Source organism: Wyeomyia smithii, chromosome 1, assembly GCF_029784165.1.
Source record: "Wyeomyia smithii strain HCP4-BCI-WySm-NY-G18 chromosome 1, ASM2978416v1, whole genome shotgun sequence".
In the NCBI taxonomy this organism is placed as follows: Eukaryota; Metazoa; Arthropoda; class Insecta; order Diptera; family Culicidae; genus Wyeomyia; species Wyeomyia smithii.
The window spans coordinates 147,135,309-147,279,487 of record NC_073694.1 but is presented as its reverse complement, the minus strand read 5'-3'; the positions used below and the strand labels follow the sequence as shown (position 1 = coordinate 147,279,487).

Genomic DNA, 144,179 nt, shown 5'->3' with positions numbered 1-144,179 from the left:
GCTGCTTGAGTGTTGCACTGTGGTCCGTAGACTCCGAATTTTTACCAACCCCGATGACCTCACTAATAATAACAACAAAAATTACACAAAACACGCATAAAACTATGCTTGTTCACTTCACGAGACACTTTAAAATTTAAAACAGCTATTGAACACGCGAAAGATGCTCAGAAACGAGTGCGATCTGAAGTAGCGGCGACGTATGTTGATGTCTAAAGTGCTAAGTAGCAGCAGGAAGGTCATCAATGAAGTCTATCTTCCAACGGTTCCAACCTGAAAGAGCAAGCATCAGTTGTCATTCGTTTTCTCCTGAGATTGTGTCAAGCGAAGCGGACGAATTTGCGCTGAACAGCCTCAAAGCGTTTTTCCTACCCTGATTATAGAGTGTTCAGAACACAGACGTGTATTCTGATAAAGGCCAGTAGACGTTTTTAAACTTCTTCGCAAAGCGAAACAGAAACACCAGCTGCGAAAATTATTAACAACTTTATATCATCGACATAGGATAATTTTGTGCACGTTAGAATGAAGTTGACATCGTTCATGTACAGCAAAAATAGAAATGGTCAAAGGTTCTTGAGGAACACCTTAACTTACCTTACCAATCAGACGAGAGCCGTGGTGGCTCGTGCTGTATCAAGAGGTTTTCGTCATGTTACTCGGTTTTGGACTGTGTTTCACCAGTTCCCCAGGTATCTCATCACCAGCAAGTCTCCTCCGATCTGGTCGTGCCATCGTGCACGCTGCGCCCCTCTATTTCTGGAACCGGCAGGGTTGAAGAGAAATGATTTCACGGGGTTGTCGTCCGGCATCCTCACGACGTGACCGGTCCAACGCAACTAATTGATTTTCGACAGGTGTGCAAGCTCGTGGTCCAAGTAGCGCGTGCAGCTCGTGGTTCATGCGCCGTTGCTATTCTCCGTCGCCTGTCTGTACTCCACCGTAGATAGTCCGCAGCACCTTCCTTTCGAAAACTCCAAGGGCGTAAAGGTTCTCCACGATAAGCGTTGTTGTCTCGATTCCGTAGAGGACTACCGGTTTTATCAGGGTTTTGTACAGCGTGAACTTTGTGCGTCGTCGCACTCGACTCGATCAAAGTGTCTTCCAAAATGAAAAGTTGGCACGATTTCCAGTCTGGGTACGTCTCTGGATCTCTTTGCTGGTGTTATTGTCGGCGGTCACCAGTGACCGTTCTCGACGCATTTATCCGTAGTCCGATTCACCCGGCTTCGGCTTTCAGTCGGGCGTAAGTTTCCTCCATCGTCGCAAAGTTACGTGTTATGATGCCTAAGGCATCCGCGAACATCCGCGAACAGACCTTGTGAAAATTGTGCCTCTCGTGTCGATTCCCGCCCTTCAAGTCACACCTTGAAGGACGATGTTGAACAGCAAACAGGAGAGTCCATCACCTTGTCTTGACCCACTGCGCGATTCAAAGGGGTTCGAGAGTATCTCCGAAACATGCACGTAGCACATCACTTGCGCCATGGTGGCCTTGGTTAGTCGAGTCAGTTTATCCGGAAATCCGTTGTCGTGCATGATCTGTCATAGCTGTCCTCGATCGACTGTATAATAATCCACCGTGAAGGCGATAAAGATGTGATGTGTGGGGACGTTGTACTCGCGACATTTCTGTAAGATCTATCGGATTGAGAAGATCGGATCCGTGGTGGCACGAGCTCCCATCAAACCCGCTTAGTGCTGGCCCACGAATCTCCTGGTTAAAGGTGATAAACGACGGAACACGATCTGTGAGAGTATTTTGTAGGCGGCATTGATTAGCGAGATACCGCGGTAGTTGCGGCACTCCATGTTGTCGCCCTTCTTGTAGATGGGGCAGACGACTCCCTCCATCCACTCGTCTGGCAGTTTTTCATCCTCCCAAATCCTGTAAATGTCCCATTGCAGCGCTCTAGCCAGTGCCTCTCTCCCATGTTTGAAGAGCTCGGCAGTCCGTTTATGCCTGCTGCTTTGTTGTTCTTCAGCTTCCCGATCTCACAAAAAACTTCATGAACATCGGGAGCTGGTACTCGGTCATCTGCTGCTGGTGCTACTAGGTCAGTTCCTGCTTCGCTTCTGTTCACTGTATTGCCATTCAGGTGTCCATTGAAGTATTTCTTCCACCTGTCAACCACCTCTCTGGCATCCGTGTGAAGGTTCGCATCCGCATCATTGCAAATGTCGGCTTGCGGCACATAGCCTCTGCGAGACTGGTTTACTTTCTGGCACGGTACAGCTGCTCCAGATTCTTATGTTCATGAACCTCTTGCTGGCGCTTCTTTCGTCTGAGAATCGTGGTTCCGTGCCCGTTTATAATCGGCCTTGTTCTTTCTCGTTGACCTGTCCAGGTATATCGCCCAGGTCCTGTTCTTGTCATTCACCGCTACCTCACACTCCCCGTTATACCAGTCGTATTTTCTACTCGGTGCTTCCACTTCAAGTGTCGCCGTTGCGGTCTCCACGATTGCTGTGCGAATGCTGCACCAGCCTTCCTCGAGAGGCGATGCGCCAAGCCCTTCGCCGTGGGTAGTATCGCTTCGAACTGATGCGGTGTGATGTGCGTTGACTTTGCAGCTGGTGGTGAGTAGCTCGTTAATGGTGCTTATTACGGGAGTCACTTCACGGTGAAATATATTTCACTCTCACGCTCACTTCACTTTTTTAGACCTATTCCCGATTCCACCTCAAGTGAGGTGACAAAAATCACCTCCGTGGAGTGAGATTGACAGTGAAGTGAAATTGAGAATAGAACAAGTGAAATGAGATTGTTTCCAGCTCAAAAATGTCTAAGTCCCAGAAAGTCGTTTTTTCCCGTTTTTTTAGATAACACCAGATCTTGACGTGTTCTGCATTTCTAAGACATTCGGCATAAAAAAATGTTTTTTTCGGTATCGAAAATTTCCTGAACTAGTTTGCATTTTTTTCATCGGGCAAAAAAAATGAAAAATTTACCGCTTTAAGGCACGGATCAAACTCTGATTCGCTTCGTTACTGAAGAATAAATCCAATATTTACCATAAGATCACAAAACAATCAACTTCAAGACTTATGGCAGCTTCGTGGAATCATTTCACCGTTAAAAATAGTCGTGAAATAATTCCACACGAAGCGTCGCTTTTTTCCGTTCTCACATCACTGATATGACACTCATAATAACCCAGATTCCACGGCAGATGTCACTTTGCGACGTTTTTCTCACTTACGTGTGTCCCGTAATAGGATTTTGTTCACTTCACTCTGATTTCACCGTGAAGTGACTCCCGTAGTAAGCACCAATGGCTCGATAAAAGCGCACAAGCGCTGCGACTTTGAAAGGCGGTATTTCGTCCACGTTCCCCGAGAAATTTGTGGAACTAACGACCATCTTTTAATTGCCATTGGTCGTTAGTACTTCTACCGCCATGGAAACTAAATCGCGTTAGATGAATTCTGTAATGTGAACGCATTTAATGCTTTCGTTCAACAGAATTACAGTCCTTGGATTAGACTGTTGGTTGTTATCGATCAACTCACTGTGTTAGGGCGGATCTTGGTGTCGTGGACCGCACGACGGATAGAACCTCCGATAAAGAACACTAGATGCGCTCTTTGCATGATGGAGATGCACATGAACGCAGCATAAGCTGTTCACTGGGGTGGGACAAAAAATAAAATCCAGCTCCCATGCACTTTTGCAATAGCAGCATGCTGTAGCAGTGTTGCAGGAAAAATTCGTCAGACATTCAATCAGTTTGGGATGAATAACTTTTTCTACAAGCATCGTAGCGCCTTACGGTCTTCATAAGAGTTTTTCCCAGAAAAATTTCCTACAAATTCATGTATCGATATATTTTTAGGAGCCAATTGGACATCTCCAGAGAATAAATTTTGAAAAAGTGGATTTTCCCAGATAAAATCGTATGGAAACTTTAAAAATCGGGCGCAAAAATATAGTTCCACCGATCGATCTGAAAAGTTACACGGTTGTGATAGGACCCATAAGAAACACGAAAAGTGCATGGGAGCGAAAAAATAACACCATCTACTGTTCACGTTATGGTGACAATGCGCTCTTCATCAAATCTGGTGGAGTTCCAATTGGCGGATGGTTGCCATCAGTGATGATGCTGGGTTGTGTTGTCTGTTAACTTGCAGCAACAGGCTCCCGTTGCAGCAGTCAGTAAGTGATAGTAGTGCGGCTCGCACGTTTCAGTAGATTGCGGCGCTCTTCAGGCGTTAACGCTTACGTCTCTTACGATTTTTCAGCGAAAACTTATTCGCTATTGCTGAATTGCTTGGTAGCGGTACACTCCCTGAGAGAGTCTCCGAACGTACCGTTCCTGCCTTTGCGACAGAGTCTTTCGCGTCTGTGTTAGATGATTTCTGCCAACCTGCCGCTTGCGTGGCATGCCGTAATTATAGTTCAGCAGAAACCACTGTGTCGCCACTGTGTGTAAGGTTGGCAGACTTTGGGTTCAACTTTACCATCCTGAAAGTACGCTATGAACTCTAGGGCCCTTGATAGGTTCTTCGTGTGAATGGCACGGTTTGAGGGAAGACGCCGTGGTCTCCAGCTGAGAGTCTCCAGCCATCTAATTGTGTTATTATCGGAACAGTCAAGTTGCCGGAGGTTTTCAGTGGGTATTTCTTGTTAATCACAATAAAAATAGGAAAAAGAATAAATAAAGAGCGAATACACTAATGTTACAAATTGTGCTGACGATACGTAGCGAGTACATTTCGGAATCCACGTCCTAATATAAATTTTGTTTGTTAAAAGTGTGTAATGATATCTGCTAAATACTTTTCGTACATACGTAACGGTTATTTCATCTGCAAATCAAAAAGCAAAGCCTTGGTGCTACATTCCGATTCGAACCTTGACCTGCTGTTTATTTATACACAGATTTCGCAGCCGACTGTTTAGTGAACAGGACAATTGCGGGGCTAGCGCTACGATCCTACTGACACTAACAGTCTCTCCCGAACTGAGACTCGAACCTACGACGTCTGGCTTGTTAGGCCAGCATCGTACTTCTAGACAATCTGGGAGATCATCTGCGAATCAATCAATAAGTAAATAAGTAAAACAAATCCATGACTGCTCTAATTCGCTGGTTAGTCCTGGGTTTTCTTATATTTTTGTTTCCAAGTGAAAAAAAAGCAAATAGGGTAATCGCTCCATTATTCATCTCAACAGCTAGGTGCACCTATGTTCATCTTATTTGTCTCATTTGTACAATTTACCGTCAAATTTTCTACAAATTTTTGAAAGTAAATCTATTTGCTTCTCGATTTTGTCAAGTGGTTGAAAGTTTTACGTTGAAAATATGGTAAAATTTGATGATAAATCGATCAAAAAGGCATGATGAGTTGAATATAGGAGCCATTACCCTACTGTTTTGCGTTTATTTCAAGATAAGTTTGTATATATGAAAACGATTTCTGTTCTCGATAAAACAAAACAAAACGGTGGACCTATTAACAATCTTGCACGGCGGCAGTTCGTACTGATTGACGTGCATGATTACAAAAAAAATCTGCTTAAACAGTCTATAGATACAAAATTACATTTGTTATAAAGACAAATCAATGCAAAAGATTTTTTCTTCGTATCGAGGTTTTCATCTTGAAAAAAAAAAATATGGAAAACCACCTCCGACTGTTGAATAAATTCCTCACAGTTAAAATCTACAGTAATATAATGTTTTTTACACATTTGACATACCAGTTTACCTGTTTATTACATTTATCTTTAACCATGCACCTCCTTAATATGGACGGCATCTGATAAACTGGGTAATTCTTTATCTCGAACGAGCTTTTATCCATAGTAAGGTGAGCTTTTCATGGCCCCAATCGTGAGGCCATCTGTTGGTTTACAATGCTAGAATAGCAGCGCATGCGTCCGTAGTCGCGAAAGCATCGAACAACGTATAGCGAACCGAAAATTCCCTCAGTCTAAACGGTTACGGCAGTTTTTATGCATACTTCCTAAATCTGTTATCATATCTGTATCTATCATCTAACGAATGCGACGCGGACGGTAATTTGTGATGCAGGCAGTGTAAACAGCATAGGTGATTTCATACAGTTCGAATGAGTTTTGTTGGGTGGGGACTGAAACTCTCGTAATCGACGTGACTTCCATCTGATGGTCCGATGAAGCTGGGGTGACACTTGTTGTGCAAACAGTGCAGAAAAATTCACGAATCATCACTGCCGCGCGGTTTGGATACGTAAATGAGATAAAAATTGTATATTTCAAAGTGTATAAGAATAGTTGCGGGAGAGGTAATCTTTGTTTTTCTGCGAAGCAGCTGTGGAACTGTGATGAAATCGAATTTCTAGAAATGTCAACAGTGATTGGTGTCTTTATTCTAGTTAATACGCAAAGAGCGCTGCCCGATCGTTCTGGAAAACATAAAAGCACAATTTTTCACTGCAACATCCCTCCATTGTGCGACTAGAGCAGCCCCATCGTCCTCAACAAGGATACGTGGATAAAAGGAGCAACAGAAGCTGAGCAAGATGGCGACTGTCACCGAGAGTAATGCAACGACGTCTGGGGCGGATGCTGCCGCTATTCAACGACAAAGGCAAAGCACAGGTATTTATTCGTGGTTTTGAAGTAGAGCCATTATATTTTGTTTACGAGGTATTGTTTAACTGCACTCTGCACACTTCGAAGGGAGAATTTTTATGTGTGGTATTGCTTTTAAACACATTTCATCTATTGCAATGTAACTAATTTTAACCCTCTAGTGCCCAAATTAATTTCTAAACGGACTTCGATAAAATCACTATAAACTATTATAAACACTTTTTAAGTATTTATTGAAGCTTTTCGGAACTTCGACTGAAGCCCGCCAAATGGCGGCATTGGGCACTAGAGGGTTAAGGAGCGTTGAATAGGGGTTGTAGTCATGTATCGTGCCGTGTCAAATAAACTCTATTGGAGAAAAAATAAGGGTTGTACCGTACGTGTACAATACAGGTTGTATTTGATGAACATAAGAGTTTTGAAAGCAAAATCGTAAAGTTTAAAAATTACAAAGTAAGAGCAATATAACACTGATGAGGTTGTTTACGCGAGGGATATGTGCTGCTTAAAATCTGATGATTGCATAAAAAAACTTTACTAGTAGAGGTTTTTATTATGTATGCTAATTCTTTTGGAAAAGATTAGAGAATAGTGTAAGTTCTACCTGTGGATTAAGTAAAAACAAAAAAAGTTGACAATCAGGAAAAATCAATAAGTATTCAGAAATTCAATTTTGGGAATTTACTTGACAGAGCAGTGTTGATTTGAAAAAGAAAAAAAGAAGAAATTTGAAATTTTTGTAAACTGCTCTCATCTGTCCTGACATAATACAAGACATAATACGCATATGCGATCCATGTAGGGTTTAACGAAATTATATTTATATCAGTTTAGTAACAGATTCCGATTTGTTTTTCGAGTCTCGAGTCTCGGCTCGGAAGAGACTAATGTTATTATTTTTTATATAACACTACAACGAGGAGGTTTACAAAACACAATTGAAATCTTAGTTTATAGTTTCTGAGCATTTTATTTTATTTTTGTAACAAGATAGTGAAACTCTATAATATTAGTAAAACTGTTAAAAACCTTATAGTATTCACATATACAGATATTGAAAGAAAAATGTGGATCAATTATTACTGTAACAAATCTTTCAGCAGCCTAGAGCCGTGGTAGTTCGTGCTCTATCAAGAATGTTCTTCTATTCTACTCGATCTTGAGCTTACTTACTTCTACTTTTATGGTGACAGGTCATTGAGATCCTATACCGAATCCAGAATAATCCTCCACGAAACTCGGTCTTGGGCTGCTTCTCTCGAGTCTTCCCTTACACCCGCTGCTCTGGCATCCGCGTCGACAGCACACATCGAGCGCGTGCAAGGTCTGCCTCGAAGTCGTCGGCCTCTATCCGGTTCTCTGCTTAATATTATCTTTGCCGGTCGCTCATCCGCCATCCGTGCTACGTGGCCAGCCCACTGTAACCTGCCGTGTTCCATCAGCGTGTTTGTATACTTCGTACAGCTCGTGATTCATGCGCCTGCGCCACACCCCATTTTCTAATTTGCCTTCGAGTATTGATCGCAGGATTCTACGCTCGAAGACCCCAAGCGCTCGTCGATCGGCCTCCCACGTCCAGAGCGCCACCGGGAGGATCAGAGTCCTATAGAGCGCAAATTTCGTACGGATCTGTAGGCTACGGGACCTAAGCTGGCTACGCAATCCGTAATAAGCCATATTCGCTGCCGCAATCCGTCTCTTCACCTGGCGGCTCACTTCGTTGTCACATGTCACGAGAGTACCAAGATAAACAAATTTGTCGACCACTTCGAACGTGTTCCCATCCATCTCCACCGCAGCACCAAATCCCGCAGAACTACCTCGCTCTCTGCCAGCCACCATGTACTTCGTTTAGGCAGTGTTTACGGTGAGTCCAATTCTTGCAGCTTCCCTTTTGAGAGCCGTAAAGGCCTCCTCAATGCCTCAATATATCAATGCCGTCCGCGAAGCCTAGAAGCATGTGGTCTTGAGCTAGTTGTTGCCAATTTCCAAGGTGTCTAGACACTCGCAGGTCCGCTTCGTTGAGCCATCTTGAAAGTTATGTCACTCTGTTTCGAGTTCCGGTGGGGTCCTTCAGGAGAATCGATTTTACCGGCATTCTCGTGACATGACCGACCCATCGTAGCCTCTCGACCTTCGTCAGGTGTACAATGGAAATCTCTCCAAGTAGTGCCTGCAGTAGTACCCACTCCCTGCTTTTAGTTTGTACTCCACCAAATGTTTTCAGCAACACTTTCGAATCAAATACGGTCAGTGCACGTATATCAGCTGCGTCCAAGTTTCAAGTCCATAAAGAACTACTAGTCTACATCGTCAGTTTCGTTTGCATGCTCCTGGACCATAGCGTCGTGCGGAAGGCAAAGTAGGCTCGATTTTCAGCCTGAGTGCGTCGCTGTATCTCCTTGCTTGTGTTATTGTCCGTGTTTACCAGAGATCCCAACTAAGCAAAGCAAAGCCTTGGTGCTACATTCCGATTCGGAACATGACATTCTGTTTTTTATACACAGACTTCGCAGCCGACGGTTTAGTGTACAGGACAATTGCGGGGCTAGCGCTACGATCCTACTGACACTAACAATCTCTCCCAAGCCGAGACTCAAACCTACGACGACTGGCTTGTTAGGCCAGCATCGTACCTCGAGACCATCTGGGAGATCCCAACTAAACGAACTAATAACCCTCTTCGAGTTCATCACCGTTTGTGGGAGGCGTGTGCTGGTTTCTAGTCCAACTCTTCTAGGCTCCGCTTTATGTTTAGCGTAGATTGCTTTCGCAAAGTTTTTAATAATATTGTGAAGGTTATCTGCGAATCCTATGAGTTGACTACCTCTGTGGAAAATCGTGCCTCTCGTTGCGATGTCCGCTCGTTGTTGTTGTTGAACAACGTGCAGAATAGTCTGTCCCCTTGTCTCAAACCTTTGTGTGGTTGGAACGGATTTGAGAGAGTTCCCGATACTCACATGTAGCACATAATTAGGTCCAAGGTAGCTTTGATAAGTCATGTCAGTTTATTCGGGAAACCGTAGTCGTGCATTTTTGCCATAGCTGGCTGGCTTGAAAGTCGACGAATACGTGATGTGTGAGCACTTTCTACTCCCGGCATTGCTGAATGATCTGCGGGAGAGTGAAGATATAATCCGCAGTAGCACGGGCTTACGTGAAGCCCGCTTGCTACTGCCCTACGAATCCCTTGCTGAAGGAGATAAATGGCGGAGCAGAATCTGGAAGAGAACTTCGTAGGCGGTGTTGATCAACGTTACGCCACGGTAGTTGCTGCGTTGTAGCCGCTCGCCGTTTTTATAGATGGGACATGCAACTCTTTCCATACTCTCCTCTGGTAATCTCTCTTCCTTCCTCCCAAGTGGACTGACGATGCGACTGCCTCTTTACCGTGTTCATAGAACTCTACCAGCAGCCTGTCTTTGTTTGTTCTTTAGTGACCCGATATCCTGTTTGATCTCCAGGAAAACTTTGGAAGCACTCCAAGAGTAACTTCCCTTTAATCTCCTCCGGTTACTCCGCTATTGAGGTGCTTATTGAAGAACTGCTTCTACCTGTTGACCACCTCGTGCTCGCTTGTGATCAGGTTTCTCTCCACATCTCTACATATATCTGGACTCGTTGTGAAACCTTTACGAGAGTTGTTCACCTACTCAAAAAACTTGCGCATGTCATTAACCATTCACAATCTCCATCCTCTTGCTGGCGTTTCTTTCTCTTCATAGTCGTGGTCAAACCCGTCATTTTGGCGGCTCGAGGTTATCTCACTTAGTTCTCCAATGGCCGAACCTAGCTTGCCCCATCTCTCGTTGAGAGTCGAAGAATATAGTTCCTCCGTGGAAGGTATTGCTTCGTATAGTTATGATGTTTATGTAAAAAGGTGGTTCTAATCACCAGTCTATACATCACTTACCTAGCAATCTAACCAGAAAACTGCGCATAGAACAATTTCTTCTCGTCATCAGATCTACTTTGGTGCAAACAGTGCACGTTGATGATTCTGTAGTTTAGTCCTTCCATCCTCAACTAACACATTTTCTCGTTGATCGCCTTCCAGTTCGTTACGCGACCTACCCATCACACGAAAACCCGTTCCTAGCTCGTTGATTGCTCCACGAACTTTCCACACCTTCCCACTTTCGCTTCAGATTCCCTGCGGAGCCTCGATGCCACGAGATCTCCTGCAAAACCACGATGCCTAAAAAACTTGGCAGCCTGCGGATAACAGGTACCGAGTTTTCACTTGTGCCTAGATTAATGCCGAATGTTCCCAGTTATGTTTTCTTGATTATTCGTAGTGTAATTGTTTAGACATGTTGTTTTACTAGAATCACGCTACCGAGTCCTCGCGATGGAGCTGCCATCTTGGCTCTAGCGTCCAAGACAACACGTTTCTTATTCAGCCGTCCCCTCCTTGCCAGACGCTGTCGTGAGCCGCCCCTAACCTGGGAAACGGATGCTCAGAAAGGTTAGGTCAGCTCCTATTCCTCCCTTCTGTCAGCATACAACCGCAGTTCCATCACGGGTTGGTTACCATGGTCTCCACTTGGTTACTTGTATCCCGGTTAGTACCAGGAGAAGGTAGGTATAGGTGTTGCTGGTCATAATAATATGGACCATAATGGGGTCAATTTTATGCCTGCAAGTACACGAGTGGAAGATAGTACGCACTGCTCAGTCTTACGACACTAGATAATGCTTACGTGTCCTTAAACATAGCTTTTGCGAGATTCGCGTACCTATCAACCATTAAATGTCCGGAATAATAATGTATATTTTCATAAAATTTCGTAAAATATGTATTTTGAGCAAAGTAGAAATTACAACAAATTACTATAATTTGGGAGAAGTGAAGAGAGTTTGAAAAAAGCTCTAAATCATGGCCAGTGTCACCGTATTCTATACTACCATACTTATATAGGCAAACAACCAAGTTTATTTTTCAACACCACTGTTTGCTACAGTTTGCGCAATTTCTGGAAGGTTAGTTTTACACTATATTTCTAATTTGCTCTCACTTATCTGGAATGTATCCAAAGTGCAGAAGCTAATTTTTTACAAGCAGCCTTTGGCGTCTATTGTAACTATACAAAATTCAAACAAGTGGTTTGATAAAATAAGCGTGTATCGGTGATTTATTTCGTTGGGTAAAATATCTACAAAACTAAACTGTATTCGAGACTCAAAAAAAAAAGTTCAAGCCATATTTACTTGTTTTTAACCGTTAAGTGTCTTTCGCCTCAAAAAATATTGATTTCTTTTATTGAATTTCAAGTGTTTTGGTATGACTTATAAAAGATATACCTTAAAAGATATGCAATCTGCCGACGGCTTCTCGTCAAATTACCTATGAAACATGTACTGGACATCACTGCCAGTTAGTTCAAATGCAACCAACAGTTATTAACCTCTTTTCACGAAGAGAAATCAGCTTTAACCTCGAAAAATGACATTCGAACTCTTGTTACCACGTACAGGATTAGCACAAACTGTAATGCGAATTATAGATCGATCTGTTCTTCAATCTTATATAAAAGTCCCATTGGTGAAAAATTTCAAGTAAAGTCATTAAACTTCAGTCAAATTTCAGATGTCAGGTGATGTCATACAGCATCACCTAAGGAGTTGTCTATATAATGGTCGTTTTCGGCGTCTAATTCACTGCCACTAAAGTGCATTACATGCTCAGTTGACAAACCCTCGCACGGATCTGTCAGCGTGATCATATGGTGTTGGATAATACGGTTCACAAATGGGTGTGAAAAACCTTGAAATATTGTTTATCGCTGTGTGTACATAGAAGAGGAAGCGCAGACCCACGTCAAACAGTCGTCGGCACATATGCTTATGTTTTCTTGCCCAGTCTATTGGGCCTGATAGTAATAGACTTATTGACAAACGACGACAGTCGGATGGACATTTACCGACATAAACACGTATTGCACCGTAGAAAACGTATAGCCAGCGATCGTTGCGCTTAATGTAATTAAAATAGAATAAATCGGTGATTCAGTTGCCGGCAGTAATTTCGTTGGCGTGTCCAGGTTAGGTCGAGCTGAGGCGCTTAATTTTTAGGTTGTGACTTAGGTCAGATATGAAAAGTAAGTCGTAGTTGTATTTTGGTTTTAGGTTCGGTTGCGAAGTATTATCGGACATTCCCAGATGCTTCTAGCAATAACCATAAAAACATTGTTATACCATATAAAGTGATCCAATAAAACTGCGGTGTTGAACCTTCGGTCGGAGTCTGATTACGCCGATGGAAATCTTTTTACGCGATGTACAGCAACATCACGGTCAGTGGGCGCTCTGCGGGGTGTCACGACTCCCTTGCACACACATAGAACCGGTACATCGGAATAGGTGGTTTTGTTTTCATTTTCTATTTTTATAATTCGATTTAGTTCCGAATCGTCCTACTCGGACTGTACTCACGCGCGATATCGTTGGTAATAATAGCATAGGTCAGCGTGGCACGTTCTCGGAGCAAGTGCAGTTAAGCTTTCACTTTTGCAACACAGGTAATAGCCATTGAAATTCAACCCAATTTAGCTGAATAACCTGATAGCAGTTTGGGTTTAATGAGCACAGAAACGGTCGAGTCATCTTCACTTGTTTTGCAGTGGTTTGTTTACTCGTAGGAATCAGGGAATCTACAATGTAAACGATCAATGCGAATGCTGGGGATGGATGTAGGGAAATTTTGAACAGCAGTTTCTGCTGCTTTAAAACGGACTCAGATCGTAACTAATCGATTAAAAAGTAATAGAAGTGAGAGGACTTTACAGAGTTCGTTTTGACAAGTGAGTGGTCGTAAGTTTGAATTTAAATAGAATCAGGCTATTCGATATCAAAAGAAGTAAGGAAGTATTTGTGCGATAATTTGAAGAGATGAACATAACAACTTGAAATAGATGCGATAGTGAACCATTTTCGTTCGTTACAACACGTTTAGTCGCATTGTTGAACTAAATACCCATTGGTGGCTAGAATGTTAATTGTAAGTTGATTTTACTTAAACAACCATAGACAGGAATTTTAGTACAAAGCTGTTGCCAAAGCTTAACAGGGTGTTTTTTTTGTTCACATATCAAATGATCATTTTGAAAGCTCGAGAAGATTTTCTTATAGATAAGTTAGATTTCTATTTTTCTTATTGTAAAAAAGTAAACCACAACATTATCGGTTTTTTTTTTCTTCATAACAAGTTCGACATACTTCTCCTGAACAGGCTAGTTATTCTTTTCAATATGTGGAAAAAGCAGAATGAACATTTACCGCTCATTTCTTGCCCAGCATGAGCACTACGTGTTGCAATCGGGGCTCTACATTTTCGAAACAAAACAAAGAAATTGAATATTTCGCGCTGTCTTTTCGATTCGAACAGTTTCATTTTCACTCGATTCCTTTCGGCTCTTGTCATCGAATCACTTCTTTCTCTCTTTTCCGTCTGTTGTTCATCGGATCATTTTAAATGAAACTGATGACTATTTCTATTGACGGAGAGAGAGACTCTTTCCTTTCCTTCAGCGTCTCAATCGAAATTAGCACCGCATCGCGTCGTTTGATGATAATTTTGTAATATCCCAAGCTGCAGTTAAAATGGCAATGGCATCCAATAAATACGTCACGCAAGCTCCGATCAACATTTCGGAAATTTTTTTCGCTGTTGATCATTGCCGCAGCGTAACCACTTCGGATTGTGAAACTGGTGTTGGTGTTCTCCGTTTAATATCGTCAGGATTTTCTTCTCTTACTTTTCTCTATACATGCGTGAAGTACTGTATGGAAGCACCCTGTCTCCGACAGCCCTTATTGTCATTTTCAATTCAGAATCGTCATGTGAGAGTGTCGGTAATAATTCCCACTTTCAATTAAAAAGCATTTGTAACATTTTCAAGCCCTTCAGTTGTCAAAATCAATGCAAGAGCTTTCGAGTAGTTTCCATGTGACTCACGAAGTGCTTGAGAATGATACAAAGGCTTTGCAATCGACAGCGGCGGGTCAAAGTGTCACTATAACCTGATAATTCGGGATGCAAAGCAAAAACGCAATCTACTTCCCTGCTCTATTGTGTAGTATTGAACGTGATGTCCTTTCGTGTGAGAAGGCTTATCTTTATTATCTCTCTGGAGAGATATTTCAGATTCCTCCGGGGTGTTTTTTCCATGCTTCTGGAATACATACGGTTAGCTACTCTCTTCAAGCGAGTGCGCTACTTTGCTCAACGCTGTGAGCAGTGGGGTAGTGTGACTGGGTAACACCCGGGCCGGAAAATTTCAGATGTCACCCCTTAAGGTCTCAGTAAAATTATCTTACAACCAATAGGAGAAAATGTATATAGTTTTCGTGGATGTAACCTCTTAAGGATGAAACGTTGTCACAAAATATCACAAAGTTGGTGGCAGTGACGAAAATATCCAACACGGAATAAAAAATGATGAAACGTTCGATTATCGAAAATTATTTTCGCGGATGCCATCCTTCTGAAGGTGACACGCATGAAAATGCTCTCATGGGTGTCATCCCGTGAAGGTGGCACTCGGGGCGGACCGCCCCCAACACGCTACGCCAGTGGTTGTGAGCAACTGCTCTTTTCGCAGTTATGGATATTCTCCTACAGACTAATGAGAAACGACAAGCCTGGGAATTTCATCCTTCCATAGCACGTTATTCCTTCTAACAACTTGCTTGAGGAGTTGATAAGGTAGATGAATAAAATAGAAAGTTGTTGAAAAGTATGTCTGGGGGAATGCAAGCACCATAATACATATAGCAGGTAACTTCTGAATAAGTGACACTGCTTACTGGTCGCGATACTATTCCATACAATAAATGATAGCTTCCTCGTAGACGGATCCTTCGGAAAGTACTATTGTTTATTGATTGCTCTCAATATCTTCCAGTTGCTAATCACATGTCCAACTACGGCACATACCCTGACCCTTCTGGGTCATGATCATCCGTTCTCGGAAACGTTTGAGCACATCACACGCAGTTGATTTGGCCAATTTCAGAGTTTTTGCGATTTTCAGAGCGGACTGCGTCGGGTTCTCGACGTGAGTGTGTAGAATTAGTTTTCTTTTTTTGTCTTCCATTTAGCACAACTTTCATCAAACTTATCCAAACATATCCAGTTGAAATTTTTAGCTAAAAGGCGATTAGTTTCCAAACCAATAACTGTCAAAACATTTAGAGTCCGACCACCAGGGTCGCTGCTCTACAACTGATAATATTTCCGAATTGTAAAAATGCAAGCTTTTCACAGAATCATGGTCATGGATAGAACTTTGAAGTAAAAAAGTGAAACAATTAATTCCGATTTGGTTTCGACAAAACCTCAATCTTTTCTTCAAATACCTAAACGTATTTTGGACCGTTTGTTGGCTAATATGAGCGGCAATTTTATTCAAACATCTTTTCATCTTTTTCAAATCGTAAGTCACCTTTATACTCTTTCACGAATTCTGTTTGACAGTTACCCAATATTTCTCAAAGGGGCTGAATTGGGATTGTTGTTTCGATACAACTCCGTCAAATGTGAGTTTTAATGAGCGGAAGGATATGTTTTTCATGTGGATTCTGAAATCCATAGTCTAGGTTGTCACGAAAGCCTGGGGTTTTGGTCCGTAATTGCATATAACTTGCCAGATTTTTTGGCAAAAACGAATTTAATCTTGCTAGGGACATCATCTCGACTTGCTGGATTATAAACCTTTTGTACAAAAAGCTATTCATAATCCATCTTCATGTACGTATCGTCGTCCATGAGGATTCATCTTTCGTACTGGGTAGATCTTTTGACCACTGGAATTTACTTCAGTGTTCTGTTTGGTCGATTATTTGCCCGAACAAATGGATTTTGCCAAGTTTAATGGCTTCACTATTTTTTTAATCGGATTTTCAAAGTGGGTATACAAAATTTATATTTGGTTCGTGGCTTTTATTAGGTATAGCCTCTTTGAAACAAAATGAATCGTGACGACCGGTTCAGTACTGTTAGAGAATACATTTCCAAACAAACTACTGTCAAAACATTCCAAATTCGACCATTAGGAGCGCTGAAGTGAAAACAGTGCGCCCAGGTATTTGATGATCCTAGCTTTATGTTAATAATAACTTCGTAATCTCTGTTTTTCTCTTCTCGACTCATTTGCTAATAAAAAGTACCACGTACATAGAAGAATATAAATAAATTTCGCTATCTTCCTAATTACTTGCCTGGCGATAAAGTACTCATAATATGTTGTATTAGATAAGTTTTAATTACAATTAGGCAATTGTGGAATTCTCGCTTTTACTTTGATTCAGCGTTTTGATTGCTAAAAAAATCACAAATTTGCCGTTTCCAAACAGTTGTAATGAATAATCTTACTGACGATCAAAATAATATAGGTCACATTGATGAATGCATGAATGCAACTTTCTGTGACTTTCGGAACTGAGATTAAATTAATAAAAATAGGTTAATACCTGATTTTAATGTGTCTTGTATTTTTAAGGCATTTTGCATCAAAGAAATTGGAATTACTACCATTTTATATACAAGTTTTTCTCATTGATTCAAGAATGCTGGTGCTCCGCCAAATATTTTGGTTAGGAAAAGTGTTCCGCCGAGCAAAAGATCTGGGACGCTGCGGAGCACTTGCAAAAGCTTCGCGGAGCACCATTTGGGAACCTCTGGTCTATAGCGAGTCCAACCACAACCATCTCTACCAATGTATGGACTTTGAAACCTGTGCTTAGTTTTAGGCCAATTCGAACAAGCTTGTAAAAGGTCGTATACTTAATTACCTTTACTCAGATAGAAATAGAACCAAACTGATGATTTACACACGATTCGACCTTATTCAATCGTTACAGTAGTAGCTTTTGGAAGCTTTGTATAAAGTTTTACTATATTAAATTATCCGGCTAAATTACTGTCACGTTCAGCATTTCGATAGCCGCTTGTTTGTGGAAACCGTCGGTTGCTAGGACATGAAACGGTGGTTATTAGTGCGGAAAACCGCCGAAAAGCTGCTTTGCCACAGTAGGTCGGTGCCTGTTCTAGCTTGGTTGCTTTAGGAAGTGTTAGGCTGGCTGGGGCTACGCACATCAACCGCTAATTCGTTAGCAGAAGAGCAGTTTGAAGTGATCTCGCGAGTGACTAACTGTATCCGCCAATATTTAAAACGGCGTTTGATTTGAGTGTCTTTTTGGTGGCATCAGCTGGAATCATGCGAACCACTAAGGTTTTCACGAGAAGCATCTCAAAAAATCGAGGTAAGCATTACCGTAGATTGATGTTTAACAGTGGACTCGGTTGCCAAAAGTTTAATGACCTCATGGATTGCAGTGCTTGTGGAAAGTGTCAAAGAAACTGAAGAAAACCAAGTGCAAATCTTCAATTCATTTAAACCACAGCAAACCTTCAATCAGAAAATTTTATGAGATTTGTAAGCAAAAATTGTCAAGCTTCGAAAATTTTTCATTCGATTTTTGATATGCCAGAGAACAAAAGCACAAACTCAACTGAATAGAAGTTGAAGCTCACAGTTGCTTGGAATCGGCGAAACTGTGTTCAAGGCGAACGTTTGATCGATTTATACATTAGTACAAACTATTTTAAAGACAAGGAGCAAAGTTCGTACGTGTTATATCGTTTGTGGTGTATTGTACTAGAAACAGACAACTGTTGAATGTTTCTGAAAGCCAAATAGATTGCGTTTCTGTGTCTTCTGAAGTTTTATTTTCCGCCAACGGAAATTGTTTGTGGATACAGTCTGCATTAGCGTAATGTGATACGTCTCCGACTAAATTAATATGTTTTATGACACGTTTTTGTTTTACTGTGAAACGAAAATGACAGGGATTTTCTAATACATTGTTAACTTACAAATTATTTTTCATTCAATAGGCGTTTCGATTGCGTATTGAGCTAAAATAGTGTTCAAGTTCATGCCGAGAAATTGTAAAGTCAATGGTTTCTCAGTACATATTGATTGTCCGAATTTTGCATAATTTGTGCGGTAATAATTGATGGCAAACATGTTTCGTTTTCGAAGTTGTCGAATAGGTGCGCAGAAATTTGAAAGTGTAGCTAAACCAATGCGCTACGAAACGATATTGTTTACAAATGAAGCTATTGCAAATTCACGACGCTCTTTCAATGATTGTATCTTTATGAGCATGCAACGTGCTTCATATGACGGAAACGGAAATGATGTCCAATCTAATTTACGAAGAGCATACAATATAAATTGCTTTTTAGCTGATTCTACTCTTTCTTCGTGTGTGATTGTGTAGAGCAGCGGTTCTCAACCTTTTTTTGTCCGCATACCCCTTGGCGATATTTTCCAAATCAATTGTATCCTCTGGCTTGGAATGTTCTCGCAAAGAGGGAGAGAGTAGTGGTAGGTCAGTTGGGGTAGTTTAGTTCAGGTTTGAAATTGAACTATGGTTCATTTCATTGCTATAGTCATGTTTCAAGAGTAAGTTTGAACAACAAATGAAGTATTATAAAGAAGAACTGTTTTGTCAGCCATTACTGATTTTTTTCTGCGTACCCCCTAAAGGCTCACCCCAGGTTTAGAATCGCTGGTGAAGGGTGACTATTAGGGTGTCCCAAAAAAATAGATGTTGAAAAAGTCAAGGTGCTCAGCCCTAAATTGAAAGATTATGTTATTTATAGCATTTTTGTAGAACATTTCGGCTTTCTAAAAATTTGTTTTCAGGTTGCCCAAACGTGATTTATGAAAAAATGCCTTTTCAGCTATAAACCCACTATTTTGCACTTTTTTCAATTCTGTTCGATTCCTAAATTTGCATTCTGTTTTTTGACTCCCAGAGCCCATTAAACATCACAAAAAAAATATTTTTTCTAATAATTTTTAGATAAAACCCCACAAACCACAAATAAAAAAATTTTGATCAAGAACTGAAATTTTCATTGCAAAGCGGGATTTATGACGAAAGTTTACATGCAGAAAGATACTCGATATCTTATCGGGGAGCTGAGATATTGGCATTTTCATATGTGATGGAAAACTATGCATTTTAAAAAATATGTTAAATAACTGTTTTATTTTGGGAGATAAAAAATAACAATGTTCAGAAAACAAATGCATTTTTTTATGGCTGATAACTTAGTAGAAGGTCTAAGAACTCGGAAAAATTTGCGAAAAAAGTTAGAACGGAAATTGTGATTTTTAGTGCCTTCTATTTGAAAACTCAATGTTGCTCGTAATATATTAAAGGTAGAAACATGGTGTCTTCTGTAAAGTTTCTTGTTTTAAGATAATCTAAAACTTTGTCGAAGACACCATGCGTCTATCTCATTCTGATTAAAAAGTAAATTTTTTATCTCACTCATAGGTGGATTGATCACCCATCTTTCTACATTAAAAGATGCATTTTTGAATATCCTGAAACTCCTCCGAACATACCTTATGGCTATAATCATCATTTGAATCACTATTATGAAATTATACGCACAAAATGCAAAATAAAACACTGTGCAATGGAGATACTGAGCTTTAGTGGCATTTTTGACAAAATTCATAGTTTTCCATCACATGTAAAAACGCCAATATCTCAGCCCCCCGATAAGATATCAAGGATCTTTTTTCATGTAAATTTTCGTCTTGACTCCCGCTTTGCAGTTACAGTTTCAGTTCTTGATCAAACAAATTTTTTATATGTGTTTTGAAGGGTTTTATCTGAAAATTATGAGAAAAATTCACTTTTTTGTGATGTTCAATGGGCTCTGGGAGTCAAATAATTGAATGCGATGCTGAACCATGTCAAAAATTCAAAACCAATCCCACAAAAATGAAAAAATATATGGAAAAATTTAGGAATCGAACAGAATTGAAAAAAGTGCAAAAGAGTGGGTTTGTAGTTTGTAGCTGAAAAAAGTCATTTTTTCATAAATCACGTTTGGGCAACCCGAAAACAATTTTTTAGAAAGTCGAAATGTTCTACAAAAATGCTATAAAAAACATTATCTCTCAATTTAGGGCTGAGCACCTTGACTTTTTCAACATAGATTTTTTTTTTGGACAGCCTAGTGACCATACTACAGTATAGTTTTGATGGTATATTCTGGAAGTTGTAACAAAAGCCTAACATGTTATTAGCTTTGTGGATTATTGTGTTGTAATGGCCAATGAAGGTTAGTTTGAAGTCTAAGACAATTCCTATGTCCCTAACTCTTTCCCTATTTGCTACAGTTTGATTTCCTAATGATGTTGTAATGTTTGGTGTTGTTCTTTTTCGACAGAATGATATTAGGTTTTTTTTTTTACGTAGCTCTAGTAAGCTTTAGTAAGCTTTTTTACGTCATGCGTAGAATATGCGTATTTTATTTTGGAATGCATTGATATCTTCTTCATTTCTTCTTTCCAAAAAAAGTTTCGAATCGTCGACGTAAATTAACACTTTTAGTTTTTCGAGAATAGAGGAAATGTCGTTAACATACAAGATGAAAAGGAAAAGTCCTAAGTGAGAGCCTTGGGGGACACCCGATATGACTGGAATCAGATTTGATTTGAGATGATTTGAGACTATTTGTTGGCGATTAGTTAAATATGGTTCAAGCCCAATTTTTTGCAATTTGAAGAGTAGCATTGGTATGTCTATGCGATCAAATGCCTTGCTATAGTTTGTGTAAAGAGCTGCTACGTTCCTTCAAGAAGCCGTGTTGCTTTTCATTTGTTATGTTTTTACTTTGGAGAAACATTTTTTCGTTCGAATTTTGCTCCGAATAGTTTAGAAGGGGAGCTCTAGTTCTTACTATCGCGTATATTGTATATTTTACGCCCGTGTGTAGCTCGCAATTGATCATAACACTGGGAAACACAGGTTTTTCCTGAAGATTAAACTAGAAAAAAGTGTAAGATTATAGCTTTTTAATCATTCCTGTGAATTTTGGTGCCCTAGTGAAGATAACTTTTCCGGAACATTTTGTGATTGTGGTAGGAATTTACGTTTGCGCGTTTCCATACTAAATGATTTATACAATGATTGAGGGGCCATCCACATTCCACGTGAACAGATTTTCAACGATTTTGACCCCCCCCCCGGTCTCCCCCTGCGTGGACAACTGCCCAGATAGATTCTAAAAAATTGTATGGACCGGGTACATTACACAGACCTCCCCTCCCCGCCAAATCTGTCCACGTGGAATGTGGATGGCCCTAAATTTAATTGAATGATACTTTGCTTACGTATTTAATTTAGTAAACTAAGTATTTTCCGCGGGTGGACAAACTTTTCAGACTCAAGTGTAATTTTCTAAAAAATGGTGAGTTGTTTGGCATAGGTTTTTTTTCAAATGCAATGCTCTGATTTCTGACCTTTGGTTGTATGAAAAACCAGTATTGCTTTGCAAAAAATATTCACCATGAAAAACAATGTTTTTTACCAAAATAAATTATTAAAAAATATATAATTTTAATTAACAAACAAAAAAAGGGTTGAATTTTCTCCAGTTTTTTTTTTAAAACCCGATGTTATAGCGAAAATTTTGGTAAAAAGTCAAGGGTAGAGAAATAAAAGATATTTATTTTATTATTTAAAAAAACAACTTCAATTCCAATACCTTTAAAAAAATATTTTTATTTTATTAATTCTATAAGATTTGAATATTTCCAATCAAAAATCTCAGTAATTTACATCCTACATGCATCTTTTTTCAAGTTTTTTTTTTAATTCAGGTTTAGAAAGTTATTTGAATTAACACTAATCTAAACATTTCTTCTGTCTGTCTGTCTGATCCATATAGACTTGAAAACTACTGAGCCGATCGACATGAAAATTTGTATATAAAAGTTTTTTGGGGCCGGGGAAGGTTCTTATGATACTTTGAGACACCTACCTCCTCTGGAAGTGAGGACCCCCGTACAAATGAAACACAAATTTTTGCATAATTCAAGAACTTTTCGAGCAAATGAAGCCAAACTTTAAAAAAAAATGTTTTTCACGGTGTACATTTTTTGTCACGCATTATTGGATCCCTACAATCCATTTAGTTTTGCAAAGATTCATTAAAAAATGGTACCTATTCGAAGATAAGATATGGCATGGAAACGCTCTAAAACTTTAGCGGTATGATCCCGAGTATTGTCATACAGTATAATCACTTTTTCGTGCCTCTGTTCATATTGCGGCCTAATCGCATCTATTGAAGTCAATACCCCAGTGATAGTGTCGTTCGGTTTCAACAGCTCATAATCAATAACACCGACTTGATTCCACCGAATACACAGCATAAATTTCACTTTCTTCTCTTTGAATTGCTGTGATGAATCCATTTCCATTAACCCGTCATGATGCGATGAAGAAACCTCTTTCTGTTTTTGCTGCTAGAGTAATGGTTCACAGACAACGCTCAACGTCCTTTGGCTTCAAATGATGAGGAATCATTGTTTCTTGTTTTTAAATCATTCCAAAAACATGCAATCGCTTGTAAGTGGATTGGCGGCACCTAACACCGAAGGAAGCTGTTCCTGCGTTTGGCATAGAGCAACTCGGCGTCTTTGGCGATTTTTGGCCTTTCTTTAGTCGAACATTCGAAAGTTACCTGCCGTCCTTCAAGTGACGGAGCCAATCACGGCACATTGGTTCACTTAGAGCAGCATTTTCGTACACATTTTTCTAACTCTCAATGCGCTTCAGCCGATGTTTTCATTGGATAAAATGAGAAAAGCAATACATCCCGCAAAAGACGATTATTTGGCATCAAAGCAGACACTTTCACACTACTAAAAGTATATGACGCCACAATAAAATCACTAACGTATCAAAGTGGTTTGTTCACCATATGTCTTAGTTTTGATTCATAGCGTTTTAAATACATATGTCAAACTCGATAAGCGCTTTCAGCTGGTGCCATGAATTGGCAAAGAATAAATATGATGATATTTTCAAAAAATGAAATGTTTTTCGAAAAGTAGCAGTATACCATAAACCGACTTGTACTAAAAATACCATCAAACTTCAAGCAAAACTATTAGAATTGGTTGTTGTTATTATATTATAGTATTTTTTCGCGGTTGATTGTACCGCGTTTAGAAGATTAGATAAGATTTTTTTGTTCTAAACTCACTTGATACCGCGTACAAATATTCTTCCAAACCGCGTGAAATTACACGCGTTATTGTAAAAAAATCGCGTTTGAAAAAACGCATAAAAATAACCCACATAAAAAAGACCCCAGTGTAATTATTTTAAAACTTTTGTGACAACCGATAATTAATAGCACATAGACATTTTTGACATTCATTATCTATGCTATAAGTGTTAATGTTACTAATTAATCAATTTGCTTCTCTTTTATTTACAGGTGAGTCAGCTTAAATACAACATTAGTTACCATTAAAAGGAGAACAGTAAGAATGGTTATATTATTTTATATAATTTAATTTTATTCAATTAAATTTGATGTAAAGCTAAATTGAAGTATTGAATAGTGCAATTTTTAATAGGTACGTAGAAATTCCACCTAATTCCACTGTTGGAAAATTTCTCTGAGTGTAGCTCCCGGTGAAAGCGCGCAATCCATAACCAACTCATGCCTAATGCCGCCACCCTCCCTTAGCGATCAGTTCATTGGCAATTTGGCATTGAAATTTAATGTTATTCTGTCCTGTGACCACGAGCGCGACTACACCGCCGAAGGAGTTGTTTTGCCCTCGGTTTTTCGGACAATGCGCGCCGACTCGTGGTTTCCTTGGCCGCTCGATGTTTTGTGTTTGGGGAAAGGCAATAGGGAAGCTCCTTAAGAAAACTTTCAGTCAGCCGTAGTCCTTTAACCAGTTCACACATGTTCCTAGAAAAGTGTTGAGGATACCAGGTAAAGGAGTTGCTTCCAGCTCAGTTTTTTGGCTGCTTAGAGAGTCCTATTATCACTATACATAAACTCACACACACTACGGCCATATAAATAGTTTCTTGGATACATTTATATACTCTTTTTGTTCTATTCATTTTCAACACGTAAAACCTTTGTTAAAGCAAGTGAAATTGACGTATGACACCGGCAATATTTAATGTATAGTACCTTAGCTGTCAGACTACTTACAAACTGGACTGCGGTTTGTCCCGTGAGTTGAAAGTTTCTTCATTTCCCGAAATCACTACTTCTAATTTACTGCAGCGCATTCGTAACCTTTGAAAATTGCTTTTCCACACTGAACTAGATTCGTTGTAGTGTGTGCAAATAATGCTGTTTTTAGTTCGAAAGAATATCCTGCCTTGGGAAACACAAAAACGTTAGTTTTGCGTGTACAGTGCGGCACCCGTTGTGTTGAATTTGTGGAGCGTTAAGAAATCCGGATAAAGAATTAGTTAAAATAATGACGGTGTGAAAAAGACCAAAACCACGATTTCGTTGGAATACACCAATCATTACACGTGGCTTGTGGCGATTCGTGAGAACTGGAACACACTGAGTAGTGCTGTGAGTCATCTAGCGATGAAAATAGCGTTAGATTTTAATGTAGAAGGTGGTATTCCTAGACTGTGTGAAATAGCAGTGATTAAGACATTGAAAAATTGAAGTATTTCATTGGTTTTAAAAAAACTACGAGAATAAAACCTTTAGGTAGTAAGGAATTGAGCCAGAATCGCTGCGATAGTGTTTTTTAAGTTGAATGTGTTATTGTTAACGTGAGTGAGTCAGCGAATGGGACCAAATACAATTTCTACAAACATGCTTGTTCCATATTTCACAGCAACACTCTTAAAGAAAAGTAACGGCTCGAGAAGTGATTGTGGATAATATTGTACATGTATTAATCTAACCTTGGGGTTACTGCGGAAATGGTTAGATTTCCAAGACCATCCTAAGCTCTGAATAGTATATCTGACTAAAGTATAACCGACGCTGTGACGATGTGAAGGTTTATTGGTTTCTGACACGTTTGTAGGTGGGGTATCAAAAATGGGACAAGGTATGGTAACCGAATATTTGAACCATACGGGTATTACCAAAACCACGTAAAGTTGGTTGACCGAGTTGATTAACAAGCTATGTGAATCACGAAAAATGAGAATGCCTGTTAAAATTAGTGCGTGTGCTTCGATTTTTAGGTGGGCATACGGTGAAAAATTCTTGCGGTATAACAAGAAGACAAACTCAAAGAAACTTCAAACCTTTGAAATCTAATTTCTTACACAATTTAACAGTTCGGTTGAACTGCGTTCGGACTTCGAAAGCAAGAACATGTTTTGTACATTTCGATTTTTTTATAAATGATAGCTGTCTTTAAGGATAACGATTCCAGCGGTAGCGTTTTCTTCCTTGTTAAACAACAACTTGACCAGATCGGTACAGCATAAAGCATTGCTGGTCTAAAAATTTGTTTGTAAATCAAAAGTTTATTCTTTGAACGGAGTCCATAATTTCTGTTGATGAGAGGATATAAACATCTTGTATATTTGATGCACTTTGCTTGTATTTTATCATATTGAATGTGCTGTTTAAAAATATGTCTTACCGTAATATATTCCTAAGTACTTAACCTTGTCAGACCAATTTCAAACAATCCCATTCATCTTGATAACGTGATTATTTCTTCGCTTGAGACACATTACAAGCTCTTCTACGCCAAAACATGAAAATTTCAAACTGCATATTTAATCCAGAACTATGGTGTATGTGAAAAAGAATATATTGCACTTCACTCAAAATGTTTGTTTCATTTGAACTTATTTGGTTAAATGATTGAATTAAAAACACTCATAACAGATTAATAAAATCATAGTTTTGACACTATTTTGTAAAAATTAGCTTAGTATCATTTATTTTCGAGCTATGGGTACGTGATACTTCAGAAATTTAAGGTTTTTCATGGATGTAATTATGGTCTAAACGCAGTTATCACTGCTTTTTAGTAGATTTAATTTAGCGCAATGAAAAACAGTCGCATTATTATGGTGTCGCGTTACAAAAATAGTTGTTTTTTTTTCGTATTGTGCAAATGTTACACACTGCAGCAAAGTAGTATTCAGAATTTTCTTAGTACTCAATGAGACCTTTCTCAGCATATGCTGGTATGTGAAATTGGTACATTCTACTCAAAGTTACAATAGGGTAATAGTTTATGTGTTTTATTTTATGTGGTTTTTATAAAGTTATCGAAAACAAGTTTTTGAGCTTTTGTCTGTGTATATTGATAATATAACATGGAATCATGATGTAAAATGGTAATCTGCAACAAATTACATTCTCATCATTACATCATTACATATTCAATGCCATTACAATGATCATTACATATTCAATGCCAATGAAACCCCATGGAGAATTGCTAGAATGGTTTTCAAATAACATTAAAAATGTAAAAATGTCTTTTGTGCTTGAAAATTGAAATAAATTATAAAAACGCGATTGTATAATAATTTTAAAGATAGCGTAGAACAGTGTATTTGACTATTTCAACCTCACACTCGTTCAGTGAAATTTAAAAGCTTCCTGTTTTATTTTTTATAAAAAAACCTTTCAATTACCTTTGTTTTGATGCACAAAGATTGAAAATTGGATGAGCAGGTTTGAAGTAAGAGTTATTCAAAAATACTGTTTTTAAACCATAATTGTTAACAAATATTTAATGACTTATATATTCATGACTTTTTATTACACAAAAATTCTATTTCCAAAATTAAAAAGCATACATCCTTCAACACTTCATATTTTATGTGAAATTTTATTAACTTTCTGAGAAACGATGAGAACTCTTTGGTTCTCAATGCTGCAAACTCCGAAAGACGAAAACAACCAAATTAATTCCACTCAAAATTGTTCCTTGGAGAGTTGCTGACTAATACCTTTTTAACATTTATTTAAACTCATCAAACTCATCAAAAACGAACTCATTTACTACTTACTTACTTCAGCAGCCTAGAGCCGTGGTGGCTCGTGCCGTATCAAGAATTTTCCTCCATTCTACTCGGTCCTGGGATACTCGTCGCCAATTTCCTAGACGTCTCGATACTCGCAGATACGCTTCAACCTGGTCAAGCCATCTAGCACGTTGGGCTCCTCTATTCCTGGTGCCGGCGGGGTCCGTGAAGAGAACCGATTTTACCGCGCTGTCATCCGGCATCCTCACGACATGCCCGGCCCATCGTAGCCTCCCGACCTTCATCAGGTGTGCAATGGGAATCTCTCCAAGTAGTGTCTGTAGCTCGTGGTCCATACGCCTACGCCACTCTCCGCTTTCGGTTTGTACTCCACCAAATATTGTCCGCAACACTTTCCGTTCAAATACGGCCAGTGCGCGTATGTCCTCTGTGAGCAGCGTCACGGTTTCGAGTCCATAGAGAACTACGGGTCTAATTAGGGGTTTTATACATCGTCAGTTTCGTGCGGCGGCGTATGCTCCTGGATCGAAGCGTCCTGCGAAGGGCAAAGTAGGCTCGATTTACAGCTTGAATACGTCGTTGGACCTCCTTACTTGTGTTATTGTCGGCGGTTACCAGAGATCCCAAGTATACGAACTCCTCTACCACTTCGAGTTCGTCGCCGTCCATGACCACCGTCCGTGGGAGGCGAATGTTAGTTTCTTTCGAGCCTCTTCCTATCATATACTTGGTTTTCGACGCATTGATTTCTAGTCCAACTCTTCTAGCTTCCACTTTTAGTCTGGCGTAGATTGCCTCCGCCGTCGCTGAGTTTCTTGTAATAATGTCCAGGTCGTCTGCGAAGCCTTTGAGTTGACTACTTATGCTGAAAACCGTGCCTCTCGTTTCGATGCCCGCCCGTCGGATTACACCCTCAAGGGCACTGTTGAACATTGTGCAGGATAATCCATCTCCTTGTCTCAACCCTCTGCGCACTTCGAAGAGGTTCGAGGGTGTCCCCGACACGCACACGTAAGACATTACTCGGTCTAAGAGAGCTTTGATAAGTCGTGTAAGTTTATCCGGAAAACCGTAGTCGTGCATTATTTGCCATAGCTGGTCTCAATCGACTGTATCATACGCTGCCTTGAAGTCCACGAAAACATGATGGCATTTCTGAAGGATCTGCCGGAGAGTGAAACTTTGATCCGTAGTAGCGCGTGCTTGTGTGAAGCCCGCTTGATACGACCCTACGCCCTACGAATTCTTTCGCTAAAGGAGATAGACGGCGGAGTAGGATCTGGGAGAGGACTTTGTAGGCAGCGTTGATCAGCGTAATGCCGCGGAAGTTGCTGCATTGTAGCCGATCGCCTTTTTTATAGATGGGGCATACAACTCCCCCATCCATTCTTCCGGTAGTCTCTCTTCCTCCCAAATCCTAGAGATTACCCAGTGGAGTCCCGTTGCTAGAGCCTCTTTTCCGTGCTTATAGAGCTCTGCCGGGAGCCTGTCCTTGCCGGCGGCTCTGTTCATCGAAAAACTGCTGCCACCAATCAACCACCTCGCGCTCGCTTGTGATCAGGTTTCCCTCCACGTCCCTACACATATCTGGACTCAGTGTGTAGCCTTTACGGGATTGGTTCACTTTTTCAAAAAACTTGCATGTATCGTTAGTCCGAAACAGTTGCTCCAGCTCTTCACGATCTCTGTCCTCCTGCTGGCGCTTCTTCCTCCGCAGAATCGTGGTCAACTTATTTCGTGCTCGTCGGCATTTGGCCGCGTTCTCTCTTGTGGCGATGCTTAGATAATTTCTCCAAGCTCTTTTCTTCCTCTCCATCGCTTGCTGGCATTCCCCGTCAAACCAGTCATTTTGTCGGCTCGACGATACCACACCTAGTGCCGCGAAAGCGGCCTCTCCAATGGCCGAGCGTAACTTCCCCCATCCATCGTCGAGAGTAGTTCTCTGCAGCCTGCGGGTTGGTCAACTGCCGGATGTTTGGCCGGGGAGGACGGTTCTGACGTGTGTGAAATACCGTGGATAGTTTTGAGCGCACATGTACTGCTACTCGGTGGTGGTCTGAGTCGATATCCGCACCCCGGAGGGAGCGTATGTTTGTAATGTTTGAGAAAAATCGGCCATCAATGAGAACGCGGTCAATTTGATTTGTTGTACGGTGGTCAGGTGATCTCCAGGTGGCTTTGTGGATATCTTTGCGTGGAAAGAAGGTGCTTCTAATCACTAGGCCTCGGGAAGCTGCGAAGTTGATGCATCGTTGGCCGTTGTCGTTCGTGTCGGTGTGTAGGCTGTGCGGCCCTATCACCGGTCTATACATCGCTTCCCTACCAACCTGGGCGTTCTTATCCCCGATGACGATTTTGATGTCCCGTGACGAGCAGCCGTCGTATGTTGCCTCCAACTGCGCGTAGAACGATTCCTTCTCGTCGTCAGGTCTACCTTCGTGCGGGCAGTGCACGTTGATGATGCTGTAGTTGAAGAAACGACCTTTAATCCTCAACAGACACATCCTCTCGTTGATCGCCTTCCAATTGATCACGCGATCCTGCATTCTGCCTATTACACAAAAACCCGTTCCCAGCTCGTTGGTTGCTCCACCGCTCTGGTAGAACTGGGCCTTGCCTCCACAGACTTTCCACACTTTCTCGCCTTTGCGACAGATCTCCTGCAGAGCCACGATGCCGAATTTGCGGAGTTCTAGCTGCTCGAGCAGCACCCTGTCTCCGCTCACAAATTTTGGGGCTTGCAGTTCCAGGTAGCGAGTTTCCACTCGTGGTCCGTTTTTCGTTGCCTAGGTCCATACCGAATGTTCCGAGTTATATTTTCTTGAATGTTCGTAGTGTAATTGTTTAGGTAGGTTGCCTCACTAGGGCTACGCTACCGAGTCTCGTGATGGGGCTGCCATCTTGGGTGTAGCGTTCGTTTCTTTATTCAGCCGCCCGCTCCGGGACAGACGCTGTTATGAGCCGCCCCTAACCTGGGAAACAGACGCTCAGAAAGGCTGAGCTTTCCTCCGAGGAGGTCAGCCCACCTCCTCCTTCCCTGTCAGCATACGACCAAGGTCTCACCACGGGTTGGTAACCATGATCTTCGCTTGGTTACTCGTATCCCGGCTGGTACCACGGGGAGGTAGGGAGAGAAGTTGCTGGTCAGGATGCTATGGACCGCAATAGGGTCTATTTTATTCCAACTAGTACGGGTTGTACTGCAGGTACGCTCTGCTCATACTCATACTCATTAATGTATGATAAAAACATCATCTTTTCTTACTTCAAGTACATTTTGATATTTTTTCTTGAAAGCCCTAATTTGAAATCGATCGAGAGATACATTTTTTAGAAAATAGTCATTTTGGTGAAAAAGTCGTATCCTAATCCACGAAGGGGTGATACGGGTGTAATTATTCTAGGCAAAGACCAATTCGTGCAATTTTGAGTAAGATTGTAGCAGAAAAATCCATGATTTCAAACGAGACGAGTTGCGCGCCGAGGCGTCTGTAAAAGGGCCCAATATTTGATAAAAATACAGCTATTTTTGTTCACCAATAGAAAAGTGGAGGGTGCGGAGAGATAGCCTTGCATAAACTACTTTGTTTCCCCTGACTTTAAAGGAAACTATATCAAAAAAGGTTAAGATCTGAATAAGATATAGCTTTCAAGGAAAACATTCCCAGTACGATACGGGTTAAAGTAATATAAATCTTAAACGCCTCCATCGGCGTAATTTTAAACTAAATGTAAATTTCGTAGCATAAACTTATATGTATTAGCCTAAACAACAACTTTTTTAAAGACGAAAACTGATCAGGATGCCCACATTTACGAAGCTTGCATTTTCGTAACGCGTCACCATTTGCAGGAGACTTTTTGCGTAACGCGACACCATCGACATACCGAAATGGTTTTGGTAACATTTATCGATACATCGCTAAAAATTCTGTATTTCCTATGATGTATTATGTCATTTAGTTGGATTTGGTCTCCGGAATAAATGCCCAGAAGAAACAAGAACTTACGGCAGAGCTGATATCTGAACGAATGCCATCAAAGGTTGAAAAAGCGAAATTCAGCGATGATGTCTACCTCCGACCTGAAGGGAAGCTATTAATTTAGCAGCTGGATTCTTATCCGGTTTTAAAATTGAAGTATTTTTTCATTTTCTCATAGTTTGGGAAAATATGCAATTTTAAAACTGCTATTGAAAACTTCAACCAAAAATTTCATTGCGCTCTCACGGAGATGTTTGATGATGCCAATTGTGGTTTCGATTTCCAGGTCTTGTCAAATAGTGTGCTGCAAGCCCAAATTGCTGTTGTAGCTTTTTTGACTGCGTACTTCGGCCGTCCAATTTAGCTTACTGTCCAGAATGATATTCCAGACTGTTGTTACTAAAGGTGTTAACTTGAACTCTCTTGATACCCTGAGGCCACCTTCATTTTTTCATAGTTTGGGAAAATATGCAATTTTAAAACTGCTATTGAAAACTTTAACCAACAATTTCATTGCGCTCTCACGGAGATGTTTGATGAATACGTCAAAGATCTTATCGTCACCAGGTGCTTTTATATTTTTGGAATTTTTAATAATTGATTTAATGCCATTCAAGTCAATGTGACACAATTTTTGAATGAGATTATTTTTCTTACAATTTATACACGTAAAACGCTCGAAAAATACTGATAGGGTTGATATCTGAGGGAAATAAACCAATGAATCGAAAAAAATAGATTATTTTTGTATTTAAGAAATAAATTTGCATTTTTCGGCAAATGGAGCTAGTTTTTTTTAAATTTGATAGTTTCATCGTATTTCTCGAAAAATTTTACATTAGAAACACTTTTCACTCAGTGGTAATATGAGCAAATCTCGAGATTTAACATTTTTACGAAAATAGTTTTTCTGGATTCCTTAATTTATTTTCTTAAAAAATTACCTATCAGCATTTTTCGGACGTATCACGTCTATAAATTGTAGGAAGTATAAAAAAGTGGATTTGACAAAAAATGCGTTATCTCGCAACAAAGAGGGGAGGCCCAAAGAGCGGGGGGTATTCCAATCGACACCAAAATTGTGATTTTTCCAAAGTGACACTAGATGAATAATTCCCCCTATTTTGAGCAAAATCTGTAATGGTCGTATTCAAGTTTGTGCTTATTCGTGGTCACTTCATATGGAATGAAAAATTCACTTAAAATCGAATAGTTGTTCCTTGGTTGCGCCGCGTTGATCGATCGGGATAGGCCGTTTTGGGACGTCCCTCGTTCTCTAAATCTAGGTCTCCTGCTCCAATAGCAAACCGGTGCCTTTTCCCTTTCGGTGTGAAGGGACCTAAAATGGCGGATGATTTCGAGCAGTTCGAAATGTCATCAAAAGCCTGTCGGCGTTCAAGCTGACTGAAGATGTTTATGATGTGACCGAAATTATTGAACAATTTATGCAAACTCGAAAACAGACGAAGTCCGTTTCCTTTTCGACAAGGCGAAAGAGACGAAAAAAGTAGTTGATTCGACATTACACGAAGTTAGAGGAAAGAAAGGCTTGTTCAATCATTTCTTTGTGATTGAGTCAAAGATTTGTAGATCTAGTTAGTACGCTTCCTTTTAGAAGAAAGACATGTAGGACTATTCGGAGATAAAATAGAATAATCTCCTGAATTGAACAAAATTTTGCCATTGGAATGACTTTGAGAAATATTCCGTGGTCGGTGTTTAGCGTAAAAATCGCCTATTACAAAAAAATTGAACGATTTTTGGATCGCGGTTAAATGCGCAAGGACAAATTGCGCAAGGACTTGCATACAAGTCAGTCAAACTTGTATGCAAGTTAAATATTTTCAGCCGAAAAAACGTGTAAAAAATTTGAAAATCCTAATTAAATCATAATGCATGCTGAAAACTTCAATTTTACATTCGTTTAATGATGTTGCCTGAAGCAGCAGCAACAGGTAAAATACACAGCAGAATTTATTTTGTATGACGAAAACACAAACAAACTCGCATTTTCTCACAACGGCCGGCCTAGCGGAAAATTGTGAGTATGAGCGAATGTCTGTCTACTAGTGGGTCACCATTCCTGAAAATATCATTTTTGGGAATTTCCTTAAAGCGGAGTAGAAGTCGAATAAGTGACCTACACACGTATACAAGGTAAATTATTGAAAAAAACGAATTTCCCAGGATCGGCCGGCCCAGCGGAAAATTGTGAGTATGAGCGAATGTTGGTCTACTAGTGGGTCATCATTCCTGAGAATATCATTTTTGGGAATTTCCTTATAGTGGAGTAGTAGTCGAATAACTGACCTACACACGTATACAAGGTAAATTATTGAAAAAATCGAATTTCCCAGGATCGGCCGGCCTAGCGGAAAATTGTGAGTATGAGCGAATGTTGGTCTACTCGTGGGTCAGTGATATTTTCAGGAATGGTGACCCACCAGTAGACCAACATTCGCTTGTACTCACAATTTCCCGCTAGGCCGGCCGATCTTGGGAAATTCGATTTTTTCAATAATTTGCCTCATATACGTATGAAGGTCACTACTACTCCACTATAAGGAAATTCCCAAAAATGATGTTTTCAGGAATGGTGACCCACCAGTAGACCAACATTCCCTTATACTCACAATTTTCCGCTAGGCCGGCCGATCTTGAGAAATTCGATTTTATCAATAATTTGCCTCATATACGTATGTAGGTCACTTATTCGACTACTACTCCACTATAAGGAAATTCCCAAAAATGATGTTTTCAGGAATGGTGACCCACCAGTAGACCAACATTCCCTTATACTCACAATTTTCCGCTAGGCCGGCCGATCTTGGGAAATTCGATTTTTTCAATAATTTGCCTCATATACGTATGTAGGTCACTTATTCGACTACTACTCCACTATAAGGAAATTCCCAAAAATGATATTTTCAGGAATGGTGACCCACCAGTAGACCAACATTCCCTCATACTCACAATTTTCCGCTAGGCCGGCCGATCTTGGGAAATTCGATTTTTTCAATAATTTGCCTCATATACGTATGTAGGTCACTTATTCGACTACTACTCCACTATAAGGAAATTCCCAAAAATGATGTTCTCAGGAATGGTGACCCACCAGGAGACCAACATTCCCTTATACTCACAATTTTCCGCTAGGCCGGCCGATCTTGAGAAATTCGATTTTTTCAATAATTTGCCTCATATACGTATGTAGGTCACTTATTCGACTACTACTCCACTTTAAGGAAATTCCCAAAAATGATATTTTCAGGAATGGTGACCCACCAGTAGACCAACATTCCCTCATACTCACAATTTTCCGCTAGGCCGGCCGATCTTGGGAAATTCGATTTTTTCAATAATTTGCCTCATATACGTATGTAGGTCACTTATTCGACTACTACTCCACTATAAGGAAATTCCCAAAAATTATATTTTCAGGAATGGTGACCCGCCAGTAGACCAACATTCCCTCATACTCACAATTTTCTGCTAGGCCGGCCGGTCTTGGGAAATTCGATTTTTTCAATAATTTGCCTCACATACGTATGTAGGTCACTTATTCGACTTTTACTCCACTGTAAGGAAATTCCCAAAAATGATATTTTCAGGAATGGTGACCCACCAGTAGACCAACATTCGCTCATCCTCACAATTTTCCGCTAGGCCGGCCGATCTTGGGAAATTCGATTTTTTCAATAATTTGCCTCATATACGTATGTAGGTCACTTATTCGACTACTACTCCACTGTAAGGAAATTCCCAAAAATGATGTTTTCAGGAATGGTGACCCACCAGTAGACCAACATTCCCTTATACTCACAATTTTCCGCTAGGCCGGCCGATCTTGGGAAATTCGATTTTTTCAATAATTTGCCCCATATACGTATGTAGGTCACTTATTCGACTACTACTCCACTTTAAGGAAATTCCCAAAAATTATATTTTCGGGAATGGTGACCCACCAGTAGACCAACATTCGCTCATACTCACAATTTTCCGCTAGGCCGGCCGATCTTGGGAAATTCGATTTTTTCAATAATTTGCCTTGTTCTTGTATGTAGGTCACTTATTCGACTACTACTCCACTATAAGGAAATTCCCAAAAATGATGTTTTCAGGAATGGTGACCCACCAGTAGACCAACATTCCCTTCTACTCACAATTTTCCGCTAGGCCGGCCGATCTTGAGAAATTCGATTTTTTCAATAATTTGCCTCATATACGTATGTAGGTCACTTATTCGACTACTACTCCACTGTAAGGAAATTCCCAAAAATGATGTTTTCAGGAATGGTGACCCACCAGTAGACCAACATTCCCTTATACTCACAATTTTCCGCTAGGCCGGCCGATCTTGGGAAATTCGATTTTTTCAATAATTTGCCCCATATACGTATGTAGGTCACTTATTCGACTACTACTCCACTTTAAGGAAATTCCCAAAAATGATATTTTCAGGAATGGTGACCCACCAGTAGACCAACATTCCCTCATACTCACAATTTTCCGCTAGGCCGGCCGATCTTGGGAAATTCGATTTTTTCAATAATTTGCCTCATATACGTATGTAGGTCACTTATTCGACTACTACTCCACTATAAGGAAATTCCCAAAAATGATGTTTTCAGGAATGGTGACCCACCAGTAGACCAACATTCCCTTATACTCACAATTTTCCGCTAGGCCGGCCGATCTTGGGAAATTCGATTTTTTCAATAATTTGCCTCATATACGTATGTAGGTCACTTATTCGACTACTACTCCACTATAAGGAAATTCCCAAAAATGATATTTTCAGGAATGGTGACCCACCAGTAGACCAACATTCCCTCATACTCACAATTTTCCGCTAGGCCGGCTGATCTTGGGAAATTCGATTTTTTCAATAATTTGCCTCATATACGTATGTAGGTCACTTATTCGACTACTACTCCACTATAAGGAAATTCCCAAAAATTATATTTTCAGGAATGGTGACCCACCAGTAGACCAACATTCGCTCATACTCACAATTTTCCGCTAGGCCGGCCGATCTTGGGAAATTCGATTTTTTCAATAATTTGCCTTGTTCTTGTATGTAGGTCACTTATTCGACTACTACTCCACTATAAGGAAATTCCCAAAAATGATGTTTTCAGGAATGGTGACCCACCAGTAGACCAACATTCCCTTATACTCACAATTTTCCGCTAGGCCGGCCGATCTTGGGAAATTCGATTTTTTCAATAATTTGCCTCATATACGTATGTAGGTCACTTATTCGACTACTACTCCACTATAAGGAAATTCCCAAAAATGATATTTTCAGGAATGGTGACCCGCCAGTAGACCAACATTCCCTCATACTCACAATTTTCTGCTAGGCCGGCCGGTCTTGGGAAATTCGATTTTTTCAATAATTTGCCTCATATACGTATGTAGGTCACTTATTCGACTTCTACTCCACTATGAGGAAATTCCCAAAAATGATATTTTCAGGAATGGCGACGCACCAGTAGACCAACATTCCCTCATACTCACAATTTTCCGCTAGGCCGGCCGATCTTGGGAAATTCGATTTTTTCAATAATTTGCCTCATATACGTATGTAGGTCACTTATTCGACTACTACTCCACTATAAGGAAATTCCCAAAAATGATATTTTCAGGAATGGCGACGCACCAGTAGACCAACATTCGCTCATACTCACAATTTTCCGCTAGGCCGGCCGATCTTGGGAAATTCGATTTTTTCAATAATTTGCCTCATATACGTATGTAGGTCACTTATTCGACTACTACTCCACTATAAGGAAATTCCCAAAAATGATATTTTCAGGAATGGTGACCCGCCAGTAGACCAACATTCCCTCATACTCACAATTTTCTGCTAGGCCGGCCGGTCTTGGGAAATTCGATTTTTTCAATAATTTGCCTCATATACGTATGTAGGTCACTTATTCGACTTCTACTCCACTATGAGGAAATTCCCAAAAATGATATTTTCAGGAATGGCGACGCACCAGTAGACCAACATTCCCTCATACTCACAATTTTCCGCTAGGCCGGCCGATCTTGGGAAATTCGATTTTTTCAATAATTTGCCTCATATACGTATGTAGGTCACTTATTCGACTACTACTCCACTATAAGGAAATTCCCAAAAATGATATTTTCAGGAATGGCGACGCACCAGTAGACCAACATTCCCTCATACTCACAATTTTCCGCTAGGCCGGCCGATCTTGGGAAATTCGATTTTTTCAATAATTTGCCTCATATACATATGTAGGTCACTTATTCGACTACTACTCCACTATAAGGAAATTCCCAAAAATGATATTTTCAGGAATGGTGACCCGCCAGTAGACCAACATTCCCTCATACTCACAATTTTCTGCTAGGCCGGCCGGTCTTGGGAAATTCGATTTTTTCAATAATTTGCCTCATATACGTATGTAGGTCACTTATTCGACTTCTACTCCACTATAAGGAAATTCCCAAAAATGATATTTTCAGGAATGGCGACGCACCAGTAGACCAACATTCCCTCATACTCACAATTTTCCGCTAGGCCGGCCGATCTTGGGAAATTCGATTTTTTCAATAATTTGCCTCATACACGTATGTAGGTCACTTATTCGACTTCTACTCCACTATGAGAAAATTCCCAAAAATGATATTTTCAGGAATGGCGACGCACCAGTAGACCAACATTCGCTCATACTCACAATTTTCCGCTAGGCCGGCCGATCTTGGGAAATTCGATTTTTTCAATAATTTGCCTCATATACATATGTAGGTCACTTATTCGACTACTACTCCACTATAAGGAAATTCCCAAAAATGATATTTTCAGGAATGGTGACCCGCCAGTAGACCAACATTCCCTCATACTCACAATTTTCTGCTAGGCCGGCCGGTCTTGGGAAATTCGATTTTTTCAATAATTTGCCTCATATACGTATGTAGGTCACTTATTCGACTACTACTCCACTATAAGGAAATTCCCAAAAATGATATTTTCAGGAATGGCGACGCACCAGTAGACCAACATTCGCTCATACTCACAATTTTCCGCTAGGCCGGCCGATCTTGGGAAATTCGATTTTTTCAATAATTTGCCTCATATACATATGTAGGTCACTTATTCGACTACTACTCCACTATAAGGAAATTCCCAAAAATGATATTTTCAGGAATGGTGACCCGCCAGTAGACCAACATTCCCTCATACTCACAATTTTCTGCTAGGCCGGCCGGTCTTGGGAAATTCGATTTTTTCAATAATTTGCCTCATATACGTATGTAGGTCACTTATTCGACTACTACTCCACTATAAGGAAATTCCCAAAAATGATATTTTCATACTCACAATTTTCCGCTAGGCCGGCCGATCTTGGGAAATTCGATTTTTTCAATAATTTGCCTCATACACGTATGTAGGTCACTTATTCGACTTCTACTCCACTATGAGGAAATTCCCAAAAATGATATTTTCAGGAATGGCGACGCACCAGTAGACCAACATTCGCTCATACTCACAATTTTCCGCTAGGCCGGCCGATCTTGGGAAATTCGATTTTTTCAATAATTTGCCTCATATACATATGTAGGTCACTTATTCGACTACTACTCCACTATAAGGAAATTCCCAAAAATGATATTTTCAGGAATGGTGACCCGCCAGTAGACCAACATTCCCTCATACTCACAATTTTCTGCTAGGCCGGCCGGTCTTGGGAAATTCGATTTTTTCAATAATTTGCCTCATATACGTATGTAGGTCACTTATTCGACTACTACTCCACTATAAGGAAATTCCCAAAAATGATATTTTCAGGAATGGCGACGCACCAGTAGACCAACATTCGCTCATACTCACAATTTTCCGCTAGGCCGGCCGATCTTGGGAAATTCGATTTTTTCAATAATTTGCCTCATATACGTATGTAGGTCACTTATTCGACTACTACTCCACTATAAGGAAATTCCCAAAAATGATATTTCCAGGAATGGTGACCCGCCAGTAGACCAACATTCCCTCATACTCACAATTTACCGCTAGGCCGGCCGATCTTGGGAAATTCGATTTTTTCAATAATTTGCCTCATACACGTATGTAGGTCACTTATTCGACTTCTACTCCACTATGAGGAAATTCCCAAAAATGATATTTTCAGGAATGGCGACGCACCAGTAGACCAACATTCCCTCATACTCACAATTTTCCGCTAGGCCGGCCGATCTTGGGAAATTCGATTTTTTCAATAATTTGCCTCATACACGTATGTAGGTCACTTATTCGACTTCTACTCCACTATGAGGAAATTCCCAAAAATGATATTTTCAGGAATGGCGACGCACCAGTAGACCAACATTCGCTCATACTCACAATTTTCCGCTAGGCCGGCCGATCTTGGGAAATTCGATTTTTTCAATAATTTGCCTCATATACATATGTAGGTCACTTATTCGACTACTACTCCACTATAAGGAAATTCCCAAAAATGATATTTTCAGGAATGGTGACCCGCCAGTAGACCAACATTCCCTCATACTCACAATTTTCCGCTAGGCCGGCCGGTCTTGGGAAATTCGATTTTTTCAATAATTTGCCTCATATACGTATGTAGGTCACTTATTCGACTACTACTCCACTATAAGGAAATTCCCAAAAATGATATTTTCAGGAATGGTGACCCGCCAGTAGACCAACATTCCCTCATACTCACAATTTTCTGCTAGGCCGGCCGGTCTTGGGAAATTCGATTTTTTCAATAATTTGCCTCATATACGTATGTAGGTCACTTATTCGACTACTACTCCACTATAAGGAAATTCCCAAAAATGATATTTTCAGGAATGGCGACGCACCAGTAGACCAACATTCCCTCATACTCACAATTTTCCGCTAGGCCGGCCGATCTTGGGAAATTCGATTTTTTCAATAATTTGCCTCATACACGTATGTAGGTCACTTATTCGACTTCTACTCCACTATGAGGAAATTCCCAAAAATGATATTTTCAGGAATGGCGACGCACCAGTAGACCAACATTCGCTCATACTCACAATTTTCCGCTAGGCCGGCCGATCTTGGGAAATTCGATTTTTTCAATAATTTGCCTCATATACATATGTAGGTCACTTATTCGACTACTACTCCACTATAAGGAAATTCCCAAAAATGATATTTTCAAGAATGGTGACCCGCCAGTAGACCAACATTCCCTCATACTCACAATTTTCTGCTAGGCCGGCCGGTCTTGGGAAATTCGATTTTTTCAATAATTTGCCTCATATACGTATGTAGGTCACTTATTCGACTACTACTCCACTATAAGGAAATTCCCAAAAATGATATTTTCAGGAATGGCGACGCACCAGTAGACCAACATTCGCTCATACTCACAATTTTCCGCTAGGCCGGCCGATCTTGGGAAATTCGATTTTTTCAATAATTTGCCTCATATACGTATGTAGGTCACTTATTCGACTACTACTCCACTATAAGGAAATTCCCAAAAATGATATTTTCAGGAATGGTGATCCGCCAGTAGACCAACATTCCCTCATACTCACAATTTTCTGCTAGGCCGGCCGGTCTTGGGAAATTCGATTTTTTCAATAATTTGCCTCATATACGTATGTAGGTCACTTATTCGACTACTACTCCACTATAAGGAAATTCCCAAAAATGATATTTTCAGGAATGGCGACGCACCAGTAGACCAACATTCGCTCATACTCACAATTTTCCGCTAGGCCGGCCGATCTTGGGAAATTCGATTTTTTCAATAATTTGCCTCATATACGTATGTAGGTCACTTATTCGACTACTACTCCACTATAAGGAAATTCCCAAAAATGATATTTTCAGGAATGGTGACCCGCCAGTAGACCAACATTCCCTCATACTAACAATTTTCTGCTAGGCCGGCCGGTCTTGGGAAATTCGATTTTTTCAATAATTTGCCTCACATACGTATGTAGGTCACTTATTCGACTACTACTCCACTGTAAGGAAATTCCCAAAAATGATATTTTCAGGAATGGTGACCCACCAGTAGACCAACATTCGCTCATACTCACAATTTTCCGCTAGGCCGGCCGATCTTGGGAAATTCGATTTTTTCAATAATTTGCCTCATATACGTATGTAGGTCACTTATTCGACTACTACTCCACTATAAGGAAATTCCCAAAAATGATATTTTCAGGAATGGCGACGCACCAGTAGACCAACATTCGCTCATACTCACAATTTTCCGCTAGGCCGGCCGATCTTGGGAAATTCGATTTTTTCAATAATTTGCCTCATATACGTATGTAGGTCACTTATTCGACTACTACTCCACTATAAGGAAATTCCCAAAAATGATATTTTCAGGAATGGTGACCCGCCAGTAGACCAACATTCCGTCATACTCACAATTTTCTGCTAGGCCGGCCGGTCTTGGGAAATTCGATTTTTTCAATAATTTGCCTCACATACGTATGTAGGTCACTTATTCGACTTCTACTCCACTGTAAGGAAAATCCCAAAAATGATATTTTCAGGAATGGTGACCCACCAGTAGACCAACATTCCCTCATACTCACAATTTTCCGCTAGGCCGGCCGATCTTGGGAAATTCGATTTTTTCAATAATTTGCCTCATATACGTATGTAGGTCACTTATTCGACTACTACTCCACTATAAGGAAATTCCCAAAAACGATATTTTCAGGAATGATGACCCACCAGTAGACCAACATTCGCTCATACTCACAATTTACCGCTAGGCCGGCCGATCTTGGGAAATTCGATTTTTTCAATAATTTGCCTCATATACGTATGTAGGTCACTTATTCGACTACTACTCCACTATAAGGAAATTCCCAAAAATGATATTTTCAGGAATGGTGACCCGCCAGTCGACCAACATTCCCTCATTCTCACAATATTCTGCTAGGCCGGCCGGTCTTGGGAAATTCGATTTTTTCAATAATTTGCCTCATATACGTATGTAGGTCACTTATTCGACTACTACTCCACTATAAGGAAATTCCCAAAAATGATATTTTCAGGAATGGTGACCCACCAGTAGACCAACATTCCCTCATACTCACAATTTACCGCTAGGCCGGCCGATCTTGGGAAATTCGATTTTTTCAATAATTTGCCTCATATACGTATGTAGGTCACTTATTCGACTACTACTCCACATAAGGAAATTCCCAAAAATGATATTTTCAGGAATGGCGACGCACCAGTAGACCAACATTCGCTCATACTCACAATTTTCCGCTAGGCCGGCCGATCTTGGGAAATTCGATTTTTTCAATTATTTGCCTCATATACGTATGTAGGTCACTTATTCGACTACTACTCCACTATAAGGAAATTCCCAAAAATGATATTTTCAGGAATGGTGACCCGCCAGTCGACCAACATTCCCTCATACTCACAATTTTCCGCTAGGCCGGCCGATCTTGGGAAATTCGATTTTTTCAATAATTTGCCTCATATACGTATGTAGGTCACTTATTCGACTACTACTCCACTATAAGGAAATTCCCAAAAACGATATTTTCAGGAATGGTGACCCACCAGTAGACCAACATTCCCTCATACTCACAATTTTCCGCTAGGCCGGCCGATCTTGGGAAATTCGATTTTTTCAATAATTTGCCTCATATACGTATGTAGGTCACTTATTCGACTACTACTCCACTATAAGGAAATTCCCAAAAACGATATTTTCAGGAATGGTGACCCACCAGTAAACCAACATTCCCTCATACTCACAATTTACCGCTAGGCCGGCCGATCTTGGGAAATTCGATTTTTTCAATAATTTGCCTCATATACGTATGTAGGTCACTTATTCGACTACTACTCCACTATAAGGAAATTCCCAAAAATGATATTTTCAGGAATGGCGACGCACCAGTAGACCAACATTCCCTCATACTCACAATTTTCCGCTAGGCCGGCCGATCTTGGGAAATTCGATTTTTTCAATAATTTGCCTCATATACGTATGTAGGTCACTTATTCGACTACTACTCCACTATAAGGAAATTCCCAAAAATGATATTTTCAGGAATGGCGACGCACCAGTAGACCAACATTCGCTCATACTCACAATTTTCCGCTAGGCCGGCCGATCTTGGGAAATTCGATTTTTTCAATAATTTGCCTCATATACGTATGTAGGTCACTTATTCGACTACTACTCCACTATAAGGAAATTCCCAAAAATGATATTTTCAGGAATGGTGACCCGCCAGTAGACCAACATTCCCTCATACTAACAATTTTCTGCTAGGCCGGCCGGTCTTGGGAAATTCGATTTTTTCAATAATTTGCCTCACATACGTATGTAGGTCACTTATTCGACTACTACTCCACTGTAAGGAAATTCCCAAAAATGATATTTTCAGGAATGGTGACCCACCAGTAGACCAACATTCGCTCATACTCACAATTTTCCGCTAGGCCGGCCGATCTTGGGAAATTCGATTTTTTCAATAATTTGCCTCATATACGTATGTAGGTCACTTATTCGACTACTACTCCACTATAAGGAAATTCCCAAAAATGATATTTTCAGGAATGGCGACGCACCAGTAGACCAACATTCGCTCATACTCACAATTTTCCGCTAGGCCGGCCGATCTTGGGAAATTCGATTTTTTCAATAATTTGCCTCATATACGTATGTAGGTCACTTATTCGACTACTACTCCACTATAAGGAAATTCCCAAAAATGATATTTTCAGGAATGGTGACCCGCCAGTAGACCAACATTCCCTCATACTCACAATTTTCTGCTAGGCCGGCCGGTCTTGGGAAATTCGATTTTTTCAATAATTTGCCTCACATACGTATGTAGGTCACTTATTCGACTACTACTCCACTGTAAGGAAAATCCCAAAAACGATATTTTCAGGAATGGTGACCCACCAGTAGACCAACATTCCCTCATACTCACAATTTTCCGCTAGGCCGGCCGATCTTGGGAAATTCGATTTTTTCAATAATTTGCCTCATATACGTATGTAGGTCACTTATTCGACTACTACTCCACTATAAGGAAATTCCCAAAAACGATATTTTCAGGAATGGTGACCCACCAGTAGACCAACATTCGCTCATACTCACAATTTACCGCTAGGCCGGCCGATCTTGGGAAATTCGATTTTTTCAATAATTTGCCTCATATACGTATGTAGGTCACTTATTCGACTACTACTCCACTATAAGGAAATTCCCAAAAATGATATTTTCAGGAATGGTGACCCGCCAGTCGACCAACATTCCCTCATACTCACAATATTCTGCTAGGCCGGCCGGTCTTGGGAAATTCGATTTTTTCAATAATTTGCCTCATATACGTATGTAGGTCACTTATTCGACTACTACTCCACTATAAGGAAATTCCCAAAAATGATATTTTCAGGAATGGTGACCCACCAGTAGACCAACATTCCCTCATACTCACAATTTACCGCTAGGCCGGCCGATCTTGGGAAATTCGATTTTTTCAATAATTTGCCTCATATACGTATGTAGGTCACTTATTCGACTACTACTCCACATAAGGAAATTCCCAAAAATGATATTTTCAGGAATGGCGACGCACCAGTAGACCAACATTCGCTCATACTCACAATTTTCCGCTAGGCCGGCCGATCTTGGGAAATTCGATTTTTTCAATAATTTGCCTCATATACGTATGTAGGTCACTTATTCGACTACTACTCCACTATAAGGAAATTCCCAAAAATGATATTTTCAGGAATGGTGACCCGCCAGTCGACCAACATTCCCTCATACTCACAATTTTCCGCTAGGCCGGCCGATCTTGGGAAATTCGATTTTTTCAATAATTTGCCTCATATACGTATGTAGGTCACTTATTCGACTACTACTCCACTATAAGGAAATTCCCAAAAACGATATTTTCAGGAATGGTGACCCACCAGTAGACCAACATTCCCTCATACTCACAATTTACCGCTAGACCGGCCGATCTTGGGAAATTCGATTTTTTCAATAATTTGCCTCATATACGTATGTAGGTCACTTATTCGACTACTACTCCACTATAAGGAAATTCCCAAAAATGATATTTTCAGGAATGGTGACCCGCCAGTCGACCAACATTCCCTCATACTCACAATATTCTGCTAGGCCGGCCGGTCTTGGGAAATTCGATTTTTTCAATAATTTGCCTCATATACGTATGTAGGTCACTTATTCGACTTCTACTCCACTGTAAGGAAATTCCCAAAAATGATATTTTCAGGAATGGTGACTCACCAGTAGACCAACATTCGCTCATACTCACAATTTTCCGCTAGGCCGGCCGATCTTGGGAAACTCGATTTTTTCAATAATTTGTCTACTTGTGACCTACACACTCAATGTTTGTGGTCGCTACCAGAAATTTCTTAAATAAATTCTCCAGAGGAAAGTGAAATTGTTTTTTTTAACAGTTTTCTGATGTATTAGAGATCGTTTTCAATTAAAAGAAATTTTAAATTTATTTTCACTACGTAATTCGAAAGCTGACTTGCATGCAAGTCGTTGCGCGATTTGTCCTTGCGCATTTAACCCGGGTGATTTTTGGTGTACTTTCCAAATCACCTTATAATAATTTTTCTGCTGGCGTGTGCATTGGAATGGTAAATATGCTGTGGCAATGAATAAAATCCCAAGTTCGTCTCAAGATGGGGAAGAGCACGATGTTTGATTCGGCAATGTCTTACGATTTCAACTCAACCGCCGGAACTCTGAACTCTATCATATCTTTCTTACGTAATTGGGATCATATTTCATTATAATGTTAATTTTCAGAAAAGTTTCTTTAGTAATTGCAATGTGCACATTATTAACTGTTAAAAAATAAAATAACTCATTAGAAAAGATGTTAAGGGTCGCTTCGATCCAGTCAGAGACTGTTGTTTTGGTTTGATGGAGCAGGGTTGGTTGGTAGTAATATCGTGACTCAATTTGGTATTACAAAGTCAAAGAGACAAACGACCTTTTTGAGATTGGAATTCCATACCTGATATGGAGTTAGAAGGTAACGTCCGAAAAACTAATACCTAGCAAACCCAAGAGCTTCACACTGACAAAGCAGGTGAGCTGACGTTTTAACTGCAAGGTTTCAGAAGCGGCGGTTATCGTATGAGACAATACCGATGTTTTAGGTGATAAAGAGCAGAGCAGTGTCCGGAAATAACCCCGCGTAGAAACGTAGTTCACCACGCTTTAGACCGAGAAGCCTCTTGGTTATAAAGGGTTTGGAGAGATAAACTGTTCAACTTGTCTGCAGCCCTGTGTATTATTCCATCCGTTAGCTATTTTTAGCGTTTCCCATGTTTTAAGTTCGCGCTTGACGGCTGACCAGTAGACTGGGACACGGTTATATGGGAAAAAAGCGATAGTGTTATTTTTTCGCTCCCATGCACGTTTCGTGTTCCTTATGGATCCTATAACAACTGTGTAAATTTCAGATCGATCGGTGAAACGGCCAATTTTTGTCCGATTTTTGAAGCTTCCATACGATTTTATATGGGAAAAACCACTTTTTCAAAACTTTTTCTATAGAGATGTCCAGTTGACTCCTAAAAATATATCAATACATGATGTTTATAGGAAATTTTCCTGGGAAAAACTTTTCTGAAGACCGCAAGGCGCTGCCTTGCTTGTGAAAAAGATATTCACCCCAGACTGAATGAATATCTGACGAACGGCTCACCATTGAATTTTACTAGCAATACTGCTGCAGCATGCTGCTGTTGCTAATTCAACCATGTGATGAGAAATGATATCGCTTAAATTTATCTTGGAGGCTTCCCCGAAGAAACTATGAGCAAAAATCACACTTTGAAAATTAATTCCACGCGAAATTATTTCTCATACTTAAGCAAGTTTGCAATAGCAACATGCTGTAGCAGTGTTGCTGGAAAATTTCAATGGTGAGCCGTCCGTCAGACATTCAATCAGTTTAGGGTAAATAGCTGTTTCTGCAAGCATCGTAGCGCCTTACGGTATTCAAAAGAGTTTTTCCCAGGAAAATTTCCTACAAATATCATGTATTGATATTTTTTTTAAGAGCCAACTGTACATCTCTAGAGAATAAGTATTGAAAAAGTGGATTTTCCCATATAAAATCGTATGGAAACTTTAAAAATCGGGCGCAAATCGGGCGTTTCACCGATCGACCTGAAAAGTTACACAGTTGTTATGGGACCCATAAGGAACACGAAAAGTGCATGGGAGCTAACATTTATTTTTTTGTCCCACCCTACTGTCCAGGTACCCAGTACAATAGGACTTGTTTCTGCGATTGTTTTAATCACCTTATATGGAACGTCTAGATTCTGATACTGCAGTGACTAAGTTTGTGAGTTCAAAATCTCTTAGAATGCGAAGATGCTCAACCTGATCGGCTTCGAAGATTGTTTTGTTGAAGCCTCAGTGCACCAAGCTCTGCCTCTTTCTTCACATGAAGATGTAGGGGCAGTAAGCAGAGCATGGCCTCTAAAGCTGCCGTTGGTGTGGTGCGCATGGCACTGGTAATGGAGGGACAGACCAGTCTTTGAACTTTATTAGGCTTCGCTTGGGCTGCCACTCCATTTACTTTTGGCCACCATACGAGAGCAGTGTAAGTAATTCTTGGCCGTGCAACGGTTGTGTAGGCCAGAGCGCCAATTGTGGTTTCGATTTCCAGGTCTTGCCAGATAGTGTGCTGCAAGCTAAAATTGCTATTGTAGGTTTTTTGACTGCGTACTTCGGCCGTCCAATTTAGCTTACTGTTCAGAATGATATCCCAGACTGTTGTTACTGAAGGTGTTAACTTGAACTCTCTTGATACCCTGAGGCCACCTTCGAGCATTATTATATTTCTGTGCAGCCTTAGTGCGCCAATCTCTGCATCTTCCTTCACAGGGAGATATCGAGGCAGCAAACTCTATGGCTGCCATCGGCGTTAGCGAAAAGCACTAGTAACTAAGGAACAGGCCAGACGTTCCGAGATGTTTTTGTAGAAACTTTGAATCGATGCAAAGGATGTGTTATAAAAAGCTCATTCAATATCATGAAAAGCGCAAACAATCTCTGTATATTCGAATGATTTCTCGACCATCGCATAGTTGTTCAAAAAGGGAAAAAGAGGAACTTAGTTCCATAGTGCCTTTCACCTGTATCCTAATTCAATGGTGTCTTCGAAACAATTATTTGTATGAATAACCCGCATAATTTTAAATTATCTAAAGTTATGAAAAGTTCGTTTCATATATAACCAATACTAACTTTTTTCTGTTAAGAGATAAATGAATGATTTATTCGCAAAATTTTTGAACATGTAAAAATATGAAACTTTACTGAATAAACAGAATTCCTATCTTCACTGGGTATAGAGGTACAGTGTATTCATTTATCGTCCATCAAAAAAAAATATGATCCTTGAAAACAATAATTAAAAGGAAATATTTTTTTTCACAAAACTCTAACTTTTATTTCTCGATTCCTCCATGATCGAACCGGTTTCATTGTTCAGGTAATCTTTTGTAGTTTTTATAAAAACAATCAGAAATTTTTAATAAATGAGCTTTTTAGATAAGAAATTTTTAATTTTTCTTTCAAGTTAAACAAACAAATTTTTTTAGAGTGCATTTTTCAGTATGACAAATTGAAGTTTTCATAAAAACAATCAAAATTTTTTTTATAAATTAGCTTATTTAGATTCTTGAACATGTAAAAATACGAAACTTTGCTGAATAAACGAAATTCCTATCTTCACTGGGTACAGAGGTACAGGTGCTTATTACGGGAGTCACTTCACGGTGAAATATATTCCACTCTCACGCTCACTTCACTTTTTTAGACCTATTCCCGATTCCACCTCAAGTGAGGTGACAAAAATCACCTCCGTGGAGTAAGATTGACGATGAAGTGAAATTGAGAATAGGACAAGTGAAAAGAGATTGTTTCCCAGCTTAAAAATGTCTAAGTCCCAGAAAGTCGTTTTTTCCCGTTTTTTAGATAACACCAGATCTTGACGTGTTCTGCATTTCTAAGACATTCGGCATAAAAAAAAAATGTTATTTTCGGTATCGGAAATTTCCTGAAGTAGTTTGCATTTTTTCATCGGGCAAAAAAATGAAAAATTGACCGCTTTAAGGCACGGATCAAACTCTGATTCGCTTCGTTACTGAAGAATAAATCCAATATTTACCATTAAATCACAAATCAATCAACTTTAAGACTTATGGCAGCTTCGTGGAATCATTTCACCGTTCAAAATGGTCGTGAAATAATTCCACGCGAAACGTCGTTTTTTCCGTTCTCACTTCACTGATATGACACTCATAATAACCCAGATTCCACGGCAGATGTCACTTCGCGACGTTTTTCTCACTTACGTGAGTCCCGTAATAGGATTTTGTTCACTTCACTCTGATTTCACCGTGAAGTGACTCCCGTAATAAGCACCACAGTGTATTCATTTATCGTCCACCCAAAAAAATATGATCCTTGAAAACAATAATTAAAAAGAAATAATTTTTTTTTTCACAAAACTCTAACTTTTATTTCTCGATTCCCTTATGATCAAACCGGTTTCATTGTTTAGGTAATCTTATGTAGTTTTTATAAAAACAATCAGAAATTTTTGATAAATAAGCTTTTTTAGATAAGAAATTTTTAATTTCTCTTTTAAGTTAAACAAACAATTTTTTTTAGAGTGTATTTTTCAGAAAGATAGAATTGTAGTTTTTATAAAAACAATCAGAATTTTTTTAAAAATGAGCTTGATTAGATAAGAAATTTTTCATTTTTCTTTTAACTTGAACAAACAAATGTTTTTAGAGTGTATTTTTCAGAAAGACAAAACTATAATCTACAACTTTGCCAAAGACGTCAGACCGATCAAACAAACCGTTTTGGTTTAAAATTAAAAAAAAACAATGGCACAAAATGGTATCGTTTGCCTATAGAAACGTTTATGCAAAGTTTCAGCCAAATCAAAAATCACAAGAAGGTTGTATGCAAAGCCACGACCGCAAGGTTGAAGTAGAATACTTTTACAAGAAAGATAACCAGGCTGCTTGCGTGTCAGTCATTTTTTCTAGTAAATAAACGTTGACCGTTCATTGGCCGTATTGTAATTTCTTTTTGTCTGATATTTGAATGCAGTTCATTGGTTATTTTTAAATTTTGTGCAAATGAGAAGTTGAAGTGCTGCCGAATTGTAATATGCACATTTAATACGACATCATTAAACGGGAACGGAACAAAGGCTACGGTTATGCAGAACGCGAATGCCGGCGCGATGCGATTCGCCTTACCGTGGTGAAATGTACAGCTCTTTTTAAGGCGAAGTAGAGCTATACATTTCAACAGATTTCGTCTTGCCGAATCGCATCGCGCCGTTATTTGCGTTCTGCATGACCGTAGCCAAACACTAAGCGACGCAAACACGTAATAATAGTCAGAGTATGCATGTAGATGAAGATAATTAACTTTGGATTATAGCGCAAAACGAGAAAATATTAACTCTTCAAATAATCATTTGTGTTCTTCAAATTTCAGTTGTTCAATTCAATATCCGATGAAATGTTTGTTTATTATCTGATGAAGCTCTTATATAGGCCAAATGATGCATTCCCAATTTACTAGGTCTATAACTCTGCCGACCGTGCTTGGGAAAGCGCGGTATAACGACTAATCAGAGGTCGAATTTTGTGTTTTGACAAGGCTTAAGAGTTTTCAATAGTACAATAGTTCGAATGATAAAATTGCAATTTCATGCATTTGGTAGGAATCTTAGAAGATTTTCTAATCGATTGCTGCAAAAACGAAGGAAATCCATCGAAAATTATTTATTTATATTTATTTATTTATTTATTTATTGGCATTTGAAATTTTTCTCGCTTTTTTCAGTTTTAGATTTTCATTTTACATCCCTATGTAGCCGAACTTCCTGAGAGAAGTATTCTAATTCAAAACTAAATCTTAGCACCACAGTGTATTCATTTATCGTCCACCCAAAAAAATATGATCCTTGAAAACAATAATTAAAAAGAAATAATTTTTTTTTTCACAAAACTCTAACTTTTATTTCTCGATTCCCTTATGATCAAACCGGTTTCATTGTTTAGGTAATCTTATGTAGTTTTTATAAAAACAATCAGAAATTTTTGATAAATAAGCTTTTTTAGATAAGAAATTTTTAATTTCTCTTTTAAGTTAAACAAACAATTTTTTTTAGAGTGTATTTTTCAGAAAGATAGAATTGTAGTTTTCATAAAAACAATCAGAATTTTTTTAAAAATGAGCTTGATTAGATAAGAAATTTTTCATTTTTCTTTTAACTTGAACAAACAAATGTTTTTAGAGTGTATTTTTCAGAAAGACAAAACTATAATCTACAACTTTGCCAAAGACGTCAGACCGATCAAACAAACCGTTTTGGTTTAAAATTAAAAAAAACAATGGCACAAAATGGTATCGTTTGCCTATAGAAACGTTTATGCAAAGTTTCAGCCAAATCAAAAATCACAAGAAGGTTGTATGCAAAGCCACGACCGCAAGGTTGAAGTAGAATACTTTTACAAGAAAGATAACCAGGCTGCTTGCGTGTCAGTCATTTTTTCTAGTAAATAAACGTTGACCGTTCATTGGCAGTATTGTAATTTCTTTTTGTCTGATATTTTGAATGCAGTTCATTGGATATTTTTAAATTTTGTGCAAATGAGAAGTTGAAGTGCTGCCGAATTGTAATATGCACATTTAATACGACATCATTAAACGGGAACGGAACAAAGGCTACGGTTATGCAGAACGCGAATGCCGGCGCGATGCGATTCGCCTTACCGTGGTGAAATGTACAGCTCTTTTTAAGGCGAAGTAGAGCTATACATTTCAACAGATTTCGTCTTGCCGAATCGCATCGCGCCGTTATTTGCGTTCTGCATGACCGTAGCCAAACACTAAGCGACGCAAACACGTAATAATAGTCAGAGTATGCATGTAGATGAAGATAATTAACTTTGGATTATAGCGCAAAACGAGAAAATATTAACTCTTCAAATAATCATTTGTGTTCTTCAAATTTCAGTTGTTCAATTCAATATCCGATGAAATGTTTGTTTATTATCTGATGAAGCTCTTATATAGGCCAAATGATGCATTCCCAATTTACTAGGTCTATAACTCTGCCGACCGTGCTTGGGAAAGCGCGGTATAACGACTAATCAGAGGTCGAATTTTGTGTTTTGACAAGGCTTAAGAGTTTTCAATAGTACAATAGTTCGAATGATAAAATTGCAATTTCATGCATTTGGTAGGAATCTTAGAAGATTTTCTAATCGATTGCTGCAAAAACGAAGGAAATCCATCGAAAATTATTTATTTATATTTATTTATTTATTTATTTATTGGCATTTGAAATTTTTCTCGCTTTTTTCAGTTTTAGATTTTCATTTTACATCCCTATGTAGCCGAAATTCCTGAGAGAAGTATTCTAATTCAAAACTAAATCTTCATTAATTCATTTGTTGTCCTTATAAGGACAATTGTTCAATTTATCATTGATAGTGAGAACTAAGGCGCACGGTCAACACAATGAGAAAGGTGTTTTCACATTGAAAACTAGACACGGCTTTACTGGAGGAAGTGTTGGCAAATGCATCTACCGCTAATACCACCGCTATCATACGAAAGCGCGTCGTTTCATGTGGGGAATATTAACAACGAAAAATGACGCGCGTCTAAGCATAACCCGAACTGTTTCGCCGTGCTGCTCCCATTTACCTTTACATCGGCCTCAGGGAAGTACCGGCTGCATCTGCATCTACCGCTGAGGCTGTCACTATACTGCTATTGGTACTAAAAGCTACTAACTCTTCAAATAAGTGTGTTATTTGTTCTCAAAAGAACAATTGTTCAATTCAAAATCGGATTTACGCAATTGCATCTCTGTAATATTACCGACAATAATATTCTTCTGAACAAACTGATACAACTTTCCCATTAGGCCTCTGCCATAATAGATGCGAAAAGTGACGCGAACCGATTCGCTCAGCTGTAGGTTAATGTACAGCCATCAGTAGAGCTGTACATCAACCTACGGCCGAGCGAATCGGTTCGCGCCGCTTTTCGCGTCTACTATGGCAGAGGCCTTCGAGAAAGTTGCTGGCTGATGTATTCACTTCATGCAAGCCTGCTGCTGATGCTTCCCGCTACCACACTGAAACAGCATTTTAGTGAAGGGAGTGTCGTTGCATCAGCTGACCCTGCTACTATCGATGCTGATATACCCGCTGCAACAGCTACGCTATGCATAGCCATGCCACAGTTGTGGCCGCTATACGCTGGCCTAACTGCTGAGCAACTGCAACGCTATCCGTAGCCATGCCACAGTTGTGGCCGCCATTGGTATCCGCTGTACCTGAATCTGCTGGCCCTGCTGCTATCGATGGTGAGATCCGCTGAAACTGCTACGCTTATCCACAGCCATGCCATAGTTGTGGCCGCTATCCGCTATCTAAGGGAGGACTGCTGTCGTCGCTGTTCAGAACTACTATGAGCGGCTTCGACTAAAAGAGGCTCTTATATAGGGATGAAAATAGAAATTAATTATTTTACGTACGTGGTGGAATGATATAACTTGAAAAATATGTGTGACTTCATTCTGGTTCAGAGCGATCATTTGATAAGCTCCACCTCTTTTTTCAGTTTCTAAAGTTTTTCCTCAGTTTCGTAGCACGGATGTACAAAAATGATTTCTTGTCGAACCGGACCGATAGCACTCTTATTGAAGCAACAAAATAACATGTTTTGTGTCGTGTTGCGCAGCTTCGTTGAAGAAAATGTTCCCGTCCCCGTGTCGCATGTAAGCAGATTATTGCGTTCAGTAGACAGTAGATAGTGTATCCAGCGAATAAACACCGATGGTGCTCTCACACACGCAACGGTTTTAACCCGTATCTTATTGCGGTTTGTAACATCAAGCGATTTCGTTTGCTCGCTGTTGCGTGTTGCATCATGTTGCAACTTGGCAGCTGGGAGACGACGAAATTCTGTTTATGCTGATTGATTGAATCGACTTCATATTAGCTCTGCATAGTCGAACTAACTGCTTTTGTGAATGCGTACTGACAGAGCAGTTTATTATTCAATGTCGGTTATGCTGATCGCAGCGTTTGCGCTGCCCCTACAGTGGGGAGTTTACTAAAGAAAGTAAAAATTAGACAACTACAACAGAATTTGATTGCATCCCGCACAGAATGTCTGCTTGTGTTGATGCCAGAAAACTATTAACCTTCAATTATTTTTTTATTTGCCTTAAAATAAGCATTTTGCTGTTCAAAATCGGTTGCTAATTACAATCTTTGAGCTGCCCTAACATTGGGGGAATTAAGATACAAGGACAACATGCACTGTGGAAGCTATTTCACATTCAGTAAATTAGACGGGTGCGACAAATTTAAATTGCTAGGATGCAACACAGAATACTTGCTTGTCTTGACAAAAATTATTAACTTTCAATGACTTGTTTATTTGCCTTCAAAAAGGCATTTTGATTTCCAAAATTGAATTTCCTGATGGCAAGCTTCATGCTGCCCCAACACGGGGGGAATAATGGCTGTCTGGCGACACACGCTGAGAAAAACCGCGCTGCTCCTGAGACGTGGTGACCAACCACAGGGCTAGTGCTGCTGCTAAGGAAGGACGACTGCTGTTGTCGCTGTCTAGAACTATTATGAGCGGCTCCGGCTGAAACAGGCTCTTATATAGGCCAAATAGCATGTTTTCAATTGCAAGGTATATGATTCTGTCGACCGTGCTTGGGAAGCAAGCATATAACGACTAATCTGAGGTCGAATTTTTCGTTTTGACAAGGCTTGACTATTTTCAATAGTACAATAGTGTGAATAATAAAATTACAATTATCTTATTTTGGGAAGAAACTTAGAAGATTTTCCAATCTATTGCTGTAAGAACGAAGGAAATCCATCGAATACTAACCGATTTATTAGCATTTGAAATTGGACATATTTTTCACTTTTTTCGGTTTTAGATTTTCATTTCACATCCCTATGTAGCCGAACTTCCTGAGAGAAGTATTCTACTTCAAAATGACAATTTAAAAAAATATTAAAACTGGGACATTTTTTGTGGAACATACTAAGAGGCTCTCACAAGATAAGAAAATATACTCAGGAAATTCATTCATTCCATTATTGGCTCTGCTTGTGTCATGCATGCAAGCAAAATGGTAAAAGCAGTTCTGGGCAGTAAATTTCGATATTACTAACGACGGTTTTGACAACGCTAGCGTTAACACAATTTGAATAATTCATATTCCGTCAGATCCACGATAAAGATTATCAAAACATTCTGCTTGACAATGTTCACATTGTTTTGGCGAATTTAGCTGAATGCGAAATACACTAGCGTAGTTTTTCATGCGGTTTTCTACGCAAATATTGTTTTTGTTTCTCGTTTATTTCTAGCGGCATACTTTTAATGATTTTTTTTAAATCGTTTATTCAGAATGTCTTTGCTCTTTAGTCTTTTTTGGAAGTATTTACCATACATCTTGAATAAAAATTTACAAGCGAATTTCATTTACGTGTTTTCTACCCATCTCGTATCAGCCGCGTGAAAACTCCAGCGTACAACCGCCGTGTAAACGGCATCCAAGTAATCGAAGTGGAACGACAGTATGCTTGTTCTAGTTTTCTTACTTTTCTACACTCGCTTTCGGTATCGATTTCTCACTCTCATCCCGCCTAGGCCAACGTGTTCTTCGAGGAAACAGTGGGTGACGATTTTTATACGTTCCGTGGCTTCTAGAACATTATAATGATCGTTCAATTAGGAATTATGTCTACTGTAATGCATAATTGCATCATGAATCGATTTTTTGTTCAATCTCTGTTCGGACGAATGTTAAATTCGTCAATCTGTGAACTTGAAAAATACGCGCGAAAAATTTATCATGACACAGCAAATAGCAAATTTATTAGTTCTTCTGGCTCTGGTTCATCCAGCTCATCCAGCTATAGTGCTGAAAAAAAAATCAGCAAATCAACTCAAATTTTTGTTCTAATCTGTATTCCGAGCTAACGTATTCCATGATGTAGATTGACACCAGTCGATGATTTCGGATTCACTTCACAAAGAAATCGCGTGTTTTCTGCAATAATTGTCTCTTGATTGGTTCCAGGTCGTCAGCACAGGTCTCTCTGATTTATTTCGAAATAGAAACCAATTGCGATTAGATCCTCCGTGGCAAGGGTCCTGACTATAAATAGTAGGCAATGTTTGCCACACTGTACCAGAAATGAACATTCGCAAATGATTGCTTCTACATAAATTTTTCTCGTTACTATGTTCATCGGTCATTGGGCCTATTCTTGTATGACCTTCGAGAAACAATATCGACTCCAAATAAGCTACCCGTATTAAATCAACTGCATGACAGCCGGATGCAAACACACCAATCATCAAAATATCGCATTAGTGTCAACAATCCATTTTCCGCAATTTTCCCATTTTTCTCGGTCAAACTTTTCAACCGATCCCGCCTTCCTTCGTCACGATCGTTGTCGTTTACTGCTGGAACAGATTTGCATAGAATAAAAACGACAGGATGACCTGGTTCGATTGTTTACTTTCATTTGTATGTCTCTATATAGTCGTCTTTGTTTGATCAATTGAACTAACATAAAATTTATGCGAAATGGAAGTCATATTTTTATGTGTGACTATAAACGTTCTGCTAATATTGCTAGTTGCTTCGGCTAACTGCTAGGAGATGGAAGAATAGACAGTGGGTAAACGATTGCTGATGCCGTGCAGACAGACGCTGTCATAGGACTTATCTTTCAATACTGGGGTGCCTGCTCCCGGAATGATATTTAGAATTTACACTACTATTGCATGCAATTCGGTCCGCCTTCTGCTATGGAGCCTTCCCAGGCACCTGCAGCAGTAAAACGGCAATAAAAAGCGTGGAGGAAAGATTGTTGTGTAGCGTAACCATACCGCTTCGTCAAGTGAATCACACGAGGATGAACTATTTTACCGTTGCGCGAAAAAGCGAACACAAACTTTTCCTTGCGGGGTAAAAAAGGCAACACTTTCGAAATGGTGCGAATAAGAACTTTTCGCTGACTATTTACACTTCATACAGTTGAAATGGTATACATTTGTAGTGAAAGGGCGGGTCTAATTGGTTTCAGCTGTTTGTGTGTTTGCATTTGTTTTATGTCATCATTGGCGGTAATTTTTTTTTATGCTGAACTCCGCAGGTATGGCTTGACCTTCGGTAAAGCTAATCTTTTTACTGAGAGTTGTATATGCTCAACATAAATGCATAGTAGACATGGCGTAGCTAACCGTGGGTTTTCGGTTTACCATTTTTAATCTTTCTATTCCCTCATGTGAACAAGTGTTTTTAATTTCTTATTATATTTCTTTTCCGCTTTATTTAAGAAATACAATAAAGCAAGTTGTTTGTACCATTGAAAATGTCATACTTATAGGCGAATAGTTGAAATTTATAAAAAAAATCGAATAGGGTAACCACTCCTATATTCATCTCAGTACCTATATTCATCTCATCACGCCTCTTTGATCAAATTATCGTCAAATTTTACCATATTTTCAACGTGAAAATCTCAGCCACTTGAGAAAATCGAGAAGCAAATAGATTTACTTTCAAAAATTTGTAGAAATTTGACGGTAAATTAGACAAATGAGAGAAATAAGATGAATATAGGTGCACCAAGCTGTTGAGATGAATAATGGAGCGATTACCCTATGTATTTTAGGAAATTTTTTTATTCAAGCAGCTCCATCCTAAAAATTTTTCTTATTTTGAGTTTTCATTCAAATAAAATGAACAGATGTTTGTTCCATATTTTCTTTTTTCTATAAAAATTTTGTATCTTGTGCACCCTTTGTGATGCAAAGGGTCAACGTGAAAGTCTTCATCTTGAGTGACTGCTCACGTCAGATTACTGTCGATTTTCTTGATTATTTTATTGTGAATGCCACTGCTGCGATATGTCACGGGCTTCCAAACCAGCGCCTGTTTGCAGATTTTATTTCCTCAGACGATATCGATTTTTTATACCATCGATGATGAAGCTCGGTATTTGAGATCCAGTTGTGAAGCTACTAGGTCCGAATTATATATCGCAGGAAGATCGTAACAGTTAAAAGCTTAACCATTATGTACTCGGCAATTATAACACACGTAAGTACTCGGCAGGGTACCCGGGTACCCACCAAAATGAAATGCTTCTTACTTCCACAATTCTTTACCGATTTTCGATCTTGACCCGTCAAAAGATTGGAAAATTTGTCTATTTTTAGTATATGGGGCCGGAAGAGCCATTGGTCTTTATATGGTTCCCATAAGTCCGGATCTTCGGGACCGTGTTCAAGGTCGGGAATCTGCTCCGAAATGGCCATTTTGGACAACTTATCAAATGAACTCAAAATGAATGAAAATCAACTCCTGGAGTGGTTTTATGAATTTTGATAACAATGTTGGTCGGTTTTATCGACAATTGTACCAATTTGTCTTACCGGAACATGCTCCCGAAGATACGGATTTACATGAGCCTTATGTGGTCATTGGTTCATGTCAGTCTCTGATTCTAAAAGTAGATCTATCTAAAAGTAGATAGATTTTCCAATCTTTTGACAGGCCAAGATCGAAAATCGGTCAAGAAATAAAAAAGCAAGAAGCATTTCATTTTGTGGGAACCCGGGTACCCTGCCGAGTACTTATGGGGTAAATAAAATCGAAGCCTTCCTCTTTGACTCACCCTCCTGCTATACACAGTCTGATGATGGAAAATGGTTTATTTCCATTAGTTAGGAGCATTCCATAAGGTTCAACTGGCTGAGTTGAGGTCACCTTGTTTTTTTAAAGCAATAGAGTCTGAAAAGGTACCCGGGTACCTGCCGAGTACATAACGGTTAATGGTGATAAGTTGCCAAATTAGTCCAGGGTTCGCTCCGCAGTCAATTGCACCCACCATACTTACTTTACTTTTGCGGCGACAGACTGACTATTGATCCATTGCCGAATCCAGAATACGTCGCCATATCACTTGATCTTGGACTCCCATCCTCCAGTCCTTCTCTAATACCTAATAACCGGGCATCCTCGTCGACAGCACACATTTAACGATCGACGTCGACGGCTTCTATCGGCATTCCTGTTAAATATAGCTTTTGCTGCTTGTTTCTCCGGCATTACAGTTACGTGCCCAGCCCACTAAAGCCTGCTGTGTTTTATACGCTTCCACCGTTTTATCCACCAATTCACAAGCCTGGTACACTTCATACTTCATGAGACTGCGCCATGGTTCATGGTCGTAGAAAGTCACCAGAAGAATCAGTGTTTTATAGAAAGCTAGTTTTGTACGGATTTGCAGGGTGCAGGATCTCAACTGGTTACGTAATCCATAGAAGGCCCTGTTTCCCTCTTATTTTTCTTATCTCACGGCTCTCCCAGCTGGTCTCGAGGTACGATGCTGGCCTAAAAGCCAGTCGTCGTAGGTTCGAGCCTTAGCTCGGGAGAGTGTCAATAGGATCGTAGCGCTAGCCCCGCAATTGTACACTTAACAGTTGGCTGCGAAGTCTGTGTTTTATAAACAGAAGGTCGAGTTCCGATACGGAATGTAGCACCAAGGCTTCGCTTTTTTTGTAAGATTTGGACCACTGCGACCATTGTTTTGATCTTTTGTGGTTTTGTGTTTTGTGGTTTTGTGTTTTGTTCTCTTCTTTAGTCTAGGTACTCGTAGCAGACATATCACTATTGATGGAAGTGATCGTCGTTGTCATATCGCACCCTTTCTCCCAATTAGGCACTGAATTTCGTATGAAATGTATTACCTCATTAGGATTCGCAGACCAGACCTCAAAAGGCTCCAAAGTTCCTTTTCCAAAGGCTCTTATTCTGCGCTGTATTAGTGCACTGCAGTGGCAGAGCAAATGTTCTGCGGTTTCACATTCGAACCCGCAGAGACGACAAACTTCCAATTTGTTTCAGGTGATGCTTACTTGGACAGTGTCCTGTAAACAGTCCGGTAATTGTTCTTAGTCCCTTTTTATTTAAACTAAGCAATTGCTGGCTTTTCTTGACGCTTGGTTTTATAAAGCGTTTAGACTAGCGTAGCCCTACTGAGCATCTCCAGTTCTCTTGTATAGCCCTATGTTCCCAGGTTTTCAATTCTGCTTTCAAGGCGCTTGATGACACCCCACAGAACGGTTCTGGGCCAATGAAATCGGTACATGACCCCTGTCTAGCTAACGTATCGGCGTTTTCATTGCCTTCCACTCCGCAGTGACCAGGAACCCAGCATAACCATACTTGGTTCCTTTCTGTCACTTGTTTCAGTGAAAGGATGCACTCCCATACTAGCTTAGAGGTACATGTGAAGGCTTTTAGTGCTTTAAGTGCTGCTTGGCTATCAGAAAAAATGCATATGTTAGCATGCCTGTATTTCCTAGCCAAACAGACTTGTGCACTTTCATAAATTGCAAATATTTCGGCCTGGAACACTGTAGGCCAACGGCCCATTGGTATCGAGATACTTATCCCAGGACCATTTATACCTGCTCCGGTTGAATCATTCATTTTTGAGCTATCTGTGTAAAAGACGACAGAGCCTTGTCGGATATTCGGGCCACCTTGTTCCCAAACTTCCCGTTCGGTCTCTATGATTTTGAAAGGTATTTCGAAGTTCGCTTCTGTATTCATCCAGTTTTCGATACCTGGTATATGTTTGCTCAGCTAGAAATGTTTGAGGATTGCCAGCTGGCCTGTCTGATCTCCATCAGGTACTTTTTTAAGGCGTGTTAGTCTCAATGCACTTATTTCCGCCTCTAGTTGTACTACCTGGTGGAGTGGTAATAGATGCAGAATTGCATCTAAGGCTTTTGACGGAGCACTTTTCATTACTCCTGTAATTGCATTACAAATTAGCCTTTGCAACTTGCCAAGCTTGTTCTGTGTTGACCTTTCTTTTGTTTTAGGCCACCACACTAGGCATATGTTATTCTTGGTCTTATTATTGCCTGGTACAACCAATAAATCAGACTTGGCCTTAGACCCCATGTTCTGCCAATAGCTTTGCTACATGCCCAGAGGGCACTCGTAGCTTTACCGATGACATATTCAATATGTGCATTCCAGCTGAGTTTCTGATCCAAAACCACTCCAAGGTGTTTGGTCTCAATGTAAAGCATAAGTGTGGTTTCACCCAATTTCAGGCTATCTATGTTATACCTTCTCTTCCGAGTGAAGGGAATAATGGTTGTTTTTGAGGGGTTAATGGTCAGCCCCTCTCGTTTACACCATTCTAAAGTGCAGTTCAGAGCTAACTGCATTCTTTCCGATACTATACTGTCAAATTTGCTTTGCTTTATTTCACGGCTAACTTAATTGTCGCAAGTTACTAATGTATTCCGGTAAATGAATCCATCGACTACTTCAAATATTTCCCCATCAATCATCATCGCAGTATCAACATCCATCGGGCTATCACGCTCGCTCTCTACCACTCACCCTGTACTTCGTTTTGGCAGAGTTCATGTCAAGCCCTGATTTCGTAACTTCCACGAAACATAGGAGTATGTGAGGCTTCGGAATTGGTGCCACTTTCCTGTACACCGGCCCTTCGTGTAGCACCTTCCAATGTGATGTTGGACAATAAGTTTGACAGTCCGTCACACTGTTTAAAACCATCTAACGTCACGAAAGCGTCCGATAACTCACCGGCAACCCTGACGCAACATGTAGAACCGTCAAGGGTTGAGAAACCATGTTCGAGGATAATCCGCCGTAAATCATTTCTCTCAACTGAATCGAACGCTGCCCTGAAGTCTATGAACAGATGATGAATCTGCAAGCTGAATATTCGAGGATTTGTCTCAGGGTGCACATTTGGTCCGTAGTGGAGCGTTTCCCTCAAAAATCACATTGGCATTTGTCAACGAAGGTTTCATCTGTAACGACCTCAGTCTATGGAAAAGGATGAGGAAGAGAATTTTAATTCACGTTATTCATCGTTAGTCTTGCCCCAATAGTGGTGTTTTTTTTTTGTAAATCGGACATATAAGACACCCCAAAAAGTGAAAGGGCAATTCTTCATTAGACCACACTTTAAAAACATGGTCTGATGGATGGCGCAACACAGCTGTTCGCTCCCGACTTTGAAAAGATCGGTGGGAATCCGTTCTTTCCAGCTGCCTTGCAGTTCTTCAGCTCTTGAACTGCTTTCTTCATCTACGAGCACGGCCATTGGTCGACGCGCCTTGAGTCACTGCGTCGAATTGACAGCTCTCCCATATTCCGTACATGGGCGAAATGTCGTTTAGGATATTTCGAGCAGCCTTTTATTCTTCATTTGAAAATCGAAGGAAAACGATAAACATTTTTAAAAAATGATATATTAGACTGGTATAGTTTTGGGACCCCATTTTCGCATAATTCAAGTGTTTTCTGCCAGATTCTTGGAACTAGAATTTAAGGTTTGGTTGTATTTGATGAATAGAGCCTGTTGTGTGAAATTTTCATCAAGAAAGTATGATATCATGTCAAAGTCGTCCTACATAGTATTGTATTTTATGTGTGTCTTTTTATACGTTCTACCGTGATGGTTGAATAAAAATAAGGCTAAAGGAACCACTCACCCTGTACTTCGTTTTGGCAGAATCCATGTCAAGCCCTGATTTCGTAACTTCCACGAAACATAGGAGTATGTGAGGCTTCGGAATTGGTGCCACTTTCCTGTACACCGGCCCTTCGTGTAGCACCTTCCAATGTGATGTTGGACAATAAGTTTGACAATCCGTCACACTGTTTAAAACCATCTAACGTCACGAAAGCGTCCGATAACTCACCGGCAACCCTGACGCAACATGTAGAACCGTCAAGGGTTGAGAAACCATGTTCGAGGATAATCCGCCGTAAATCATTTCTCTCAACTGAATCGAACGCTGCCCTGAAGTCTATGAACAGATGATGAATCTGCAAGCTGAATATTCGAGGATTTGTCTCAGGGTGCACATTTGGTCCGTAGTGGAGCGTTTCCCTCAAAAATCACATTGGCATTTGTCAACGAAGGTTTCATCTGTAACGACCTCAGTCTATGGAAAAGGATGAGGAAGAGAATTTTAATTCACGTTAGTCTTGCCCCAATAGTGGTGTTTTTCTTTGTAAATCGGACATATAAGACACCCCAAAAAGTGAAAGGGCAATTCTTCATTAGACCACACTTTAAAAACATGGTCTGATGGATGGCGCAACACAGCTGTTCGCACCCGACTTTGAAAAGATCGGTGGGATTTCCAGCTGCCTTGCAGTTCTTCAGCTCTTGAACTGCTTTCTTCATCTACGAGCACGGCCATTGGTCGACGCGCCTTGAGTCACTGCGTCGAATTGACAGCTCTCCCATATTCCGTACATGGGCGAAATGTCGTTTAGGATATTTCGAGCAGCCTTTTATTCTTCATTTGAAAATCGAAGGAAAACGATAAACATTTTTAAAAAATGATATATTAGACTGGTATAGTTTTGGGACCCCATTTTCGCATAATTCAAGTGTTTTCTGCCAGATTCTTGGAACTAGAATTTAAGGTTTGTTTGTATTTGATGAATAGAGCCTGTTGTGTGAAATTTTCATCAAGAAAGTATGATATCATGTCAAAGTCGTCCTACATAGTATTGTATTTTATGTGTGTCTTTTTCTACGTTCTACCGTGATGGTTGAATAAAAATAAGGCCAAAGGAAGATTTTTTTTTCGACAAGTAGGTTTAAATCCCTACGAATGATAAGTCCTAATTGCGAAAGCAAACAAATCCTAACAATTAAAATTTCAATTTTTCTAACAGTGTTGAGAACTCACCAATTGTGATTGGACACACATACTCATTATTTACTAATATTTATCATAAATACTTGAACTACTAACAACCACCCCTTATTTAAAAAATAAGTCCAAAGGAAGAGTTCAAGAGCTACTTGAAGCTAAGTATCCCATTCTCTATTTTCATACGTTTGTTTAGTTGTTGTTTATATAACTAGCACCAGTCAAAAATATTTGTTTCCATAAGAAAGTGCTAGAAAATAATTCTAATTAGAAAATCTGACACCTTCAATGTCCGTACAGTAACGGTACACCTTCACAGTTAGACATTGAAAGTGTCAGATTTACACCGTGTACCAGTAGTCTAGTTTTGATCGATACTTTTTAGATACCTACAAAGAAAATTAACCTTTATTTCGAAAATAAAATAAATTTACGAGCAGAAATAAAAAATAGTGCCGAATGGCGATAAATAATGGTTTGCGACATGAATGTGATTCATATACCAGCAAGGAATGACTATTCCATTGCTTTTCAATGAAATGGAGATGATTCAATATTATTTATGCTTGTATGCATTGTATTTATTGTTTAGATTTTACGTTCATGATTTTTTTTTTTCAAATTTGAATTCAGCACATATGTGAAACGCAGACATTCGTTTGATGTTGAGAAACGCATCGTGAAGCTTTAGCAAAATCGTCCATACGTCATAATTCAGATATTTTTTGCAAACAGGGGAACGTACAGGTCATATGTTGTATTCATATTGGCAATTTCATTTTGTAAAATATAAAAGAATTAAGTTGATTCAGGTGTTTTCGTCAATTGACTAGTTTTTCACTGAGTAATACACTTTGTGCTAAATGAAAAAAATTTCTCTAGCTTTCTGACGAATGTTCTGTACAGGCAAGTTTTAAACAATTCTATTTTGAGCCAGCGTGGCACGAATCCATAACAACTATATTTTATTTATGAATAGTTTGGCATTTTGTCAAGAAACTTGGTTGACACATCTGTGGGGTTGAAGATGACTAACGTTTGCGGTAAAAAATGGACTTTTTTGGATGGTGGTAAAAAAATAACTAAGATAGATAACTGAGTTTGATACATTTCTCATGAAAGGTAATTATGTTACCTTACTTGCAAAAAAAATTACGCCTTGCGAGCGGCCTTCCAGGCAGGTAACCGGAACATTCGCCATGGCTGACGAAAACATGCGTGGGGGCATGTTTTTGAGTTCTTTCTTCGTTTTAGTCATAAATTCCTTCTCAGTTTCGCGTCAAAATTATTGGAGTAGATCTTACGCTTCAGGCTTGCCCAAATAGTAGGAGGGTGGTATTCAAGACACGACCGCATGACGTTGACTACCGTATTCTTATTTTCCATTGAAGCAAATAGTAGAGGGAATTGCAACGCTTCTTTTACAAAACTTCTGTAACAAAATTTCGAGGCACCAAAAGGTACCAGTTGCCGATTATTCTCGTTTACTGGTTAGTCCGACCAGAATTCCAGCCATTTTAGTATTTTGCAGTAGCCATTTATTACTAACAGCCACCAGCATAACGGGTGAAACCGGCACGAGATGACCGGTACTATTTTGTTTTTCCTCCTTTCAGCTGCTAACACCTAGCGCTGTCGTGAAATTAACATCAACACAAACATGCATTTTTGCAAGGTATTTCCGCTAGCAGCAGCATTTTGTAAAACAGAAAATTCAACTAACCGCTTCTATTATAAAACTGCGAGGCACCAAAAGGTACCAGTTGCCGATTATTCTCGTTAACTGGTAGTCCGTCCAGAATTCCAGCCATTTTAGTATTTTGCAGTAGCTATTTATTACTAACAGCCACCAGCATAACAGGTGAAACCGGCAAGAGATGACCGGTACTATTTTGTTTTTCCTCCGTTTAGCTACTAACACCTAGCGTCCGTATGTAACCGGTACGATTTAGTAATGAAACTGATGGGGTGAAATGTTCGAACGATACGTTTTATACCAAGGCTTCGTCAGATAATTAGAAAGAAGGAGGGGCTACATAGATGATGAAATGGTAGAGACAAATGTTTCTTGAAAGCTGCGCCGGCCGCTGTCGTAATATTAACACCAACACAAACATGCATTTTTGCAAGGTTTTTTCCGCTAGCAGCAGCATTTGGTAAAACAGAAAATTCAATTAGCCGCTTCTGTACCAAAATTTCGAGGCACCAAAAGGTGCCAGTTGCCGATTATAGTTTCCTGGTTAGTCCGTCCAGAATTCCAGCCATTTTAGTATTTTGCAGTAGCTATTTATTACCAACAGCCACCAGCATAACGGGTGAAACCGGCACGAGATGACCGGTAATATTTTGTCTTTCCTCCTTTCAGCTGCTAACACCTAGCGCTGTCGTGAAATTAACATCAACACAAACATGCATTTTTGCGAGGTTTTTTTCCGCTAGCAGCAGCAATTGTAAAACATAAAATTCAACTAATCGCTTCTATTATAAAACTGCGAGGCACCAAAAGGTGCCAGTTGCCGATTATGGTTTCCTGGTTAGTCCGTCCAGAATTCAAGCCATTTAAGTGTTTTGCAGTAGCCATTTACTACTAAAGCCACCAGCATAACGGGTGAAACCGGCACGAGATGAGCGGTACTCTTTTGTATTTCCTCCATTCAGCTACTATCACCTAGCGTCCGCATGTCACTGGTGCGGTTCTGGAATCAGAATGATGGGGCGCCGGCCGCTGTCGTAAAATTAACACCAACAAAAAGATGCATATTTGCAAGGTTTTTTCCGCTAGCAGCAGCATAAACATCGGAAACAGAAAGTGACAACAACAATAACAACAAAGTCAGATCGATTGTATCCGTTAGTGTCGACTGTGCTTGGGAAGAGAGGTAGTGATTGGCTGCGCGGTATGATTTAGACAATCGATATTAATTACCAATTTTTCAATAGTGTATCTCAAACAATAGTTTGTTTTTGTTACATAAATTTAACCGTAAAAGAATTTCTGATCGTTTGATGCCAAAACCTCGAAAACCTGATTATAGATGACTGCAAAATAAGCGCTCAAAACCTGACCACTTTTCTCTGGTTTTCCCTGGTTGAAATACTAGATTTTCAAATTCAGGAGCCTAACTTCGATATAGACGTTAGTCAACGTCAAAATCTTCCATGGGACATAACTTGGGGACGTTGGGCGGGTTCGCAAACTTGGGTACCACATCGGTATTCAGTCGCTTAATCTCCTCCAACAATCGCCTTGAGTAATCGGCTGACGCCAAATCCGGCCAAAACACTGCGTCTTCGGCCTTATGGTATTTTTTAATAAATGACGCAACTTCCGTTAGGCACTTCGTACTGTAAGTTCTCCCTTTCACGGCCAGTCCAGAGCGAAAGAAAAGCAGCTTTGACATCCCCTTCTCGCTGATTGTTAGCCACAGCAGCACCTTCTTGGGGAACGTGGTGTGTAAAATAACCTTCATCTCGGTGCTCACTTCCTTTGTGGGAGAACTAAAATTCGAAGTGCCCTGCCAGTTGTTGCCATTCAGGGTAAGACAGGTCTCGTTGTCCATCACCATCACCACGTCGCGATTTGCCGAGAAAGTCGATTTGACTATTTCATTTAGCAGCTGCCGCTGCGTCATTGCCTACAGCTCCGAGACCGGTGGACTGGCCGCTTCCTGACATGTATGTTCATGCTCGCCAGCTACAATTGGCTACAATGGCTACAATCGATTAGCCTCAGGTCATTGTCGAAGCCACCCCCTCCCCTCTCCCTTCACAGTCATCATACGATCAAAGTTTGGACTTGGGGTTGTTTACCCCGGCCGGTAGCTCGTAGAAGCCTCGTAGTGCGCATCGATGAAGTTAACGATTTCTGGGATTTCTTCGAACCTCAAGATATCCTACGGGGTTTCAGGGTCAAAAGCTTTCTACTAGTCAATAAGGCCAAAGAGAGGGACTCTTGAAATTCATAAATCTACTCCAGGATGATGCGTTGCGTAGCAACACAGTAACATGATGTCTCTCCAATGGTCGCACACAGTCCGATCCCCTCTTTCAGCGACCTTCATTAGGAAGCCTTGCAGCGAGTCGGCCGAAAATGTCGTGGTGTCCGAGATTTTCATGAACGGGAAAACTATTGAATGAACGGGAAACAGTTGATGCAGCATGTGTTAAGGTAGCATGGGGTCTGCCTCCTGCCGAGATTAGGTGACTATCAACAGCACCTTATATTGTTCTGTGCGATGATTTAGCACTTTCTTTTTCCTAGGTTTCTTTAAAAAAATATGCTATAATCGAACTTAACGTCGAGGTCTGCGTGACCCTCTGTTCAATAAATCGTTTCAGTTCCTTTTACAGGTAACCAAACAGTAAATGATTTCTTAGTTTTGTCAAACATGCCTTCGTAAAATTATAGCACTAATTATTAGTGCTTAATTTGTGTTTTAAATTAGCATAATTTTCTGTCATTTTTCCGCACGCACAATTATTAGCTCATGCAGTTTGTAAATAATATACTAGTCAATTAATTCCGTAAAAATATTTTGAAATAGATTCTGCGCAATCGAATTTTTATTCACAGGTCCTAAATAAATACGGTGTAATATAATTTTTGTTCATAGATCAATTTAGTATGTACACTTCGTTTTTAGAATCATAATAATAAGTCACGATAAACTTACAGAGTTGTAACCAAACTAAAACACATACATTGTAGTATATCCAGGAATAGTGTTCTAGTTGTGACCTAATAAAAACCTTAAAGTATTGGCAAAATTTGCTTCAACATTGGCATTTGTAAAGAAAAATTAGGCAGTAGATAGTTTATACCGTTGATTGACGAAACGCTCCGAAGGAATCGCAATAGGCGAAAGAACTCATAAAACACCGTTGGCGTGTCTCAAATTTGATTGTATATACTGAAAACTGTGGTGGTATGTGCATAAAATCACCAACCAATAGTTTTCCCGTATTAGTGTACATAATTAGACGAAATCACGAAATGGAATAGAGCCTGCTCTAGAGTTATTTACATCGTGATAATCGGCACTGTCTGCCGAAACAAACTTTATCGTCTAGTAAAAATGTGTCTCTCCCACAGGCGATTGTAACAGTACAAAAATTATATTCACAGCATAACTAGCGGAGAATCTTTTGGTACACGCGCAGGCCCTGATTACAATCGAAACTACATGAAGACAGCGATCTATTAGCATTGATTATAGTTCTTGTCAAGATTGAACTTTTTGCATTGACAAAAATGGTAAGCGAATGCTTCAATCGAACCATAATTTTTAACGTTAGGTTCGCGTGCTATGGAATAATATATATTTAAAGCATATAGTAATAAATTGGTAGTTTAATAATAAACTAAATTTTGCAACTCTTGAATTGCTTTCAAGCAACAATGTGTTCCATTTTTAACACCACAATTAACACCTCAACTTTTATTAAATATTCTTCTGTGATGTCAATTTTTTATGAATTAATATAAAGTATAATTCTTTGGATATTCCCCTTCATGTGTATTTAGGATCAAACACCAGTAGCAGCGAAGGTAAATTTTGGTGAGGTCAAAGGTGGATCCCCATTGCTCGTTCCTTTGCAATCATCACCCATTGTCCGTCCGCCATATGCTAGGCCCGAAGGAGCACCACAAATCCAGGATTTTAAAGTTAGGCAATCAGGCGGAGCGGGCCAACAATTCATTGCTTTCAAATCGCCTCAAAATCCGAACATCAAACCACAGGTTTACTATCAACCTGTAACAAATATTACGATGAATCAAAATGGAGCCGGCTTGCAGCGACCGCCGAATCCTGCAATCCCATCACAAAACATGCGTCCAGTAGCTCCACCGATGGTTAGACCTGGACCCCCTCCTGGTCCGCGTTTGACTGGACCCATAGGACCCACAACACCCAATATGCAGTACCCCAGTTCTCCAAACCCAAGACCTCCAATTCAACCATCTCTTACGGCACAACAAACAATGCAGAGACCACCAATGCCCCAAAATATGCGTCCAAACACGCCCCAACAAGTAAGACCGCCTGCTGTAGGACCACAGAATATCAGACCACCAATTGCACAGCAGAATGTCGTTACCAACAGTAGTCAGTTTATCAGACAACCAATGCCGCAAATTCGACCCCCCGGTGTTGGACAACCTTCGCCGCAAATGCCTAATCCAAACTCCCAGGCAATTCGTCCATCGCCTATTCCTCAGCAAATAACGAGCAACAGGCCACCATCTATGCCATTTAGATCTCCTACCCAAAGCAACACTCCTGTGGACCAATATGGATTTGAAACACCAGATAATCCAAACCGAACTCAAATTGAACATTTGGGCAGAGTAGACAGTCCTAAAGGCTACGTGTCAACGGATGATGACGAAGATGTTGTTATCGGAAAAATTACACCACTACCAACATCGCGATCCCCAGAAGGTCAAATCAGTCCAACGGCAAAGAACTCCCCTGCCGTTCCATTGTACAGGCCAGATAGTCAAGCCTCTACTCATTCCAGACCACCGTCTGCTCTAGGAAACTTCCCCAGATCATCGGACCTGAGAAATTCACAACCACCATCACAAATGCTACAGTCCAACGAAATCATCTACAAAGAAAAGCACTCCACAGACAAGCCGCTGGATGGTTTGGGTGCAATGACTAGAATGAAAACCCCATCACCGGACGAACCGAGCGCGGAACATCAAAGAATTTCCAATCGAACTCCCTCAATCGATAATTCGTTCAGTTCTAGCAGGTCTGCGGATTCGGGATCAACACCAGCGCAAGAGTTTGTCACGACGGGCAGACCACGACCACCGATTTCCAGCACTCCAAGCACCGAGCGAGTTACCTTTGTTTTGCCTGCCGAAACAAGCGATAGCACAAGCTCGGATATTTTGCGGAAAACACCGGTTCCGCCAAATTTTCTTAAAAAGCCCGACGCGGAAACGCGTAGCCGAAGCCCTTTTAAGAATCACCTCACGGTTGGGCGGAGCTTCTCACCCAATGATAATAGTAAGCTATTTTGCATAGTTATAACTTGTTTTTTTTCCTACGTTTTATGTATAGAAACTGTTCTCCTTTTACGATATTCTAACTTAGAGTGTAAATTATCTTTATTAGTGCACTAACGTGTTTTCTCTTGTTGCAGAAGGCGATAATGACAGTGGAGTAGATGAGTCGACTCAAGAAAAGGTATAGTATACAAAAGACATACACGGAGAAATTAAGTTACCTTAGTTAGGTTAAAATTACCGAAAACAATTTTGGATGCTGTTTTTTTAATCTAAATTGTCAAAATTGGCTAGTATTTTAATTTGTCAGTACATTATTTCACTTCCCAAATTTTCATATATTTCCTAAAAGTCATTGGTTTTAAGGCGCTTGGAACACTTAAAGTGATAAAGCTCAATTAGAATTATGATAAATCTTGCACTTACAGAAAAGTCTAACTTTTTCCCATCTAACGTAAATTGATGCTGTTTGAATACTTTATCGTTTAGTTGAACTGAGTAATTTAGCAATTTGTATTTCAGTGACAAAAATCATTACAATATCAAAATGCAATTATTTTGTCCTATGTTTTTGTACATGCATTGATGAAAGATTTTGAAAAGCTGTCAAGTGTGCCTCCGTAGAGCGCACCCTGGAGGATCGGCGTCTTGTAGAGCGCAAATTTAGTGCGGATCTGTAGGCTGGGGGATCTAAACTGACTACGCAATTCGGCTCATATCGTTATCACACGTTGCGAGTGTACTAAGATAAACAAATTCATCAACCACTCCGAAAGTATTCCCACAGACTAACAGACATATGACTTCAAACAAATATCCAATGAAATCATCTTTCGGATGATTCCAGTACTTTATGTCAGTAACACTAGAACCATCTGCTGCCGTGTTTGCGCTGCGTCATGTATTTCGACATCAGCGCTAGCGTTACTGCGTGTGTCAAATAGGGAACCACAAAATATGTATGAGATTGCATGACAGCGCCCCGGGCGGCGTTCTCGCGCGATGACTGTTATTCGATTAGAAATTGCATGTTATCACTGCATGTAAACAATAACTAATTATTATTGTTGCCTACTAAAGATAAATTATATGAGCGGTGCACCTATTCGAGAATATTTGAGCTAAAATTTGAATTTTCAAAAACCACGTGTTTACATGCATCGATTATGCTTCAAAAGATGCATCAAAACGTAAAAATGCAAAGCTTGCTATGTTTTTTTTGCAACAAAGATCCGCTATTGATCAACATGACATAAATGAACTTACGTTGAAGTTGTTTTGTTCCATGATTTTATAAGTTTCTACAAATTCCACAAGAAATTTTTACTGCCGTGTGTGCAGAGTAAATGGACAATTCAATTGGTGGTAATCTTGCCGTGAGATGTGTTGGGAAACGGCAAAAATTCGAAATTTACTTGTCGAAAGTAAATTTTTTTGGCAGGAAAAACTGATAGAAACCTAGTTATCATAAAATAAAGTCTGCTGTAACATATAAAAAATAAAGGTCTAATGTTGTTTTAAAAGTTCAGTGCGAATTCCAAAGGTATAGTGGTATAAAATATGAATTTTAACGGCAAAACCCCTTTTTTCAAAACATAATCGAACATAATCAGATAGCTCAGTAAAATTGAGAAATAGCTACCTATTGTCTTCAGCAAAGTTTTTTGTTGTGTTATTTTGAAAAACTTTCCCAATACGGTAATAAAAAATATTGATTTTTAGAGAAAATATTTTTTTTATCTCACTTGCAGGGGTTTTTTTTTATTTACTCTAAAACTTTCCCGGAGACAGTATTGCTCTAAAATGTAACGCTTATGAGAAAATGACTTTTGACCATCTTTTTTTATTTCTGGACCACAGTGCGTCCCATTGCTTCATACCTTCCAACACCACAAAAACCGATGTCCTGACACATGATGTGAAACCGTCAAGAGTCTCACGTACCAGCTTAACCTAATCCCCGCGAAGAGAAATTAGTTTTTGCATCGAAAAATGGCATCAAACTCTTATTACCCATCAACCGCATACATAATTGGCACAAACTATATTGCATTTTGAAGATTTATCTGTTCTCTAACTGCTTTCATCGTTCAAAATTTCAAGTATAGTTGTTTAACTGTTATCAAAGTTTATAGGTCAGGTGATGCCATATGGCATCTCCCGCGGGGAAGGGGTTAATCAGTTTTGTTAGAAAACCATGTTCAAGCATAAACTGACAAATCGTTGCGTTTCACTGAATCGTACGCTACCTTGAATTTTATAAACAGATGATGTGTCAGCAAGTAGTGTTCTCGAAACTTGTCGAGGATTTGTCTCAAGGTGAACATCTGGTTCTTTGTAGTTCGTCCCGCTAGGAAACCGCACTCACTAGCAAAGGCTTCCTGTAACAGGCCCAGTCTATGGAATAAGATATATATGCGAGATTGAGGGGGATTAAGCCTCGATGATTGCTACAGTCAAGTGTATGTATTAAGGTGGGGAAAAATGATCGATTTTCCAGAACCAAGTTTTTTTGGTTCCTTTTGGGGCCCCACACCACCCTAAACTTACCGGGAGTCGATTGGTTTTGTCTCCGCTTGGCGCATTGCATTTCAAATTTGTATGAAAATTTATATGGGAAAACCCACTTTTTAGCATTTACCTTTCTAGAAAGCTCAATAATGCTCTAATAATGCACTAAATTATGTTAAAGTATAGTATTTTAGATGCCGAACAACTTTGCAGAAGACACTGAAGAGCTAGGATGGCCCTAAAAAGAGCTATAGCTGTTCAAGTTTGAGTATGTCGATTTAAATGCAGAAAATCTTGTTTTCTGCCAACATTACCAATGCACCGGTGTCAGTAGGATTCCCATCAGAAGTAACCTGTCGTAACGAGTTTATACACTCAACTGGATCAAGCAAACAAATTTAGGTCAATATTCTAGGCGTAGGTAAAGGCTACAACGTGTTTCAAAGGTTACTTCAGATGGAAATCTGACTGACGCCGGTACACTGGCAGTGTTGGCAGAAAAAATGATTTGCAACATAAATTTCGACATAATCAACTTTGAACAGCTCTAATATTTTTTGGGACACCCTAGCTCTTTAGTGTCTTCGGCTAAGTTGTTAGGCATCAAAAAACCTACCATTCAAAGTCATGAAACCTATGGTTTGGGCCATTTTGAGCTTATTAGAATAGAAAATGCAAAAAAGTTCGTTTTTCCATACAAATCTTCATATAAAATTGAAGTGCAATGCGCCAAGCGAAGACAAAACCAATCGACTTCCGATGAATTTAGGATTGTTTAGGGCCCCGAATAGAACAAAAAAAAACCTGGTTCTGGCTTTCTGCTATCAAGTTTCGTTTTTTCCATATAACGATTCCCCACCCTAGTATGTATAGATAGGACATAGTCTTTTCAACCATACCTTTAGGATAATCTGATGAGTTGCACAATACAGCCACTCGCTCCCGACCTTACAAAGTTTGCCCGGTAGGTTGTGCTTCACATCGGTTTTGTGGTTCTCCAGCTCTTGGTTCTGCCTTTTTCATCTCGCCCAAGGTTGGCAGATCCATAACTTGTTCATCCTCCCAAATTTCTCTCCTTTTCCCCTCGACGACCCTTACCTTCCTCACCGTCTAGCACCACTTCGAAGTGTTTTTAAAGCCCTGTCGTTACACATGGCAGGAACTAGCACGGTCTGATTCCGCCTCCGCAAGGACGTGCTTACTGCATGTTTTTTTACGACGGTGAAACCTTTTTCGGTAGCTCCTGTTTCCCAGTATGTCCCCCGCATCTAGCGCGTTACAAGATATGCTGCTATTAACGTGTTAGCGTAGAACCGATTTTTTCCTTCGTGACTTCTAAACATGTAACATCGAACCACCCGCTACGCGTGGTTCCAACTGTCTGGTTTATCATTTCTCGCGCTAGTGTCCGTGTCGTGGATGTGCTTCCACTACTCGCACGAGGCTACTCCAATTGGTTCCGGTTTTGGTAGATCCGTTTGTTAATGTTCTGGGTATACTCTGCAGCACTTTTCTTCCGCTGATAAATCTGGATGTTCAAACGTATCTTCCTCTTCGACCTTGATTCAAATACGTTGGACAGCTGAACGCAAATCTTGCCCACCACGAGGTAGTGATCTGAATCGACGTTTTGCCCTCGAAAAAACCGCATATTGCTGACGGTTGAAAAGTGCCGGCCGTCGATATGGGAGCTGACCTCCAAATGTTCTGACGATGAAAATTGGTACTACATATGGCTGTTTCCCTAGCCGCGACGTTGTTCATTAAAATCGTATTGTCGTTGGTGGTAAAGTAAAGGCTTTTCTAACGAATAGTGGGACGTAATAATTCCACTCGTCCGACATGTGCGTCCATATACCCGTCCGTTTACTCAAGGAGCTCATGAAATTCCGTCTTTGCATCGTCGGTTTTATCGTTTGTCGGTGCGTACACGTTAATAGAGATATATTTTAAAAAACTGCTTTTGATCCTCAATACTCAGAGACATTCATTAACGGGCCTCCACCTGAAGACACGCTTCACTTAGTGCCCTTGTAGCACCAATCCAACGCTCTGTTCAGCTCTGTCGCCATCACTGTAGTAGATGGGGTACACGCAGAAGCTCAAGTTTTAATCAACCAATGTGTCTCCTCATTTCCTCGATTGTTGCTGTACTTTTACACAATGAATGTTTGAAATGCATAACGCAACCGTTTCATACTGACAAAGATTGAAATCGAAATTGTGATGCTTCGGTTTCGGGCGAACCATTAGTTCGAGGCGTTCAAATCATTCATCCTCATTAGTAATAAGCTGCACTAATTTCGCAGAATATTGATGTGGTTACGCACAGTCTGAAACAAAGTATATGCTTCCAACTTTTGCGTGTATATGAAAGTAGTGGTCGCCGTTGGGTTTACTTACTTACTAAAATGGCGGTACGTCCTAAGACATGGCCTATATAACGTAGTTCTGCTAATTTACTCGGTCCATGGGTGCCTGTCTTCAATCCCGCGGGATCTCAGTGTTCTGTAGATCGTGCTCCATCTGGTCCACCCATCTCACTCTTTGCGCCAATCGCCTTCTTGTTTATACCGAATTTGATGCGAACACATATTTTGCAGGGTAGCTATCTGGCATTCTAGCTGCATGCCATGCCCGGCTTATCCTTCCAGCTTTACCCACTTTCTGAATACTGGGTCCCCCAAAGAGGGGTGCAAGCTCGTGGTTAGTCCTACGCCTTCAGACTCCATTCTCCTGTATAACGCTAAAGATAGTTTTGAGCACCCGACGTTCAAAAACTCCGAGCGCTCGCAAGTCCTCTTCGGGTATTGTCCGCGTCTCATAGTCGTAGAGAACTATCGGTCTTACTAGCGTTTTGTACAGAATACACTTGGTGTGTAGAGTCAGGTTTCGCGATCGTTTTTCATCAAGCTTCTGGTAGGCGCGACTTCTTCCGTTAATAGGCCTTTTTATCTCTCGGCTGATATCGTTGTTCTCAGTTATCAGAAAGACGAGGTACACTCAACGACTCGGCTAGTCGTGTTCATACTGTGCATATACTGTGTTTCAGACGTATTAACCTTCAATCCAATCTTATCTGCTTCACACTCCAGTGGGGTATACTGGGTATCCACGTCATCCGTAAAGCAAATTAATTGATCTGATTCGATAAATTGAACATATCGCATATTGAACCCCACCTGTCTCATAGCCCTCCAGCGTAACGTTAACCTTTAGACGAAAGGGACAGTCAGCTTCCACGGAAAGCGTTTCTGTCGAGGATTTTTTGTTGGTTTATTTTGTCCTATGCGGCTTCTTAATCGACAAAAAAATGGTGTGTAGGGACTCTGAACTATCGGCATTTTTGAAGGATCAGCGCAGTGTAAAGATTTGGTCAGTCGAAGACCATCTTTCCATTCTAGGTAACTTCCTACAAATCTGCTGGCTAACGGTGCCAGGCGTGGTGAGATGACCTGGGAAAATACTTTGTAGGCGGCATTCAGGACTATAATAACTCGATAGTTCTCGCAGAGTAGTTTGTCTCCCTTCTTGTAGATGGGGCACATAACCCTTTCTTCCCACTCTTCCGGTACCTGTTCTAGCCCAGATCTCAACAATCAGCCGAAGCAGCGGACTGATCAATTTGTTGTGGCCCATTTTTATAAGTTTCGCTCCGATGCCGTCCTTTCCGACAGATTTGTTGTTCTTGAGCCTTAGGACCGCATCCTTATTATTTTTCTTTGTTGGGATTTAAACCACTGCGGCCATTATTTTGGCTTATTGTGGTAACCGCATCCTTCACTTCGTCGTATGTTGCACCGACCACGTCTCCTCTGCTCCTGTTGTGGTCTCCTGCTTGCACGCCTTTCAGGTATTCGTCGTAGTGCTGCTTCCACCTTTCGATTACCTCTCACGATCATCCGCCAAAATGCCTTTATCTTTATCCCTACACATTGCGGCTTGTGGGACAAAGCCATCCCGCAGAGGCATCGAGTTTTTGCTAGAATTTTCGTGTTTCGTGAGTGCGGTGCAGCTGCTCGAGCTCTTCGCAGTTGAGTTGCTGCCTCCGTGTCAGTCTGTATCACTCCACATTTTGGCAGGTGGCTTTACCCAGTATTGTTGCTCGCGTTGCGGTCTTCTCGTACAATATCTGCCGGCATTTTAAGTCAAACCACTCGTTACGTCGATTCGATTTCACGTGTCCCAGGACTCATTTCGCAGCGCTTTTGAAATCTGTTTTACCGGTGTTCCAGCGATTCTCTAGAGGAGCTTCTTCAGGCTCACTCTCTTTTGGCTTATTTTAACCATCACTAGGTGATGGTCCGGAACGATGCTAGCACTCGATGTGCTCTGACATCGATGATATTCAAGTAGCATGTTTGGTTTCGCTCTTTTGCTCTTTGAATGCTCATTAGGCTAAATTTTGTCAAGAAGGCAGAACTCGAACAAGTCATATATGAAGCACTTTTGGAGATACTCTATTTTTACAATTTGCTTGAACATTTTAATGTTGAAATTGCTAGAGTTCCATAGCCAGAGTTGTTTTATTTTCGTAGGTACCAAAAGAGCAGCTCTTCCGATTCTACAAGCTTGGGCTGACTTTCACGCTGTACCTATGGCAATTTCAACAATACAATGTTTGGATGAATTGTAGAGATCGAGTATCAAACGCGATCAGACGACCAACTAATTGCCTAACTCTTTCAGCACCTGAATAATGTCAGTGCCCATAATTTCGCGCAAGAACAAGTGATATTTCGCTTCACAGTCGTGTTCACAGTGTTGTTTTCTTTTTTGGTTTGGGACCATACTTAAATGACGTAGCATTTATGGGGGGAGGGGGGATATCATCATTTTGTGACAAGCTGTGACAAAGGGGGAGGGGGGGTTGTAGTAAAATCGACGTAGCATTTTTTTTAAAGACTGATTTTGTTGCAGGAAAAATGTATTCTAAAAATACACTAAAACATTGCACAAAGTATTGAAGCGAGATCTGTCGAAATGTTTTTATCTGTGGCATTCTGAAATCTTCTAAAAGCTCTGCTGCATAAACAATCACTTGGATTTCCAAACACACAATTTGTTTTGAATACAAAAATCGTTGCTTTTATGTGGCTTTTAATTGCAACAATTGCAAGATTGCAATTGCAAATTACAAGATACTCGTTTCATTTCCGGAATAGTTTCTGTGTTTTCTGCAGACATGGATCATACTAAGTTGTTTAAACACCTTTACACCTTGTACCAAAACACAAGCCCTTCGAAGCAGAAGATGCAGTCACGAGTCTATAAGTTGTAAATAAATTCAATCAGACACGGTTTTTCAAGTATTTTTTGTATGTATTTTTTGTATGTATGTTACTACAGTCAGGTTTTCATTACAAACCTCGTAAAAAAACGCGTTAATTCTAAAATCCACGTAAAAAACGCGCTTATTCAAAAAGCCGCGTAAAAAACTGCGTTATTCAAAAATCCGCGTAAAGTGAACCTGCAAGAAGGGCTTAGAAAAAACCCGAGACGCTCTTTTGGAGGGCGGTGGGTATTTAAAATCATGAAAAAAATGCTACGTCATTTAAGTATGTTCCCTTTATGATTTCTTTTTAGTTGCGTACTGCGCAATTTCATTGCCTGATTCAGTGCCTGAATTTTACATGGGATTGAGATAGGAAAATGCATTTCTTTCTGTACTGCTTAACTTAGAATCAATTCAGTAGATTCTAGTACTGCATTCAATATGGTTCATATGTAAAGAGAGCTTCAATTAGTTTTTTTTTTCATGATGAGAAGTAGTATACAATGTGTGCAGCAGGGAAAGCGAAAAATAAACGAACTTAACGGGACCCGTCGGGATGCGGTATATTTTTCCAAATCTGCAGTGCCGGATTTAAGGGGGGGGGGGGGGTCCCCCACATTTTTGGGGCCCCCACAAATCGAGAAAATGTTTTATTTATTTATCAAAAATGAGATTCAATCAATAGTTTGATTTACAGCATGAAGATTTGAACAGACCATTTCAGTCTGAAACTTTCCTTCAATTTTATTTTTCAGCGAGCGCCAATATCACAACTACATTCATAAGAGTTCACCTTGGATTCTCTTGGAATGACACACATTAACATACCATTTGAATCGAACCAGCATTGTCCGAATCAGGGATACCAGATGTGCTTTGTAAAATGCAGATTTTCAGAATCCGTGTGCAGATTTTATTGACCTGCAGATGTGTGTAGTTTTTCCTAGTTTCTGTAGATTATTGTCAATGTCGCCTTATATTTGCGCAGCCTTTCTCAAATTGTGCGCAAATTTTTTCTGTGGCTCGCATTTTTTTTTTCAGATATCCAGAAAAAATTTCCGGTTTTCGAGCAGCTGCAGACATCTTTCAAAAACATCTGGCATGCTATAATTGCGTTGCGGATTCATTTGAGTCTAATGATCTCGAACGCAACTGGGAAAAGGTCTTTTTAGAAAATTAAACTGATTAAAAATAGGTTGCGATTATTAGACCAGCATCGTACTTCGAGACCAACTGGAAGGTGGAGTGAGAGAGTGTTAATAACAATTTTTAAATCTATGAATTCGACAGAAATTTTTAAACCATCAAATATCATTCGATTGAGTTCGTTGAACTCGTCAATATTTTCACATGTGTTTGCCTGCATGTATTAGTGTTTGTGTTTCCAGGAAAGACTGGACCAATCTGGATTGGATATCTCGAAACACAAAAAATGCAGTCAAAGTCTCCAAAAACACGAATTATGAAACAATTGTTCCTTATGAGACATCAATTTGACACGCTACAAAACAAGTAAAAGTCTAACGAAGCCAACTAATGCGTATCTCACAGTCTATGTCTCTTAAACACTACAGTCATATTGCAGTCACATTGAGTCTGCGTTACTTATTGTTACTTAGGGACGAGGGGGGTAGTTGAACCAGTTACTTAACTGTGATGTTAGCTGAAAATTGTAAATTTAGAGAGGGGTAACAGTCCCTTATTGAAAAACATTGCTCTTTTGTTGTAAAGTGCTGGACAAATACATAATAAATTTGCTGAAGACTCGATTTCTTCATTACAAAAACGACGAATATCGTTGTCAGCCTTTCCAATTATTTTCAGATGATATTTGGATGAACAATGCCCTGTAATTAGACCTGTATAGGTGCATAGGTCTTTTTTAGATAGAGCAAGAATTTTGTACGTGTTTGATGCATGTGGCATCACAAACTGTTTTGATTGCCGGGAAGTGATAGTATTTTTCCAGTTTGAATCTATCATCATTTTTTCCCATTTTTTTAATTCCATTTTTATGGAGCATGGAGTGGTACCACAAAACGGTTCCGGTCCGATAAGCTGTTAAGAAGATCCTAGTCTGGATATTTCATTAGCTTTTTCATTACCTTCTATTCCACAATGTCCCGGAACCCAGTAAAGATTTAATGTATTTTGATTAGACAACTGTTGAAGCAGTTGAATGCACTCCCAGACCAGTTTTGACGTATACATGTTAATGATTTTAACGCATTTAGAGCAGCTTGGCTGTCAGAGAAGATACAAATATTTGCATGCTTGTATTTTCTCTTTAAGCAGACAGTGCTACTGAAATACGGTTGGCCATCCACCCATAGAGACTGACAGATTGATTCCGGGACCTGTTACTCCAGCTCCCACTAGACTGTTGAGTTTTGAGTACAAAATACTACAGATCCTGGACGAGTTTGTGGCCCTCCCGAACTCCAAAGAGAACGGTTTGGTTCTTCCATGTTGAACTTATGGTCAAAAATGAATTTCGTTTCCATCCAGTCATCGATGACTGTTAGTAACGGATTGATACGAATTCGATTTAGAATACTCAGGTGTCCTTCAGTGGTCCCTGTAGCTGATGACGCGTGATAAAACTATAAACATGATTATCCCGGAAACTTGTTTTTTTTTATTGAATTTTAATCAGTTTATTATTGTAAATTGTTATCAAGGAAGTAAAAAAATGAAACTCAGATTACGTGACTGCTGCAATCCGTTGGGTTCAAATATTTTCCGAAACGGAACATAAGCTGCCAGCATTTTGTCAAAGTTACTGAGTACAAAATGTCCTCGTGGCAGTATTCTCTGGACGGCTAAACGGCAACTGGATTGACGAAAAGTCGCCATCGCAAGTTAAGACCATGAGAGAACTGAAACTGTTACGCAAAATTTCGATTTTCATCAAAGATTCATCAAAGCAATGAATAAGGCATGATTTTGTATGAGTTGTACTTTAGTTGATGAAAATTTGCAACAATCAACTCCAAAGTGTCTCGTTTTTTGAATCAATTTGTCACGTTTTCCTTGGTCAGCTTAGTTATTGTCTACATTGTCTATTATAAGCTAAAAGATATCCATTTTCAGTCAATCTATAGATTGCAATATGAATCCTTTCAATGACGTTAATATTTGGCATTTATCGTTTGAGCATACATTTTTTCAACCAACGATAAAAATATGGATTCATCTAACGAAACCGTGGAATAGGCTTGATTTGGCGTGTTTGGCTGTGCAATTTCCGCACGCACATGCCAAGTATACGAGTATTTTCTTCTGTTCCGAAACATACAATACGATGCCCTTGTGATACGATGCGCTCCATTACACATCTTGATATTAATCAACATTTCTGACTGGGTTTGGTTCCAGAAAACGTGAAACTAGGTTCGGTCTTTAGTCTGCCGCTGACTTTCGAAAACTAGAACTGGTTGGCTGTTCCGGATAAATAGTTAACTCTATTTTGAGTGCGGTTGAACATTGCAATTAATATAGATTGATTCTTGCTGCGACAAAAAATTCAGTGACTCGAATTGTTGACAATATTGTAGTCTATTGGTGCGATCGGGAAAGTATTTCCACTAGACTACTCAATGATTAGAGGAAAAATCGCGAAAAAAAGCAACCGAGTGAAATTTTTCGTAGGAAGAAGATTAAAGGTGTTTTAATTCTAATCACTGTGAAACGATATCTGATTGAAACATGTGTTTTTTTTTTTCGTGTTTACTATCAACAGGAGCGTAATGGTCCAGGTTCCCCTGGTTCTCCCCTGAAATCACCGAGTAAAATACCAGCTTTACGACGACCTGAAAGTATTACACCGCAGACTCGATCCAGGAGCACTTCAAAGCAACGACTAACAGCAAAAACGCCCGAAACTCCAACTGAGCCGCTCATCAAAAGTAGGTGCATTGGATAGAAAGTGATATGAATTAAAAAAGCTCATGTTTGTTTTCTCCTCCCCTCCCTTGAATGTTAATCGGTAGAAGTACCAATGAACAAAATTCAGGTTGGTGCAACTCCATCGCCAAATTTGAAGGTGGTTAAATCCAAAATCGGGTCCCTGCAAAATGCCACCCATAAACCGGGCGGTGGAAATGTGAAAATAGAAACGAAAAAAATCGAGATCAAAGCCGCACCAAGGATTGAAGCGAAAAATGATGCCTACGTGCCGAAGGGTGGCGACAAGAAGGTGAGAAGCCTCGTGAGTTACATGGGAAAAGTTTTGTATTGCGGCGTGGCGCGAGAACTGTAAAAGTTTCGCTTCAATGGTTTAGTTTTCTTGTTTTTGATTATTGTTTTAATCCTGTAATTCACGGTAAACAATGTTGCTTTAATAACATTATTATTCGATGGCGTTAGTGTTAGTCAAAGTTTCTTAGTTACGAGTTTAAACTATACAGTTACGAACGCTGTGTCACTACTTTGCTTTACTTATGGGTTATAGAACGTGATTCAAATTGTTGAATTCTATTCTTTCTACAGATATTGTCGACCAAACTACAGTGGAATGCTAGATCTAAAATCGGTTCGTTGGAGAATGCAAGCCATAGACCGGGTGGTGGCGACAAAAAGATTGAAACACTAAAAACTGATTTTAAAGATCGTGCAAAATCTAAGGTGGGTTCGAAGGACAACCTTGGATACCAGCCCGGCGGAGGAGATGTTAAGGTAATGAGGAGACGTACACAATATCGTTCATTTATTCTCATGGCTCGTCAGGAAAATCGGTGGAAACTTATATATTAAAGTCGCTGGAAAGTGATAAAGTGCATGTTACACTCTCAGGTATTGCTATAACGCTCCATTGGCCATTTTTCTAAAAGATTTTTCATCGCTCGATAAAAGATTAAAATTAACTTCTTTGAAGAAGTTTGTAGCGTTCAAAGTTATGGATTAGGAATTTTTTATCTATCAATCCATGATATTTCATGCTATAAAGAATGGCTTTGATGTTTACTATTTTCAATTTATTTTTCAAAAGTTTGAATTCATTTGTTCCATCGACTGTTTCCATTGTATAGAAAAACTAAGCGAAATCTGTTTTTTATTTCCAACTCAAAGAAAATCTTAATATTTTAACTCTAACAACATTCAATTCGTAGCACTTGATAAACTATAGTGGAGAAATTGGCAGGTATTTCTGTTGATTGCTAAGTCATGTTCACAAAAACTTAGGAGCCACGATTTTCGCTGAAAAAGAGCAAAACAAAGTAATTGGTTTACTGGCTAGTTCATGGATAAGTGCTTTTTGCTCAATGATTCGAACTTAGATTTGTGGCCTGCATGGGATAGTAGGTTGACTTGTTTACATCACTGCAAGTAGAACGTAAATCAAAATATAGTTAGCCCTCCCCGAATAATACTACACTGCTAAGCTTAACGTTTGATCTCGGCTCAGAATTTGTCCCGGTACTATGACGATTTGTGGCAGCATAATAAAAATCGGAATAAATATTACCTAATTTATCTGCGTTGGTGAGCACATAATGTACCTCCTCTTGAATTCTACTCGCTTCATAGAACTCGCAATCAAATAATGAGCTCATCTCCTAACTCAAGAACTGAATGATCTTCACACAATCTTTGCAATTGGCACACGCCCAAAAATCGTCTAGAACAGAAGCTACCTTTTTATTCGTTACCGGTTAGAGAGGAGGGAGACCGTTGCCTAACCCCAAAAAAAAAAAGTCAAAACACAAATAACGTCACATTCCAGACTAGCATGCCTACGTTGCGTTGGTTTTAAATTTAGCTAAATTAAACGTACTTTCGTCTTCGCATGAGCGGTCCCGTTCATCCGCCTTCATTATCTCATAATCCCAGTCAATTTTTTTACTGAATAACTCGTTGTATGCTATACACATTTCTGTTGTATTTACCACAATGCGTATCTTGAATGTTTCTGAAAGCCCGGAAGTGCCGCAAAAGTTGATCCAAAAAGAAGAGCCGTAAGTAATGTTCAAGTAAACAATCAGTTAAATACGTAGTGAGCAAACGTAGAAATCTATGTGTCGTGAAGCGAGTCCATGACCACTGATTGGTTATATTTTCATGTATATGCTAAGTTTCACCGATTCGGAATGTTTTTCCCAATTTACTTCTACTCATTTCGTACGGTGAATCACATTATGAACTAGATTTTTTTGTGCTACTGACTACGGAAAAGAATCCGTTTTTCATAATATCGCTTCAACCCTTAATGACCATAAACTGCTTTTTAGAACTCTTAAATGCTCACTGAATCATCGAAAAGCACCGCTATCGCAAAAACTTGTAGGAATCAATTAAATCGAATAGCACCGCTATCATCAAAAATACAACTTTAAACCGGTTAAACCCATGGTTAAAATTTAAATTCGGCTACATCAACCCAAATGACATAGTGTATCACACTATGTCGAATATCGACCATTTTTGGTTTGAATGAAACTTTGCACACGTATTTGGATTAGCAAACTGAGCATTTTTCACAGATGGAGAGATTTTTTACACCCATGATATTCTAAAAGGGCGTATGCCTTTTAGGATAGGTTTTATTCAAAGCATTGTAGCTCAGAAACCGTTGGTTGTATAGAAAAACTGTCTGAGAATGAGTTTTAGTTGTAAATTTCAATTGAAAAAAAAGTTATTTTTTTTATTTGAAACTTGACGTTAAAACGCAACTTCAAAAAAAAGTCCAGGATGGAGAAATGAAAAATATTTTTTTTATTGTAGATTAATTATTTTATAAAAATTCTGATTCAGACATTTTTCAAAATATTTGTATTCTGATGCTTTTAAAAGATGTAGAGAGTCATTTTGAATCAAAAAGCTTTTGGTAGTTAACATTCTGAACGCATCGGGTTTCGAGTTATTTTAAATTTAAGCTAGAGAAATTATTATTATTTACGAAAATACACGTTTTTCTTAATTTGTCCGTGGTTTTCCAGCAAAAACCATACGTTCTTTGGAATGCTTGATCAATTTTAATCTACCATAAAAAAATATTTTTTTATTTCTCCATCCTGGACTTTTTTTTAAAAGTTGGGTATTAACGTCAAGTTTCTCTAAAAAAAATAGAAAATAATTCAACTCTTTTTTTTTAATTTAAATGCAATGTTAATTTTTTTTTACAGTGTATATTTTTTTTTATGATGCATTTTTAATTCCCTACAACTCATTTTCAGACAATTTTTCCATACAACCAACGATTTCTGGGCTACAATGCTTCAAATGAAACGTATGCCAAATAGCATACGCCCTTTCAGAATGTAACTAAGGGTGTAAAAAATCTCTCCATCTCTGAAAAATGCTCAGTTTGCTAAGCCAAATACCTGTGCAAAGTTTCATTCAAATCAAAAATGGTCGATTAAATTTTCGCGTATTTCCAGGTCATTTGAAATGATTTTGCTCATATGCTAATTCTTTGAGCGGGGGCCTAGTGTGGTTGGTAACGTCTCCGCCAACCACGCTCGACGCCTGGGTTCGAATCCCACCGCCGACATAGGTGTCGATGGTTGTGAGGTGGCGTGATCCACTCACAACCAACCCAACTGGTCTAGATTCAATCCTAGCCGACACCGGGAGATTTTCTGAGGCGAAAAATCTCTGGGATCACGCCTTCCATCGCATGAGGAAGTAAAGCCGTTGGCGCCGGTCCGTTAATAAACGGGTCGTGAGTTAGGGTCCTGGGTGTGGAGTCGCCTCCCTGGGCGTCGGTGATTGGCCACAACAGTGGCGGAACTAGACCGACGGAAAATAAGTGAGAATAAAAAAAAAACAGCGGCGGAACTAGACCGACGGAAAATAAGCGAGAATAAAAAAAAATGTGCTAATTCTTCATCAGATTTAAGCTAACACATATCCTGTCAGATTACCCTTTATTTCCATTAATCATGGAATAATACACATAGCACAGCCATGTATCGATGGCCAGCGTGTTGCAATTCTTCATTTTGGAATATGTACTAGCTTGGTATCAGACGCCGAGTTGTCATAGGAAAAAAGTGTTAGTGAAAAGGCATTGATCAGAGTCACCGATCTATGCTACACTCGTACTTCACGGTCTTTGGGTATCATGAATGGAGGCAATAACTCTGAAATTCTACTATAAACCTTGATTATGGCATCGGTATACGAGAAAATTGAAATAACTATTACATTGATTTCGGTTGAATCGTCTAATAACCACTAACTGGCCTTATGGTACCCGTCCATATTCAAACAATCAAATCGAAAATTGTTATGCGTTGTTATTTTTTCGTGAGATTATGAGCTGGGGGTTTACTGTAAAAGAAACGATATCACGGACGAAATATTCGTGCACAACAAGGCCATGAGATACACTAGAACATCCTTACAGTACTTTACGTAATAATTATGTGTTCTAGGTGTTATATTCAAATACTGGGCACAACCATAGTAGCAGTTTTCAGTTGTCAAAATTTCGCCTGAATCAAATAATAGAAATTTCAAAAACCGATTTAAAAAAATGTCGATTTTTAAGCTTTCTTATGCACGCAGAATTTTTCGTGGTTACCCTAAAAGCAATAACCAAAAATTCTCCCTTTTGTAATAGACTTGTCACTTAACCCTTAAAGGCGCGCGACGTTAAAAAATCATCTAAAAACATAAAATTCATGTTTAACAGATTTACTGCCTTAAAACTAACCAATATGCATAAAAAAATTGAAAGATTTACTTTTTAATGTGCAAATATTACCATGTTGTTTTTAAACAACACTGTGACTTTATCGCAGAATAAAGTCTAAACAATTACTTTTGTTAACAGTAACTTTAAACTTGACCTTTTGTTAGTATAATTACTGATAATTCAGACATTTCCACTAACCACTAACCTTATTTCAAAATTTATTTTCAAAGACAGTCACCACCAGTCGGGAATCTCGCCATGCTTTTTTTTCGTTTCCGAGATTTTGACAGCAAAAATAAAAACAAAACATTCAAATACAGTACTTCCAGCTGTTAAGTTTTCTTCGTTAGGGTCTAGAGAGCTGTTCTAATGAATTATATTTCTGAAAAATACTAAAATACGTATATTTTACAACGTGTTTAGTAGTGTTGTTTTAAAACAACATTGCGCATTTAAGGGTTAAAAAGTAATAACATTCTTCTCCAGTCGAGTAACAACACTGTGTTTCGCAAATGTTACGGGATCACCACTATGGCCGTTACAACCACACGCAAAATTTACACTTGTTCCAAAAAAGCAATAACGAAAAATGCTCCTCTTTGTATCAAATTTAATACATAAAAAGTTATAACATTCACCTCCAGTCAACAAACAGCACATATTATCGCTTTTTTGTACATGTTCCTAATTTTTTCCACCTCCAATTCACTCGGTGTGCGTGTATTAGTTTATTCGTTGTGCGCATAGTATAGAGAAAATATGGCAAGAGCTGCCAGGTACATTTTTTTGTCATACAGTATGTAAACGTTGTTGTTAAAATCACTGTTTGACTGACAGCTGGCGATGCAGTAAAAATGATGATGATGATTTGTAGGCAACATTTTAACCTGATTCGTTGTTTTGCTTTCGTCTCGATTGGACGCAAATTGTTTATCTCCGCTTGAGTTTGCAAAATAACAATACACGAGTTATCGTACGGGTGTTTTTTTGTCGATTACTTCTTGTGCTGCGCGATAACAATAGCCTGTTGTATATCGGCAGAAACATCTGCACAGTGGTAGGGGCAGGCTACCCCGCCAGTGATTCGATACGCAGCTGATATATCAGCAAGAATAATTCTCCCGCACCGCTGTTACCCCGCTAGTAGCACGGACCACCATACGATCGAGCGAGTGGAAGTCAACTACAAGTGGAATCTACAAGGTCGCGTGTAAGATACGGCCACTGTGTCACAACACGAAGCTGGATCGTCATTGTTTGTTCTGCGGAGACACTCTTCCAGATTGATCCTACTAGCAGCCGTGAGGTCGTGACTTAGACGTTCGGTGAAGTATTACCTTTAGAATTTATACTATTATTATCAATATTATTACTATGTTATAATATTATTATTAATATTATTATTGATATTATTATTATTGTTATTATTATTATTACTATAATTATTATTATTATTATTATTATTACTATTGTTATTAGTATTAGTATTACTGTCTTTTTTTTTATTTGATCCATTGTAGATTGAAAAATTGTTTTTAAAATTTAATATCAACTACTTGATCCCCCCCATATTCGAATATTTATCGTTTGTGTGCGGTAGAGCGTAACGCTCCCGCAAAATGGACGACATGCAGGTGCAACTTTTCCTGGATGTGGAAACAAACGGGGAAGAAATTGAAATTTCTCCCATCAGCTCACCCCTACCTTCCCCTGTGCCCTCCCCTTTGCCAAGTCCTGTACCAAGAGTACCGGAAGTACGGGTAAAAGCTTACCCAAATGCCGCTGGCGGTCCCTACGTTGTTTACTTCCGGCCCATAAAGAAGCCATTGAATATTATTCAAATTGGCAAAGACCTGGCAAAACATTTTTCGGCCGTAACCGAGATTACGAAGGTGAGGCCGAACAAACTGCGAGTTGTCGTGAGTAGCTTGAAGCAAGCAAACGAAATTGCTGGCTACGAGCTCTTCACGAGAGAGTATCGCGTGTACAACCCTGCCAAGGATGTAGAAATCGACGGTGTGGTTACCGATAGGAATCTCACTATCGATGACATTTTGCGTCATGGAATTGGCTGTTTTAAAAACCCTTTGATGCAAAGTGTAAAGATACTGGATTGCAAGCAATTGCATTCAGTATCCATCGAAGAAGGGAAGAAGAAATTCCTCCCTTCGGATTCCTTCCGAGTAACATTCGCCGGATCCGCGCTGCCGAACTACGTCCGCTTGGACAGGGTACGTCTACCATGCATTGCCAAAACTGTAAGCAGTTAGGTCACACAGCCACCTACTGCTGCAACAAGGCACGCTGTAGCAAGTGCGGAGGCAATCATGCTGAGAACGCTTGCAGTGGGGATACTGAAAAGTGTCTTTATTGCGAGGGAACTCGGCATGACCTTCCGGCATGTCCCGCGTACAAACAGCACGAGGAAAAAATTAAGCGTTCCCTTGAGGAACGATCAAAGCGCTCTTTTGCAGAAATGCTTAAGAGGGCTGAGCCACCCTCGACAGGAAACATCTTTTCCTTCTTGCCAACCGATGAGGGTACATCTGACGATCCCGTCGAAGGGTGTTCCTATGCCTTGCCAGAGGGATCTAGGAAGAGGAGAATGCTCAACTCTTCTAATCTTTCTCGCAAAGGTCGTAAGATAACCCCTAGCGGAATGAGCAATAAGACAACACAAAAAGGTAGCGGTGAAGAAAAACCTAAGCAAGTACCCCCCGGTTTTAATTTCAAATCAAACCAGGAGTACCCACCGCTTCCTGGGGCACCAAAAACCCCTCGTGCACCCATTTCTCGATCAGAAGACATAAAAGAAACAGGGTTCATAAAATTCTCTGATATTGTGGACTGGATATTTAAAACATTCAACATACCAGATTCCCTTCAAAACATTCTTCTTGCCCTTCTCCCTACAGTGAAAACCTTTTTGAAGCAACTCACAGCAACTTGGCCCCTCATTTCAGCTATCGTATCTTTCGATGACTAATACGTCGAAAGAGGATAGGAATTTTGTCACTGTGTTACAGTGGAACTGCAGAAGTATCATCCCCAAATTTGATTTATTTTCACATTTGATAAACAAATACAATTGTGATGCGTTCGCGCTCTGTGAAACTTTTCTCAATTCAAATGACCAACTTAATTTCCACGATTTTAACATCATTCGTCGAGATCGAGACTCACTCGGTGGAGGGGTACTTTTAGGGATCAAAAAGTGCTATTCTTTTTTCAGAATCGACCTCCCCTCGATCTCGAATATTGAAGTTGTTGCCATTCAAACGAATATGAATGGAAAAGACCTTTGCCTTGTTTCGTTATATATTCCCCCATCCGCGCGGATTGAACAGAAGCAACTCCTTGATATAGCAGAGTTGCTTCCCGCACCTTTTTTGATTTTGGGAGATTTTAACTCTCACTGTTCGCTATGGGGGTCGCTGTACGACGACAACCGATCTTCTTTAATTTGTAACTTGATCGACGACTTCGATATGACACTTTTGAATACTGGGGATGCGACACGTGTACCTAATCCTCCAGCACGTGAAAGCGTGCTTGACCTATCCCTCTGCTCGACATCACTAGCGTTAGATTGCCAGTGGAAAGTAATCAACGATCCCCACGGTAGTGATCATCTTCCAATCGTTATATCAATTGCTAATGGTTCAACTCCCCCGAACCCAATCAATATTTCCTACGACCTTACACGTAATATTGATTGGAAGCGTTATGAGTCTATTATAGCGGAATCTATCGAGACTCACGAGGAACTTCCTCCGGAGGAAGAATACGCGTTCTTAGCTGGCTTGATAATCGACGCCGCGACTCAAGCTCAGACGAAACCGATACCCGGGGTAACGATAAGACAGCGCCCTCCCAACAAATGGTGGGAGAAAGAACTCTGAGCTGTACGCGCGAAGGTCCGCGGCGTATAAGGACTACCGGGAGTACGGCACTGTCGACCTACTTCGAAAGTACGAGGCACTAGGCAGGCAGATGAAGAGCTTAGTAAAGGCGAAAAAACGCGGGTACTGGCGGCGGCTCGTAAACGCGTTGTCGAGGGAAACAGCGATGAGCACTCTTTGGGATACCGCCAGGCGCATGCGGAACCGTGACGTTTCGAATGAGAGTGAGGAGTATTCAGATCGCTGGATACTCGATTTTGCCAAAAAGGTCTGTCCGGACTCTGTACCGGAACAGAAAACCTTTCGCGACGCGTTATTAGTAACTACGGAAGAGCCTCCATTTTCGATGTTGGAATTTTCAATGGCTCTCCTGTCGTGCAACAATAAGGCTCCAGGGTTAGATAGAATAAAATTCAACCTGTTGAAGAATCTACCCGACTCTGCAAAAAGACGCTGGTTGAATTTGTTCAACAAGTTTCTTGAGCTAAATATTGTTCCGCATGACTGGAGAGAGGTAAAAGTCATTGCTATTCGGAAACCCGGGAAACCTGCCTCTGATCACAATTCATATAGGCCGATTGCGATGCTCTCTTGCCTCCGGAAATTAATGGAGAAAATGATCCTCTTACGGTGAGACAAATGGGTCGAAACAAACGGTTTACTTTCAGATACTCAATTTGGCTTTCGCCGGGGCAAAGGGACGAACGATTGCCTAGCGTTGCTTTCTACCGAAATTCAACTCGCATTTGCTCGGAAAGAGCAAATGGCTTCTGCGTTCTTGGATATTAAGGGGGCTTTTGACTCTGTCTCTGTAGAAGTTTTAAGCGCGAAACTTCATTCGCAGGGACTTTCACCAAATTTGAATAACTTTTTGCTCAATTTGTTATCAGAAAAGCATATGTATTTCTCACATGGCGATTCGACAACTTCCCGAATTAGTTACATGAGCCTTCCCCAGGGCTCATGTTTAAGTCCTCTCTTATATAATTTTTACGTCAATGACATCCATGAATGTCTTGCAAATTCATGCACGCTAAGGCAACTTGCAGACGATAGCGTTGTATCAATTGCTGGTAGTGAGGCTAGCGATCTGCAAGGACCATTGTAAGATACCTTAGACAATTTGTCTGAATGGGCTCTTAAGCTGGGTATCGAATTCTCTCCGGAGAAAACTGAGTTGGTCGTTTTTTCTAGGAAGCATAACCCAGCTCAGCTGCAGCTCCTACTAACGGGTAAAACGATCTCTCAGGTTTTAGTCGCTGAATATCTCGGGGTCTGGTTCGACTCTAAATGCACCTGGGCTTGTCATATTAGGTATCTGACACGAAAATGCCAACAGAGGATTAATTTTCTTCGTACGATTACCGGAACTTGGTGGGGAGCCCACCCAGGAGACCTTCTAAGGCTTTACCAAACAACGATATTGTCAGTTCTTGAGTACGGCTGTTTCTGCTTTCGCTCCGCCGCGAACACGCACATTATAAAATTAGAGAGAATACAATATCGTTGTTTGCGTATTGCCTTGGGTTGCATGCAGTCGACCCATACGATGAGTCTTGAAGTGTTAGCGGGTATTCTTCCGTTGAAACATCGTTTTTGGAATCTCTCTTACCGGTTGCTAATTCGATGCACAGTTATGAACCCATTAGTAATTGAAAATTTCGAGAGGTTGGTCGACCTTCAATCTCAATCCAGATTTATGACTTTATATTTTGACTATATGGCTCAAGATATTAATATTATTAATATTAATAAGATACGATTCCTCCAATGTCGCACTTTTAGATACTTCTAATAATGCTATATTCTTCGACACCACCATGAAACAAGACATTTCTGGTATCCCGGATCAATTGCGACCCCAAGAGATCCCTAAGATTTTTTCCAATAAGTTTAAACATGTTAGTTATGATAAAAGGTTTTACACTGACGGATCTAATCTAGATGAGTCCACTGGCTTCGGTGTTTTCCACGAAAATTTTACCGTCTCCTACAAACTCGATGCTCCTGCTTCCGTGTACGTCGCAGAACTTGCTGCTATTCAGTACTCTCTTGGAATCATCGAAACCCTACCCATAGACCACTACTTCATCTTCACAGATAGTCTCAGTGCCATTGAGGCTCTGCGATCGATGAAGCCTGTGAAGCACACCCCGTATTTCCTGGGGAAAATACGGCGGTTTTTAAGTGCTTTAACAGATAAAAATTACCGGGTTACCTTAGCGTGGGTCCCTTCTCATTGCTCGATTCCGGGTAATGAAAAGGCTGACTCTTTAGCTAAGGTGGGTGCTATTGATGGCGATATTTATGAAAGACCAATTGCTTATGATGAATTTTATAGCATTTTGCGTCAGAGAACAGTCAACAGTTGGCAATCATCATGGAACTCAGATGAACTGGGACGGTGGCTACATTCCATTTTTCCTAAGGTATCGACGAAAGCATGGTTCAAGGGGTTGGATGTCGGTCGGGACTTCATTCGCGTGATGTCCAGACTTATGTCCAATCACTACACGTAAAACACGCATCTATTTCGTATAGGGCTTGTAGACAGTAATCACTGCGTTTGTGGCGATGGCTACCATGACATCGAGCATGTTGTTTGGTCGTGTACCGAATACTGTGGTGTTAGGTCCGAGCTTATAGATTCCCTTCGGGCCCGAGGAAAACAACCGAACGTACCCGTTAGAGACATTCTGGGAAGCGGTGATCTCCAGTACATAACACAGCTATACTGCTTTCTGAAAAACGCTGACATTGAAATTTAAAATTTTCTTTGTCTATTTGTCAGATTAAGGATACAAATATGCTATGCAGAAGACACGGAAACGAAGAGCCCGCATCTATGCTTACACAAATATTTTGAACCCACAACAAACAAGAATACAATTGCTCTACCAGTTGAAAAACAAAGTTCCAAAATAGTTTTAAGTCAAAATTGTATCTCCCCTCCTCTCACCTTAAATCCCCACGTAGTCGGCCGCGAGAATAAAAAAAGGCCTCCCTCTTTTCCCTGCTAACGTAGAATCAATACGAATTGTACTTGGCTCAGTGAAACAGAAAATGTATCGTGCCGTGTCAAATAAACTCATTTTAAACCTTCAACATTTTAACCTATCAAGATTCTATTTGCAGTGAGTTATCACGAGTTAACGTAGCAGAAAACTTCAAAAATTTAGAACTTTTTTTTACTTAACGGTAGATTTAAACTAAGGAAATGCAATTCCAACACGTTAGGTACCTACCCCCTCCTGTAAAAACATAACCCCAAATTGGAAACGAAACCGGATCTCATATATTTGCAATTTCATATGTATTTTCTTGACAGTAAGCAGTATACTAGATGCTGCTGAAAGTTTCTAACCAGCTGTATTCTTTTTGACGCCAAGAACATCCATTTTACGCAAATATCACACGAAAAACAGTCTCTTGTGTATATCAGCCTGGGCAAAGTATTAAATTTATCATCATTTTCCTAGTTCTGAAGTTCAAATCCAGAAGTCGTACGTTCGTTTTTAGTTTTGCGTTAAATCGCCAATTGCAAACAATATTTCATATGCTTCATATCACATCACGATCTGTAAATTGCGTTAGGGAAAAACACAAAGATTTGGTATCTTGCAAGCGGATGTTGAAACACACTCGTTGCGTCATGAAGCTCATTTGGACCTGTTTGATTATACAAAACTCGTGCCCATCTAGGAAAGGGACCATCCATTAATGATGTCACGCGTTTAGAGGGGGGGGGGGTGCTCGATTATTGTGACATTTTGTGACATATGGGGGAGGGGGAGTTAGCTTGAGTGTGACATCACGTTTCAACTCGAAAAAAAATAAATAAAAAAGTCACATACCTAACCACAGCATAATGTTCGTTAATTCTGTTTTACCGAGCATGTTCGTTTATGAATGACAGCGCAATTTCATTAATTTTAAGGGTCTCGCAATCCAATCAATATAAAAATTGTGACAAAACTTAAAAAAGAATGCTTGGCTATTGTAACATGTGAAGAAGATTTGGATTGCGAATTGATTGAAGAAAAGGAACTGAATATAGATGGTCTTTTAAAAACCAGCTATGATGCTGCAGTTATTGCCTCGGCCTTCTATGTCGTCGATATGCGACTCCATTAACAGCATCCTTGGACTAAAAACTAAACGCCTTTTCTAGTTTTTCTTTAAGTAAATCGTTCTTATCAACAAAAAATGCATTCGTAACAAATTTCTCGATTTTCAATCAATTATTACCAAAGAAGAGGGAGGGGGTATAAAAACGTGACGTAATTAAGGGGGGGGGGGGGTAGGTGTAGGAAGTTGTGACAGCTTGTGACAAGGGGGAGGGGGGGAGTTAATTTTTTCCAAATTTTGCGTAACATAATTAATGGATCGTCTATAACCCATATTCGCTTCACCGGAAACTCTGGTTATTCTGTATTACATACCTATCTTGATTCCAAAGTAAAGGGTGGGGAACGAAACAGTGGTGTTTCTAATCCGACATTTGATACAAGAAAGCTACAGGAGAGTTTCTGCGTATGTGTGAATAAAGGAGACAAAAATGAACCAGATCCCAGCATCAATAGAAATCGGTGGGTGAAGACTCGGTACACATGCATTGTGGCTCTTGGTTGTATATTCTACTGCAGAAACGCATACAAGTTCTTTTTTTTTGTCTAATGCGCGTCCATAAGACACAAAAAGTAATAAAATGTTGCTCTAAAGTAACAAAATTTTTCCCGTTTGTGTTAGATGTGGCTATACCTTCGTTCGTTTGTATGTCTTTCCATAATAAAATGGCATAGCATACTGAATAACTTTGACTTATAAAAGTGATGCTTGGACACCATTACATACCAGTGCTGCCGGCTAGCAAAAGGCGTTAAAAATCATCCTCTAGAGACATTTAGAGTTGAAAGGGGTACTTATCACGATAAATAGTTATGTTGGAAAACGTCCATAACGTATTTCGCTTAACCGACTAGACATTATAATATTTTTGTACACTGTAAAATATGACGGAGACTGTTTCTATTCGCCCCGTTTTACGGTACGCGAAAGCCTCCAAGGGAGTAATGGCGGCCAAAGCACTTCTTTCTCTTGCCTTTTTTTCTTTGTCGAAACACATAATCACTTGCACGTGTAAACATTACACTCTAAATAAGTTATACAAAAAATTAATTTATTTTGAAACGTGAACTAAGCTACCACAATATTATCTACCAATATTCTCTCCCATTTTGCGAGAACCAAGCCAAGCTGCTCTCCGAGTGTAATGTTTCTACCTTTTACCAGCACTGAGGTGGTAGAAGACTCATTTACTTCATGCACATATATCAGAAATGAGTATCAAAACAATAACAATAATTTGTGGATTTTTTTAGCTCTTTTCAACCCGATGTTCGCAAAAACAAACTCAAAGATCAAATTAAGATCAAAACAGCTGTTACATTTTGTTTTGTATATGTTTGAAATTAAAATGTCCAGAAAAATGTTCCTATTGATTTATTAGAGCAGTGGTTCTCAACTTTTTTTGTCCGCGTATCCCTTGGCAATATTTTCCAAATCAATTGTACCCCCTGGCTTGGAATGCTCCCGCAGATAAAGAGAGTAGTGGTTGATCATGTTGTGGTAGTCTAGTTCAGGTTTTAAATTGAACTATGGTTTGTTTGATTGCTACAGTCATGTTTTAAGAGCAAGTTTGAACAATAAATGAAGTATTATTGAAAAAAATTGCTTTGTCCTCCATTATTGATTTACCTTTCGCGTTCCCCCTGAGGGCTTTCGCGTACCCCTATGGGTACGTGTGCGCCAGGTTGAGAACCGGTGTATTAGAGAATACTTTATCGCGGATTACACCAGTTTTTTTCACAAATTACTATATGAAAAATCATGTGAGTCAACAAAAAATAGAGGGAATTTTTTTCCTCTGTGTGTACTCATCACTGCGACCAGAGACATTTGATCTATTGTGATATTGCCCAGGTGTTTTCTGTACTCCGCACTTCATATTATCGGCAGTATCACTACTGAAGTGAATGATACGCTTTTCATTGATATCCGTGCTTGTGTGTGAGAATTTACCCTTTCGTTTCAAGCTTACTGATCTACTATACCGAGTCTCTTTCTATCCTGCCAATATCGCCAAATTACAATTCCCCGGACTGAGGCTACACCTAACGTTTCTCTCTGGCCAGGGTAATTCTAAGAGGGACTTATTATGTCAAGTAGAAAAAGTCTTATCGAAATCTCGTTCCCCGTGCCAATATCGCCAATTGCAGTTCCCTGTAGAGGACGCGCCAAATTACAATTCCATGAAGAGAACTATTATACGTAACTCAGTTCGCAAGAAAATGCGTAATACGTTCGAAAGTTCAAATCCAGAAGTCGCGCAGTCGTTTTTAGTTTTGCGTTAAATCGAAAATTGTAATTCGCGTAGACGGCGTTAAAAGAGATTTTGAAGGCTGCTCGTACCTACGCGGACCCTCATATGTAATTATCAAAATATTCTGCATTTTTCTACTGTTGCTTTAAAGTACTTCAGGTATGTTCAAAGATTGATAGCGCTCAAATCGTTTTGCCTATGAGTATAAAATTTACTATTATTTCAGAAAGATTTTTTTTTGTGTCTGAATGATTGAAAGTAGCGAAAAAACGAGAAAACTACTTTGGTTAATTCACATTGATGGATCCCTTGGGTACCAAGGAGCCAAACGGTTTTTGAAGAAACTGTATTTTGAGCAATTCTTGACCTTTTCATTGGTTGTCATTAAACTCTCTACAACCAAAACGTCGTTTTGAAGAGGAATGATAGGGCTTTTATTTGAAGTAGGAAAAAAATTGGCCGCCATCTTGGGTTTTATAAAAAAACGTGTTTTTGAGTAAGTTCGTATCCACCGGTTTTAAATCTGACACCATCTTTCGAAATCTGAGAAAAAATGCTCCAAAATAAATTCAAAAAATTACGTGAGCAACTTGTTTATCTTGCAATTCAGATCACTTTTCGAAATCGAGCTTCTATATTCATCTCATCGCTCTCATTTATTCAATTTACCGTCACATTTTACCATTTTTCCAAAGTAAAACTTCTGAGCACTCAACGAAATCGAGATGTTAAATTAAAATTACTTTTACTTTGATATAATAGTCAAATTTGACGGTAAATTGGACAAATTAAAGCGATGAGATGAATATAGGAGTGGCTCCCCTACATCGCTTTTGAATGGATAGTGCATTTGTCTATAGAGTAGAATCGGTCGCTTAAGGCATTTGGGACTTCAATAGAGAAAAGTAGCTTTCGTAGTCCAGAATGAAAGACTTTTCGCCATACTTCCAATCATCTAGTGGTATTGGGATCTCACGGTTTGGATTTGATCGACAGTGTATTCTGGGGATCTGGTTTCCTTTCTACACACTTTTTCTTCCTTCTTCAAAGTCTTGCAGATGTATGACTTCGAACAACGGAACTTTCCGGCTGTTTCTCGTTGACCGGATCCTTGTTGTTGAACAGGTTGTGTAGGGAGCGAAGCGTTTTCTTATTCATTATCTCCATCAAACGGCCTATATCCATCTTCCGGATTACTGCCATGGAAGTTAGGATACGGTATACGGTGAATACCGGTACATTAAAACTCTCAAAATGGTCCGCTGTGTACTTTGTTTCACGATCTTTGTTTGCTTGGAAGAATTGTACAATGTGGGTGCGCAGTGGAATAGAGTGTGAGACAGTTTTCTGAAGGGGTAGGGATCCAGTCACTTAGGGTGGTATTATTCTGCGAATGTTATTGTACTTATAGAAAAGTATTGGGACCATTCTCATTTACTGATTATCCACAAAAAAAAAATTCATTTGCTACATATCATGTAATACACGAAACACATAAACCAACAAAGTTTTGGTATTTGACGTAGGCTAAATATATATTAATCACTTCATACCACGCCAATTCTGCTTGGATGTTCTGCACTGACACCACGCACCAGCACGGCAGCACCAAGACTTTGTACAACCTAGTAAAAATGCTTCTCAACTCCGGTAGGCAAATCTATGAAGGAGCCAATAATACCAATTGAGCCTAACTTTATCAACTGATGTCATAGTAAATGTTAAAACCCTTTTCTCGTTTATTTTCCCCATTCTAGATAGTCAATCAAAAGCTGGAAATTAAGGCGGAAAGCAAGGTGGGCTCACTTGAGAACGTCAAGCACAAGCCAGGTGGTGGTGACATCAAGATATTCGACGACAAAGAATACTTGAAGCAAATCGATCATCCTATCGCGCCGACACCACCGACTCAGGTAAAGTCCAGTTCTAGAGAGTTCCTTTTGTACTAAAAACGTAATAGGGCAGACAATTCGCTCTGCCGCGCCTCATGTCTGTCGTCGAAATTGAGCTGGCTTCCTAGTGTATCGCGTCAAACTATTCGACTTTAAAATTGTTAGAATCTTCCCAAAATAAATTATTATAGCTAGAGACCATTATCGACTAATTGGAGTAATTGGTAATAAGTAATTGATCTTATTGCGAGTAGATTTGTCGCATTTGCGCTATCCTGCATTATGTTTCTCTGAACCCCGATCATCTCATTTTAATTGAGCTTTTTTGCTTGTTTCTGGTTTCGCTTCGTAGGAATATTTGTACAAGTTTTACTGAGACCACTTAAGTCAAAACCGATCCACGTACAGTAAGCAAGACGGAATGTAGAAATATTGTCTTGAGAAATGTTTGAGTTATTATATATAACTCCGTAAGTCTGTTTTTCCAATTGTTCTGGTGTGTACCATAATAGTTTGTGTACATAGTGTCGGCAAGAGTGTCTTTTTTCTCATGTTGATTTCAAATGTGCCTCGAGCTATGAATCGATCTCTGTAGGCGTGGAAACATTGAACTCGTGTGTTTTTTAATAGAGCAATCATAGTTTTTTCTTATGTTTCATTAATTTACAGAGTCCAACACCGGACGATGCCAGCAATAAAGATGCCTATGATGCAGCAGCTGCACCGCCCACTACTAATTAAATAATCGCCACGCTTTTCGTACACGATTACTAACAGCAAGCACCAAAACGGTTTTTTCGGAGCACTGTATGATTTTTGATGCAAATGTATTTGTAATCATTAGCTAGCCGTAGTATATTTCGAGTTAACGTGTGTCATTTTGCATCAGATTACAAAATTTTGTACTAACAATTTACATCTTAGGTAGTCCTCATATAAGCACAAACCTCAACCCTCTAGCATCAGGCTACTTATGCTTCCTTTCATTTGAAAACTGAACAGAGTACCGGATAACCGAAATATGTGAAATTTAGCTCGATTCGAGACGTTGCCTTTCTAACAAATGTTTTCGGTTGCTTATATAGCTAATATTCAGAATGATCTAAATAAATAATGGTATTGAAATAAGGCTAACATTGCACTGTTAACGCACCATAAACTCATGCAGCATTAGAAATATTTTTTTCGTGATCATTCAAGTGTTTGCTGATAATTGAAATGTTCGTTAATTTGGAGGTTATCAATAACTAAGATTTTTGATTTTTCAAATTTCTATTGAATAATCAATGTTATGAACATTTGCATTTTTGTTTCGGATAATTCCAAGAGACTGCCAAACGTCCATGTCTACGCTAGAAGCGTGAACGTGTATGCGGAAAGGAAACAGCCTGTTGGTTATTGTGCTACGTGTACAACCTGGGTAGGGTTGCCAGTCCTATGTAATATTTTGATGAGAAACTATGTGTACAAGCCCGAGTTCATGTATATTTTATTTACGATAGCAAAAAACTGTTCCCATAAGAAACTGACAACCTTCGTTATATTTTTCTTCTGTTTCTCTGAACGGGTTTCTATCTAGATGTGGCTCAATGTTTAATTTACAGGGTGAAAGTGATACACTTTATTTCTGTCATAAAACTCATACCAGTTTTCATTTCTCTTCGGAATTCATTTCCAACATCTATAAGTAGTAAAATTACAACGAATTAGTTTGGTACAAACCTTTCACCTTTGTGATTGATAACGGCCCGTAGACGCTTTTCGAAGTCATTCCAAGCCGCACGTACAACTTCGTTCGGCATTTCGTCCCAAATCTTCTCCAAACGTTTTTTTAATGTGTACAAACTCAAATGTCTAATGTCGTTCAACTTTCATAGCATGTATCCCCAGATACTGAAGTCTAGCGGGTTCAAATCCGGTGACGATACAGGCTATCCAGATAAACTGATGAAACAAGGCAAATTCTGCTTATACCATTTCTGAATGATCAATGCCTTATGCGCTGGTACTAAACTTTGTTGGAAGCAAAACTGTCTTTCTCGAAAAGCATTTTAGCGCAAGGATGCAAATGGCCTTTGATAACGTGTTGCAAGTAGTTCTCCTTGTTTATTTTCACACCCCTGTCAATGAGTAGCAATGGTAATTTTCCTTTGGTCGATATACCTCCCCAAACCATCAGAGCATTTTGATATCTGTCGACTGCTCTTTTATCAGTATATCACGACTACATGCTCCATAAACACGGTCATTTTGCTTGTTCAAAGTTGTCTTCAGAGTAAACAACTTTTCGTCCGAAAAAATAATGTTGTGACCTGCGTGTGCCTCCAGCAGCAACCGAAATTTAGCAACCTTGTCGGCAATAATACGAGTTAATCCGTGAATTTTAAGCTTCTTGAAAGCTGAATATCCAAGGTCCTGTTTGATAACATGTTGCATGAAAATGTGGCTCATGTTCATTTCACACGCTTCACTTCGCTCTTTGATGACTGCTGGAGCACGAACACTCCGTTTTTTTACCAGGTTTCTTCTTGGGAACAACCGTGTCTTTATCCTTGAAACGCTTGATGGTCATGTAGACGAATAGTCTGCTTAAACTCGGATGTGACAGCTTCCTCCTGATATCGATGTCAGTTAATCCTTGCAGGTGCAAGTTAATAAGGGTTTATTTGTTCTCTATTTGAATCCATTGCAATTTTCTTGACAGCAGAACTGAAAATTGACTGTGTTTATTCCGAATAAACAATAAACATGACACTCTTTCGAAACATGCTCAGATGTTTGACATGTTGTGACAGAAAATACAACGAGGGGCATTCGAATACGTGTATCACTCCCATGTTGCCACCCTGTATGTGATTTATTTTCGATTAAGGTGAAACGGTGTTGAAGCCACAAACGGCCGACTTCGAGAAGTAATGGCTCGGAGTCGGCATACCATCAAGTTGGTCACAAGGTACTGGCCCAACAAGCCAGTCGTCATAGGTTCGGCTCTCGGCTCGGAAGAGACTGTTAGTGTCAGTAGGATCGTAGCGCTAGCCTCGCAATTGTCCTGTACATTAAACAGCAGTGAAGCCTGTGTATAATAAACAAAAGGTCGAGTTCGGAATCGGAATGTAGCACCAGCGCTTTGCTTTTTTGGCTCGAAGTCGGCCATTTGTGGCTTCAACACCGTTTCGCCTCAACTGAGAACTGATGAGATCGTTCGGTTTAGGAGGCTTGTGCAAACAGTTCTCCTTCGTATACTTCCGGGGATCAATTTGATCGTTGTTTGATCATCAAAGTTACTACATTTTTTATTTATTTCTTTCTATTGCTTAGTTTTTAACCGAGGATCTTTTTTTCATCGTTTTTCAATCTTAAGAAAATTAAAGCACGCTATAAATACGAGATAAAGGCGAAACAGTTGTTTTTAGGTGCAGTCGAAATCGTGAAATTTTAAAACACTCACATTTAATAAGATTGTGAACCCTGTTCAAATTGAATTTTTCGATTGCCGTTCTTGGTTTGGTTGAAACGTTCGTTAAACTAATGATTGTGGAAATCAGTCTTTTCCATGGCTTTTTATTTTATGAAAAGTGTTTGATGAATATGATTTCAACCCACTGTGCTTGAGTAGTAGTTATGATGTTCATCAAAAGCTGCTACCACAGACTAACAAACGTTCCTATCGAATGACAGACATCGCGCGACAACACCGACTAGGGTGCTGTCATGCAATCTCATGCATATTTTATGGTTCTCAATTTGACATATGCACGTACGCTAGCGCTGATGTCGACATACAAGACGTAGCGCAAACACGGCAGCAGATGGTACTAGTGTTATTAACGTAAATTACTGGTATCATCCGAAAGATTAGTTTATTAAAAATTTGATCAAAGTGTTATGTTTGTTATTTTGTGCTGCTGCTATGCATAAAAACAGTGGTATTATATACGAAATTCAATTCTCTCCTGCATCCTGTTCCACAGACTAAGGCCGTTACTGGAAATTTTTGTTGGCGAAAACCAATGTGGTTTTCGAAGCCGCTTCACTACGGACCAAATATTCATCTTGCGCCAAATCCTTGAATATTTTCGAGAATGCAACTTACAGACTCGCCATCTGTTCATAAACTTCAAGGCAGCTTATGATTCATTAAGTCAAACTTAATGTTCAATACCGTATTGGAAGGTGCTATACGGAGGGCTGGCGTGCAGGGAAATGGCACCGACATCATTGGTACTTAGCGTAGAACGGAGGAAGAGGTCTTTGAACCTATCAAGAGGAAAGCTGTCATAAACTCTGCCTCAACGAAGTGCATGGTGGCTGGTAGAGAGCGTAGTGGCCCGTCAAATGCTGGTGCTGGTGGTGATGGATGAGAATTCATTTGAACTAGTCGACGAATTCATTTACCTGAGAAATTGATGGAGTGCGGCAATAATATTTACTCTCAGATATTAACCTTAAGATAAAGAGGCTAATAGCGGCCGCACACAGGGTCTTCTACAGATTTCGTAATCAACCGAAATACGTTCGTAACTGCGGACGGATTAAGAGGGTATTCGATTTTTTGGTAATAGAAATAGATGGAAACATAACCTATTCTCAATATTCATATTCCACGAGAAACTGAAAAAAATACGACAGGCTTCAGTGAGCTGGGCATGAACAGAGTCCGGTAATTGAAGTGCTACAATAAAAAATAAAAAAGTAAAACTCAAAATAAAACAACATTCAACTTGACCTTGAGCCCGGAATACAACCTCTCACAGCAGACGCTCTTGTGGTATTTTATCTCAGACTACAGCCAGGTGCCGCTTCAGAACTTCTAAACCTACATGTTTTTTAGAGCAGACTTCTGCCTTTAACATACCCCAGACGGTAAAGTTCATAGAATTTAAGAGTACTCGTCGGTCATTTGGAATGTACCCTGGAAAAAGGACCGCAATCCAGAGTTGGGTTCTCTTCGCTTTGATGGTTACAAAAGTAACGCACATCCACTGACGACTAAAACACAATGTAAATAAAGCGATGAGGGGTCGTCCAATGCAATCCTCGTGTGCAACGTAATAATGATTGTTGAAATAATGTATCAGTTCATTTACCGGACCCTGTAGCTAGAATACCGAAGGAGAGACCAGCCAGGGTTATATTTAGCAGGCGTCCCGATAGAGGCTGCCTCTTGGTAAGACCTTGCACCCGTTAGATGTGTGCTGTTCACGAGGATTTGTTTACTATAATATGTTTACTTTAATTTATCCGACAAAAGTCGAACAGAGATTAAAGTCAAGTCCTCACCTTCGATACCCACGGAGTATTAGGAGTGACTGGGGAATAGCAACCCAAGACCGATTGTCAATGGCACGTATTCTGTATTCGGTATTGGATCGATAATCGGTCTGTCGCCATACATAAAAATTGAAGTAAAATATTGGAATCCTTCTCCCAGATGGTCTCAAGGTACGATGTCGGCCTTACAAGCCTGTCGTAGGCCCCGCAATTGTCCTGTACACTAAACAGTCGGCTGCGAAGTCTGTGTATAAAAAAACAGAAGGTAAAATTCCGAATCGGAATGTAGCACTATTGCTTTTTATTGGTATCGTTCTCGTTATATCTGGCGGTGGTACCGAAACGTTCCTCCCGAAGGGCTTTCTGAACTATAGTCACTGTATATTTTACTAGTCTGGCGGTCAATGGAGATTCTAAACGACTGATTCTCGTTATAACAGTTTAAATTGGTTTTCGAATGCTCTCCGCCAAACTGTAAACTGTATAGGGACTGTACTCCGAATGTACTTTTACTGTCTTAACAAAAGTGTCCACCTTAGATGCCTACTATATACCTCATGCGTGCTTTTATATTCTTACTTCATGTCTAGTGACCCTATGCCCTAGTTCCCAAAAATTACATTATGCGAATGGAGTGGAGACAACCACAAAACATCAGAATGGTCCAAATTCTGCAAAAAAGTGAAGATATTATAATAATTTAAAAGCAGTGCAATATTTACTTTTTCGCTTACTTTTTTGTTTGCTGCTTGCATCTCAACAACATGCAACTGCTAAACAACATCTAGGTAATTAAACGCACATACGCCTGCTGTTAAAAAAAAACAGTACATTTCCTAATATATTTGGAAATTTGATTTGCGGTTGTATTCGAACACATTGTTATCTCCATATTCATTTCCCGCTTAAATCTTTGTTGTAGACATATTCAAATGTGGCAAATTCGACAGTAGAGATGGATAAATATATTAAGGTGCAAAACTGTTGATGACACATCCTGAAATCATACGTTGCCGCATCAAATTTCACGATAGACAGCTAACACTGTAATAATCTGCTATAGAATTTAAGTAGTGTGTAAGTTACTCATTATATCTAGTAAATATTTGCTCCTGTTGATGTTTGTGTTGTTTTATTTTCACCTTTGGTCGTTGTTCCTGTGCACTACATTTTATTCATTTTGTTGGTTTTCCTCTGATTTTTGTTTTGTTTTTTTCTAGTCTCCGGTTCCTGATTTTGACAAGAACTTATACTATTAAGTCAAAACTTTGCGATTAGGACAAACTAAAGATGCCAATACAAATAGAAACCTATGTTTAAAAGTGTGAGCAGTAGTTCAAACTTGGTCCTGTTAATTAGTTATAAGTTTTGTATCTTTTATGGGCAATGGTAACACACATACTCGAAAAACTTTGTAGCTGTTGCACCGATAACTTCATCTTAGATGTAATCATTTTTTCGCCACACATTTTTGAGTTAACTAGCTTTCCAGCGACCATTGAAAACCTTGTAGATGGTATTATATGAGATGACGGATATCCTTTATTTGAAAACAGAAAAAAGGTGACAATTTATTCAACTTTATTGATTGCTTTTTGTTAACATTATCGTTATAATTGGACAGAATTTGTTCATACCGAGAGTGTTTTCTAGTCGATAGATCAGATTAGAACAAATACAGAAGCAGTTTAGCGAATGCGTTGGACGATTTCCTTTCTTATTAATGATTGTATTTCATAAATATGATTGTATTGAAGGCAAATTAGTTAGTGTTACACACAACAAACGCAATCAACACATATTGTTCACGATTGAGCGGCCAAGGGAAGCTGCGATGAAAAGATATATTTATATTTATCTTTGTAAAGGCGTAGGACCATGTAACCGCAATTGCTTGATGGTGAGCTCGAAAATTGATCGAAATGACAACCAAATAGCTAACATACTGAATGAAGTGTACCAATATAATACTACAAAACTACTAAAATTGTACTATTTATGATTACTTAGTCTTCTAGAATGAATGAGAAATAAAGTGCAAAACATTATGACAAATTCACGCTATTTGTTTAATAATACCATTCTTGTTTTTTTACGGCTTTACGGCTTCCAAACACTATTAAACTGTGACTGTACAAACTCCAATAGAATTTGGAGCTATCTTAAATCGCACCAAACAGTAGTTCTAGTCCTCATAGGTAAGCACACTACTCGAACATTAGTACCTATAATAATCCCTTGTTTCTTGAATCAGCTTCACAAGTTATTTGCTAGGAACAATGTGTTTACCTCTCAATTTGTACCGTTGGTTATGAAGACTTCTGATGACAAAAGTCCATGCGTAGCTATTGCGCCAATTATTACCGTAGATACAAGTCGAACAATGCGAACCCGTAAGTTTTTTCACACCTCGACGTTATTATCGCAGCGAACTTTAAACTCTCATCTAGCTTTTCGCGTAGTTGATCATGCTGTGAACCCTAGTGAATAGTCACATGTTTGCTCGTGATGATCCAGAACTACATCCAAGACTGCGTTCTGTTCTCTTCTGCCAAGCGTTCCGTGCGAAAAATGGCTTTCAGCATGTCAGGCGTCGAACTGGCTCGTGAACTGGGCTATGGCGATGGTCCTGTATCGCTGGCAACACTGCACCGCCCATCATCGCTCACGGCATCCCTCTCGCTACCGGCCGAATGTATTGTTCTGTCGCTGGCACCGGGACCAACGGTGGATCCCTCGCTGGAGCGAAAGTTACGCCGTGTGGAGTCCACAAGAAGTTTCATCAGAAAGGACGGGCGTGCGATTCATCCCAGGCCCTTCCGTATCTACTAGTTCGGTTGCAGTACTGTGCGCGGTATGTTTAATTATAGTTTTTCATTCCACATTTTTTATAGTTATTGAAACATGGTATGTTTGCATACGAAATTGTATTGAGGATTCAACCAAAGTAACAGATTCGACTTTCGTAAATCTTATTGAAACATTGTATGTTTGCATACGAAATTGTATAGAGGATTCAACCAAAGTAACAGATTCGACTTTCGTAATTCTTAACATGGCAAGGTTTGACCAAGTGGAGAATTTTAGTCTTAAAAGATATGAATCAAAGGCAGAAATGCAGAAGAATAAATTAAAACGGTGACAATCAAATAGTCAACTTTCGTAATTAAGAAAAAAACAAAAATTTTACTAATGGTAACTCAGAAAAAAAATAGAGCACCAATGCTCTCGACTCGTGCATTCTGCTCTTGAAATATGAGATAATCAAAATCCAGTTGCATAATAGCCAAGCAATCGCCTCATCATAGGAGAAGACAGCATGAAAAGAACGGTAAAAAGAACTTTGTACAGTTTTTTTTCTATGTTTGAAATCGTTTATAAACTATTCTCAAGAGAACGCTTCAAAACTGAACAATTCGCTGGCGAGGCGGTTCATTAGTGAAAAGATACAGAAGAGATTTGATGAAATTAAATACGATGCGATAGTTGCGAAATATATTTTTCTCTTGTTCACACATTTAGCAGTCCGTTAGTGCTCTATTGTTACGCAAAAGAAATAATGTTGTATTATGGCGAACTTTGTTAATCGCTTTGGTTCGACTCATCCCGATGTAGCGAAAACTTGCTACTAGACAACTGTGATTTTTGTTTAAAATTCGCGTGTGTCTATGTACTTCAGCACTTGTTTATAAAAGAGTTATACAAGAGTATTATCACCGTTGCTACTCCTTGTTGAGCTACGGCAGTGGTACTCAACCTTTTTTGTCCGCGTACCTCTTGGCGATTTTTTTACAAGTCAATTGTACCCCCCGGCGTGGAATGTTCTCACAGAGTAGGAGAGAGAAGTGGTAGATATTGTTGTGGTAGTCTAGTTCAGGTTTGAAATTGAACTATGGTTTGTTTGATTGCGATAATCATATTTCAAGAGCAAGATTAAAAACTAATGAAGTATTATAAAGAAAAGTCACTTTGTCCGCCATTACTGATTTTTTCTTTCGTGTACCCTATGAAGGCTTTTGCGTACCCCTAGGGGTACGCGTAACCCAGGTTGAGAACCGCTGAGCTATGGGAATGCAGAGATGGATGGATTTTAATAGAATGAGGCTATATTTATTAATCTTGATGTAGACCTTAACATTCATATGTTCACATTCATTGATGTCTTCCCCCAATTTATGTTACAAGTTTCAATATTGTTTGAACTGCAATTGGTTGTTAACATACTAAGATCCCCAAAGCTTCCTCTACACAATTTCTCACGCAAATAATTTTGTTAAATTAAATAAAATGACAGAAGTTTCAGCCATTCAAATAAAAAGATTATAAACATCGTTAGAATTAGATAATAATAATTGTAATCAGCCACTGGTTTGGCAAATAATGCACGGCGAAACTCTTCGGGGTTGCTATATAGACGTGCACAGAGTGCAACCAAATTTAAAAAAAAAGTGTCATATCAGGCTCCTAATGAATAAAATACATTATGCAGAGTTTGATGAATAAACGTGGTAATCATCACTAGAAATTATACAGCACTTTCTGATGCCAAACTTGTTCAGAATAAAAAATGGAACAAAATTGCACGATAACTACTTTTGTTTTGTTTAGTTTAAATTTGACAGGTCGGTTGTAATCTTCTCTTATAAATAACCCTGCTAATTTTGTTGATTTTAAAATGGCCATAACTTTACGAAAAATGAAATAATTCTGCTCACATGGTGGCGCATAAATAAGGGCTAAGATTTTTCAGCATTTTTCTTTTGAAATATATTAAAGAAATTCGAATAACCTGACGTAGACAAGTTAAATTTCCGATTTCCAATATTGCTTCCGATGGCGATTCGCGAAGTTTTGTGTTATTGAATGCGTTATCAAGTGATAACTGTTGTTATAATAAAAATGCAACTGTATAAAAAAAGTTACCTAGAAATCATTCAAAGTATCGCCATTCGCTAGTTATAGCTTTGACCCATATTTCTGTCAAAGTTCGAATATCGTTACGATGAAAGTGTTCGTCTTTTGAGGCTATCCACGACTCACGCCATTTTTCGATATCCTTCATATAAGCATGAGAACTGCTGGGATCGACAAGGTAGGTTTCTGACGTAAAGAACAATTATTTCTGTAAAATCCATCAGAAAACTGCTTTATCTGCCGCCAAGATTTACATCACGTAATCTTGAAGCAAACTACCAACTATCACATAGAACATCGAATAACACAGTGCAACAATTTTTTTGTCTTGGCTTCTATGTAAGATCTTTTGATGAAGTTTGATGCGAAAACAAATTTCTCCGAGCTTGAACATATTTGAACTTAAGGGGCAATAATGGCGCCATTTTGAATTTTCTAGAAATCGGAAATTTTCGATGTTTTTTCGACGCCATTTTGTAATAAGATCAAATATCAAAATTCTATGAGTTTGTCCACATATTAGCATCTTTTTACCCATCTTTTAGAAAAACAGATCTCAAATCGGACAAAAACTAAGCTCAAAACGGTGATTCTACGAAACCGGTTTTGGAATGGTTTTAGTACTTTTCACAAAGCAAAATAATATCGAGTATGTATGAGCATTAATGTAAATGCGCTAATATCTTAAAGTGGTAGTCAAATTATATCTTATATTGAGTAAAAAAGTCTCAGAAATCGATTGGCAGGTGTCTGATCTAGGTAAAATGTCAGCAACATGTCGATTTTGCCCCAATTCCCCTACAATACTAAATTAGGTTTATCTCGACGTTAAATTAACTTATTTGAAATCTGTTTAATGTAATATCAAGAGTGTAAGCGATACTCAAAGATACAATAACAATTTGGCATCACATGATCCTCGCCTTTTTGCGGGGATTCGACTTTATCGAAGACGCGATGATTCCGTCTCATGGCTGAAGCGAGATTTTTATGTTTTGATCGGTCCTGGCCATAGTTTGACTACCACTTTTAGATATTAGCGCATTACCATTAATGCTCAGACATACTCGATATTATTTTGCTTTGTGAAATATACCAAAACCATGCCAAAACCGGTTTCGTAGAATCACCGTTTTGAGCTCAGTTTTCGTCCGATTTAAGATCTGTCTTTTTTAAGATGGGTAAAAAGATGCTAAAATGTGGACAAACTCATGGAATTTTGATATTTGGTCTTAAAACAAAATGGCGTCTGAAAAACCTCAAAAATTTTCGATTTCTCAAAAATTCACAATGGCACTGTTGTTGCCCCTTAAGTGGAAATATGTTCAAACTCGGGGATATTTGGTTTTGCATCAAAATACACAAAAAATTATATATAGAAACCAAGGCAGAAGAAAAAGTAAATTTTTGTTGCACTGTGTAATATGCGTAATATTGCGAAAAATTGCTCAACATTATCAAAAATTACAGTCACAATTGATTGGTTTACCCGAATCAACAAAAGAAAAGGGTAAACTGTTTATTTTCGAGTGCCAGTGCCAGTGCCAGTGATGTTGGTAACGCGTTAAATGCATACACACTTAGTTTATTTTACCAAACTCAGCAAATTTTTTTACTGAGTTTTCAACAGCTGAGCCATCAGTTCCCTGTTCGGTAATTCGTTTGCTTGACGAGTGTTCGGTATTTTTTCATTGGCGCTGAAACGTCAAAAAAAAAGAAGATAGCTCAACAAAAAATTACAAACCGTTCATCAAAAGTTGCTGCATGAGTCGGCATTTACAAAGCTGACGATTCGTCACAAATTACCAAATGTTCTGCAAAATGCAATTTAAGCTTTTTCTTGGTTATAAGTTTGATAAATATAAACAATTATACTAATAGTTGCTATTATAAAGGTTGAAAAATTTCATACTGTTATTTCGGATTGTTTTTATCAATTATACTACTGTTTCCCAGCATATTAGAAAAAAATACGTTTATATTATGGCGAATACAAATTTTTATTAAAGGCTTCGAATACATTCCGGAGTGATTCGCGTTTAGGACGCAACTAACAAAATGTAAACAAATCGTTTTATTACACCATTGATTTCGAAAAGACTCACACAATTCATGGCAAGAATCCATTCTTCTGTATAAATCGATGAGATTATTTAAATCAAGTTTTTAGTAAAGGGTGACAAAACAGTTTACCCAAAACAAAAGATACTTTGGAACTAGGCCCTTTACATTGGAGCTTATTACGGGAGTCACTTCACGGTGAAATCAGAGTGAAGTGAACAAAATCCTATTACGGGACTCCCGTAAGTGAGGAAAACGTCGCAAAGTGACATCTGCCGCGGAATCTGGGTTATTATGAGAGTCATATCAGTGAAGTGAGAACGGAAAAAGCGACGTTTCGCGTGGAATTATTTTACGACCATTTTGAACGGTGGAATGATTCCACGAAGATGCCATAAGTCTTAAAGTTGATTGATTTGTGATCTAATGGTAAATATTGGATTTTTTCTTCAGTAACGAAACGAATCAGAGGTGCTTATTACGGGAGTCACTTCACGGTGAAATATATTTCACGCTCACTTCACTTTTTTAGACCTATTCCCGATCCACCTCAAGTGAGGTGACAAAAAGCACCTCCGTGGAGTGAGATTGACAGTGAAGTGAAATTGAGAATAGGACAAGTGAAATGAGATTGTTTCCCAGCTCAAAAATGTCTAAGTCCCAGAAAGTCGTTTTTTCCCGTTTTTTAAGATAACACCAGATCTTGACGTATTCTGCATTTCTAAGACATTCGGTATCAAAAAAAATGTTTTTTTCGGTATCGAAAATTTCCTGACCTAGTTTGCATTTTTTTCATCGGGCAAAAAATGAAAAATTGACCGCTTTAAGGCACGGATCAAACTCTGATTCGCTTCGTTACTGAAGAATAAATCCAACATTTACCATTAGATCACCAATCAATCAACTTTAAGACTTATGGCAGCTTCGTAGAATCATTTCACCGTTCAAAATGGTCGTGAAATAATTCCACGCGAAACGTCGTTTTTTCCGTTCTCACTTCACTGATATGACACTCATAATAACCCAGATTCCACGGCAGATGTCACTTCGCGACGTTTTTCTCACTTACGTGAGTCCCGTAATAGGATTTTGTTCACTTCACTCTGATTTCACCGTGAAGTGACTCCCGTAATAAGCACCAGAATTTGTTCCGTGCCTTAAAGCGGTCAAATTATCATTTTTTGCCCAATGAAAAAAATGCAAACTAGTTCAGGAAATTTTCGATACGGAAAAAAAACGTTTATTTTTATGCCGAATGTTTTAGAAATGCAGAACACGTCAAGATCTGGTGTTATCTAAAAAACGGAAAAAACGACTTTCTGGGACATAGAGATTTTTGAGCTGGGAAACAATCTCATTTCACTTGTCCTATTCTCAATTTCACTTCACCGTCAATCTCACTCCACGGAGGTGATTTTTGTCACCTCACTTGAGGTGGAATCGGGAATAGGTCTTAAAAAGTGAAGTGAGCGTGAGAGTGAAATATATTTCACCGTGAAGTGACTCCCGTAATAAGCACCATTGTTTTGAAACAACGGGCTTACTTGCGAAATATTTCGTAAACAGGCGACAGTAAAGGGCGGATCAACATTATTTTCAAAATAAAGGTGCATTTAAAGGGGCGCAACTGGAGAAAAAATAAAAACAAGGCGAAAAAAAAGGTGGGCGTATCTCGTTGTCAGAATGCTTTAGGGCGAAATAGAGGAGGGCGAATCCCGTTGTCAGAATGATTTAAGGCTCATTTGAAAAGGGTTGGCAGGAAAGCGCAGATTTTAGCCATAAATGCACAAATTTAATGTAGTATTGTTAGGAAACTATAAGACAGTGTTATTTTACGTCGATTTTTGGTATTGATGTCAATGTTAGTCACTTCCTTTGACATTACGATTTAAAAATGTACTAGCAAATTTTCAAACTGATATTCCCCAATGTTTATCCTTTGCCAGTTGCGCCCTTATCGCAAATCACTCCGGAATTTATCTACTGGTGGGGTAAATTTTTAAGTTCGATATCCATGTCTAATTTTTTTGTTCAAATACACTCGCGGAACACTTTTAAAACATAGCCTCGAAATTTTTCTGAATATCTTAAAATGGCGGAGAATCGCATTGACAGATGCAGAAAAAATACCGAACAGTATGGTGAACAACAACAAAAATTCAGTAAAACAATTCCGGAATACTTCGTGATAAAGGCGAATCTACAAATTGTAAACAAATAAAGATTTTACGTGAAACGTATTAAGTGAGCTACTGTCTACCTTTAAACTTTGAGAAAATATTGTATCTTTTTTCTAACTATTGAAAAACTCGATATTTGTTAAAGGCGAAATCTATTTTTTTCAGAACAAAAATAGAATTAGGAATACGCCGCCCTTTTCGTTGTTTACGTGTAAAAGGCGAAACTTGACTTCATGTTGAATAAAGGGCGGAATAGAAGCTGTCAACAAAACTAACATAAAAGGCAAAAGGCGTATTCCTACATAGTAATGTAAACATGGCCTATAGAAATAAGTGACTTTTCACCTACGCACACTAGGAAACGTGTAAACCCGTGTAAAGTTGTTTTTGTTTCCTGCAAACTGGAAATTGTCGCATCTCGTTGCTTCGACTTTTATCACTTTTTAACATTTTTGGTCGATTATGTTCAGCAACTTCTTCCGATTTCTGATCACGAATGAAAAAAATTCATTCAGAAATAAGTTTAAAACATATGATGAGTGTTCAACTGAATATTTGTCCAGCTGTTAAAAATACAGGATTGCAAACAAAACAGATATTTGTAAATATTTTCCTCAACTCGTGTCACTAATACATTCGTACATAAAAAGGTTTATAAGAAAGGTCGATACTGTCGAGCAGCTCAAAATAAGGCGCAAAGTAAAGGGCGATACTGTCGATAAGATTTGAAAAGGCGCATAGTAAAGGGCGAAACAATAAATTCTTGAAAATACTACGTAAAGCCACTGAAATTCAAGTTTTATGTGTAGCATGTACGAAGAAAGAGCAATTTTGCTATTATTAGCATATTCGGATGACAAATATATTGTTGAATCGTTATTTAGGATTTAAATTTGTGAGTGAAAATTTTGTTTGCCTTATTTGAGTTATGTTTTTTTATTTTATTTTTTTTTTAAGGGGGGATTTGTTAGTAGCTTAAATATTTATGATAAATATTAGTAAATAATGAGTATGTGTGTCCAATCACAAATGGTGACTTCTCAACACTGTTAGAAATTTGTAATTTTAATTGTTAGGATTTGTTTGCTTTCGAAATTAGGACTTATCATTCGTAGGGATTTAAACCTACTTGTCAGAAAAGGGGAAGTAAACTTACAACTAACTTAATTGCTAACTTATTGGCTATAAAGAGAGCTTATCGTAGCAATTGAGGATTGCAACGATTTTTGTCGAAAATTGTTAATAATTTTATTTGACATAGCTTCTAATGGTTCAACACCAGTAAGTCTATGTAATTCGAGTGTACCAAACCAAGGAGGACGCTTCAAAATCATTTTCAGAATTTTATTCTGAATCCTTTGGAGCGTTTTCTTCCTTGTTGAACAGCAACTTGACCAGATCGGTACAGCATAAAGCATTGCTGGTCTAAAAATTTGTTTGTAAATCAAAAGTTTGTTCTTTAAACAAAGTTTAGAATTCCTGTTAATGAGAGGATATAAACATCTCGTATATTTGATGCACTTGGCTTGTATACTCTCAATGTGCTCTTTGAGAATAAGTTTTTTATCATAAATTAGTCCCAAGTCCTTGTCGGACCAACTTAAAATAACCCCATTCATCTTGACAACGTGATTATTGTTTGGCTTGAGGAAAAAAGCCCTAGGCTTATGCGGAAAAATTATCATTTGAGTTTTAGAAGCATTGGGAGAGATTTTCCACTTTTGCAAGTAGGAAGAAAAAATATCTAAACTTTTCTGCAATCGACTGCATATGACACGAAGACTTTTTCCTTTTACGGAAATGCTTGTGTCATCGCAGAACAATGACTTTGTGCATCCTGGAGGCAAATCAGGAAGATCTGAATTTGAGTTATTTTGTCATTGTAAGTTTCGCCCTAATCACGAAGTAGTCCGGAATTGATGGTTATTTAGCAACATCCAGGTAGGTGCTGATAGACCGTAAAATATTTACTGAACTATAAAAAAAATGCAGAAAATATTTTAGTTTACAGAAGAGGTCAGTAATGTTTTTTGCTGAGCTCGTCAAGTAAATTTTATTCAACAGTATTTCGGCAAAAACAATTTTTCATGAAATTACAGGAAAGCCAATTAAATTTTAAATTTACTGAACGTGACCGTTATCAAAATTACCGAACAATAAAAACGAAAATAAGTGTGTAGATATAAGTCGTTTTTTACTTACTTTTTACGCGATTGATGCGTGCGCGCAAAAAAGGAATCGCGTAAATAAAAATCGCGTAATTTTGATCAAATCGCGTTAAAAAGGTCGCTTCGTTGCAAAATCTTTCGCTATGTGGTAAGTGTATGTGTGTGTGTTACATCTTGGCTCATAAACAATATTTTCCATGTCACATATCGCGTAATTTCAAGAAAATCGCGTAAAAAAACGTGTAAAATAAAATCACGTAAAAAAAGTAGCGTAAAAACAGAATTCAGTGTAAACGTTTAAAGTCGTTTTTGTTTCCTACAAACTGTAAATCATTGCATATCGTGATTTCCACATTTTACCACTTTTTGCTATTTTTTGCTGACAACGTTCAGCAGCTTCTCCCGATTTTTAAGGCCTAAAAAAAATGGTTTCGTTGCGGCTGCATTTGCGGCAATTTGACAGTTAGCCCATACATTTTCTGTCAAAATAACGTCAACGCAACGCAAACGTATCCGTGCCGGAGATATTTTCCCTCTCTTTATTATTTGCCTATGATGGATATCGTGTGATGGCTGTTAAAATAGGTTGTGGGAAAAAGAAGCGTAAGGAGTTCGGCAACTTACCGACAGTCTTCGTGCAAAGAAATGTTGATGATGCTGTAGTTGAAAAATACTACAAGGTATACAGCCCTAGGGTTGTATGAAATGGTGACGTGGGACTAAACACTGTAATTGGGGAATTTTTTGTTACAAAATACACAGAGTCTGCGGACAGAGTCAATGTGCTTGCTCAGCGACTGTACGTATTTTCATTTTCAGCCTCCTCTGGAAATCAATTTTTGATATATATTCAACAACACTCGAAAGAATATCGTTTATATCTGACGTTATTATGCCAGTAGTATTTTTTTGTGCAAACAACATGTATTTGACAAGGCACAAGCATATCGTGCTTGTTGAAGAAGCACCAAGAATTTCTCATAATGCGTCAAAGTCAGAATTAACTCTATATCCTCAGAAACCAAATCCAATAATACTTACGTTATCATAATGAATGGGTTTGTCTTATTTAACTCTAATTAAATCAAATCTAAAACATGGATCATACTTTCAAAATAATATGGGAGCCCTTAGAAAGGTTCATTAATTGGCAAACATAAGAAGATATTTTAAACAAAATTATTAACAAGTTCCAGCAAAAAATCGTAGCAATACACAATTACATTTTTATTTTTTGCTAGACAGTTTTTTTCATTTGTCTACAACTACATTCGCTGTATAACGAAGACAGGTAATATACGATTATTATGGTAAAGCATAGAATAACAATATATCATCTAACAATTTTGAAATGTAAAAAGAGATTTTGTATGAATCCTAGTAAATAAACAAAAAAATCACAAGCATTCGCAGGCTCTTACCCTTCTATAAATGTATCTATTTAGGAATTCACTCTTTCGATACTATCCGGTCACGATAATTTAGTGAATATCCAAGATAAAATTAAATAAATATCCGTTGCAAAAATCTACAATTCTTGTTGAGTAATTTGTGGTAATCATATTTATGAGATAAACTTTCAATCACCATCAACAGCAGCATTGCAGTTTTTCCTCAATTGCACACGAATAGAAATGTACGAACCAAAGCGTACCACTGCAATACGAATAGTAACGCTGCAGTACGAATAGAAGTGTACCGCTGAAATGTACGAATAGAAGAGTACCACTGCAATCATAGACGACGAGAGACCTGCGGTTCTTTACTCCACTGGTACTGTTGCTTTTACCAGCATGTTTTCTTTCAAGACATCAGTTTTTATTAGGTTCTTCAGAACCTAACACGCAGGTTTAGAAATTGTTCAAGAATGGGGATTGTTTCAACTTTTCGGAAAACTTTTACCTTCGAGACATCATATTAGTCTAAGCTCATGGAAGCAAAAATAAATTGACCTATTGGGACGGGGAGACTCTGTCAATTTTTATTACGATATTGATACAGAGAATTTCACAGGGAACGGATGGTGTCCATTCACGTCGTCTGTGCTAGGAATGCTCGCATGTAATTGGTTCATTATTCGCGTGAATTTGTTATTGAAACTTTTTATCAATTTTACCGCTAAGCAATGAAATTAGAGTGATAACTAGCATATTACGAAATTGTTATACATTTTATCTATCCAACAACATATTGGTTAGTGTTATCCATCATGTGGTTATGCTGTTATTAACGTTTGAAATCTGACGCAACATTTGCCAGTTTCATTTCCAATTTTACAGAATGCATCCCAGTATAGTAAACAAAGACGTAGTCCCACGTCAAAAAAGCCTTGAATCCTCAGTTTATACATCCTTGCATTAATTGGATACCACCGGATCACGTGTTGACGCATCCTTCCCAGTACTTATCAACCGATTCCCAGTTCGTTGGCAATACCACAGCTGTGATAAAAAGTAGCCGTCCGATGCCTGCTTTTCTACACCTTCTGTTCTGTCCAGCTAAGTTCCTGCAGTGGTACAACTTCGATGTTGCGTGGATTTACTTGCCGTAAATAATCCTTTTGCTTCCCGGGCAACATAACGACTTACGGTTCCATCTTCCGAGTTTCCAATTCAAAGTCTATCTTCATCGCCATGGTCTTTGCTTATTGTTTTCCTTGATCATTCGTATCTTTTTATTTTTATTGGGCGGCTTGTTGGACCTTCCCCAACCCCCTGTTTCGCCGAAGGACTATGGTGTCAGCTCTGTTTAAAGCTCCACACTGACACCACTATAATGATCATCGACTGCTAACATGGAGATCAGACACTGTTTTGAGCCAATCTTGGTGAACAGACGCTCCTCTATCACCGATATCACGATTTCCTCTATCACCGAAAGATCTATGTACGCACCAATGATCACGTCGCGCCTTCTCACATAGCTAATATTGGATGACAACATTGCTCAGACTACACCAACCAGTTGTGTACAGGTTTCAGCTGGCAGTCTAATGTGATTATATGATCCATAGAGGAGTGAGATAGGAACTTGTAAGGGCCGATGCTACATTTGACACTCTTTCAAGTTACCAGCTCACCGTTTGAAGCTCAGGCTAATAACACAGTGACTATAAGTTGAAGGGCTGAAAAGTATAAAGACCATCTTTTTAAACCTCATCTGCGTGACTCACTTCAACTTAGAAAAAAATAAATGTATAAAATACCAGTTCATTAAGCAGACAGTATGTGCAGTAGGGAAAGCGAAAATAAGCGAACTGGAAATATGATACAGATTTGGAAAAATATACCGCATCCCGACGGGACTTAAACCCGCAAGCTCCCTGTCTCCGGCATGGTGTTAACCAATTAAACTACGGGAGACGGTGGTACTGTTCCACAATCTATATCGTATCACATTCCACTGCCGACTTATTCTATTGCTCATCCCTAACTACACACACTGCTGTGCAAGCGTTATTTATAGACTGAAAGGAATGTCTCATAACACACAGAAGAGTCAGTTGATGCTGATAACTCTTATAGACCTGTGTGGTCGAGACAATTTTATGAGTGGTATAAAATACCACTCATCAAATTTCAAATATGCGAATTTTCAGGAAATTTTTTCCCGAGTCTGCATAGATTAGCTTTTCCAGCAGGTCTTGAGGTACGAAGCTGGCCTAACAAGCCAATCGTCGTAGGGTCGGTGTCAGTAGGGTCGTAGCGCTAGCCCCGCACTACACTAAAACAGTTGGCTGCGAGGTCTGTGTATATAAACAGTATCGCACGCTTAGCCTTGGGGCTAATAGCGGTCTCGATCAACTAGATTATAGTTGAGAGGATTCGTTATCGATATTGTTTTTGGCACATTTTGCATGTGTAGGATGAGTACAACGATACACCGTGCCCCAGTGCTGAGTTGAGAAAATTTCCAGCTCGAAAAGTTCCTTGACTCGTTCGGGAATCGAACCCGATATCACAACCGTGTGGGAGAGCTAGCCGACCGACATCGCTAACCACAGAGCCACAGGGATATAAACAGAAGGTTGAATTCTGAATCGGAATGTAGCACAAGGCTTTGCTTTTTTTATATTAAATAAGAGTGAACTGACTATTTTACGGGTTTCAGGGCTATAAGTTGACATGTTTTGTTTTAGATCCGCACAAATCTCCTGTGACAGTAAATATTCGGTTTTATGTACTATTTTTGACGTAGAATACGTCTTATGGCAACATATACAGGAATCTAATTTCAAAATCGAAAACATCGAGAGCGTCACGAAAATTGTCCAATTTCAAACGTTTTAAACTCAGTCAGTTTCCAACCGATTTCTGACATTTTTGCAGCAATCAATTGAAAAATCATTTAAGCACCCGTCCAAATGCAGAAAATTGTAATCGGATTGTTCGAACTATTGTATTGAAAATTGTTGAACCTTGTCGAAACGTAAATGTCGACCTTTGATTTGTCGCTTGCTCACACACTAAATCACACTAAATAAAAAATTTGCCATGTTGAAAAAAATTATTCAGTTGTCAATAAATGGCATTGACAAATACAATTAACCTCAAAGTTTATCTGAAGAATTTCTGAGCTAGTTAGCCTGAATCACATAATTTTTCGCGCAAGTCTAACTAATTGCAGCAATCAATTGTAAAATTATCTACACTATCGTAAAATGCAGAAAATTCTTATTCGAACTGTTATACTATAGATGGGGAATGCACTATTTGCCATTGTCTATAGCCTCTTCGTAGCCATTACCTAAATTAAAATATCTTAGTGCAACTTGATACAAAAGACAGCCTCAAAACAATTCAATTTCATTCTTGTTTTGGATACGGCAGCAAGTGAAACCGCGGTGCCGGCTACAGAGGTAAACTTCATCTGGAGCAAAGAGACTATTAAATTAATTAACCCCAATTGAGTGTATTCCCAAGCCTATTCCAAGAAATACATTGACATAAGACAGGTTGTCGTATTCTACGTTAACCTTGCAGTCGTGTCTTATAAACAACCTCTTCAACTATTTACTATTTGTATAGAATGATGGATGATTTGTGTGGTTGTCTTTCATTGATGCTTTCAGCTATCTTATCGAAAATTATCAATAACAAACAATCATAAAGGTTTCCGGTGATCTAAACCTGGAGAATAATAAAATTATCTTATTAGCGTATCGGAAATAATACTACTTTTCGTCGGTACTTGAATTTGAAAATCGAAAACCTCATAGCACTATCCTATTCAAAACCAATTGTTAGGTTTGGACACGCAATAAACTATTACTCCGTTATTTATTTATTATTTTACTAAACAATATTGGCTGGAAGTTTGTAAAAAAAAAATATTTTGACATGTATATAAAAAAGTATTTTTTACGGGTCCAATCATTCTTAAAAAAGTTCATTCAATTAGGAATGGCTCGAAATAAAATCGTAAAATTTTAAAAACAGTTCTCTTTTCATCAAGTCTGCATAAAACTAAGCCTGCAAGTCCGGCCTTGTAGGTCTCGAGGCCAGGCTTAGGAAAAAGACTGGAGAGCGACACAATACTGATGACTTTTCTCTCTTCTCACTCTAACAGCCTCATGAATAAGCTATTCATGAGAGCTCACAACAGTTCATTCTTGCGCATGTATTTTGTTCGTTCGGACATGACAGCCTAGTTTGCTCATTTTGAGGATGTCCTGTCCTGTTGGCTTGGGCTGCGCTGTTGACAGCCTGCTGATCGACTGCAGCTGTCATCGACTCACACTTTTCCGTTTCTCCTTTTTCATAGGCCGGTGTGGCGTATTGAATACAAAGCAAACTGTTTCATACGTGTTTCCATTGTTGATATTATTCCCCACGTAAGAAAAAACGTGCTTCGCACCATCTCTCTTTTATTCTTTCATCGGCCTTACTGTCGTGAATCATAATCACCTGACATCCCGCTCGGATTCGTGCCGAAGGATGTCGAAGATTATAGGCTGTCATTTGCGACAGTTTGGAATAACCAACAGACATAAGCAGATGAAAAATAACAGATCGTTTGGCATTGCATGTGTGTGCTGTCATCAGGTACTGTCGGGTTATGTACCGAGTGTACGGGGAGCAGGGAGGGTGGTGCAATGCAATGACAGCCAAATCAGTTGAAAACTTGCTGTCATGTATATGCAGTCTTTTTCATTAGCTTGCTCGAGGTACGATGCTAGTCTAACAAGCCAGTCATCGTATGTTCGAATCATGACTCGAAAGAAACTGTTAATGTTATGTTAATTTGAGCAACGCAGCGCAATTGCGTTTGAAGCATTATCTGCCGCAGATCATATCGCCTAACTGACTCGCACGTCGTCTTGAAATTCTCAAAGAAGTACAAAATTTGCAGGTTGCACTCCTGTCGCGGACGCAGCGAAAATATTTGAAACCTTTTCGAATATTCATTGCGTAAATTCCGATATTATAGATTCATTCAATTCAGAAATTTAATATTAACCTTGTGGCATTGCTCTTCCTGTTAGAAATAATTTATAGGAAACTGAATGTTGGTAACACATATGCGAGGAAACGTTAAAAATAAAAACGAATAGTAATACATGGTAAAGGTGAAAATACTGCCGAGTCCGACAGTGGAATAGTTTTTATCGCCACGCTCGTTCTGCAGCGCAATTTTCCGTATGCAAAATTTTATTTTAACTTTGTAGATATTAAAGAGATGGGAGACAAATTAGAGCACGATACCAAAACATCTTGTTCAACTTTTATTATATTTTGAAAGTTGAAATCATAGATTTATAAATAATGATGAAGAAATCTGAAAAGAATTGTAAACTTTCTTGCTTGAGAAAGATTTAAAATCCAATTCTATCCATGACGAAGTAATTCATCGACTTTTAGTAGAGGTATGCTTGCATTGCAGTCAATTCACTATTTCAAATGACGCTTACTTTCATTGATTCAATTCATATTTGATCTTTTCCAGCATCAGGAAGAACTTGATATGCTTTCGCGAGAATTGGAGAATATTGAATTCTGTTTAAATGTCTGCTATTAGGTAGGTCAAAGGCAGATTTTTTCAGATCTGACGTAGTACTCCATCAAAAATCCTCCATTTTTAAAGTACAGATGAATAGTTAGTAACAAGGAATGAAATTGTAAGCCATTTATTTCAAATCCCTTTCTTGAAGTGGCAGGAAATTTCACAGAAAATAACTGTATTATAGAATCACACTTTTATTTGTTATTTGACTGTTTTCAAATTAACGCTGTTTCAATGATTTTCCAAATAACTCTATTTTTCACTATAAATTAACTGGTAGCTTTCGCAATCAAAAAAGATTCGAATGCAGTGAATTTAATGCGCTATTTGGATACAAAACAAAAATAACTGCAATCATACAATTTCTGCAAAAGCAAACATTTCCTCATAAAATATACGATTTCCGCAAACGAAAATATTATACCAAAAAGCGTTTATTTCAAAAACGTTTGAATAGAACGTTTCAGTAACGACGAGTTGGTCACTAACATTTTAGCTTTAGTATTGTATATCGATAAAAATGATTGAATTTCTTCTATCAAATGAAAAATTAAAAGAGGCAGTCATATCCCAACTGCTAGTGAAACTCCGCAAACGTTTACTTTAGGAAAAAATATATATTTCATAGTCATGTTCTACAATCATTCAAAAGGTAATTAGAGTTAGCTGTATAAAAATACGAAAACTTATAAATGCTGAGAAACCCAAAGAAATCATACTACTCGTTTAGCGATAATAGCCTAAGTGTACAAATGTTTCATGTGTCATGTCAGTTGAAGTAAATTAGGGCTAATAAAACAGATCTTACTTATTTAAGTGGAACAGAAAAGAACTTGACTATTTGTTTTTTATTCGTTCGAAGGATTGCGCTTTTGTCCTGTAATTGTCTGCAGCGATTTGCTTTGGTGTTGTCACTCAACGCTCTAACGCCTAAATTAGCCAAATCTGCGAGCAGGTAAGTTGCAATAAACCGAAACCAAAGCTAAGTAGTATTCAAATAATCTTTAATGCATCTGTATACTTGAAAATGTATCGTAACACTACGGTGCACATTTATATAAACCTATGATGATATGACGAAAATCAATCTGTTTTGATTTAGGTATTCGTGAGGATAAAAAATTGCGCGGCTGCAAATTATTAAACTATTACGCTATGATTAATTTTTCGTGATGAATAAAAATTAGATCAAAGACCTAAATCACTGCTTGCTTCTGGTGGTGTCACATTTAGTGTTCGTTACGTCAGAAATTGACTTCTCATGTTGTATTATTGTAATGTTTGTTTCAATTTTTCGTCCTCCTAATATACGCCATTGGTTTAAAAATCGGTTTTAGACGTTCACTAGTGACTAGATTTTACCTTCTGTTTTATTTGTAACCGAATCAAATGAAATAACAATATCGAAATTCAAGCTATCCAGTAGTAAATAAATCGCAAGAGATATTCAGCTTCCGTCAATTTTATTACAAAAATTCTTCGCGAAAAAATATGCCCAGAAAAGCAATGAAGTACAAAGAATCCGGTAGTTGGAGTCCTTTCACGGCAGATCTTGTTGAACTGAAATCTGAATTTGAACTAGTCTCAGTATGTGTTGAACCCTCATATTTGAAATGTTTTCGCTAAAATATCCAACAGTTTTTAACTTTTATCTTTTGATCTTAGGTGTAATCGTTCAGCTAGTTATTGTTATATCCTACTGATAGTTATAATCATAGAAATCTCGCGACAAAATATCGCTCGATGGAAATATTCTGCTTTTGAACGTAGGCCTTCATAAGTTCGATGCAATAGCTAGCAGCTTGGCAGGGATGTTTGTTTTGGTTGGTATTTGCAATGAAATTCACGCCGTAGGTTTTTGATTGGTGTAAATCTTACAAAAATTTGGAAGCGATTTTCAGAATAAAAAAATATGCAGGTCATATCGATGAGTGAGGTATATAGATATTTCATTTAAAAAAAAGTGTACGCTTACGCCCATACACTATTTTTGTGACGTGTTTGAAAGTTACAATGGCACAAAAATGTGTGACAACAAATTGATTCTTTTTTTTTCATTTGCACTGTGCGAAACATTTGTCTTAATTTTTGGTTAATTGAGAACTAATGCTTAGAATATATACTTATCATTCGTATTCTCTCCCAAAACATCCATGAACCATCCAATGAACATTCGAGGATTGATTATTGTTCAGCTGCATCTCTACCATGTTTTGTTCGGTTTACTTAATCCTATGTACAAGAGATTCCGGTAGAGCACGAGATACTCAGAAGACTTCTTACATCACAACACACTTTCGTTGACGTCGTTTGAGTGGTTCCGGCCGTAGAACGGCTCGTACGGCTTCGTCGAATACCTGTTTGAGGCCACGCTGCGTCAATGCGGAGCACTCCATATATTTCACCGCGCGAACCTTGTTGGCCAATTTTTGTCCCTGCTCTCTCTTGAGTGCGGACAGACCTTGTTCGGCCAGTGCGCTTAGCGTTTCTCGGTCTTCCCGTAAATCGATTTTGGTACCTGAAGAGCAAGATTTTGATCCATTATTGCTATGTTTACTATATACAGCCCGAATTCATTGGTTGGAACAAGTTGCAACACGTGTTCGTTAATCAGGTGACTTCTGGGCAATTTATTTTAGGGGGAACGCTGATTTAATGGCGGTAGAACTGTATGCTCTGCTGTCTTGTTACTGAGATGTGTAAATTACGTGCCTCGTCAATATTGTAAGGCAAATGTGAAAGATATATAAATTTCAATAATTTTTGGTGAATTCCAGCTGAAATTTTTATTGCTATTGAAAAGATATGTCGATCAACATGGTACAAGTTTGAGGAACATTTCAACTAGAGATCAAGATATTAATGTTTGAAATCCGGTCGGTGGAGGCAAAAATGTGTGCAATCGAAAACGCGCTTGTCTAAACAGTCATTGAGTTAATGAGCATGCTCTGACGTCCAAGTCCTTACCCTTTAATGCAAATAAAACAGCAATTGGAAGGGTAATAATATTGTTATACAATAAGAATATAAAGCGTTTGATTTCTACTTACACATATTATAATCTAGCAATTCTGACTCAGAAGATCGTTCTTACCTTCCAAGAGCACTTTTGCCTGACGAAGCAGAACTTCGAAGTTCGTCAAATGTATTCAAATAATACAACCCAACACCTCGTTCCACCATTTCGTTTCACTTTTATGATAAAAAAGTAAGTAAACCAAAAGCAAAAAGGTTCACGACGTTCATTCTAGATATTTAGAATGATGTAGGAATAACGTTTGATAATTTTTCTCTTGAAACTTTCAAAACATAAACATCAAGGGTAATTGACAAAATTTGTCAAAAAACGTCAAAGCTGTTTTATTGCAGGGGATACAGATCCTCTTTGAATTAGTACATGAACATGAAATTTCAGCTTGATAACATCAGGTTTTCAGGTCAACAGAAAATTTTTTTTTATCAAAAATGTGATGCGCAATGTTATACTGTAGTAGTATTGCAATGTAGACGACCACGAGCAATTTAAAACGAGACTGAACAGCAAAACTTACCAACTAGGATAATTGGTGCATCCGGGCAGTGATGTTTGATTTCTGGGTACCACTTGGAAGTGACGTTTTCGAATGACGATGGACTCGCTACGCTAAAGCATATGAGGAATACATCAGTTTGTGGATAGGAAAGTGGCCGTAACCGGTCGTAGTCTTCTTGCCCAGCGGTATCCCATAATCCGAGTGATACTTGTACTCCGTCCACTACCATGGGCGCCGAGTAGTTGTCGAAGCTTTATCAGCATCATATATGAAACATATAAAAACAATACCCATTGAAGCGCGCTATTTTTTCTATGCTTCGTGAGCATGCAACGAACTGTAATGTGAAACTTACACCGTGGGAACGTATTCGCCGGGAAAGCTATCCGTTGTGTACGAAATAAGCATGCATGTTTTGCCTACCGTTCCATCGCCGACAACAACGCACTTAATGGGTCTTCCTGAAGCCATCTACAGCGAGGAAAAATAACAAGAGATGCGTTAAGCACAGATTTCGACATATCACCAAAATTAAGCAATGGGATCCACTTCAAAACCATCAAAATCTATTTTTATACCAAAATCATCAAGCATGCATCTGTTCTCTATATGCAGGCCAATTTCTACTAGATATCGACCAATTTACTTTAATAGTAGGTCGCGTTTCTTTTTTTTGTGTAGGAAGTAACATGCGCATCAAAAAGTTCAATCAGCTCAGCTCACACTGTATCAGTTGATTAAGAGAGTAATGTATTACAGTAGAAACTATTGCGATTTGAAATGCATCTTGTACGCGGATTCTGGTCTTATCTTGTTTTATTACCGCACTTTTCGGAAAACATTATCGCTTCATAGCGGATGTTGAACGGCGAAAGATGAGCTAATTTATCAAGGAAATGCAAAGCATCAAATATTATATTTGCCACTTGGCTCATGCATTCTCATTTAGAAAATCACTTTCTTCTCGTTTCGTTTAAAGCAAAAACGAGATATTGCAGAGCCGACCGACAACGCCTGGTTTTGTAGTAGATCACGTACTAAACGAATGCATACCTGTATTACGCTTTTTAATGGTTGTTACTTTGCAAATAATTAGAGAAACAATTAAACACTGTAAAACAAACACTTTTTGTCCTAATCGTTTAATTATCTGAAGTCATTTGGATGAAATAAATGCACAAAAAATGTTAATCACTTCTCCACCTCAGTCATGCAAAAGCAGCTGTATGTATTTGAGAAGGGAGGTGGACAACGCAAACGTCAAAATCGTCACACAAGCATTTGCTGCGCGAGCGCCGCTCAGTGTCCGATGCTGTAAACACAATATTTCGACGAGGGGTACCGAATAAAGTCATTGGAGTTTTAGTCTGGCGAACAGAATTTCTGTACAATAATGTATTATCAAAAATTTCAGGCGGTGAGAACGGAGCCAAAACACTAAATGATATCAACTCTATTTATGTCACAAACGAGAAAAGTGAAGTTTAAATCGGAACCTCTTGAAACAGCTTGCTGGGTAATTTAATTTCACAATGATTTACTCTGCAACACCAGCATATAGCTTACCGAAGTGGATTTCTGGAACTGGTTTACCCGTCAAAAGCGGAGCCGTTCGACTGTACTGTGTACTGAAATTCGAATTGTGATTTTGTAGTATTTAACGAGAAAGATATTCAATTAGGCTCTACTAATATGAGTAGTCGAGTCTCGAGCGTACCATATGTTATTAAGTTTGAAATCATCAGTCACAAAATTCCATCCAATGATAAACTCTTAATTATATTATTTATGTGGTAGTGATAATACATTATTGGCAACACTGTAGGTGCCATAAAACAGATACACCAAAATGTAGATAATAAGAACGGCATAAATAAAAGTACACTTGTAAAGCATACACGTGCGGTATTTTAATCCCAACATTTTTGGCAACGAAGATGGAATTTCGCGATCAAGTTCGGCGATCGAGTGCTTAAATGCGAAAAGGAACTGTTCGAATACGAATAAATCGGATAGGTGAATTGTTTCGGAACGTAAAAACGTAGTGCTCATACACGTGCGGCTACATTGAACCTAACCTTACAGCGGAAGATGGACAAAGCAAGTTTAGCACCTGTTGATGTCATGGACACAGCGTCAATAGCAAGCCGGTGGACGAAGTGGCGCTTCATCTTTGCCTGGAAGCGAATTGTGTTTCACTTCCGTCGCGTAAGCGTTCGTACTTATTACACTTTGCTGGCCCCGAAGTACAGGACATATTTTATAATATTGGAGGGCATGATGCGAGTGCTCCCCCAGGCACTGATGTGTTTTCAGAAGCTATTTGTTTGCTTGACGCGCACTTCGCCCCGCTCAGCAATGTTCCTTACGAGCGATGTGTGTTCCGGAAAATGATGCAACAGGAGAATGAGCCGGTTAAAACGTTTATTCATCGACTCCGGGATCAAGGGCGAGGATCACGGAGCAAGTATTTGACAACTGAGACAAATCGCGCGAAATGACCGATGGTCGAATATCGACCATTTTTGATTTGTATGAAACTTTGCACACGTATTTGGCTTAGAAAACAGCATTTTTCACAGGTGGAGAGATTTTTTACACCCATGTGTTACATTCTAAAAGGGCGTATGCCTTTTGGCATAGGTTTTATTCGAAGCATTGTAGCCCAGAAACCGTTGTTTGTATAGAAAAACTGTCTGAGAATGAGTTGTAGGGAATTAAAAATGCACCATAAAAAAAATATACACTACAAAAAAAGTCCAGGATGGAGAAATGAAAAATAATTTTTTTATGGTAGATTATTTTTTTTATAAAAATTCTAATTCAAACATTTTTCAAAATATTTGTATTCTAATGATTTTAAAAGATGCAGAGAGTCATTTTGAATCAAAAAGCTCTTGGTAGTAAACATTTTAAAGGCATCGGTTTTCGAGTTATATTAAATTTAAGCTCAAAAAATTATTAATATTTCGGAAAATACACGTTTTTCTTCAATTGTCCATGGTTCTCCAGCAAAACCATACGTTCATTGGAATGCTTGATCAAAAATATACAATTCATTTTTTGACAACAAAACGATTGCATAAATAACTCAAGCGCTAAACCTTAGCCTACCTACACGTTCCCCCTTGCCGAATGTTTTATAAAAAAATATGTTTGTCGTGCAACACTACCTACTTGTTTACTAATAATAACTGTTTGTAAAGTACGCAACCAATAACTACTGGGTTACCTATAATATCTGTTTTCGTATATAAATACGATTGCACTACTCCAGATGTGTTAGTAACAGTTTGCATTTTGTGAAGATGAATAAAGTGAAAATGGAATACACCAAGCCCAAATGCTGTAAACCCTTTCCTGATTATCGGTGCTCATCAAGCTTACGCGAATTAAACGAAAACGTTATTGCAAAATTAAAAATATTGAACAGTCACAGTTTGTGATTCGTGTAGTTATTGGAATAATAGTCAAGCCACCATTCATCCCTTCGTTGTTTACTATTCAGAATCTGGAACACTTAAGAATATCAGCTTCATCATAATATCGGAAGTACTCCATCATGATACTGTTGCGGTTCAGGTGTTCATTGCCAAATTAATGAGTTTTTTGGAAACAACAATAGAGTTGAAAAAAGCTATATTAATGTCTGATGGAGCTGCCTCGCAATATAAAAATAGAAAAAACTTACAAGTCTTTGCAAGTTCAAAACAAAATATAACGTCGATGCAGAGTGGCATTTTTTTGCGACATCTCTTGGTAAAGGCCCATGCGATGCAATTGGTTGCATATTAAAACGAATGGCAGGAAATGCAAGTTTCGCTAAAGAACATGAGCATCCCATTACAAGCGCAAAAGAATTGTATGATTGGTCTAATCAGAAAAGTAATTAAAATTCATCAAAAATATTATTTAGTTGGGTATCATATGAAGAATATGAACAAGGAGTAACAGAATGGAGCAATATTTTCAAACAATAGCTGCCACACAAAAGTATTACTCTTTTGTTCCGATTTCAGAAAATAAGATACAAACGAAGCTGTTTTCAAAAGATGACGAATCATTTACTTATCATGTATATAAAATATAAGGTGAAACTAGTTCTGTAAATTATCTATGTCATAAAAAAATATGTTCCTAAGATAATAAAACTCGAAAATAAATATTTGATTCTTATATATATTTATATCACTTAGAACATTCAACTATTTTCTTGAGAAACGTTCGCCCAATCGTTTTGTTGTCAAAGAATGAATTGTATATTTTTGATCAAGCATTCCAATGAACGTATGGTTTTTGCTGGAGAACCATGGTCAAATTAAGAAAAACATGTATTTTCCTAAATAATTATAATTTTTCGAGCTTAAATTAGAAATAACTCGAAAACCAATGCCTTCAGAATGTTAACTACCAAGAGCTTTTTGATTCAAAATGACTCTCTGCATCCGTTAAAATCATCAGAATACAAATATTTTGGAAAATGTTTGGATTAGAATTTTCATAAAAAAAAATAATCTACCATAAAAAAATTATTTTTCATTTCTCCATCCTGGACTTTTTTTAAAAAGTTGCGTATTAACGTCAAGTTTCTTTTAAAAAAAAATAAAGAAAAATTCAACTTTCTTTTTAAATTGAAATTTAATGTTTATTTTTAATTTTTTTGGTCAAAAAAAATTTTTTTTGTACAGTGTATATTTTTTTATGGTGCATTTTTAATTCCCTATAACTCATTCTCAGACAGTTTTTCTATACAAACAACGGTTTCTGGGCTACAATGCTTCGAATAAAACCTGTGCCAAAAGGCATACGCCCTTTTAGAATGTAACTCATGGGTGTAAAAAATCTCTCCACCTGTGAAAAATGCTCAGTTTGCTAAGCCAAATACGTGTGCAAAGTTTCATTCAAATAAAAAATGGTCGATTAAATTTTCGCGTATTTCCAGGCGATTTGAAATGATTTTGCTCAACTAGGAATCGGATGCCTTAAGGGAAGCGGTATTGAAGAAAAAGCTAATGACGGTTCAAGGAATTGCGAAGGAGGGTCGAGTGCTAGAAGCTGTGAAGCGGAATCGGGACCAAGTGTAGAAGCTACCGGAAGAAACGCAGCTGAGGCTGGTTAAAAAGAAGGGACGTGAAGAGGTTTGCTTCTACTGTGGTAACACAGGACATTTCGTTAATGACAAAAAGTGTCCAGCCAGATCCAGAACCTGTTATAGGTGTCAAATTGTTGGGCACTTCAAAAAGATGTGCAAAACAAAATCGAAGTCTGGAAAAACGTCGTCTCGGAAGTCAAAAATTCAACAAGTGCGAGAGGCACACGATACGATATCATATTCTTCAAGCGAATGTGCAGTGGAGATTGATTCCGATGATGTCCAGCAAGTTCATGCGACTGGTTCTGGTTTAGAGACAACGACTTGTTTTGTAGGCGGCATCAAAACGGAATGGATCATCGACTCGTGACGTCAACGTGATGACTCGAGAAACATGAAAGCGACTGAAAAACCAAGGGTGCACTGTGAGCAAAGAGTGCAAATCGAACAAAGAACAAAAAGTGTATGGAAATGGAAAACTAAAAGTATATAAAATCATTGAGACGTATATCGCATCACGGAATCCAGCTTTCCACGAGTGGTAATGGCGGATAGTGCGCGCAGCCCATTTTGACGTTTTCTGTGGGTCAGAGAATTTTCAATCGGAAATAATGCCTCATTTGGTGGGATGCAAAATATTTAGAAAGATTGATTTGGCAAAGGCATTTCTCCAAATTGAACTGACAACCGCGTCACGCGACATTACCACCTTCGTCACTCAGGATGCTTATTACCGGTATAAGTGGCTTATGTTCGGAATGAAGGTGGCCCCTGAGATTTCCAGCGGTGTATCGAAAGAGTGCTAAATGGATTAAAAGAAGTGGTGTTGTGTTGTGTGTGGTGGGTGTTTATTGATGACTTGCTGGTGTATGCATCATCTAAGGACGAGCATGATATGCGGCTAAAGGTGGTGTTGACTCGACTAGAGGAAGATGGCCTTACTATCAACGAGCCGAAGTGCGAAATTGGGCAGTCGATAGTGAGATGTATGGGACACCAGTTGTCTGCAAACGGAATCCTGCCAACGGACGAGAAGGTCAGTGCCGTTCAAACCTTCCGTCGTCCTGAATCTGCCAGCGAGATGCGTAGCTTTTTTGGGTTGATTAATAAGGAGGGAAAATTTATCCCCAACTTGTCCGCCCTTACAGCGCTCCTTCGTGAAACGGTAGTTAAAGGTGCAAAGTTCCACTGGTCGAAAGAAGCCAGAAAATCGTTCAACGAAGTCAAACAAGCCGTGTCGAACCCCAACATTTGGTCTTCTATAATCCTCACTACAAAACGTTGCTGACTACCGATGCGAGCGTTAACGGCTTAGGTGCCGTTTTGATACAAGCTAACAATTCGAAACCGAGACCAGTTTGTTATGCTAATGCAAGCCTCTCCAAGACGGAGAAGAAATACTCTACGTTGGACAAAGAAGCCCTTGCTATTGTTTGGGCAACGGAGCGATTTGAAATGCATCTCCGAGGCTTAGATTTTACAATCCTCACTGACCATAAACCTCTCGTTCATATCTTTAGTGAGTCTTCCTGTCCGAATGAGCGTCAAGAAAGATGGGTTCTTCGCATGCAGTCGTATCGATATTCCATTGCATACGTCCCTGGTGAATATCGCAGACCCATGTTCCAGGATGTGTAAGACGGTTGACACTGAAACTTACGACAAAAGGTCCGAGGAGGTTCTGAGTTCTATAGTCGAAATCAGCAAACCGGCTGCAATCTCCATGACTCAAATTATTCGTAGCTCCCAGGATGACCCAGAGTTCCAAAAGGTAAAAAAGGCACTTAATGACAACCAATGGAACGCAGAGTTGAAGACATTCGCACCGTAAAAATCCGAGTTCTGCTGTTTGAAGGACCTTTTACTGCGCAGAGGCAAAATCGTGGTCCCAGTCGATCTCCGAGAATCTGTGGTTCAGTTGGCACATACGGGACATCCTGGAAAAGAAAAAATGGAAAGGCGTTTGTGGTCAGCGATGTGGTGGTCGGATGTAGGAGTTGCGTTGAATGCCAGATAGTTCGACCAATGATTGTTCCAGAATCCCTGAGGATTCGCGAAATGCCATCCGCTCCTTGGGTACATCTGAGCGCAGACTTCTTGGGACCACTCCCGAACGGCAAGTATATTTTCGTAATGGTGGATCTTTACAGTCGGTTCGTGGTTGCTGAGTTCATGACTCGTACTTGGTTTTCCGACGTCATCCGTTTTTTGAAGCAAATTCTCACGAGGATGGGTCGGCTTATGTCCTGCAAACCGACAATGCTAAAAACGCACTTCAAGAGTATCTCTACATGTACTCATTAACGCCTCACAGTGTCGCGGGAGTTCCTCCTGCCAAACTGATTTTCGGTCGTAGTTTCCGAGGTCTATTTCCCCATGTACGTGATGAAGTGATTTTCAATGAGGAGAAGCGAGATAAGAATGCAGCCATCGAATACCGTGCGAAGGAAAATCGGAACAGGAAAGTCGGAGCCAAAGAAACATCCATTAACGTCGGAGATGAAGTCTTAATGAAGAACATGCCGCTAACGAATAAATAATTAAAGTTTATCATCCACCCACACCAAGGACAGCTGAGCCACCATCGAATACAACAGCCCAAACACCAATCAACGGTGAGCCTACTGAGCTGGCCGTACCCATCAGTCCACGTCATGATCGACCTCGTCGAATTGTTGCGATGCCAAAACGTTTCGAAAACTTTTATATGATTTAGATGAAATTCTTGTATTGCTTCAATTAACTTCTTCTATTAGAAAATATGAGGTATGTTGTAGTGTTTATACATTATTGGCAACACTGTAAGTGCCATAAAACAGATACATCAAAATGTACACACAAAGAAAATATTACCAAGCGAACACGTAAAAACAACGTAAATTTATGTAAACCTGAATGTTTTCACTGGTTCAGGTAAATAATACGCATAAAAATTGGTGAAAACATCGCAACAGATCAATAAAATGCGAATACCTAATTTCGAGTAAAAATTTGTAAGGAGTTTTTGATATTGATATTGATGAATCAAGGTATTCAATTTTACCTAAATGATGACTTCCGTGCAGGTACTCAAAAATTGGTAAACTACTTTTACCTAAAAGTACCTTCCCGCACAAAAGTGCTCATTTGCGTCAAAAATACGCATATTTGGGTAGTTTTATTTTTCTGTGTAGAGAATATCCAGCTTTTTACGCACCATAATGGCGGTCGCTATAATCCGTGTGTGTAATATGCGGTTTCTGAAAAATTGGCAACACAAATGTTGCCAGATATATTTTTCTTTTGATAGAATATATGAAGACTTCAAACTGACGTAAGCAAAGTGGTCAAAAGGGTGGGTAATTTATTACGAACTTTGCATTATGGCGCGTAAAAAGCTGCATAAGCGGCATAAATAAAAGTACACTTGTACAGCATACACGTGCGGTATTTTAATCCCAACAATTTATTTGCCAATACCAAATAATAATAATAATACACTGTCCATAAGCACGTTACTTTTTCCAAATAATATCAAAAAATCCTATTAAATTTTATTGTAATCGGATTTTTGGTTTTCATGTTATTTATCAAAATGTGAAAATCACAAAAGTTCATTATCTAAGAAACGACACAACCGAATTGAGCAAAATTGGTTTTAAACAGTAGTGGGCACCGCAAACCGAAAATTAAGCGACGCTAATCGCCAAGCCGCTAACCGGAATATTTAGCTCAATAATCGCTAAACGCTAAACCCGCATTAGCAGAACTTTCGCTAATCGCTAATCGCTAACTTAATAATATGTAAATAGTCATTTCGCTATACTGCCGGTACCCGCATAACTGTCACATACTGATTTAGGTCACTTTAAAGTTATCATCGGGAATCGACTTAAATGTTATCATATTTTCTGGAAAAAAAATTTAAATTTATACTTTTGTATGGAAAAACATGGAAAAAAATACCAAGTTGTTTTTGTCCCATATTGAAAGTACTCGCATTACAGTTCCACTGCATAGTGGTACAAACTGCAAACATATAATTTTGCTCCAGATTAGTGTATATCGGATTATTTTAGGCATATAGAAGTATGTCATTTATTCAACTAGACTAATGTTGGTTTCCTGTAGTACAATCTACGTTGCCAATGCTCCTGCCGGTTGCTGGTTGAATTTATATGTGATGGGACAAAATATGCGAGTACTTTTGAAATGTACCCGCATATTATGTCCCATTTTGTCTTTTTTTCAAGTTATATAACGTAAAACCAACTCCATCCATGGTTTTTTGTTCTCAACGATAAATTTGTGGTGCCATGAAACTGTTATGGTCATTGGTTCTGGATGTAATTGCTGGAAATCCGAAAATTCACGGATAATATTAAATCGCCGTTTTCTCAACATGATGTTTTTCATTATGGGACAACTATCCGGGTACCGGCAGTATATTTATTGCTCGTTATTTGTAATATTTGGACCACTTTGATCTTTCGTGGCAAAACAAACGAAAACAAATACTTTTTAGAGCTATTTACAATAAGGGGTCCACAAAACGGTGTTCTTACTTGGATTTATAAAAACAAGGAGTAACAAAAGCTCTTCAGCTTGCATTAAAAATAAATACTTTCAGGAATGTTTTCATAAAAATTAAATTATTATCTGAATCGGAAAAATAGAACCGAAGTTGTCATAATTTCAAGCGCATTGCATCTACAAAAGTTCTTAGTGTCGAAAATTCAATCTAGACCTTGGGCTTGTTCTTTAAAATACTCCTGTGGCTTGTACGATAACTGGGACTCCATTCTAGGGTAAAAAGTCTGACTTTCACTTGTGTCGTAAAGAGAGGAACTCTAGACAGTTAAGACAATTGAACGTTGTTTGAATGAAACATACGTTACAAAAGTAGATTTCGCAGTAAAGTATGTTCATTTTTTGAAGCAATTTACGTACGCCATCAGTAATTCACAGGTTTTCTAAATATTTAGTTCTATTGTCTCTTCTCTACAAAATTTAGCGAATTAGCGATTAGCGTTTCGAAGGCCAAAATTTTAGCGACGCTAACCAGCTCAAAATTAACGGAATCGCTAAATCGCTAGTTGAATATTAGCGTCGCTAATTAGCGATTAGCAAATTAGCGGAATGGTGCCCACCACTGGTTATTACAATACTTTTATTACTTATTAATTGACAGCTCATTCTGGATCATTTTGACACTCCCACAGCTTTGCATCCGTTTCTTCCTCTCAGAGGACAACCATGTCATTTTCCTCGAATCGTTTGATGTTCCTGTACTCAATAAATCTGCCAACATTATACAAAATCTTGATTTATTCTGTACTTGAATCCTTTGCAATTTTCCTCTAAAAAAGTGAAACACTGCCTTTATCACTTACAAAGTGGACTATATACATAAATATAAACAGCAATCAGAACAAACATGATGCGAAAAGAGGCACTGAAATGTGTGTATCACTTTCACGGTGACTCCATGTAGTTTTCGAGCTATGGCCTTGGTACGATATTGCTAGTCTGGAGTTTGTTTGGACATTTCTTGCTTTTTGTATGTTTTCAGTTCATGTCTTTTCCTAATACGTTGGATCATTATCATGCTCGTTTTGAACTCCAAGACCATATCATGAATAGAGGAGATTCGTTTTTCAGAATTCAACACAGGATTAGGTTTTTTGACATCCTTTTTATGTTCATAAATTCTTCAGGAATCACTCATTACCAAACATTTCAATGATCCGCTTTACGCTTGCCGGATAAATTTCAGTTCATTTCACGATTTGGTCTAAAACGACCTTTTAAACACAACGAAGAAATTTGTGTTCATACTAATAACATGTTAATAAGATAATGTAAAAATCACAGGGACGGCAATCTTGTCAGCTAGCATATATTTGACGCGTTACCAATATCATTGGCACTAGCTCCCAAATTATGAAAAGTTTGCCCTTTTCTTGTGTTGAGTCGAGCAAACTAACCAAATGTTAACTGTAATTATTGGAAGCATTTCAGATCGTTTTAGGTAATTTATGGAAAGTTAAAAATATTAGTCGATATAAAGTATATTCAGTGTGTTTCAAAATTAGGTGAAATTAGCTGCGATCGCGAATAAAGTGGTTTTCTGATGAAAAGTACAGAAATGAATGTTTGACATCCTCGTTGGTCTTTTGAAAAAAAAAACATGAACAAATTTAACAAGGAGGAGAATGTGCCCTTCTTTTTTGCTACACTCGAACAAGAAAGATTTATCGGTGACGTAACGCTGGAAGCTATGTCAAATAAAATTGTAACCTTGTAACTTACGACAAAAATCCTTGCAATCCTCAATTTCTACGATAAGCTATTTCGATAGTCAATAAGATAGCAACAAAGTTAGCTAAAAGATAAATTACCTTTTTTTGATAGAACTATGGCAATCAAGAACAATATTTCAAAATTTTGGATTTGATTTTGGTTTTTGATTGACTGTATATTCGTCGCTGTCAAAATTTGACCTTCATGTTTATTGGACACAGTCTTTACTGCCAATTATTAATATACGAGACGATAGCGGGGCTAGCGCTATTATTCTATTGATACTAACAGTCTCTTCCGAGCCAGGGCAGCATTGTACAGTTACTATAATTTTGGTATTAGTCTATCAGTCTTTACGTTTTTGGGACAAACAGGCAGGAATCTGCATATTTTTGGACGAGTTAGTATTTTTACGGGATTTGTATGCAACATCCAAATTTTCAATGGAAAGTTTATTTGTCCTGAAATATTTACAGAATTTAATACTAGCTCAGTTATGTATATATAAAGATACAGTCACATAGACAATGAATCTTCAACAAAAAATGCTTACTCGTTTGCAACCATAACAAAGAATACGTTTAAAAGCCCCAAGCCGGTTTGCTGAAAAGCTCATAATTTATGAAGATAAGTTTTCGGACGAAACTAATATTGATTACTCCGATACATACAACCAATTTAACAAAGTAAATTATCTTGAAAACGAAAATCAAAGATTGTTTATCATCTACGTGTTTTCATTTTGGTCTTAATGCCGGCAGGCAATTTGCTCTAGGAAAATTTATAGCGTCGCTGTCATTTCATCGCACCCCGCAACAACTCCCGAGCAGCCCAGTTCCTAGATGAGAAAATGAATTGCCTATCAACGGCGATCGCTTTTCCTTTGACAAACTATGCGCCAAAGTTCCCAAGCCAAACGGTGGCGAAATATCCGACAAAATTAAATTCGCATAAATTTTCACAGTTTTGCTGAATAGCCACTGTCCGACATTTTTAGCAAGAATGAAGACGTCCGTCTACACAAAAGGAAATCGAGAAGAAAAAGAAACTTCCAGATCAGGAAACTCACAGCACTGTGGGGCGAAATCTGCGGCACAATGAAAAAGCACCGACAGAACAGGACGATGTTTCCGAGAGATTAAAATAAATTTGTTACGATGCTCGGAGGAGCAGACGCATTTGGTTGTACACACAATCGTACAAATACCCTGGTTTTGCACATCCATAGGTGGTCACCATACGTAACGTAGTCATGGAAAACGGAGAAACGAAAGCGGATGGCCAAGTGAACCGACACACTGAAACGCAAGATAGAAGGAAACTTTCTTGGAAACGGTATTGAAAATTCGCAACAGTGATAAATCTCTTTTCCTTCGAACTATGGACGATTTTTCTTACAATGACTTCGAATGGGAAACGTTTCAACTCATCGGTTTTCGACTTTCATCATCGACTATGAGTTACGGCAAACCGTTTGCAGCGATGTTGTCCGGTAAAATAATAGTAAACTAATAGGGTGAAAATTATAATCGTATCTACAATTGTTACTCAAGCGAAATAACACGTGACTGGCTATTGTTCGCGCAATTGGTTTGTTATAGTCACTACCTAACCGGAGGACAATGAAGAGAAATGTGTACAGCTTGCTTTCTAAGCAATTAACCTGAACTAAACCTTGGCCTGCACTTCTCCGTAAGAACAGTTTTTTTTTTGAAAATAAATCAGGACTAGGATTTAAGATTATAATTTACACTAAACCTATTCGCCCAAGATGTAGAACCCAAAGTTGTGACATTTGGGCTCACGGGTTCTGATTTTTTAAACTCCACGGTCCGACATTTTAAATACCTGCGATCAGGTCTAGCTAATGGTTACAAATACAGTCAAACCTGTTTTTGTGCGAGGGATAGGGACCGCACAAAAAAACCGCATAAAAAATCATTTGAAACTTCACGTATTTAATATTTCCACAGCATTATTCAAAAAAAAAACTTTTTTATGCGGTGGATAAGGACCGCCTAAGAAAAAATTTCAGTTAAAAATAACTCGAAAGTTGTTGTTTCTGATTTAGAATACCTATGAGAACAATTTTAAAACATCGGATTGATAAACGAAACTTTTTTAAACATGCTAATCCTCTCAACCGCTTTCCTTCGTAGGCAAGCAATTCGTGACTTTTTCTACGTAGAACTGGCCCAAATAGCAATTTTTGGACGAAACACTTCTGTAATGCGTTGGAATTCATTCCAAGAATCGCAAAAACTAAATGACTGAAAATGTTGTCGGAAGTGGTCCTTTTTCATATACCTACCGCACAAAAAAATAATCGCATAAAAAAGTCGCACAAAATAAATTTCTCACAAAAAAGAGTCGCACAAAAACAGGTATGACTGTAAAGTTAACAAACATTTATTTTCAAATCAAAACATTTATTTTCAATACAAAATTTATTAAGGTAGATTGTGTTGAAGCCACAAACGGTCGACTTCGAGCCACCACTTTGAATTTTTAAAAACACAAGACTCGGAAATAGTTGATGCGTTCCCTGTGAAAACGCTAATTTATGTTTGCCTCACCATAGCAAATGTGAAATAGCGTTTTCACAGGTGACGCATTAACTATTACCGAGTCTTGTGCATTTGAAGATTAACACCGAAAAAAAATTAATAAAAAAATTAATAAACCGAAATTATGAAAAAATCAATGTACTACCAGTAGGGGTGTGCGAAACTAGCTTTTCTGGTGCCGAAACGAAACGAAACGAAATTAACCCTTAATTTCGGTTGCGCCAAATTAGTCGAAACGAAATCAAGGTGGATTTCGAGTTCTCGAGACGAAACGAAATTGGTCTCTAAATTTCGCGAAACTTCGCGAAATTTTGAAAAATAGAATAATTGTTTCTGAAACATAGCATTACAATGATTTGAAACGTTGGAGCGTACGCTAACGAAGTACCCTTCAGCAGCTGATCGCAAGGTGCTTACCTGGTCGACGAAAAGTAACGTAGGTATTCAGATATCGATAAACCGACAATTACGAGAAAATCAAAAATGTTAAAAACTAAAATCTTGATGCATTCATTTATACAGATTATATTGCAGGTAATAGTAGCGCGATAGATACAAATGATATAAAGGTCAAACTCGAAATGTCTTTGTAAATAATAATTTAATAAACTTCTGACCTGATTCTTTTGGTTTGAATGCAACTACACGCAAAACTTTTCCTTATTACTTTAGAAGCAATAGCGCAAAATTGCCTTTCAGGTAACAAATTCATTACTTAAAAGGCAATAAACTTCTTCCCCAGTCAAGTAACAACACATACTGTCATATATTTAGCACGTGTTACGGGAGTACTATCTAATAGGGCATTTGCACAGTGCATATGTATTAGTCATCTGTTGGGCAGGCAAAAGTGACAGCTCCATATGATTAACACGGATCGGCAAGCGCAAATTAATTTAAATAATTATTTTAGAGTACTCAACACGAAAATCACGTGATAAAAACTTATTTCATCAAGCTTACATGTTAATTCATAGCATACAAAATGTGTCTTCAGTATTAAAATTCGGTATGCGGTAAAACTAGGAGTTTTAAAGTTGTTACCCAGGCTAATCGGAGCGGCGCGAATATTAAACAATGAATTTATCGAAAAATATTACATTTCCCGTTGTTACAAAATATTTCGCCGGTAGAAATGTACCTTGGAAATTATATAAAGGTTTTAAAAAGTTTAGATATATTTGAAAAGTACCGGATTCCGAGAACGTTATGTTTGGATTTTGTTTCACTTTCGCTCAGAAAAAATATCGATTAGTATTGATTTTTTTATGTCTAATAAGTCGTTAAACTTGTTAAATTATGTATCGCTATATGTTAAAAATATCTAGAAATTAAAAAAGAGCAGTTTTTTTGATGGGCTCGGTAGATTCATGATCGCCAAAGAGTGTATACGTTCTAGAATTTTTTTTTACAAAATGAAATAATAAAATGATAGTTATCACTATTCGTGGATATTAAAAAAAATGACACCAAAAGAATAAGAATTCGTCAAGTAATTGATGATTAAATCTCTAATCGTCACAACAGAAACAAATGATAAATCTGCAATGTGTGCCCGACATATGCTATGCATGTAGGTATGTGTAGCAAAAGCCCTATAATGGTCGTTTCAACCACATACAAAATTCTTTCTGTCGAAAAATGCTCCCTTTCCGTCTCAAGTCAAAAAAAATCACACACAGTCGCATATGTTGCACATGTTAGGCCTCTACTAGGCTGAATGCCAACGCGAGCGATCGGGCGAGATTCTTGCCGTAGGTAAATAAACAGCCGTAAGTAGAGCTGTTCATTAAACTACGGCAAAAATCTCGCCCCATCGCTCGTGTTGGCGTTCAGCCTGGCAGAGGCCTTACAAGTTTCTTCAATCATCAATTCATCCGGTGTGCGTGTATTATTTCGCTCGTTGTATGCATACGAAGTAGCGAAAAAATATAACAAGAGCTGCCAAGCAGCATTTTCCCCTTCATAGAGTATGCAAACGTTGATGATTTCAATGAATTGAAATGCGCCTTAAAATGACATCACGATCTGTAAACTGCGTTAGGGGCCATCCACATACCACGTGGACAGATTTTTAACGATTTTGACCCCCCCCCTCCCCCTCCGTGGACAACTGCCCATATAAATTCTTAGAAAATAGTATGGACCGTGGACATTAGCAAACACCCCCCCCCTCCCCAAAGCTGTCCACGTGGTATGTGAATAGCCCCTTAGAGAAAAACAAAAACATTCGCTTTCTTGCAAGCTATCTACAGCACATAATCATTGGTTCATGGAAACGCATTTGGATCTGTTTGAAAATACAAAACTTGTGCCCATCCAGAACGATATTCGCAACTTCGGCCACTCTGGTCAGACAGTATTACATATTTCCATTTCAAGTACACACTGGAGTATGAAACGAAAGTGTTTCTAGACATTTGAGGTTGACATTTGAGGTTTAGACATTTGAGGTTGACGGTTGAGATTCTGATTATGTGTGGATGAAGGAGACAAAAATGAACCAGACCGTTGCATCAATACAAACGCAGCGAGTTAAGTCTTGCTAACACATGCATTGCGGTGCTTGGCTGCATGTTCTTCTGCAGAAACACATACAAGCGTGTGGCCGTCATAATTCTTATTACGTTTTGTTTATTACTTTGTGTGTATAATGCGCAGTCATAAGACACAAAAAGTAATAAAAAATTGCCCTAAAATAATAAAATATTGCCCGTTTCTGTTGGGTGTATGTTTAAAATAGTAATCCTTCTTTCATAGCACTTTCATCATTCAAAATCCAAGTTTTGTCCTAGAGCTCGGACTGGAAAACATGAGAGATGGTAGGTAGGTTTTCAACCATTCCTGTGAGTTTTGGTGTCCCTAGCAAAGATAACTTTTCCAAAGAGTTTTTCCCTATGCAAACGTAAAAGTAACGAATCCGATAAGCAATTCCTCGGCGGCCTTCTGATGCATTTCTGCATTCTCTAAAAGCAGCAAAATTCACAGGAATGGTTAATAAGCTGTAAAACCTTTGGAGGGCAACCATTTTGAGCTTAAGGGCCACTTTTTTCGCTTTTGTCGACCAGTGTTATTGAATTTTTTTTTAACACCGTTTAGTCAGACTAGACTAAGTGACATCTATCACTATCACTGATATCAATTCGAGAAAAAACCAAATTTAAGTTAACTATTCTGTAAA

General features: G+C 38.9%; 2 protein-coding genes across 11 annotated transcripts; one reads left to right on the top strand and one right to left on the bottom strand.

The window, feature by feature from the left end:
* Positions 1-24,364: 24,364 nt before the first annotated feature.
* LOC129718322 (uncharacterized) lies at positions 24,365-124,287 on the top strand. 10 transcript variants are annotated; one of them, XM_055668987.1, is made up of 10 exons: positions 24,365-24,419; positions 69,829-71,326; positions 71,463-71,506; positions 82,854-83,019; positions 83,104-83,309; positions 83,603-83,788; positions 85,030-85,068; positions 99,794-99,949; positions 107,756-108,053; positions 123,468-124,286. In XM_055668987.1, the coding sequence occupies exons 2-9, from the start codon at positions 70,075-70,077 to the stop codon at positions 108,029-108,031; spliced, it is 2,325 nt and encodes a 774-aa protein (XP_055524962.1). In that variant the 5' UTR covers positions 24,365-24,419; positions 69,829-70,074; the 3' UTR covers positions 108,032-108,053; positions 123,468-124,286. The 10 variants fall into 10 exon arrangements, 6 of the variants coding, with proteins under 6 accessions (XP_055524962.1, XP_055524958.1, XP_055524959.1 ...); XM_055668983.1 differs by lacking the exon at positions 24,365-24,419 and adding an exon at positions 69,419-69,558 and having other exon boundaries at positions 123,468-124,287; XR_008726870.1 differs by lacking the exons at positions 24,365-24,419; positions 107,756-108,053; positions 123,468-124,286 and adding exons at positions 69,422-69,558; positions 100,281-100,398; positions 106,420-107,258.
* On the bottom strand, positions 124,122-128,296 carry LOC129718324 (ras-related C3 botulinum toxin substrate 1). Its single transcript, XM_055668990.1, has 4 exons — positions 128,111-128,296; positions 127,413-127,528; positions 127,076-127,308; positions 124,122-126,042 (listed from the first exon to the last, which is right to left on the bottom strand). Exons 2-4 carry the CDS (start codon positions 127,526-127,528, stop codon positions 125,804-125,806), a joined length of 588 nt encoding a protein of 195 aa, XP_055524965.1. The 5' UTR covers positions 128,111-128,296; the 3' UTR covers positions 124,122-125,803.
* Positions 128,297-144,179: the final 15,883 nt, after the last annotated feature.

What these genes read in the sequence shown, in the direction of transcription:
- LOC129718322 (XM_055668983.1), top strand. An exon ending in CGAAGGGTGGCGACAAGAAG is followed by an intron (nt 83,310 to 83,602) that starts GTGAGAAGCCTC and finishes TTCTTTCTACAG; the next exon opens with ATATTGTCGACCAAACTACA. An exon ending in CGCCGACACCACCGACTCAG is followed by an intron (nt 99,950 to 107,755) that starts GTAAAGTCCAGT and finishes TCTTCTGCCAAG; the next exon opens with CGTTCCGTGCGAAAAATGGC.
- LOC129718324 (XM_055668990.1), bottom strand. Translation starts at nt 127,528, where the DNA reads ATGGCTTCAGGAAGACCCATTAAGTGCGTTGTTGTCGGCGATGGAACG. An exon ending in GGCGAATACGTTCCCACGGT is followed by an intron (nt 127,309 to 127,412) that starts GTAAGTTTCACA and finishes ATGCTGATAAAG; the next exon opens with CTTCGACAACTACTCGGCGC. An exon ending in TGCACCAATTATCCTAGTTG is followed by an intron (nt 126,043 to 127,075) that starts GTAAGTTTTGCT and finishes CTTGCTCTTCAG; the next exon opens with GTACCAAAATCGATTTACGG.